We start from the raw sequence: 141,556 nt of genomic DNA on the forward strand, positions 1-141,556 counted from the left end.
AGCATCGTATTTGCTTTCCTGTAGCTACATCATCCCTGTGACCTCCATTGTATGCCCCTTCAAATCCCTTGGGATGTTCATCCATTTGTAGAGCTTTGCAATTAAATGCCCACCTGCTCTTGCTCTCTACAACAGAACCTCCCACCCTTGTGTCCTGTTTGGCATTATCTTACTGATGATCTAAGGACTGTACAGCTTTGATATAGCAAGTAACAGTGGTTTTATGTATATCAAACACAGATCACTTTTGTGCTTTAAATGTAGCACTCAGCATCTCTCCAAGAATCGTGTGATGTCACAATTTCAAACATGTGGGTGACTCAGGAGGAAAAGATATATTTGTGTGCAGAATATTTCCCAATATTCCACAAATCCTCCCACATTAGTGATTGCTACTTTCTTTCTGTAAAACATTCTGAGCTGAGCCTGTCTCAAATAGATTACTCACCTGATCACTGGGGGATCAATTTTCCATTAGCTCAGCTGAACGAGTCCCATTCTGTCATCTTTGCCATCATAAACATTATATATTCCATTTTTTGAGGCAGAAAACATGTTTCTACTTCTGAAAACCACCAGAGTCAGCTTCAACTTCTTCCTTACAAATAAAGGAAGAGGGAAAGAAAGGGAAAGATAGAAAACAAAAATTAGATTGTACCTCCTCTTGGCTATTATCTCTCATTTTATTTTAGTTTACTTGCATGAGCATCAAGATTATGCTGAAGCAGCAAAGCTTCCTTCTTTGTAGTCATTTGCAGATTTTTGCATTAAGTAAAGGAAGGTTAAGAAAAAGTTCCTCTGAGCAAATGAGCCTTTAAAAGGAACCTTTCATTAGGCACACAGTGCAGTGATTCTGATCAGTGAGATTCAAATCACAGAAGTTCACACTTGACCTCAGTCCTCTGCCGCTGGGATAGGCCGTGGAGCACTGTGAGTATTAATTAGAGCAGAAATGCCCATACGACATGCCTGCGTGGATTATGGATAATGAAATGTGGCCTTTCAATTTCTTTTTATCCTTTTCTATCCCCACAGGGAACTCAGGAAGTTTCCTTAATAATCAGAAAATGCGCGTAGCTACTCCAAAATATGTATATATGCAGGATCCCATTTCAGATGTACAGGCTGAAAATCATAGTAAATAAGTCCAAAAAAGTACTGCTAAATTAAACAGAAGAAATAAAAATCAGTCACCTTAGATCACTCACTAAAAGGAAGAAAAAGTAGCCTCACCAAGCATTACAAGGTATGATGATCTCATTTGAGCTACAAAAGGTAGGAGTAGATATACATAGACACTAAAAAAAAAAAAAAAAAAAAAAAAAAAGATCTAGACAAATGGACAAGAAGAATGGACAAAAAAATCTGGAAAAAGTAACAAAGAAATTGCATATTGCTGAGTAGCAGAAATTTATTTTTATCTTTATGGTATTTCCAAAAATTATGTTAAAATCCTAATAACCTAGTAGCTCAGGTGAAGCCTTCTTGGAAATAGGCCTGTTGCAGACCTAAGTGGCTAACAAAGTCACATCGTAGAAGAGTGGGGGCTAATCTAGCTGCTGTTCTTCCATGAGGAGAAGGATGTGGGTGGGTGATGACCATGAGAATACACAAATGCATGAGGTACCGTGATGATGGGGCAACCCAAGACACATCACGGACTGATGATGGCCCAGTGAGACAATAGGTAGAATCAAGGCAGGAATTCTCTTCTCAAGAAACACCAGCTTGGCCTTGAACTTCAAGTTCCCAGGACAGTGAGGAAATAAATATCTCCTGTTTAAGCTACCCCCTTTGTCTCACTTTGTCATAGTAGTCTTAAGAAACATTTGTACGTTTTTATTTTCCATCTGTAAGTTTTTATTTTCAATGAAGCATATATATTGGGTAAATGATCCTTTTAATAAAATGGAAGAAAAAGAAGGAAGGGAAGAGAAGAAGGGGGAAGAGAAAGGAAAGGAAGAAAAGTTAATGCAATTGATTTTTCTTATTGTTAACCATCTTAGATGATGGCATAGGGAATATCTAATGAAAAATATTTAATAAAAAAATGCTTAACAAAACTCACAGCTAGCTTGGTACTGATGGCTTATGCCTATAATTCTAGCTCCTTAGGGGGCAGGATGAGAGGATTGAGGTTTGAAGCCTTCCCATGCAGGAAATCTGGCAATGAAGCTGTGGCTCAAGTGACAGAACACCATAGTTGAGCAAAAAAGCTGTGGTACAATGCCAAGACCCTGAGTTCAAGCCTCAGTACCAGCACAAAAATAATCATAGTTCATAGAAACAGTGAGACATCAATATAAACATCTTTCTCTGTAGCCCTTGGTCACTCCACTCACTGACTCACAACTACCTCTTACTCTATGTTAACTTCCTCCAGCTATGAGCAAAGAGTCTCTTGACCTGCTAATACCCACCCTCTCCTCCAGTCAGCAAGCCCTATTCATTCTCAGTCTCATTGTCCCAAACCCTTCTCTTTGTGTGACATTCTTTTACTCCTTTGTTTTTTTTAATCAACCATGTACTCAGCAAAACTCTGGACTAGGCAATGGGCTAAGGGTGTAAATGTAAGTAAAAACAGTCTTTATCCACACAGAGTTCACAGCCAGTGGAGAAAGATATGAAACAGAATGCTTATTAGCACATAGAAAGTGACACCAGAGGGGCTGTACAGAATATGTTGAGAGATCATAAAGCAAAGCTCCTTACAAAACATAGAAGAGGTCGAAGCTGGGGAAGAAAACAACTTTCAGAAGCATATCTAAGTTCAAGTCCAACCAAACCAAAAAAGAATTTTAAAGGAGAGAATTTGCAAAGAAAGGGAGAAGCAACACTGTAGTTTCAGAAATATAAAAGACTCATGGCAAATCTGAGAAGCCTTAAAACATACGGAGTATAATAAGCGAAGCTCCTGGAATGAGAGCATAACCCACAGAACATTATAGGGGGGTCAGAGAGAGCAAGATAGCAGCTCTGAACTCTACTCAGCAAGCAGGAGAAAATATTAATTGGTCAGTCATATTAAAGAAAGATTATTCTGGATGCACTGGGGTAGTCTATCTAAACGTTCCAAGAATAGAAGCCAAATAAGAATAAGGTAGGCTATGGACTGCTTTAGGATAGCTTCAGGTTAAGGCTTCAATGAAAACGCCATAGCTGCTATTCTCTTGTGTCATAGAAGCATGAATAAAGATCCAAACTGTCAATTAAGTGGGGGAAAAAACTTAATAAGGTTGTTTCTAAGATTAAAACATCATCTTTTTAGCATGGGAAAAAGTTAGAATTGAAACATCAAAGGTTTCTTCTTAGTATTTTTAGAGCTAGAAAAAAACTGTTAACTTCTCACTTTGAATTATTTGGCAGTCATAGTTCTTGTTATATCTATTAGGAAAGCTTCTTTACAAAGAATCTGGTTAGTTTACAGATTCACGTGAATTCTGTGTACATTCTGAGCAGGAATGGAATGGTTATAATTATAACTTGACCATTTTTGGAACATTCTCCCCTTAACTCATTGAAACCAACAATAGAAAATAATATTGCCATAAATTGAGTTCATTGCTACAATAGCGGATGGATTTACATGCAAATAAAGAGAAATAAATAAAGTGTTATATAAGTTCATTTTACTATTCCAAAGATATTGGTTCTAACCTATATAAAAATGTATATAAATATAATGGATAAGACTGAATAAATACAATGGATAAAATTTAACTTATAAGTGGCTGGGGAAATTGTCAATATGAGTTAACATGTTAAAATTTATCATGAATGATTACTTTTTCTTCTATTTTGTTTCTTGTCACCATAATTTAATTGAAAATAATGCCTTCCATTGAGATTTTGGGACCTTGAAGACTATGTATATTTACTATTAATTTTGTGCAAACTGCAGATGTTTTAGTAACATATATCTAGCTCACATTCCATACATTTATTTTCAATAGTGTCATTGCATTGGTTTCTCTTCTTTCTTTGATTTCAGCTTGTAATTTGCAAATTATGTAATTTCTATTCTTGGTATTTCTTTTTATAGTGTAAAATTTTAATGTCATCACAGTTTTATATTGATATCTAAGTTTAAAAATACTAATAATCCCTTTCTAAATAAAGCCAAAATTTATCACTCTTAAGAAAAAGAAGGCAGGAGCCGGGTGCCAGTAGCTCACTCCTGTAGTCCTAACTACTCACAAGGCTGAGATCTGAGGATCATGGTTCAAAGCCAGCCCACGTAGGAAAAGTCTGTGAGACTCTTATCTCCAATAAACCACTCAGAAAACCAGAAATGGCACTGTGGCTCAAGTGGTAGAGCTATAGCTTTGAGCTGAAGAGCTGAGGGACAGCACCCAGGCCCAGAGTTCAAGCCCCACTACCAACAAAAAAAAAAAAAAAAAAAGGAAAGAAAGAAAGAAAAACAAGGCAGGCTGTATGAGAACAGCAATAGAAAAGAACAGGATGGTCCAGAAGAGGTTCATACAGCAGAATGGGGGAGGAAAAGAATACTCTCTCTCTCACTCATCCTAGTGGTGAATCTGAGTTCTATCATGTAACTTTTTGATGAAGTTGGACAAAGTTACTTACATTTTTGTATCTCAACATTCTCTTGAGAACAATTTTGAAATTTATCTGATTGGGTTCTGATAAAGATTAAATGAGCTAAGCTCCAGCAAGCAGCAGGACTGGAAAAGCTCCATCAAGGAGGACTGAGAGAACACCTGCAAACACTGGCTGGTAGAAAAAAACTGCATAGTACTAAGCAGAGTATACTCTAAGGTTTCTCTCTGTAAGTAAAATAAAGCACAAGATCAGCATCCTGATCATGGAGGCCAAAACTCTGATAACTGAGATGCATACCCCTCCTAGAATAGTGACAAGAAAAATCACCACAATTTTGTCATTACCATGCCATATGTAAACATGGGAAGTTCTCCAACTGAAAGGTCATTGGAGGTTAAACCCTCCAACCATAAACTTGCACTCAGACAATTAATCACAATATAGAAATATTAGCCAAATGGAAGCACAGGAAAATGTCCTTTCTAAATGCAAACATAAATGAAATCAAAGATACAAGCAAACAACTGACTTAACTCAAATAGAGTTTCAACAAACACATGTATGAAATAAGGAAGGCAATACCAGATGTGCAAAAGGAATGCATAAGATATGGAAATCTTGAAAAAAGTAAGGAAATGCAAAAGTCAACAACCCAAATAAAAGGCTCAATTGAAAGTCTTGCTAAATCTGATCAAAATACACTGTATGAATATGAACATATCAAAATCAAACCTCCTGTACAACTAATTAATGCTAATAAAAATGGTTGGAAATAGAAAGCCTTTGAAAAAATTATACTAAGCAAAGTAAGCCAGAACCAAAGACCCATAGGCTGCACGGTTTCTCTCATTTGTAATCATTAGAATGTGCCTATAAATCTACAAGTAAACCCAATGGATAGTAAAAGACAAATAATTAACACCTGGACATGATTAATTAAACAGCACTCTAAACATTCACACAGTAAGAACAAAGGAGAATATTCTTAGGAGAGGATCACAAAGGCTCAATAGCTATGTACATATGATCATATAAAATGATGCTTATTAGCCAGGCACTGGTAGCTACTCAAGAGGCTGAAATCTGAGGATTGCGGTTCAAAACCAGCCCAGGCAGGAAAAGTCTGTGAGACTCTGTTCTCCAAAAAAAAACCACCAAAAGAAACAGAAGTGGTGCTGTGGCTCATGTGGTAATGCACTAGCCTTGAGCTGAAGAGCTGAAGGACAGCACCTAGGCCCAGAGTTCAAGTCCCACAACTGACAAAAAAAAAAAAAGGTGTTTATCAGCATGAACTCCAAGAAATAGAAGCATAAGGTACTGTTTGAGCTGCTGCTGCTTCTCCTCCTCCTCCCCCTCTCCCTCCCCCTCCCCCTCCCCCTCCACCTCTCCCTCCTCCTCCTCCTCCTCCTCCTCCTCCTCCTTCTTCTTCTTCATCTTTCCTTTTTCTCTGGTTTATCCCCGTCTGTCACTGCCTTTCATTTCTGTACTCTGTCTTGTATATAAGTTTATCTAATTTGGGGAAGGGAAGGGGAAGTACAGAAATGGTAGGACAAAAGATGAACCAATTCAACACTGAAACCCATTATAGATACTATGAGGGAAATGAACTATACAACATGGGGTGGTGGGGAGAGAAGTCAGGAGAGGAAAAACTGGGAGAGAATGAGAGAGAGGGTGACTCTGTTCAAGAGAAAATGTATTCATCACCTGACTTACATAACTGTAATCCCTCTGTACATCACCTTTACAAAAAAAAAAATTTTTTATCTTAAAAAAATGGTTAGAAAAACAGCATTAGAAATAAACACTAGGCCAGAGCATTTCTAAAATTAATTATAATCTGAGAATACATACATTTGTATTTGATTAAAGGTATGTAATTTTTTTAACTTGAAACCAAGATGACCATATTAGTAGACTGAAACAATCTTCAAGTATTAGGAAGTGAAACTGAAGTAGAGGAGCTAGATCCAATAGACCAAGCCCAACTAGACCTTTGGGACACTATCAAAAGACCAAACTACGTAATCATGGGAATAGAAGGAGGAAAACAGGTACAAAACAAAGACATAGACAAGCCATTTAATAGAATACTAGTAGAAAATTTCACAACCTGGAGAGCATGTCAGCCAAGCATAGGAAGCTTACAGAACACCAAACGGGCAAAGTAAAAGAAGGAATATCCTTAGACATATTGCAGGTAAAGTATTAAATGTACAGAACACAAAAAGGAAATCTTGAAAGCTACAAAGAAGCAACAAATTCATTAGAATAACAGATTCCCTAACATAAGCAATAAATGAAAGGAGGCAAGAGAATACATACTCCAAACCCTGAAATAGAACAATTAGCAATCTAGATTTGTGTACTCAGCAAAGTTCTTCATAATTGAGGGAGAAATAAAAACTTCCCACAATAAGCTAAAGCCAAAAGCATGCATGACCACTAAACCATCACTACAGAAGATATTTACAAGAATTCTATAGATAGAGGACAAATGAAAATAGGAGAATACAAATAAGAATAAGCACCACTGGAGAGTAGATTAACATGGGAAAAATAGAAAAGTAAACATCATAAAAACAAGAAAATGTCTTTCATAACAATGTTAGTGGTCTTAACTCTCCAAACAAAAGATATAAAATTTGAAGTTGGACAAAGTAAGTCCTGGTTGTTTGTTACCTATAAGAAACATGTCCACTGACAAAGTCAAACATAGCCTTAAGGTGAAAGAATAAAAAAGAAAAAAATGCACTGTCAAGCAAGTAGATCCTCAAAATAGGCAGAAGAAGCTATACTTTTATCTGATAAAACAGACTTCAAAATTAGTCTGGAAAGACAAAGAAGGCCACTTCATATTAATAAAGGGAACAATCCTGCAAGAGGAAATAACGATTGTTAACATATAAGCACCAAATATTGTTACACCTAACAAACTCTTTTGGACTTAGACACACTGATAGACTCTAGCACAAAACTAGTGGGACATATCAATAATCAATTCTCGCCAATGGAACATCAAAACAAAAATCAACAAAGACTTCACCTTTCTAAAGAATTATACTATTTGAGTGCTCCATGAAGTCTATTATACATCACTGAATTTATTTGTAACTACTTGCATACCACCCAGTGTGAGTATTTACAAGAGGGGTAGTAGTGTCAAGGGTGGAGGGGTAGACAAGTGAAGGGGGAAGGGGAGCAGAATTCAGTCAAGAATGCATTGTATATACCACAAAGAAAAATAAGGAAAGGGGGGCATTGAAGGGGGTGAAAATATTGAAGAAGACAGGAATCAAGATGCAATGTATACATAAACTGCTTTGTTAAATGACTAAATGTGTAAATGTATGTATCCTACAGAATTCAGAAAAGTGAGGGAATGTATGCATAGGGAGGGATGGGTAAGAATGTTGAAAGGAGTGACATTGATCAAGACATACTGCATTCAGAAACTGCTTTGTTGAATGGTAACTCCTTTGTTCAACTACTTAAAGATAATAAAAATATTTTTAATCAACGAAGAAACCTCAGAACTAAATGACACACACCAAATGAATTTCACTAATATCTACAGACTATTGTAACTGGCAGTTGAACAATATATACAGTATTCCCAGCAACCCATAGACTATTCTCCAAAACATTACAAACTAGAATAAAGCTACCTGACCAACCATGTCCACTGCAACATTATTTATCATAGCCCTGGTATGGAAACAGTCCAGATGGCCCTCAGTGATGCCCCTCTGTAGACTAATGGATCAACAAGATAGTCTGTGGAATAATTTTATTCATCCATTGCAAAGAAATAGATGGACTTGGATTTACTTGTTAAGTGAAGAATCTAGAACTACTTTGTAGAATTTATCTAGAACAAATGTGTAGAATCTAGAACTAATTTATAAATGTGAAAATAAACACTTAGGGTTGCATGCAAGTGCATGCAAATGTATGAACCAAAATATGTTATTTTCAGAGAGGAACTGAGACCATGTAATTCCTTAGAAAGGCTCTCAGATCAACAAAATGATTAGGAAATGAGTATTGAAAAGTCGGGGGTATGTGGTCAAGGGAAGAGTGTAGATGAGGAAGGAAGGAGAAAGCAGCCATAAAATTCAATACATATGCTACAAAATGAAGAAAACTGAGGGGAGGAGTACTGTTTGGAGAAATGAGGAAGAATGATGAAAGGAATGCACTATATTCATAAACTTATTTTAATGGTAATTTCTTTGTACAATTACTTGGAGATTATGTTTTAAAGTAACAAATCTTTTGAAGACTATGGGATCTTTCAGAAATTTTTTTTGTAAACGGAACTCTGTTGGAACTCTCAGAAAACACCATGTAGGCAGCCATAAGTTCACATATCTTTGTTTTGGCTGTTATAACAAAGCATCCTAGACTGGACAATGTATAAATGATAGGAATGTATTTCTCATGATTCTAGAGGCCAGATGCCCTAGAGCAAGAAATGAGTGTGGTCAGGTGATGACCTTCTTCTAAAATGCAAATGCCCATGATCTCATTGTATCCTTACATGGCAAAAAGAGTGTGAGAGAGTTTCCTCAGGTCCTTACCCTCAGGGCACCAATCCCCTTCACGAGGCCCCACTCTGATGATCTAATTAGCATATAAATGTGGTGACAGTGATGAGGAGTGGGATACTGGGGTGGACAAATATACAATCCATTGCACCACCTCTGAATTTATCTATCTCTAATACCCATACTGATGTATTGCTGACTATGCACCATGTTCTAGTCCGCATACTCCAGACGTAATACATCTGACAACAATAATTCTCACAACAATATTGTGAGGCATGTTTTACCATCATCATTCCTTCATAGATTGCAAACTGAGGCTCCCACATGCAGTCTCATGTGACTTTCTCTTATAAACTATCATGGCAGCTCTCTAAATACCCAATCAAACAAAACTGTCCAGTTGTCAGAGCCAACTTGCCAGGGAAAGGCAACAGCTGATACAAGTGGATGGGTTCCATGTGGTGTAACTACAAGGGATGGAGGTTTTATCCTCTTGAAGCATAGCTCCATATCTTACAAAACCCTTAATAAAAATACTTCTTGACTGTTGACTGGCAACGCTTTCTGGCACCCATTCCTGGCAGCTGATTGAGCACATTAAATCAGCCCACAGGAGTAAGTCAAACTCTATTAGTCACTGTGTAAAAATGCTAAGCCTATTTATTTATTATGAGTTATTCATAAACATCAAGACTAGACTCTATAATTTAGTACCACCTGCAATGATTCCTGAAAGTGGTAATATTTTACCACTACGATCTGATTAATTGACCTGTTCAAACAGAGCTCCAAATCAAGCATAACTTCCTTTTGACGGAAGTGTATTCATCTTCATCTCAAAGCCAGCCTTCAGGGAGAACAAAAGAGCTCATCTAAGGGAGCCAATTAAAACTGTCCGAAGTAATGTGGACATTCCACTAAAGAAATGCTGATAAGCTCTTAATATTCCTTTTCAAAAATAACCTAAACAAAGTTGAATGTGCTTTGGTGTCCAAAGTCAGGACAATGGATGGAGGATGGGAGCTCAAGACCTGGGAAAGGACTCTATGGGACTAGACGTGTTCTGTATACTGGTGACAAGGCTATTATATCTTTTTGAAAAATTCATACTATGTGCACTTTTCTTAACATATATGTTATACTTCAATGAAGATGATAAGAGGGAGAAAGCAGTCAAAAATCCAATGTGTAGCTTACAAAATTAAGACGAGTGAGGGAAGGGGTGGGTAAGGGAGGAATGGGAGAGAATGTTGAAAGAGATGCCAAGATGCATTGTATTCATAAACGTCTTTGTTAAATGGCAGCTCCTTTGTATAACTACTTAAAGATACTTTTTTATTGCCAAAAACTAAGAAGAAAATGGAAAGGAGTAGTTGTTCCTCAGGCCGCCACATCAGCCAATTTTATCTGAAGATAGCACTATTCTAAACTTCTACTTCCATAGTTGATCTGGATGAGTAAGTCATATTAACTGAGCTTTGGTTTAGTCACTTGTAAAGTAAAAATAGTATCTGTCTCATAGACTGACAAAATATGATTGTACTTAAATATGTATAGAGCAAGGTATGGCTGTGCATATCTATAATCTCAGCACTCAGAAGACGGAACACTAGAGTTCAAGCCACCACTAATGGAAGCAGAAGAACTCAAGTTCAAGATGAGTTGGGCTACATAGTGAAATTGTTTCAAAAAATATATACAAGGGGCTGGGAATGTGGCTTAGGTACAGTGCTTGCCTAGCATGCATGAAGCCCTGGGTTCGATTCCTCCATACCACATAAACAGAAAAATCTGGAACGTGGCACTGTAGCTCAAGTGGTAGAGTGCTAGCCTTGAGCAAAAGAAGCTCAAGGACAGTGCCCAGGCCCTGACTTCAAGCTTGATGTCTGGCAAAAAAAAAAAAAAAAATATATATATATATATATATATACACACACACACACACACACACACAACTATACACATACATATGCTATCTACCATGTTGTTTAAACATAAAACTTTCCTACTATAGACATATGCACATATAGAGATGCACATATAGGCATAATGGATCACTTAATAACTGGAATATATTCTGCAAAATGCATAATTAGGCAATTTTGTCATTATGCAAAGAACCTAAAGTGCACTGGGACAAACTGAGACAACTATGACACCTCTTGGAAATATAATATTATGGGTGCACTAATGCATATACCATTGCACACACCATTGTAATGTCCATCACTGACCCAAACATCATTATGAGGTACATGACTGTACATACATTTGGTTTTGTATATATTTGTGGGTGTAGATATATATGTACATTCTATAATTTACTGTATGAATTAAAAATTGTTATTATTATTAAAATGATCAAATCATTACTTCCAACAATGGCACATACAATCCTTCCTGATAGAGACTGAGCACATAAATTAAAATATTAAATTTTTATTTTTATTTTAATAAGTTTTTTATTGTAAAACTACTGTACAGAGGGGTTACAGTTACATGAGCAAGGTAATGAGTACATTTCCTATCGAGCATCGTTGCCTCCTCCTTTGTTTTTCCTCTACCATCCCTCCTTCCCCACATCCACAACTACACTCCCACCCCCCCACCTAAATTGTAAAGTTTATTTTTCAACATAGTATCTTGTGCATCTCATTGTCAACCTGTATCCCTATTTAAACATTTTGCTTTTTTCCTTCCCCTCCTCAAATTAGAGAAGTGAATATACAAGATGCAGGGCACCGACATCAAATACAGTGAAAACAGGGGTTATACCATGGAGGAAGAACATATCAAAGAAAAAAAACACATGATACATTATAAATACGTTAGAAACAATAGCAAGAAAGAAAAAAACCACTTGTGTCCCTATCTTGGGGTTCATTTTGCTTAACATCATCTTATCTGGTCATATGTACATAGCTTTTGACCTTTTCTTCTTGTCCCAGACATATACTAGTTATTGTAAATAAGGGAAACCATAGGACCTATGTTTCTTTGGACCTGGTTTACTTCACCTAATACAATTATTTCCAAGTCTTTCCATTTCCTAACAAATGGGGCAATGTCATTCTTTCTGATGGAGGCACAGAATTCCATTGTGCTTATATACCACATTTTCTTAAACCATGCATCTACTGAGGAGCATATGGGTTGGTTCCATATCTTAGCAATGGTAAAAATGCTGTGATAAACATAGTTGTGCTGGTAGCTTTAGTATGGTTTTGTTTGTGATTATTTGGTTAAATTTCCAAAAGTGGGATTGCTGGATCATAGAGGGGCTCTATGTGGAATCTTTTGAGGAACCTCCATACTGCTTTCCAAAGTGGTTGAACAAGTTTACACTCCCACCAACAATGCAGTAGAGTTCCCTTCTGGCCGCATCCCCTCCAGCATCTATTGTTATTGGAGTTCTTGATTATAGCCTAAAATGTTAATTTTTTAAATGCTAGTCTGAAGAGTTCGATGACTGTAACTACATGGTTTATTACTGGTCATCTACATGTTCACTGGTTTTCATGTCTATTATTATGATGCCCCTGCAAAGTAGCATTTCCTTACTTATTTCTAAGATCTTTCCTTAATGTACTTAAGGGTTTCTTTCCTCATACAGAGCTTTAAAATTATCCACCCAGTGTTGATGTAAATGGGTTGTCACCTATTAATGTCATCAATTCAGGCTCACTCCCTTTTTCCTCTAAATGAGACCAAACAGAATGGAATGAATTAGAACATATCAAAGAATGTCTTATACAGAAAGATGAATTATTTGGGTGAAACATTTATGATTTTGTATCTATTCATATATACATATAGATCCACAGACATTTGTGTACAGGGATAAATGCATGTATATGTATACTAATTTATCATATAAAATGTATTTCTTATTATCATAATGTTTAAAAGCCAGTGGTGCAACCAAATGCCCTTACTTTAGACATAACTATCCTGAAGCCAAGAGAAGTAAAGTAACTTGTCAAAGACATACAGATAGTTGGTGGCAATGACAATATAATTAAAATATACACCTTAGTGTGTGATTTTGGGCATTTCTCCAACTATACTAAAACAAAATGAAATTTTATTTTTGCTTTTCAAGATAGCAAAGCTTTGCATATAACTTGTGAAGACATATTTTCAGTAACTCTTCATTCATTGTCTTAAATAGAACTCTAAACAAAAATAGTACTATTGACCTTTTCTGAGATCTTTGCCAGACAGATAGGAAACATGGGACAAAATCAGGAGGTGTTTAATTTTTGCCTTGTAAATTTCCTCACTAAATATGACAGAAGGGAAGATAGCTCATTAAAGAATGTATCTCTTAAATAGGTACTCTTCACAACATAAAACATACAATCCCATTTTCTCCTTTATGATCTAATTTTCTTGTTGGCAGAGCTTAGACTTTTTCTTAAAAGGAGAAAAAAATTACTTCAGCTACAATAGTGACCTTACCCTCAACCAATGAGAGTTGTTATAAATAATAACAACATGATCCTAAAGGTTTCTAATGGCCTTAAAATTGCATAGAATTCTCTCAAGAGATTTGAGTCCAGGGGAAGATGCAGCAGTCTCAATTAAGCTGCATACTGGTGAAAGTTGCCAGAGGAGAGAAAAAAAAGATGTGTGAGGATTTCTTTTTGTTTCTTCTTCTTCTAGAAATCTCTTACAAATAATTGTGCAAAGAACTTCAAGCTACTTAAACTGAGCTCTGAGCCTGAAAAAAAATGTACGTTCTTGTTGCCAAAGATAAATTCTTTGAAACAACAGCCAGCACGTAAGAAAATATGGGCCAAGGCTTTACAGCAGAATTCTACAAGGCCTTCAAAGCAGAGCTCACACCAATTCTCCTCCAACTCTTCAATGAAATTGAAAGTTCACTACCGAACTCATTCTATGAAGCCATCATAACCCTCATCCCAAAACCAGGCAGGTACTCATCAAAGAAAGAGAACCATAGACCCATTTCTTTGATGAACATTGATGCAAAACTTCTCATCAAAATTCTGGCCAATTGACTTCAACAATTCATCCAAAAAATCATACACCATGATCAAACGGAATTCATTACAGGGATGCAAAGTTGGCTCAATATACGCAAATCAATTAATATAATTCATCACATCAACAGGAGCAAGAATAAGAACCACATGGTTATCTCAATAGATGCAGAAAAAGCATTTGACAAGATCCAACACCCCTTTATGATGAAGGTTCTGGAAAAATTAGGAATCCATGGAACATTCCTCAATACAATAAAGGCTGTATATGACAAACCTACAGCCAGCATTATACTTAATGGTGAAAAACTAAAGCCATTTCCTCTTAACTCAGGAACGAGACAAGGATGTCCACTCTCTCCACTTCTCTTCAATATAGTATTAGAATGTCTACCTACAGCAATAAGATGCAAACATAAAGGGGATCCAAATAGGGAAAGAAGAGGTAAAACTCTCCCTCTTTGCAGATGACATGATCTTGTATTTAGAGAATCCCATAGACTCCACTCCCAAATTACTCAAGCTGATTCAAAACTTTGGCTAAGTAGCAGGGTATAAAATTAACCCTCAAAAATCAATGGCTTTTCTGTATGCCAACAATGAGAAAAGTGTGGCTGAAATTAGGAAAGCGATTCCATTCGTAATAGCCCCACAAAAAATAAAATACCTAGGAATTAACTTAACCAAAGAAGTGAAGGACCTCTATGATGAAAACTTTAAAAACTTGAAAAAGGAAATCAAAACAGAACTTAGAAAGTGGCAAAAACTCCCATGCTCCTGGATTGGAAAGATCAACATCGTGAAAATGGCAATACTTCCCAAGGCTATCTACAAATTCAGTGCGATACCTATCAAAATTCCAATCTCATTCTTCAAGGAAATAGAAGAGGCAATCCAAAAATTCATATGGAACAATAAAAGACCCCGAATAGCAAAAGCGATCCTCAACGGAAAGAACACTACTGGAGGAATATCAATACCAAATTTCAAAGTCTACTATAAAGCCATAGTAATCAAAACAGCTTGGTACTGGCACAAGAACAGACCTCAGGACCAATGGAATAGAATTGAAAACCCAGAAAAGAACCTACAGACCTATAGCCATCTAATCTTCAATAAGGGAGCTGAAAAATAGGATGGAAGAAAGACAGCCTCTTCAGTAAATGGTGCTGGAAAAATTGGTTAACTACTCATAGAAAACTAAAGCTAGATCCTTATATATCACCCTGCACCAGAATCAACTCCAAATGGATCAAAGACCTCGGAGTCAAAGCAGACACTCTGAAAACATTACAGAATGGAATAAGAGAAACCCTAGGTCTCCTTGGCACAGGCCGAAATTTTCTTAATAGAGACCCAGAAACACAACAAATCAAAGAAAGGTTGGACAAATGGGATTGCATGAAATTGCAGAGCTTCTGCATGGCAAACAACATAGCTAGCAAAATCAATAGAAAGCTCACGGATTGGGAGAAGATCTTCACTAGCCATAAAACAGACAAGGGTCTCATATCTAAAATATAACTGGAACTCAAAAAATTAAATCCCCCAACAACAAATCTTCAAAGAAACAATTGCCCAATAAATAAGTGAGCCAAAGACTTAAAGAGGGGCTGGGAAGGAGGTTCAGTGGTAGAGTGCTTGTCTTGCATGCCTGAGGCCCTGGGTTCAATTCCTTAGCACCACATAAGCAAAAAAAAATAAAAACGGAAGTGGCGCTGTGGCTCAAGTGGTGGAGCGTTAGCCTTGAGCTGAAGAGCTGAGGGACAGTGCCCAGGCCCAGAGTTCAGGCCCCATGACCAGACACACACAAAAAAAAAAGACTTAAAGAGAAACTTCTCTGAAGAGGAAAGAAGGATGGCCAATAGACACATGAAGAAATGCTCAACCGCTCTAGCCATAAAAGAAATGCAAATCAAAACAACATTGAGAAACCATCTCACCCTAGTTAGAATGGCTATAATCAAGAACTCTAATAACAACAGATGCTGGAGGGGATGTGGACAGAAGGGAACCTTACTGCATTGTGGTGGGAGTGTAAACTTGTTCAACCACTTTGGAAAGTAGTATGGAGGTTCCTCAAAAGACTCCACATAGAGCTCCCCTATGACCCAGCAATCCCACTTCTGGGCATTTACCCAAATGTTCACAAACAAGAACACACTAAAGCTACCAGCACGACTATGTTTATTGCAGCCTTATTTACCATAGCTAAGATATGGAACCAACCCAGATGCCCCTCAGTAGATGAATGGATCAAGAAAATGCGGTATATAAACACAAGGGAATTCTATGCCTCCATCAGAAAGAATAACATTGCCCCATTTGTTAGGAAATGGAAAAACTTGGAAAAAATTATATTAAGTGAAGTAAGCCAGGCCCAAAGAAACACAGGTCCCATGGTTTCCCTTATTTGCAATAACTAGTATATGTTTGAGACAAGCAGAAAAGGTCAGATAAGTTGATGTTAGGGAAATGGACCCTAAGATATGTACTCAAATGATTTTTTCTTTCATGCAATTGTTTCTAACACATTTATAAGATTATTTCTTTGTTGCTTTGTATGTCCCTCCCCCATGGTATAACCCCTGTTTTCACTGTATTTTATGTTGGTATAATTTGTGGAGAGGAAGGGAAAAAAATCGTTTAAATAGGGATACAGATGGACCCATTCCAACAATGAGATGTACATGTCGTTATGTCGAAAACGAACTTTACAACTTTGGGGGGGAGGACAGTTGGGGGGGCTGGGGGAGGATAGGATGGGAAGGGGAAACAAAGGAGGAGGCTACAATGCTTGATAAGAAATGTACTGATTATCTTGCCCATGTAATTGTAACCCCTCTGTACAGTATTTTCACAATAAAAAGAAAAAGAAAATATGGGCCAAGAGTTGTATCAAAGACAAGGAATTTTATTTTTGTTTTTTCTTCCCCCAGTGTAAGTTTGGGAGTCATATTATTTCTTAGATTTCTCTGCCCTGAAGTGTTTGTGTGTATATGTATGTATGTAATGCACATTAATAGTATGTATATGTATGCATATATATACATACACACACATATATGGATTACTACAGTATATATATATTATATATAGATTGCTGCAGTGTATATAGTATATGTACTGTAGCAATCAAATAAATATAGAGATGTATAGATCACTATAGTATATATACTATGGTGTATACAGTATATAGTATATGTATGGTAGTAATCAAATTACTGTACTATACATATAGTATATATACTGTAGTAATCAAATAAATTCAAAATGTATGTAAGATAGGGCTTTGCTAAATGCTCATTTCTAAAAGCAAAGCTTCTTTTCACTGTCATCAATTTAAAACATTCTAATAACTATTCATGTGTATATTATCTTTTTAAATATTATCTGTGCTGGGCAACTGTCTTTATGAATTAATTTAAACAATGTGGAAATGCCCTTAAAGCATAAAAAGAAAGAGGGATAAGACAAAAGATAGTAGAGATTCCCAAATAGATGGGTTAGTACCAGAACACACCTTCCTGACCTCACTCCCAATATCCTTCCCTTGGGTTGCTTCATGTCCACTCAAGGTCATGAGGACATAGGCTAGAACACCAAAGGAGATGGACATACATTTTGAGGGAGATCAAACAAGTCAAAGTGAATTCTAGAGCTCTAAAATCATTACTGAGTAGACAGAAACCTGAGCAATGGCCTGAGAAAGGCCATAGCAAAGAAGAAAGCAAAAGAAGTAAGAGAAATAAGTTGTTCTATTTCTAAATGCTGGCCACCTTAAGTAGGAGATCTGAAGATGCCTGTCACATGTCCAGGTCAAAGTCCAAAGGCAAAGACTAGCATTATGCACAAATATCCACCTGTTACTGACCCACCCAACCAAACGGAACTGAACAGGATGGTCAAGTAACTAGGATTCAAACTATCAGGAAAAGAAATCAGTTTCAAGACTGAATGAAATTAAAACACACAAGATGCTCAAGATCAGATGGTCTAAAAGAGAATTAGACTTATGACCTCCAATTTTCTTTTATTGTATATCACTTTCAGTATTTTTATGCAGGCATTTCTAATATTGACATTTTATCACATATATGCATGTATCACTATGCAAGTATACTACAAGCCATATGCACAAAACACACATATTTTAATGGGAGGAATCAATCCAACAATTCCTATTTTCCAACAAAAGATTTCCCTGGAAATAGTTCTTTTTAACTTTTTGGATAGTTTTATTATGTTTAAATAGGTGTACAAAAGAGTTACCATTCAACAAAGTAGTTCATGAATACAGCACATCTTGATCGGTGTCACTCCTTTCAACACAGAAGTGTAGATGAAGAAGAAAAATGCAGGATAAACCCATAGTATACAAATGGAGGGGGCTGCAAATCCCCTAAAACATTTTCTTAAAAGGGAAGACCATAGACTAATGTCCTGTTGGTCCATGTAACATTTCAAGATATAGAAGTATCCAGATTATCAACAGTGATAATCCAGAAATGTGATCTTGCAAATTGGCATTGTTTTATTTACCCCTTCAAGGAGCTATGTATGTTTGCCTGGAAAGCCACGCGTTCATTTTGCACCTGATCATTTTCAAATTCCAATTTTATATGTTTCTTTTCTGTTACAAAACCTCCTATAATCAGAATCATCTTATAGAAGAAGCTCACAGACATATCACCAGTACTTTAAAACTTCAAGATTCAATCCTGACCTACTCCTTCTGAATTCATTAGTTTTCCTTCTATATTCAGGCTTATGTTGCTTATAATGCTTAATACTTTTGACTTTAATTAAAATAAGCATTAAAATGCCTTTCCACACACCAGTGGAACATTGCATGCTCTAAAATACACTCACCTGCGTATTAGAAAGCAGTAATAAATCAGCTAAGGAATATGTTTTTAATTGTTGTGCCTGCTTCTTTTTAATTTGTATCATCTCTGTCATAAGTAGACTTCATGATGGTAGTCGCTAAGGTTGAACTCATTTCTTTTTACATTTCTTTTCCCACAAAAGTCAATAAAAGACAAATAATGCCCAACAGATATACAGTGGAATAACTATAAAGACAGACAGATAGATAGATAGATAGATAAATAGATAGATAGATAGATAGATAGATAGATATAGTCACCCAACCTGTTAGACATGCCAACTTCCACTTTGTCCCTTAAATTAAGCACATAATATATAAATCGATATTAATTATTATATTATCCTTAAGTTATAATTATTCTTATTAAATAATGAGAATAATATAATAGTTATATAGTTAATTGTTAATTAACTATATTATATTAATTATGCTTATAATTTGGGTAAAAGAGGATCTTCTTTAGCAAATAACTATACAGCCAGGTACATGTCGTACTAACACTCACATAGTCAGCCTCATTTACAAAACTGTCATGAGGTTGGAAATGTCTTCCTATATCCACAGTTCTACCCCTTCTTCTAAAAGGTCACAAGACCCTTGAACAACTTCTGACTAAAAAAGTACATTTTTCTAAGGGAAATAGCATATAACTTATTTCTACCCACCTCTCTTCTTTACCTTCCCGCCTCCATCCTCACCACCACACTCTCATATTTTCTCAGTAAGGATCTATGAAAGGAACTAACAAGCTTCTTTCAATATCTATAATCAGAAAATTTGCTAAGCATTGATTAGGGTAGGAAGGTATAGACAGGGCACAGGTACACTAAATAGTTAATACAAGGAAAAGAAGATATACAACAGAATCTAAAATATATTAAAATCATTAATGAGTATGTATTTATTCATATGAAAAGGTGTCCCCAACTTAGTACTAAGATTCTTTTTAAAAAAAAAATCGTAGAAATTCCCATTCCAGATGAGGAACACAGAAGAGGAAAACATTAATATCCAGTAGGCCTATGTATAAGCTATTAAGTCGAACTGACCCCTCTCTCTGCCTTTTCATGGATCAAACCTGCCTGCAGGCTTCCTCTGGTACACTACAGTTTAATTTTTTCCTTAGAAATATTTGCAAGAAATACATCAAGTAATCCAATCTACTTCCTGGCAAGAAATAATCTAAACCTTGAGAATAACAATTAGAAGCCGAAGTGATCATTTTAAGTGGATTGGTAGAGATTAAGGAACCTGGACGCATCTTTAGACAGTTTCTTCCTATTACTCTAACCTGTGGCAAGAGGTACTAATTTGTGGATAATTGGGACTGATGAGTGGAAATTATCCACCAATCCCAAGGACTCAAAATCTTCAATGCAAAAGAAATAAGAGCCAATATTCTCAGCCAACTAGTGGTAACCTTCTGTAGTATAAAACATGATCCTGAGAAATCTTTCCGTATTCCCTCTTAGTTAGAACCCTCTAGAGAAAGGGCCTGTCTGACCTAGAAAAGAGATGTATTTGTTCTCCAAACGAGGTCCCTGGGGATAAGAGTGTGTCAATACAACTAAAACCTAACCTACCCCAAATGGAGCAAAAATCAATGCCCTTGCTTCCAGAGAGTGCTTAGAGCATTAAACAAACCCATAAATGATTAGAGATCAACAGTTTTATTATGTGTTAGCTGCTTGAGCTACATTTCATAATGATTCCGGTCACACTTCCATCAACCATATTAAAAGGTCCCTTGACATACCATATCATGCAGGTGTCCAAGGAAGCAGGCAGCCTGGAAAGTCTCTGTGTAGAAAAGAAATAAGGGGAAAAAAGTGCAAGGACCCAGTCATCTGTCTCAAAAGCACCCCTTCCCTTCCCAGGCTCAGGCTGAAGCACACACGCACCCACAAGGCCGGGGTCCTCACCGAAACTGCCATCCCAAGGAACTGGCATCCCAAGAAACTGGCATCCCAAGGAAAGCTCTCTTCTGAAGTTATCCATTAAATATGGCTACAAATTCTTAAGATTAAAAACGAAAGAAAAATATATCCAAGCCCCCACAGCTTCCCAAGGAAAAAGAGGAAGACTGCCATATAATTCCAGTATAATTCCAACCATCACTTCTGAGCAAAAAAAAAAAAAAAAAAACTTAATTTCCATTCAGGAGATATCTAGAGTTCCTGGGCCATTGCTTCTGCCAGCTTGATTATCTTCAAAGATTTACAGTGTGATATTTTCTCTTCTTCTCAATTCTGCCCTTTCAAATTCTTTTTTGCTACCAACTCTATTTTTGAAAGCCTATGGGATGGAAGATAGGGATTTTTTCAAAACAAGCACTGCTTAGCTATGATAAGTGGGAGGAAGAGGTATTTGATAATGATAAAACTGAAGTCCCTGGTTATTCCTATTCTATTGAGCTGGGAATCTATTTTCCACTCTACTTCTGATCAGAAAGTGGGTTTTTTTTGGTCAACCGTGGTTGAAGTGGAGTGTACATGAAGGAAAGTACAAGGGCAGATGGCCAAAGCTTTGACAGCAATTGAAGAGAGCATGAAAGGAGCTATAGGACCAAGCAGTGAGTGTCCAGTTTGAGTTAATGAGTACCTACAACAGATAGTTTTCAGAAACTACTGGATGTAAGGACTTCATTAGGACAGTAAGAGAAAGAATATTTGCCTTTTCATTTAAAAAATAATAACAGTATTTTCTGCCAGCTTAGGACTCTGACAGAAAAAAGATACGAACTGTCTAGATTTAACCATATAGGGAAAGGGACATAAAAAATTCTGCAGATGACAACAATACATTATGTAATAAAAGATGTCTACACTGGACAAGAAGGCTGTCTCTCACACCCTGAAAATATTACAGGAAGGATAAGAGAAACTCTATGGCTCCTTGGCACAGGCCTAAATTTTCTTAATAAAGTCCCAGAAACACAACAAATCAAAGAAAGGTTGGACAAATAGGATTGCATGAAGCTACAGAGCTTCTGCATGGCAAAGAACATAGCTAACAAGATCAACAGAAAGCCCACGAATTAGGAGAAGATCTTTACTAGCCATACAATAGTCAAAGGTCGCAGATTTAAAATATACATAGAACTCAAAAAATTAAATACCCCAACAACAAATCCTCAAAGAAACACCTGCTTGATTAATAAGTAGGCTAAAAATTTAAAGAGAAACTTCTCGGAAAGGAAATAAGAATGGCCAATAGACACATGAAGAAATGTTCAACTTCTCCAGACATAAAAGAAATGCAAATCAAAACATCATCTCACCCCATCTCACCCCAGTTAGAATGACTATAATCAAGAAATCTAATAACAGATGTTAGAGGGGATGTGGCCAGAAGGGAACCCTACTGCATCGTTGGTGGGAGAGTAAACTTGTTCAACCACTCTGGAAAGTAGTATGGAGGTTCCTCAAAAGATTCCACATAGAGCTCCCCTATGACCCAGCAATCCCACTTTTGGGAATTTACCCAAATGATCACAAACAAGACCATACTACAGCTCCCAGCACAACTATGTTTATCACAGCATTATTTACCATAGGTAAGATATGGAACCAACCCAGATGCCCCTCAGTAGATCAAGAAAATGTGATACACACACACACACACACACACACACACACACACACACACACACACACACACACACAGTGGAATTCTATGCCTCTATCAGAAAGAATGACATTCCCCCATTTGTTGGGAAATGGAGAGACTTGGAAATAATTATATTAAGTGAAGTGAGCCAGGCGCAAAGAAGGAAAGGTCTCATGGTTTCCCTTATTTGCAATAACTAGTACAGGTCTATGACAAGCAAAAAAGGTTAAAAGCTATGTACATATGACCATATAAGATGATGTTAAGCAAAATGAACTCCAAGATAGGGACACAGTGTTTTTTTTTCTTGCTTGCTATTGTTTTTAATGTATTATAATGCACTATGTGAGTTTTTTGTTTCCTTGATATGTTCTTCCTCCACGGTATAACCCCTGTTTTCACTGTTTTTGATTCTGGTGCCCTGCATCTTGTATTTACATTTTTCTAATTTGTGGAGGGGAAGGGAAATAACAAAATGCTTAAATAAGTATACAGGTTAACTCATTGTAACAATGAGATGTACAAGACACTATGTTGAAAATGGACTTTACAACTTCGGCAGGGGAGAGGGGGTTAGAGAGGGAAAGTTGGAGATGTGGAGAGGGAAGGGATGGTAGGGGGAAACAAAGGAAGAGGTAACAATGCTCCATAGGAAATATACTCATTACTCATGTAACTGTAACCCTTCTGTACAGTATTTTTATAAAAATAAAACACATTCTAAAAGAAGGGTGTCTCTTATCTTTATTTTGAACTTACTGTTTTCTTAGTGAGGAAGAATTAGAAGTTTTTCCCAGAACTCTTTTATTATTACCAATGATTAATTATATTTAGAAAAGCTGTACAGTGAAACACAAGGATCCAATTCAATCCCCAGCGCCTGTAGCTGGAAGGTTACTTATGAGCTAAGGGTATGGCTCACGTGTTAAAATAGTATGGACGAGGATGAGAGGGGAAGGAAAGGAAGGAAGGAGGGAGAGAGGGAGGAAGGGAAATTATTATGGGGCTTTCATTCTAATGTATGAATTCAATTATTATAAACTAATATATATTCACAAATTTCTGAATTAAGGGTGTCTCTGAATAGCATGGAAGAGAAACATCAGAATATGGTGAACCCAAAGAATACAATAGGTAGGATTCTAGAGCCTTAGAAGGGAAGGCACCAGCTACATGACAAATATTACTCTAGAATGTCGATCTCCTGATATGCTATCTTGGCAGGTTTTTATCTCTGGGAGGACTCTATTTAGTTCAGTGCTCGACAGAGATGCAATTCCGATTCGTCTTTGTAAGCAAAGCCTTGAAAGGGCCTGTGCTTTTAAACATCCTTATCTGCCTATAGGAACAAGCAAGTTTCTGGCAGAACTCAGTCCTTTCTGCTGACCTAAGGAGGGAATCGGCATACAAGCAAAGCCGGGCTCCTGCATGAACACCTGGCTGAGATGTAACTGGATAGTGAAAGCCTTGCAGTGGATCACCCATAGTCCTCCCCTTCTTCCTTTTCTTCCTCTCTCTCCACTGCATCTTCCCCGCTCTCCCATCCCCATCTGCCTGGCTTGTCCTCCGGGTGGGAGTCCTTCATTAGTGCTTCAGATATTCATATTCAAATCTTGCTACACTTGCTCAGGAAATGACTAACGTTTGTTTTCAGACCCAGAGGGACTATGATAGCGTTCCATTTGAGAAGAGAGATACCAGACCAACGTCTCACCAGGTTTTGGTAGCTCCTTTCTTAGACACCAGATGCCTGCATCTTTTTAAAAGAATCAGTAATCACATAATGGATTCTTCTATCACCCCCCACAAGCTCACATGAAATACTATGAGGTACCAGGCCTCAAGCACAGCAAACAAGAAAAACAGAGTCCCTGCCTGCCACAGACCCTTGGGGAAGCACTTGGGAGCACAGTTGCCATACAGAAATGTAAGTACCATAATGAAGGTATGAACAAAAGCCACAAGGCTGCAGCAAAGAAGTAAGGGATTCGAGCAGCAATGCAGTTTGTTAGTTCTCAGTAATATTTTGAGGTCCTAGTAATCATTTTGTGCTGTTGCTCTACAATCTCTAGGAATGTTCTGTGGCACAGGTATACGACCAGAGAACATTTTACAGGCTGGCATCACACATACGACCATTCATCGCCATTACCATTCATCAGCCGGAAGGGTCATTTTTCAAGAATTCATCTTCAGGTATCTCTTTATTAATTGAATCTCCATGAAATCTTCAGTTTCATAAGAAGAAGATGCAACAATTACATATGTAGGTAGATGAATAGAGGAAAATTATTTCACATCGTTGACTTAGAGAAATTGGGATGAAATGGAAAAGGCAAATGAGCAGGGTGGTCAGGTTGCTTTAAGAAATGTATTAATAATGTGGACAAAACTATCAGTGCGGTCAGATCTCCATTTCTGTATTCTGGGCCACCTTAAAAGTTGGACTATGAATCAATGTTCAACTCAAATTCTATTTCAAATGTATCCCAAGGCAATTTACAGAAATAACTTAAGAAAATTTCCCTGTAAAGCTGAGATTTCTTTCATAATGTGAATAATCACTTTCTCATTTTCTCTTGCAAACTGGAGTTTTATCATGTTTGCTTAATAAAAGGCAAACTTTGCCTTATATTTTATGTCTTAAAAACATAAGTAGTATTGATGAAATGGCCCTATGCTGGTACATTTTATAAACAGTTTAGTCATCTGGCTCAAGAGATCGATCAGTAGCTCTAGTTTAGGATAACTTTCCAAGTTAACTGGAATCAGAAAATAGCCAGAGTAGGAAATAGCCATCTCTGCTCTAGAAAACCCTACTTTAAAAACTAGATTTAAGGAAATGTACTCATTCCCTTGCTTATGTAACTGTAATCCCTCCATACAGTATCTTTACAATAAAAAAAAAATTTAAAAAAAAAACTAGATTTATCATCTAAAGCAATACTTCTCAAACTTTAATGCAAATGACTCATGGATGTTGGTAAAATGAACATTTTTATTCAAGATGTCTGATGTGAGACATAAGTTTCTTTTTTTTTTAGTGTTAATTGCTATTTCTTTATTGTCTGCTTCTTTTTTTTTATTTTTTGTGAACATACTGTACAGAAGGGTTACAATTACATAGGCAAGATAATGAGTACGTTTCTTGTCAAGCATTGCAGCCTCCTCCTTTGTTTACACTTCACATCCCTTCCCAGCCTCCCTCAGCCCCCCTACCCAAACTCCCCCCCCCCCCCCCACCAAAGTTGTAAAGTTCGTTTTCGACATGACAACTTGTACTTCTCATAGTTGCAACGGGTCCACCTGTATCCTTAAACGACTTGTTTTTCCCCATCTCCTCCACACCTTGTCATGGGACTTGAACTCGGGGCCTGAGCCCTATCCCTGAGTTATTTTTGCTCAAGGCTAGAACTCTACCGATTTGAGCCATAGAACCACTTCCGGTTTTCTTGTGGTTAATTGGAGATAAGAGTATTATGGACCTTTCTGCCCGGGCTGGCTTTGAACCCTGATCCTCAGATCTCAGCTCCCTCAGTAGCTAGGATTACAGGCATGAGGCACCAGTGCCAAGTGAGTTTCTTCATTTCTAACAAGCTGCTGTGAGGGATGAAACCAAACCACTGGTTCATGATCCATACTTCAAGCATCAAGGATCTAAGGTAAGTGTCTGAAATAGATAGTAAAAGGCATTCTCTATATGTTGTACTGTGTAATTTATCAGCAACTTGAACGTCCAGACAAAATATCCTGAAGGTCTCCAAGCCTTATTAGTGAAGAGAAAGGGTGAGAGGAAAAAAGGCTCACGAAGACAACATTTCATGTTCAACGTGTTTTCTCCTACTAGACTCCCATCCTGGCTTGGCTTTGCAGGGAGAACTTTTTTGGAACATAAAGTCAGTTACCTTACTATTTCCAGTAGACTCTTCCTATTTCATAACATCCTGGAAACTCAGGGCATAAGGGAGAAGGTCAGAGGTGCCCACTTTGATCTCAGGCAGTATCATTCCACTAAGCCACCCTTGGTTCACTCTCTCCAACAAAATGAACACAATGCCCCAGCTCTCTCTGTCTCCTGAGATGTCTTCTGGAACAATGATGAGGTGCTGGATATGTAAGCTTTTCCCTTTGAACTGACACAGAGAGAGTACATAAGTCCCAGAATAGCTTTGAGCTCTAAGCACTGTATTAACTTTGAAACTATGAGATATAGTGCTATATTTTTAGAAATACATGTTTACAGGAAAGCTGTAGATAGGCATTGCACCAGTTTTCAAAAAGTCATGGCCCAAAGGCACAGAAATAACTTCCCTTTGTCAGGGCCTCAGGAAAATTCCTGTGCTCTGATTTTCTCAATAGTGAGAGAACAATCCTCAGTAAGTTGTAACTCACGTGTAACAGCAAGCCTTCTATTTCTACACAACTTAGAAAATTCCTTGAAACTGCAAATCAGCCATCACATGTGCAAGGATTTAGCTTCCAATCAATAGAAATCAGTCGGCAAAACAGGCAGTCAGAAATCAAAGTATTAGCCAGGCACTGGTGGCTCATGCTTGTAATACTAGCTACTCAGGAGGCTGAGATCTGATGATCACAGTTCAAAGCCAGCTGGGGCAGAAAAGTCTGTGCAACTTTTATGTCCAATTAATCACTCAAAACCCAGAAATGGTACTGTGGTTCATACTAGTAGAGCGCTAGCCTTGAGCAAAAGAGCTCAGAGACAGTGCCTAAGCCCTGAGTTCAAGCCCCAAAATCAAAACAGAGAGAGAGAGAGAGAGAGAGAGAGAAAGAAAGAGAGAAAGCGAGAAAGAAAGAGAGAGAAAGAGAGAAAGAAAAAGAGAGAAAGAGAGAAAGCAAGAAAGCAAGCAAGAAAGAGAGAGAGAAAGAAAGAAAGAGAGAAAGTGAGAAAGAAAGAGAGAGAAAGAGAGAAAGGAAAAGAGAGAAAGAGAGAAAGCAAGAAAGCAAGCAAGAAAGAGAGAGAGAGAAAGAAAGAAAGAAAGAAAAAGAGGAGAAAAAGAAAAGAAAAGAATTGTAGATAGCTCTTCTCCATGCTGAAGAAAAATAAAACTAAAGTGGAAAAAAATCAATATATTGGAGTTCAGCTTCAAAGATATATCAGACCAAAGTAGGATATGAGAGCCAAAATGTTAGCACATTAATGCTACTTTTGTGTCTTCTTAAAACTTCCCTTTGTGTGATAAGCATTTTATGTTTCATAGGAAAACTGGAATTATCAAACAATTTCTTTTGTTAAATAACCTTTCTGACATCACGGGCTCACCTGTGATCCTAACTACTCAGGCTGAGATCCAGAGGTCACTATTCAAAAGCCAGCCTGGGCAAACGTTTGTGAGACTCTGTCTCCAAAATAACCACCAAAAAGCAAGTGTGGTTCAAGTGATAGAGGGCCAACTGAAGAACTACAAAGCCACGAGTTCAAATCCCAGTGCCACCAAAGATTTATCCTTTCTCAACACATACAGCCACTTTACAGGAAAATATGTGTAAAAGTACTATATATATTTTTTAAAACAAAGGATGGAGTAACAATGCTCGATAGGAAATAGACTCATGACCTTACTCCTGTAACTGTACCCCCTCTGTACAGTAGCTTTGCAATAAAAATATATTAAAAATAAAAATAAATTCCAGACTAACAAAAAAGTACTATATATTTTATATATACATGCTTAGACTAGACATCAATATTCTATACTCCAGATGTTTTTAAATATTAAAGATATGCAGAGAAAGACAGGGACATAATTTTTCAGTTGTATTTACTGACTCGGCTCTCTTTAGGTAACATAACCTTATGGATTTAGTCAAATGAGATGAGTCTGCCCTCTGGTGGAAGATGAGATTAGTATTTCAGGCTTACTGTTCTGCGTCCTGCTACATAAATCTTACGGCAACTACATGTAAGAGACGCCTTTATTCAAGCATCAGAAGAGTGTGAATCTTCCTGACCAGATGTTACACTCACGTTTGGGCAAAGACACAGCTGGCTATGTCTTTCAGTCTTGTTGGGCAGGCTATGCGGAGAGTTGAGATATGAAAGGCAGGAAATAGAGAATTCTTGGGTTAGAGCTCACCCTTTAGGAAGCCATTAGGGCTCGTTTGCTTTGTCTCAAAAGTGTTCTAGCATTCACTGGCAGAAATAATTTGGAGGACACAGGTTCCATTCCCTCAGACTGTTAGGCAGCCCAAGGAGTGCTGACCTTATTATCTCACAGATCTGAGCGCTGCTCACTTTCAAAAAAATATATAAAAATCTTATTTCTAGTGCCTGCTTGGGACAACAGTAACAGCTCTACCCTAGAACTGAGAGGGTAAGACATCTGACACGCAGCTTCCGCCATCATAGCATGGCAATGCCACATTGAGGGACTCAGACACAAAGTAGCTTCAGTACTGGCCAGGGTAATAGACGCAGAGCCCAGCAATGTTCAAACAGCAAGTTCCAGGGCTCAGGTCCAGCACCAGAACCAGACACAGGCAGGCTGTGGAGAGATCATACAGGATTAGACACTAGGAAATCGAAGCCATAATTGGGATCATTGTAATTTAATTGAAAGGCGGTTTGGTGGTAGAGAGGACAGTACAGAAGGGATTAAGGATGGGGGGAAATGAAGAAAAGAAGATCAGCAGTGACTTCAATGAGGACAGATGATACTCTCCACAAATTCCAAGTGTCACGTGCACAAAACTGAGGCAAGAGGATCATGAGTTCAAGGCCAGCCTAGGCTGCAGAGGGAGACCTTATAAAGAATTGTTTGAAGAATTAAAAGGAAAAAAAAGGAAAGAGAAATTCCCAGTGTTACTGTATAGTTCAAGGATCTCAACAGAACTGGGGTACTTGAGTATGCCCTATGCTTTAATGCCATATTCTCTCAGGGCCATACCTTCTCCATTATGAATAAAGCTTAATTATCCTTTGATAACCTAATGAAAAAAGTTAGGGATTTTCAAAATGCAAAAGAAAAAGGCCAAAAGAGCATAATGCATTAAAAAGGGACACATTCACATACACACACACAAACACACACACACACACACACACACACACACACACACACACACACGCGCGCGTGCGCGCATGCAAGCTCGTTCATTAAAAGAAACAAGGGACACAGAAAAGACAGGTGAAATGACCCTCTCTGCCCATCCTTGGGGGTAAAGCTTTGAAAAGACAGTAGGAGGAGACAACCTTCTGGGTTCAGACTGAAAAGGTGAACCACAACCTATTTGAAAACAGCAGTACCAGTCCTAAATTTCAAATTAGAGCTGTGTTTGATTGCAAATGTTTAAACTTATATTAAAGGAAAATGGCCATCAAGGGGATTGCTTCTGAAGCCAGGCTCAGCGGGAAGTAATAGGACGTTTCCCTCATTAGAATGAAATAGGGACCAAGCTGTGATTGAAACCTTAATGATCAGGCTCCAAGCCCATTCTTTACACAGCACTGACCCCTAGAGGTCTGAACTTGCAGTCACAACGTGCTATGCACTCGGCCTGAGGGAGGGGTTTGAGGGAATAAGTAAATAATAAAGGGTAGCTTTAGGTATAAAGAGGGAAGGGGAGAGGAAAGAAATGCATTTTTTTAGCCAAGCGCTATCAATTAAAGCTGCCTTAATAGAAAACAAACCTCGTGAATTTCTCAGGCCGCAAGTGCCAGCAGTTAAACTTGCAACAATATTAGTCAGACAGATTGGAAACAAGGGCTTGCATTTTAAATATGTTTCTTTGATTTCCTGCCTCAGGTGACAGCTGAGACCCTAGGCCAGCTGCCAACACACCCTAAACTCCTCTCAGTACAGGAAGACAGTGGGGAGCGTCAGTCCAATCTCAAAGCCTAGTGGCCTGAGATGCCTTTTCATCTCTCACGTTGTTTAATTTCTCACTCAGAGGAGATAGATATCCCAAAGCATCCTTGCATCATATCAGGTTAAAGCATGGCTCAGTATGCACAAGCAAGTGGTATCATTCCTACAGATGCAGGGGAAAAGTGGGGGTGGGGAGGGGGAAAGCACATCAAATTCCCTCAACAATCTTAATGGCACACTTCTGCCAAGGAAAAGCTTGACTTTTAAGTGACAGTCAGTCCACTCAGCAATCTAGCCCCACCCAAAGAGAGAAGAGAGGAACTAAAGTATATGCAGCCCTGGGGAAGCTGGGGATGCCGAGTCAGGAATTAAGCTCCATACAGGAAGATCATTTCAAGAGATATGAGGTCCTGTGACCTAAGCTCTAAATGCTAATGATCCAGGTGGGCACTGGTGACTCATGCTGGTAATCCTGGCTAATCAGGAGGCAGAGATCTGAGGATCACAGTTTGAGGCTATTCCAAGCTGACAAATATCAGATATTCTAATCTCCAAGTAACACCCCCCCACACACACACCAAAAAAAAAAAAGGAGATGTTGCTCAAGTGGCAAAATGCCAGCCTTGAGTTTGAAAAAGCCAAATGAGAGCTCAAGACCCTGAGTTCAAGTCCCACTACCAGCACAAAAATGAGAGAACCTACAATGGTGATGAAAGAAAGATTTAAGGGTTTTGAAAACAATTGCTCAAAAACAATAGCTTCAGCTGGGGGCTGGGGGCTCACACCTATAATCCTAGTTACTCAGGAGGCTGAGATCTGAGGATCATAGTTTAAAGCCAGCCTGGGCAGGAAATTCCATGAGGCTTTTGTTTCCAATTAACCACCAAAAAGCTGGAAGTGGAGCTGTGGCTTAAGCGGCAGAGAAGAGTACAAGCCTTTAGAAAAAAAAAAAAAAAAAAGCTAAGGGACAGAGCCCAGGCCCTGAGTTTGAACCCCAGGAATAACACGAAATAAATAAATAACTCCAGAAGTTTCTAAACATCAGCTATGCACTTTTTCATCCTTTTGGGAGCCACAGGAACCTGAAGTATCCCTGCTTGTCTAGGACAATTATCTCTGGTGTTTAAGGAACTGTGTTTGCATCTGGCCCTGAGCTCAGGGCTGCTGATTGGAACTGGATGGAGGATACTCAGGGAAGGGAGGCCAAGTGTCATGAAGACTTCATGGGGATCAATTGGAGAAGCCACCTGCTGTCTGGGCTCCACGATCCTCCCCAGATTGTCTTTGAACAGGCGAGAGCTCCAATGAGACCCTTAATCAATTTCCCTGTGGGTAGTTAGTAATGGTCTCACCTGCGAGACAGCTAGTGCTTTCCTCAGCAGCAGTAATCGTTAGCATCTCATACAAAGCCAGTCTCTGCAGAGCACGCACCAAGGAAGAGACTAAGTTTATCGAAAATTGGTGAGCCTGAGAAATATAATCTCAAGTAAAGCTCTTTATCCCCGTGAATTCTGGAAGAAGTACTTTTAAACCTGTATATACACGACTGAATGTTCTGCTGGGTTTTTTTTTTAATGAATTAACTACAAAGAGCAGGAGTTATATATAATCTAGACACTTAATTTGACATCAGAAAGTAAACACCTAGCATACAATTAAGCAGCTTGCATTCTGTGGCTAAGCCAGTTAGTTACCTGTCTCGTGAGATTAACAACTGTGACTTTGACACTAGCCCAAGTGTGGCTTATCTGGGAGTTCAGGCCATCTTGACTACGGATGATCTCGTCATTGATTGGCCAGTGATGTGACTTAATGGGCGAGTAGCTGAAATAATTGGAATGACAATTTCCATAGATGAGAAGTTCGCTCCGACACCATTTTTGCCCATTAGGATGTCACACATTATTCCAATAGATTCAAAGAGCATCATAATTATTCACCAAATAGTCCAATTTCCAACTGCAGTTGTCACTCAGTAAGTATGCCAGAAAGCTATGCAAGAGAAATTCATAAATATGTAAGCCCTGATCAAATGATCCCCCTCACTCTTGGCAACCTCCAGTCTCAGGAGCTCCGTTTTCATTGACGTAAGGAATCCTCCTATAACCCCTAGGCTACAGGACTGCTTATCCCTTAAAAGAAATCTTTTTCCCCACCTATATATTGAGTTGTTTCGAAAAATAAAAAGGAAATGGAACAAACACAAAAAAATTGTCAGGCTTCATAGCTGTATCTGAAAAACCAGGAGAATACAAATCTTACCGAATTACGAACTGTGCTACTGATGCTTCTTTTTCATTGGGTTGTGTTCCGTATATGTTAAGACTCTTTTGCCCCAGGGAATAAGGCACTTATTGTCCTTGGTGTTGGAAGATAAAAGTGGAGAGAAGGCAGCCACAAAAGCAAATAAGGCTGCCTTGCCTGTACCGCCACCCAGCCACAGCAAGTGGAACTGCTCCTTTCACCTTTTGACCTAGAAATGACAGAATAGTCTATTCAAAGAAGTCTAATGACACTATTTCAGTCATCTCTTGGTATCCCCATTGGCTTCAGGATCCTGGTAGATTCCCAAACCCAATATTGTTCAAACCCATTCTATGAAAGGAGTAGTATTCGAATATAATCTATGTGCATTCTCCAGATCATTCCTATGGTATTTAATACACTGTAAATGCTGTGTAAATATTTTGGTATTGTATTGTTTAGGGAATAGTGACAAGAAAAAATTCTGCACATGTTTAGCATATACACAATCTTTTTCCTGCATATTTTTTTTTTAGTTCAGGACTGATTGAATCCACAGAGACAAAACCTCAAATACAAAGAGGCAATTATTGCTCCAAAGCCTAGGGGGAAATAATATTGTGTTGAGAACCCTTTTCATTCCCTTCAACATATTATATCAACACAAAATGATTCTGACATTCTAGAAAGCCTGATAAAGTGCTGTTTGCATCATTGAGGTGTTTAAAGTGTTGTTTGCATTGTTAAAGTAATTAAAGATTATTATTTGATTTTGGAAAGCAATTACTATTGTCTGTATTTCACTTAAGAGAGCTATGATGGTAGAAACACAAAATTACTGACTACACAAAGATAGGGCATGCTGAAATCAACAGCAAAGGTGCCATGCCTACACCAAAAAGGTGTGGCATTCTTTTCAGTGTAAGCTTATTATAAAAATGTTAAATTTTTATATCAACAACCATGAATATCAATGATTCTATGGATGTAACTAACAGGATTTGGAATGCTCATGAATAAGGTGAGGAAAGAGACTCAGTGAATGACAGTAGCTGGTGCTCTAAACCAGACTTGCTGGGTATAAAGTGTGGCTCTATGATTTGCTAACTTTACTATCAAAGAGAGGTAAGCCTTGAGTACCAGTTTGTTCTGCCCCTCCCACGCAGGGTCATGGTGTTCATGTTTCTGAAGATGAAAATAGTGTCTGATGCATTGGAAGAGGTCGCTGACATTGTACATACACAGAGACAAACAACAGAGTGCTGGTTTGTTTGTTTTAATACAAAAGGCATACTGAGATCAATAAAAAATCATTTGAATTGGTGTATTAGTCCATTTTCTACAATAACTCAGCCTAGTGATTATTTAGCTCATAGTTGTATGGGCTGAAAGTCTAAGCTGCCTGGCACTGGCTCTGGCTCTAGCCAGGACCCTTTGGCTGTATCACATGGACGATTAAATCATGGAAGATACCCATATCTGCATATGCCTCTGACTTCTCTCTCTCTCTCCTTATAATATTGTCAGTGTTCAGTCATCAGGGGGCTCTATCCTGATGATCTTATCTAACTTAAATCTCCTCCCAAAAGCTCTACCTCCAAACACTAGAGTTAAATTAAGCTCCTTCCTTCTTACACCTAACAATGGGGATTCATTCCAAGTGAGTTTCTCATGGGTCAAGCCACAGCCATAAGCCATTCATTCATTCCTCATCATTTTATTTGCAGTAAGAACCTGTTAGGAGCCTAATGGAAAGTACTCATAACAAAGCAACTTAGTGTGTTTATGAATCCCAAGTAGTTCATGCATCCTAGATAAGAAGCCTTACATCAAGCATGGTGGTGCATGCCTAGAATCCTAGCTACTCAGGACACAGAAGAAGGAGGGTTATGAGTTTGAGGACATTCCAAGCAATGCTTGTGAGACCCAATCTCAAAAATGAAATTAAAAGGAAATTGGGTGCTGGGGACTCACTACTCAAGAAGATAAGATCTGGAAGATCACAGTTCAAAGCCAGCCCCAGCAAAGAAGTCCATGGGACTATATCTCCAGTTAACAAGCAAAAAGCAGGACAGGGAGTGAGGCCAAAGTGGAAGTACAGCATGCAAACAAGCACTCAGAGCAAGTACAATGTCCTGATTTCAAATCTTTAATACTGCCAAAGTAAGTTAATTAATTAATTAATAAGGTACATAGTTCATTCAAGTGGTGGACCACTTTCCCAGTATGTGTGAGACCTAGAGTTCAAATCCCTGTATCAGGAAAGAGAAAGAAGAGTCAATCCTCAAATTAAATGGAAATGATATATACATACAAATACGCATATTAGAAATGTGACACCATGAAATTTCATAGAAATGCTAACAAATATCAGCATCTAAATGACAGCATCAGTATTTAAAATGATAAGAGCTGGTTTGTGATTTATGTTGATAAACATATAGACAATCCTTTGCATCAGCATAGTAGTCTCTCTGCCATCACTGCAACAAAATACCCTATGCTGGGTACTTACAAAAGTACTCAATACCTCAGAATGTGGCTGAGTTTGGAGATAGGATCAGTAAAGAGATATCAGATAAAAATGGGTCATTAAGATGACTCTAATATAATATAGCTAGTCCTTCAGAGATCGGGACTCAGAGAATACAGAGGAAGCCCATGTGAAAGAACTGGGCAGCCACTAAGAAGCCATGGAGACGGGCCTCAAGAACAACTGGCCCGGATGATGCATGGATCTTGCACCTCTGTCCTTCAAAACTGAGGAGATAAACTTCTGTTTCTTAAGCCACTTGGTGGTATTTGTGATGCCCTAGCATACTAACAGATGGGCTAAGGGAAACAGCAAAAACAACATGCACCAAAGGATAAAGAGGGTAGGAAAAGTAAAAAAGGATGCTCTCCACACATGTCATGATTCTACTGATATTCCTATGAGGTAGTCTATCCTGGACCTTATTTTAAAATATTAACATCCTTTGAAATCCTTTTTTTTTTTTGGTCGGTCATGGGGCTTGAACTCTGGGCCTGGATGCTGTCTCTCAGTTCTTCAGCTCAAGGCTAGTGCTCTACCACTTGTGCCACTTCCAGTTTTCTGGTGGTTAATTGGAGATAAGAGTCTCACAGACTTTCCTGCCCTGGCTGGGTTTGAACTGTGATCCTCAGATCTCAGCCTCCTGAGTAGCTAGGATTACAGGCATGAGCCACCAGCACCCAGCCAGGAATTCTTTTTTTTTTAATTTAATTTTATTTTATTTTTTGTGAACATACTGTACAGAGGGGTTACAATTACATGGGCAGGATTATGCGTACATTTCTTATCAAGCATTGCAGCCTCCTCCTTTGTTTACCCTTCACATCCCTTCCCAGCTTCCCCCACCCCAATCCTCCCCCTTTCCCCCCCCCCACCAACGTTGTAGAGCTCGTTTTCGACATGACAACTTGTACTTCTCATTGTTACAACAGGTCCACCTGTATCCTTAAACGACTTGTTTTTCCCCATCTCCTCCACAAGTTATACTGACATCAAATATAGTGAAAGCAGGGGTTATACTGTGGGGGAGGGGCATACAAAGCAACAAAGAGATAATCTTATAAATGTGTTAGAAACAAATGCATGAAAGAAAAAAACATTAAAATACATATCTAAGGGCTCATTTTCCTAACATCACATTATCTGACCTTTTCTGCTTGACTCATACATATACTAGATATTGCAAATAAGGGAAACCATGGGACCTATGTTTCTTTGGACCTGGCTTACTTCACTTAATATAATTTTTTCCAAGTTTTTCCATTTCCTAACAAATGAGGCAATGTCATTCTTTCTGATGGAGGCATAGAATTCCATTGTGTATATATACCACATCTTCTTGATCCATTCATCTACTGAGGGGCATCTGGGTTGGTTCCATATCTTAGCTATGGTAAATAATGCTGCAATAAACATAGTTGTGCTGGTAGCTTTAGTGTGGTCTTGTTTGTAAACATTTGGGTAAATGCCCAAAAGTGGGATTGCTGGGTCATAGGGGAGTTCTATGTGAAGTCTTCTGAGGAACCTCCATACTGCTTTCCAAAGTGGTTGAACAAGTTTACATTCCCACCAACAATGAAGTAAGGTTCCCTTCTGTCCACATCCCCTCCAGCATCTGTTGTTGTTAGAGTTCTTGATTTTTGCCATTCTAACTGGAGTGAGGTGATATCTCAATGTTGTTTTGATTTGCATTTCTTTTATAGCTAGGGATGTTGAACATTTCTTCATGTGTCTATTGGCCATCCTTCTTTCTTCTTCAGAGAAGTTTCTCTTTAAGTCTTTAGCCCACTTATTTATTGGGCAGTTGTTTCTTTGAGGATTTGTTGTTGGGGGATTTAATTTTTTGAGTTCCAAGTATATTTTAGATATGAGACCCTTGTCTGTTGTAGGGCTAGTGAAGATCTTCTCCCAATCCGTGGGTTTTCTATTGATCTTGCTAGCTATGTCCTTTGCCATGCAGAAGCTCTGCAACTTCATGGAATCCCATTTGTCCAACCTTTCTTTGATCTGTTGTGGTTCCGGGCCTCTATTCAGAAAATTTCGGCCTGAGCCAAGGAGACCTAGGGTTTCTCCTATTCCATCCTGTAATGTTTTCAGAGTGTCTGCTTTGACTTCGAGGTCTTTGATCCATTTGGAGTTGATTCTGGTGCAGGGTGATATATAAGGATCTAGCTTTAGTTTTCTACAAGTAGTTAACCAATTTTGCCAGCACCATTTACTGAAGAGGCTGTCTTTCTTCCATTGTATTGTTTTAGCTACCTTATCGAAGATTAGATGGCTATAGGTCTGTAGGTTCATTTCTGGGTTTTCAATTCTATTCCATTGGTCCAGCCAGGTATTCTTAAAATATTACAATGTAATCAGATGGTAACATCCCAAGGAGCCAGCAATAAATACAAAACCTTTCATGGCCAGATAAACTCAAGTGTACAGTAAGAGACAGAGAGTGCACAAGCATGTTCCCATGAGCATGAAGGAAACAGGTGTAGATACTCTTATGTGGTGACAAGAGGCAGAACCGTGCTTTGTGTTAAAACTGCTACTTGTGTTTGGCCAGAAAGCAGAGATTATATTTTCCTGTGCAATATTTATGCTATCATTGTACACATTTGAGGGTAATAGGACTATACCTTGAGCCAGACAGAATAGGACAGGAATGTTAACACTACATGTTGGTTCACGAAAATAGCTCAGTTCTGTGAGCCAGCCCTGATTGCTTTTCCTTGCTTAAAAAGATCCTGAAATTAAGCTATACATGCAGCAGAGCTGATGGACAGGAGAAAAGAGAGAGGAAGGAAGGAAGGAAGGAAGAAATGAAGAAAGGAAGGGAGGGAGGGATGGAGGGAGAGGGAGGGAGGGAGGAAGGGAGGAAGGAAGGGAGGGAGGGAGGGAAGGGAAAAAGGGAGAGAGAGGAAAAGAGGGAGAGAGGGAGAGAGAAAGGGAAAGAGGGAGAGGGGGAGGGAGGGAGAGAAGGAAAGGAGGGAGGGAGGGAAGAAGGAAAGAAGGGAGGGAGAGAGGAAGGAAAGGAGGGAGGGAGGGAGAAAGGGAGGAAGGGAGGAAAGGAAGAAGGGAGAAGGGACGAAGGAAGGAAGGAAGGAAAGGAAAGAAAGAAAGAAAGGAGGGAGGGAGGGAGGGAGGGAGGCAGGCCAAATCATATAAGCAATGCCCTTTGGTCCAGTCTGGGCTGTATCCACATACCAGTTGTGGGAAGGAATCTAGTCAAAGTGTCTGAAAGAGTGTGGTACATTTCAATAGCTGCATAGAACTACTGTTTTAGAAACTCAGCAGTGACTTTTTTTGGTGGCTTCTTCACAAAGCACCATTTCATTTTAATATATTTTATGGACATTGATGAATGAGCTTGCCATCTTACATTTTCTCAAATGAAAACAATGGGCAAACTAGCTTGCATACAGTTTTACATTACTTTTAGAAAGAACGCAACATTCCAAGAAGATGTTAAATTGATGACTTGTTCTCAGAAGTAGTGAAGGTTTTCCATCCACCTTGCCTGGGTCATTACCTCTGTATGGCCCATCAGAACCTGCACTACCCAACAGCTAGTAAAAAAAAAAAAAAAAAAGTGCAGATAATGATGCTGTCTCTCTGACCAGAGACCAGAAACAGTGAAGCATTGGAGACACAGAGAAGACCTTTTAAGTGAAAGTATAAAATGCAGAAGACGGAAGGTTTTTCTAAATTTCCTACCAAGAATTTCTTTCACTATGGAACAACTGTTGGCAGTTTCTTGCAGACACACGCTTTTTGTTTGGATTTTATCATTTCCTATACCTTTTTTAAAAGCATATTTTACCCCCAAGACATATTTTCTTTCCTCTTTCATGGTTCTGATTATTCTCCTTCTCTCAAAATCTTCATTTTCCCAATAGTGAGAAGTTATATTCTTTCTTTTAGAGGTTATTACAAAGATTGTCAGAGAGATTATTCTCTCACTTGGACACAGTTCATTCTTCTCTAAGACCAGGCTCTTTCTTCTGTATCATTATCTCTGTAAATATACTAGGCTGACCCCTAGAGAATAGAGAATGAACAAGAGTTTGGGGTTCAAACCCCTACTCTGCCTCCCAGATGAGCTGCTGTGCTAAAGGTGCTGTAGAACTCAGTGATTATGTCTGCAAAATGGGAATGGTAACATCTCTCCTGAAGGGTTACGGTGAGTTAAAACTGAGATCTTACACACATCTGCCATTGTTTGTGTCAAAGGATAAGCTAGCCTTCCTGAAAGCCCTCAAACAGGAATTGGGACTGGAAAGAGAATAATGTCCACCTTACATGTGTTTAGTCTGTGTCATTTCCCACACAGGAAAGCTCCAAACCCGCAGAAATCAACTCCCTCCTTTTTTTTTTTGGTATGGTTCTATAATGTGATCACAAAGGTAACTCTGAGTTTAGACCTCCAAATAAAGCTTTGAAATTACATCTCTTTTGAAAATGCACCACTGGCTGTTGGCTCATACCTGTAATCCTAGCTACTCAGGAGGTTGAGATCTGAGGATCACGGTTCAAAGCCAGCCAGGGCAGGAAAGTCTGTGAGACTCCTATCTCCAATAGACCACCAGAAAACCAGAAGTGGTGCTGTGGCTCAAGTGGTAGAGCACTAGCCTTGAGCTGAAGAGCTGAGGGACAACACTCAGGCCCAGAGTTCAAGCCCCGTGACGGACAAAAAAGAAAAAGAAAGAAAGAAAATGTACCACTGGGTCAAAATGATAGTTATGCTGTGTTTACTACTTCAGCCTATCCATTTTCCATTACTTAGCTTTGTCCTTGAAGAAGAAAGCCAGGTCAGTATTTTTTTTCTTAGATATGAACTAAAAGCTGTATCCTAAACCATCCAAATAGCCCAAGAAATCAGTCTGCCATCAAAGGAGGAAAGAAATTAAACCCAAAACTCACATAGGAAGGAGGATTCTCTTATGAGCTATAGGTCCACTACCATGAACAAGATCTATGTAGAAGTTACCAGAAACTGAAAAGGCTGAGACTCCCTTTCCAGTCAGTGAGAGGCCCACCACAACTATCTCACACATCAGTCACAGGCAGACAGGGCCACCAGAAAGCCCCTGCCCACACTCGCTTTAGACTAGACTAGCTACAGAAATTCTGATCAAGTGAAAAGCCACTAACACATGCAAAAAGGTCACTGAAAAATGCTTGGTAAGAAATGCAAACATAAACCCCACAAACAAGTTATAGAGAATCATTAGGATTCGGTGACATCTCTCCTTTCCTTTTAACTACACCAAGTCTATGATTAATGAACAACTGCATTCCTGTATTAGGTTAGATTAGGCTAGCGGACAAATATATATATATACACGTGTGTGTGTGTGTGTGTGTGTGTGTGTGTGTGTGTGTGTGTGTGTGTGTGTGTGTGTGTGTGTGTGTGTGTGTGTGTGTGTGTGTGTGTGTGTGTGTGTGTGTGTGTGTGTGTGTGTGTGTGTGTGTGTGTGTGTGTGTGTGTGTGTTATGACAGATGCCGGTGGGTCACACCAGTAATCCTAGCTAAATGTCCTTTGGACTCTTACCTCTTATTAATCACAAAAAAAGCTGGAAGTGGAGCTGTGGCTGATATAGTAGCGTGCTAACCTTGAGCACAAGAACTCAGGAACACCGCCCAGGCCCTGAGTTCAAGCCCCAGGACTGGCACAAACAGACAGATACACATACACACACACATACAAATACACATGCTATGAAATTCTCTATTTTAATGGTTTTAAACCCATACATATGAACTTCAGTCCCATTCAGTGTGTTCACAACACTCTACACCTGTGTTAGTAACAAAAACCTGAGAGGAATCAACTTACAAAGAGGAAAGATTTTTGTGAGCCTAGGATTTCAGGCTTTTCATGACAAAATCCTGGTAAGGAAACATGCTCACTTCATGGTAACTGGGAATCCAAGAGAAAAAAGAAGAGGACAGAGTCCCACTATCTCCTTTGAGAGTACCCACCCCACCCCGCCTTCTTCCCGGTCCCCACTTCTTCCCGTTCCCCCACACACACCAATTTCTCCCAGTTGGTCCCTCCCCTCTAAACCTGAGTCTGTAGGGGCATCCAGATCCCAGATCCTACCAACCATCCAGAGCTCCCATCTTCCCAAATGGAAAACTTGGTATTCAGTAAACATTAACTCTCTATTACTCTTTCCCTTGCCTCCCCCCATCAGCATCCTGCTTTCAAGTTCTATGAATGTATTAAAATAGCCACCCCTTAAGAAAGCGAATTCAGGCAGTATTTTGACTTTTGTGGCAAACTTATTCATCTCCCCCATTTTTTAAAGCGCTGCTTTGCAGTTAGGTAGAGGAGGAGCTAGATGGTGGGTGGGTGGCTGATGGAGGAAAGAGTCCCCCACCAATCAACAGGACTTTGGCAGCCAAAAACAGCTGAAGTGGGCACCTGAGGCAAAGAATAAGCAGACAGAGGGTAGTAGATATCAAACAGCAGTGAATCTTAAGCTTCTAAAAACGGAAGAAAAAAACCAAACAAACAGTAACCTTACTTAAATGGATCCTGGGCTCGGCAAGATTCAGGTTGTGCTGCAGTAGCTGTGGTCTGGTTACGTGGGGTTTGGAGGGTGTTTGTAGGCTTTTGTTTTTCCTTTTAATTCTCTGGCCAGAGCACACATGCACCCCACCAGGAGAGGCTTGGGAAAAGCCAGAGCTGAGCCAGCAGCAAAAGCAGCAGCAGCCATTTTCTGAGGGTTTAAGACAAGCAAAAAACTAAGGACAGCCTCTCCCCACCAAGACACAGGTGCTTCAGCCAGGGAGGGGTCCAGGACAGAGGCCTCACCACCGCCAGTGGGGTGAGCAACTCGCTCCCAAGCTCGACTCGAAAAGCATAGGAATTCAGATCTTTTCTTTCAAAGTGGATGGTTCATTTTGGTCAACCTCAAGAAATCCTGTTCAGAACAAAAAAAACTCTTCGCTGTTGTTGTTGTTAAGCCAATTTTTTTTCTGTCAAGTTCCTGATTTGACCAAGGATCTTTGCCCCAGCTGATTGTACTTCAATTAAGATCCCATGACCAGTTACATCCTGTTTCTTTGTATTTTAATGAAGCAACAGCTTGTCCAACTAACCAATCACACGTGTGAGTGTGACACTAAATACTCACCAATGGGAACAAGGGGCAGGCAGTATTGCATTCGAGATAAAACCTAGACAGACTTCCTGGGCACACTTCTTTTCTTGTTCATAGTACACTCTTTTGCAGAACTAAACAGAGTTCCTTAGGGACCCACGTCCTTATTCTTCTGGGATATCTCAATATTCTGAGATATTTCCAACAAAGCATTGCTGAATATTCCTCTAATGCACCCCAGGCCCAAGGTGCAGGGCACCTTGGGTGGATCTGAATGGTAATCACTGCCAAGTTGAGTTATGACTCACCTCCCCCAGGTGCCTGCCCAATCAGGTAGAGTGGGCAAGTCCAGAGGGAATTCTAGTCAGTGGCAGAAGACCACGTGCATATCCCTGGGGCTGGTTGGAAATAAAACCACAGCAATGATTTCTCCCTTACACAGACAGCAGCTTCAGAGGCTTTGTAGACTTCAGTTTATCTCAAGGCATGGGCACATGCTGAGGGGAGTCTCCAGAGAGACATGGAGCTCCCCTTCCCCTTGGAGGTACCGCAATACATCCAACACATCCAGGCCAGTATGGAGCAGAAGTGCAGAGAGAACTTGAGTTCATCTTGAAGATGGAACTTAGTGGGCAACAAACTATAAGCTGAACCAAGACAGAATATTGACAGTTTGGGGACTCTGGTTTTTTTTTTCTTTTTTTGTTTTGTTTTTGTTATGTTTTATTTGTTATATGTGTGAATGTTTTTTGAATTTGTTGTTGTTGTTTTCATCTATTTATTTGGTTGTGGGGCTTGATAAGAGCCTGGACACTATCTCTGAGCTCTTTCACTCAAGGCTAGCACTCTACCATTTGGAGCCAAAGCACCACTGCTGGTTTTTTGGTGGTTAATTGGAAATAAGAGTCTTATAGATTTTCTTTTTTTTTTTTTTTTTTGCCAGTCATGGGGCCTGAATTCTGGGCCTGGGCGCTGTCCCTCAGCGCTTTAGCTCAAGGCTAGCGCTCTACCACTGGAGCCACAGCGCCACTTCCGGCTTTTTCTGTTTATGTGGTGCTGAGGAATCGAACCCAGGGCCTCATGCTTACAAGGCATGCACTCTACCGCTGAGCTACCTTCCCAGCCCCTTATAGACTTTCTTACCCAGGCTGGCTTTGAACTGGAGTTCTCAGATCTCAGCCTCCTGTGTAGCTAGGATTACAGGAGTGAGCCACCAGCACCTGGCTTTGCTTTGTTTTTTGAGTTTGATTGCTTGATTCTTCCTTTTCCCCTCCACTTTTCTGTCCTCTTTTTTTTTCTTTTTCTTTTCCCCATTCCTCTTTATGGTAACCTACTACAGCTCACCATTCCCATACCCCAGAGATATGCTCTTGTCTCCTTATATCTAACTTCTGTCATCACCACGCCACCTCAGAATCTAACTTTATACTTAACCGGAGCACATCCCACTTCCAGCCTTATGATCTTCCTACTTCACATTTCTTCCCTAATCCTAAGGCACCAAATTTCTTAGTAATAACCCCTATATTACTATATAAGAACCCAGCCACCAGTACATATAGCAAGATAGGACTGTAGATTAAGTTATCAGTGGCATCCTACTATATGTAAAGGTTTCACTATATTTTGAATCTGTGACACTATTAGAGCTGAGATACCTTCCCACAGCAATACTGGGATGGCTCGTCAAACCACCCAACACCTAGTCTACTGAGAATACAAAGAATAGCCATCTGGAAGATTCAGGCATTTAAAAACCCATAGCAAATACTGTTTTCAAAGAGTGAAGCCCAACACAGAAATATAAGAAGCATGATAAAGCAAGGAAATAACAACACCCTCAGAAAATAATCATACACAAAGGAATAGATTGCTAGAGAAGAGCAGCTCATACATTGAGCTCAAAGGACAGTTGATAAAAATGTTAAATGAAATGAAAAAGGACCCTACAAGCAATTGTATAAACACAAAGAGGATACTAAGAGAAATAAAGGGAGTCAAGAAGAACACAGATTTAAAAAAAAAAAAGAAAAATTAAATGAAATGCAAGTGAATACAAGTAAAAGACTAAGTAAGGTCAAAGAAAATACAGCTACATGGCTAAAGAGATCAAAGAAGGTACAGATAAATAAATTAATGAAGTAAGGAAGTCAGAGCAACACATGAAACAGGACTTCAATAAAGAGATAGGAACCCTAAAGAAGAAGAAGAAAAAAAGATCAAACTGAAGGCTGAGAGATTAAAAATAAAGAAGAAAGCTTCACCAGCAGAATAGATGATATGGAAGACAGATTTTCAATGCTTGAGGATAGAATAAATATAATAGAGAGAGGAAGTAAATATCCAGAAAAAAATCCAAGAATTATCAAGATGTATTGTAACCATAAAGTGACATGTTGAATTGAAATCCCTTTGTATAACTACTTAAAGATAATTTTTAAATCAGGCTGAGAGTGTGGCTTAGTGGTAGAGTGATTGCCTAGCATGCATGGAGCCCTGGGTTCAATTCCTCAGTACCACATGAACAGAAAAAGCCAGAAGTGGCACTGTGGCTCAAGAGCACTGCCGTGAGCAAAAGAAGCTCAGGGACAACACTCAGGTCTTGAGTTCAAGCCCCAGGACTGGCAAAAACAAACAAACAAACATGCCAAGTTAGAAACTAGTGATCTGTGGGGGAGGGGTGCCTAATATCTGTGTCTCCTTCACTCAATGATTCAAATATTTACTTTTCACTGTAGTTTTTAGGCCAAAAACTCTGGTAAACCTAGGCATTGTGGTATATGCCTGTAATCCCAGCACTCAGAAAGCTGAAGCAGGAATTCCAGGACAGTCTGAGTTACACAATGTTTTCAAGACTAGCCTAGGTTACACAGGGAGACATTACCTCAAAAATGAAACCTGTTGAATTGTTTTAGGAAGTGGGGGAAGAAGGGAAGGGAGGGCGATAGACGAGATGAGATTAATTGGAATATATTGTAAGTAAATGTAACAAATGTAACAATGTAAAAAAGATAAAAATAAGGTTGCTTGGTCATGATGATCTGATTATAGAAATGAGACAAAGAGCTTGGATAGGAATAAGACTGCATAGAAAATCAACCCCAAATAATTACAATCACTGGCTAGAATCTAACTTTCAGCCCAGCGGTGTCAAATGAACTGGAGTCAGTGAAAGTAGTTAGGAGGAATATGAGTGCAACTTCAAAGTCTAGAGGGAGAAGAGAGGAGTTTTCGGGGGGACCTATGGGTATTCACTGTGCCCCAGCCCCCACCACGTCCTCCTCTGCTCTACCGTATGCTCCAGGAAGCTGTTCCTATGGATGTCACATTACCCTCTAGCTTCCTGGTATGGACAGTCTCTGGATGTTTAACCAGAGCTGGTTAAACAGTGTCCATTCCTTTGTAAATAGAACCTTAATTGGGTCCTTAGACAGGTAACTTTCAGCTAATCCTATTGAGAGGACATCAGCTACTGCCAGCCCCTGGCTAAAAGGTTAGGATGTGCACTGTTGAAGGGTACTTCTATTTTTCCATGATTGTATCTAGCACAACCCTCAGCATATATTAATGTGAATGAATACAACACTCTATAAAGCAAAATATGGAGTGGTTACATTGCTTTTATGTGCACTTGAATTTGGAGCTTCATTATGTACAGAATATGAGGGGATTCTTTTGTTTGATCCATTTATTAATAAAGAAACCTTTCCAGATATGTTGAGGTTACTGAGTTTTTATAGCAAGTCAGAGTATAGGAAAGACCTTTAATAAATGAGTGGAGAACAATGGATAAACATCCATACAGAATGAATTTTTGCTACCTGAATTATTCTCATGTGTTATGTTAAGTGAAATAAGCTAAACACACTGCATGATTGCATTCACATGATGTTCCGGAAGAAAGTATAGGAACAGATTACAAGTCAGTGGTTGACAAAGAGATCAAGGTAAGGAATGGGTTGACGGTAAAGGACAGTTGGTAACCGATAGAACATGTCTGCAGAGTTATGGTGAGGTATATGTGACTATTCCTTTGCCAACACTTAGAACTGCACATCAAAGAGGCTGAATCTCACTATATAATTAAAACAATAAAAATGTAATTTTTTAAAACTGAAATGTTATGTTACCTTGGAGCACGTAAGAACCTGTTAGAACTCTATCCAGTCACACCCATTCGCCTCAAAAGGTTGACTTTTACATAGTCAAACTAATCAGGCATCTCCAAATGCCCCTTACAATTATTTTTATTAACTTACAGTAGTTGTACAAAAGGGAGTTTCCTTGTGGCACTTCCATAAAGGCTTACTATGTATCCCAACCAGATTCACCTCCTTTCTCCCTCTCCCCCAGCCCATGCCCCCTTCTTCCATCCCATTTATTCTCATCCGCCCTCTCCCGCCCCCTCTCACCCACTCAACAGTGCCTTTGGTACTTTCTTGTCACTCATTTCTTTCAATGTGCCATAAATTGATCCAAGAGATTTCATCATGGTATTTCAGATGTGTGACCAATTATATTTCCATCAGAATCAATAGTTTTCTCTGTCTCCCCCGCCCCCAAATCATTCTTTCTTTAGAACAACAGCGTTTTGTCAATATGGACATTGGTGCAGGGTTTCCCATGAATTGCCAGATTTTTAGCAACTTTTATGCACTTGATGTGAGTAGCAAATCCATACTGCTTCAACTGTGTTAGCCAAAATGTTACCAAACTGCCATAACCAATTTGACCCCAGGGAGGGGCAAATTTGCCCTAGATTAATCATTGCTTCTGTAGAAGGATATTTAGAATTACTTTATGAGGTTCTATATGCAAAGTTACAGGAGATTTGGAGAGTTTTCTGGGATAATGGGGACAGATAGAAAGTGTTCACTTTTCTGCTGACTTGGGAGTGTCTAGACTCCCCAAATATAAGGCTCCCCATAAGGTATAAGGACATGATGCATGCCAGTGCTTGCTCTCTGTCCCATTGCCCCAGTGAGCCATTTTATTTTGTGAATCAAAAGATTAAAGCCACAATACAGTATAGGAAAATTATGGGTTAAAAATGAGGAAGAAGTATTCAGAGAGAGGAAAGACCTATGGCTTTGTAATTGCTGTAATAATTGAATATTGTTACTGAGGTTTAATAGAGATCATTGCTTTCTCCTACCGGGAGGTAAATGTTTGCAAGATCACTCAGTCTATGTCCTTTTTGTTTATTCTTAAACCATTTGTTCACTTCAGATTAAGAAAAAATAAACCAATTATGTCTTTAATTATCTCGTATAATTTGTGAAGAAAGAGCAAGAGAGAGGTTCTCTTGCTTGTTTTATGCAATGATGGCAGAGAAATATTCCCATATGGTAAGAGTGGAGTTGAAAAGGAATGCTTTAGTGGAATCACATTAAATGCTAACTTCTATTTATAATTATTCTAGAATATATAACTATTCATTTGATCATTAGTAGATTTTTTCCCCAAAGACCCTAATAATAATGAAGTGAACATTTAACATTTTACCACGACAGTGTTTATCACAAAGTGTATATTTAAGGGTTTGGCCTTTGGGCTGGAGATGTAGCTCAGCAGCAGGGTACTTGCTTAGCATGTACGTGGCTATGAGTTCAATCCTTAGCATCAAAAAGAAAAAATCAATTTGACTTTTTGGAAGAATGGCCCTTACCCTTGGATTGTAGCAGGTATTCTAGTTTGTATCTAAAGGGTGGCTCAAATGTAAAAGCGCTAATCTTGAGCAAAAAAAAAAAAAAAAACCTCAGGGACAGCACCTAGGGCTTGAGTTTAAGCCCCAGGACCAGCACCAAGAGGAAAAGAGTGAAGAAGAAGGAAGAGGAGAAATAGGAGGAAAAGAAGGAAGAAGGGGAAGAGGATGGGGGGAAGGAGAGGAGATTGAATCTGTGGTTGACACTTCAGCCACCATATCACTCCTCATGATTAATTTACACCATTAAGGCGATTCCAAACACCTTTCTCTGTGAGTGGCTTAGGACATGCCTATCACCCAGTTGCAGCCAATGAGGAACAGGAACAGGGGAGTGTGGGAAGCAAGTGAAATGTGTACACTAAGGGCCACAATGTCATTTGAGGAACTGCAAGACCTGCTACAGAATGGTTAAAGACCCACTTTGAACCTGACCCCAAACATCAACTAATCTAAAGGGATGTGAGAAACTGCTGTTGGTGACACACAAACTAGGAGCTCTGGTGGAGGCTGCTCACCTCATATCTACCTGGAAACAAGGGAAGACCACCCAGTGTCACCAAAGGTCCAGAACTATAGGCTAACCCATCATGGATGGAAACCCCCCCCAAACAGTGACCACAAATAAATGTCTTCTGCTCATAAGGTATTTTCTATCTCAGTGACAGAACTCTAATCCAGTGACATCTCACTGCATGAATGTGAAGTTACAGGAAAGCTGAGTTTGCTTTTAGCTCCCTGAGTACTAATGTGTTCCTTCCAGAATTAAGGGTCTTTTCAGTGTTAGGTGACTAATTCATCCCTTTCGCACAGCAGCTTCTGATAAACCAAGATCTGCTCTGTACCAAAAAGCCCAGCGATTTTAATGAACAGTCACCAGGGTTGCAAGGTTGTGGTTTCCTTATTTGTGACCATTATACTAAGTGACTCTGTGTTGGTAAAAAGGAAGGATTTTTTTTTAAGAACATACGCATTTCTATTGTAAACAGCATATATGACCACGTTGCTGTATGTATGGTTCTCTTCAAGTTTCCTGATGTTTCTATTTTCGCATAACAAGCTGTATCCTTGTATCTAAGGCCTTCGAATAAATCATGCTATGTCAAGCAAGGCACTGTGTTTGTAGGGGGAGAGGGGGTGCTGAATCAAACCCAGAACCATCTCCAGCTCTCCCAATAAGGCATTTGGACAGATTCCTATCAGCGCCCCAATATACAAACACAACTCACAACTTCGGTTCTCTCTCAACCCAAGGATTATCAACCCACTTAGCAGAAATCAAGATTGCTCTTCTAAAAGCACATTTCAATCTTTCCCAATTATTATGGTTTGTTTTTTGTTTGGTTTGATTTGGTTTGGTCTGCTTCCTTTAATGTTGTTATTTGTTTCAGGGAGGGATGAAGTTGCTATCATTTATAAATTAATTCATCAAGTCCAAATGGGTGACTGCCATTTGAATGTTCCAGGCTAAACCATCACATGCCCTCATGGATTGTGAAATCACTAGACCAGCCACTGGTGGCTCATTCTTCTTTATTCCCTATTGAAAATTTGACAAAGGCCACCACCCCAGGAGAAGAGCACAGTATCAGAAAAATCTGCCTGCAGTGATCAAATATGCTGAACCTCAACTCCAAGGGCATAAAGACCTAGGTAAGAAATCTTATATGGACGGAAGTAGGAGTATCAGAATTCTCTTAGTAACTCCTTGTTTCAAAAACATGGCCTTGTTTCTAAATCATGGCCAGATGTCAGTAACTCTTACCTTTAATCCTAGCTACTAAGTAGGCTGAGGTCTGAGCAGCACAGTTCAGGACCAGCCTAGGCAGACAGCTTGGAGAGACTCTTTACTTCCAAACAATCAGCAGAACGCTGGAAGTACAGGAATGAACTCAAATAATAGCACCATGCAGGAAAAAGCTGAAGGAGAGCTAGAGGCCCTGAGCTCATGCCCAAAGCCTAGCAGAAACACACAAACAAAAAAGCATGTGGCCAGTCTTATGGGTCTATTTATAAATTACAGACATGCAGTTTTCTTATGTACCCAATAACATAACTCAAAATTAATGTGATGAGATAAAAACTATTTGGTCAAATACTCTCAAATCTCAAACAGGAATCGTTCCCATCATTCTTTGATTAAGGAACTTATGCTCTACCTTTTTTTTGGTGGTGGGGGGTGGGGGGGAGTAGGGAGGTGTATATTCCTGGAGCTTGAACTCAGGGCCTGGATATTGTCTGTGAGTTTTTGTGTTCAAGCTTTTTTTGAGCCACAGCTCCACTTCTAGCTTCTTGGTGGTTAAATAGAGAAGAATCTCACAGACTTCTTCCCTGGCTGGCTTCAAACTGCGATCCTCAGATCTCAGCCTCCTGAGTAGCTAGGATTACAGGTGTGAGCCAATGGCAATAGCTCCTTTTCTTTTGTAACTGCAAAATTAATGCATGCATGTTTAATGCTGAAAAAAGACAGCCACTCAAAGTCCTCCTCATTCCCAACTGGCGGTTGTCTCTCAATTTGGAAGATTTAACTCCACTGTTTCTGATCGTTTCTTGTTGCAGTAACTCATTCTAATTTCTAATTGGTGAAATAGACATCGGGTCCTTTCTAGATTCTTCACTGTGGCTGCTTGCACAATTTCGCTTATCTGGCCACACTAATCTTAGGCAAGTTCACTGGAAAAGCTTTGACGATTTACTTCCCCCACCCCCTCCAAAAAAAAAAAAAACAAGTTTCCTGTAAAGACCACACTGCCCTCCGTAAGCCACCCTGTATATGAGCAACCAAACAGCTCCCTGTCACAGAGAGGTACCTAGCCCAGTGTGAATGGTTGGAGTTAGAGGTTACTTGGTGTCATGTAAACACAGGACCTCCAGCTTACAGTAGGTTGAAGTAGTCAGCTCATATATCTGAGTTTTAGATTCCTTAACTCTTGAATAAAATATGTAACTATTGGAGAGTTAAAAAATCCAAAGATGACAGCCATGGTGGTGAAAGTGTTCTGTGAACTATAAAAATGCTATATAAATAGCAGGAGAGGAAATTATATATATATGTATATGTATACTCTTGTCATACAAGACTACATAATTAGTACAAAAATGCATGTACCAAGGGAGAGAAAGTCACTGTGCAACTGGCAAGGTTAAAAGTCTTCCCTTGAGCCTTCGGAGACATGAAGAGTGGTTGGTTGCCCATATCCTAAGTGGTAGTCCCACAGATAATCCTGGCAAAAGGGGAGGCAGTGGTCTGCCGTTTGAATAAGGCCCCCCAAAAGTTTGTTCTGGCCCTGTCATGGCAACTGCACCTGGAGCTCCAAATTCACTAAATATAAGAGCTTTTTTTTTTTTTCTCTCAGCAACATGAACATCAGTATCTGCCTATGTCACATACCGAGTGACAGGCCCTTGCAGGAAACAGTTCCTGAGTGCTGTGAGGCCGTGGAAGTATATTTTACATAGGGGGTCACAAGAGTGCCGTAAGTGGAAGCCAGCAGGAAGTGAAGAATCGGGGCAGCTCTGCCTATGGGTTAGAGGTGGGCGGGCACCATGGGAGCGCATGGGAGCCCTCCCCTTATTCTCCAGAGAAGAATGGCTGTCTTTCCTGTCTCTAGCCCAGCAGAATGACTGAATAGTGGTCTCAGTAGCAATGAAAGTGGTCCATGGATCCCCTCTAAAAGCCCTGGGGCCCTGTACCCCAGCTGAAGCCCCTTGTGTGCAGGAAACACAGGTTAGCGATGTCTCTTGTGGATTAAGTCACTGAAGATGACTTACACACACATTTTTAAAGCTCCAAAATTTATTGCTGTACATTTTCTCATAGCATTTACTATGGAAATATTAATAGTGCAAATATTTATTTTGGGTTTTATAGCATTTGAGAGATCACAAAGCTTTTGATATCTTTTGCAGTCATTTATGATCTATATTATTCAGTTTATATTACTTTGAAAATTTAAACAAGTAATCTTGTATTCAAAATGATTCCATGACGCTCGCTAGGTATCCTCTTTAGGGGGAGGGGGAGAAGCCTGGATGCCACAGGGGCACTTTCTTGATAATACATCTTCCAACAGTTGTGTAATTGCGTGACTCTCTGTTCAATTACAAAGTCATTTGACAAATACATATATTATGTGCCGGCACTGTGTGAGGCCCTGGAGATGTTAGGATGACAACACGCAATCTTAGCTTTCACGGTGCTTCCAGTATCAAAGGAGACACAGACATGCCGAAGTTTACAATACAGATACAATAAAGTGCTTCCACAGAGGTATTTACAAAGTGCAGTGGGAGCCCGGATGACAGGGAAAGAGCAGCTGTTTGGAGAAGTCAGGGATATCACAGAGGAGGTAGCCACCGAGCTGAGACTCCATCGGCGATGCAGAGCTCGCCTTGGAGACAGGCAAGCAGAGGGAGCGACAGGCGCGAAGACACAGAGGCCCCAGGGCAACTTGAAAGGAGCAAGCAAGTTTTCTTGAGGCCAGATTGCAATGGGGATAAAATAGTAGGAGGATGAGGCTCCACAAGTCAGGCAGCTCTAAAGCCAGGACGAGCCTTATGGCCCTTCTTCCATTTATTCTGCAAACACTGAATGCTCTCTTCCAGGCCCTAAGCTAAGCACTGGGGCTTTTAATAGAACAAAATAGACACAGCCTTGCCCTCGTGGAGCGCACATTCTAGAAGAGAAATAGGCAGAAAGTCAACAAATAAATAACATACAGACTCAGGAAACTGTTACAAAGAAAACATACAGGGTGCTGAAAATAACGTGGTCTGAGGGTCGGGGTAACAATAAACAACTCTCGGAAGCAACCTAAAACAGACACACAGGGATGACAACTCCAGCGGTCCCCATTTGCACACCCACTATGCCAGGCACTGTGTAAACACTTGGCAAACAGCATCACTCGGAATCCTCACAACTCTATGAGGTAGGTTTTATCATTCATATTTCACTGAGGAACAGGCTCACGGAGAATTCAGTAACCTGACAAGTCACACACAAGTGGCCAGAACCAGGATTCAGACCCCGGTTCTTCTCATTTCAAAGTGCTTAACCTTGAAATTTAAAACTTCACACAAAGATAAACGAGAGATTTTGATCAGGGAAGACACAGGCTCACACTTCCCTGTTTTGAGGATCACTCTGGTAATGATATGAGAGGAGCGGAGAGTGAAGGGGAGTGGACAGGGGAAGCCACTCAAAGACCAGAGGGAGGAAAAGTTAAGCTGAAGTCAGTGGCTGGGGGCTGGGGAGGATGCACAGGTGACAACAGTAGGGTTAGTACAGTAGTTCTAACAAGACTGACAGGGAAAAACGACTCTAGAATCACTCCTGGACTTCCGCCTTGCACAATGAAGCAACTGACTTGCTTTTACCCAGGTAGAGAAATACAAGCTGTGCAAAGTGATTTGCTGACTTTCATTTTAGACACAGCCTAGGGGTATACTACTGGGAGAACCCTGGGCCTATGGCAAGGTCCCCCGTAAGACACCACTCAATGGCTTTCATACTCTGTTCTCTCCCTGTGCAAAGTATACAAGAAAAGAAAAATCTAGTGTGTACGTTGTGATTTTAGTTTTTTTAAAAAAATCTGTTTATAAAAGTACATCTACCCTAGTTGAAATTATACTCTAAAATATATGATCACCAAGATAAAACACCCCAAGGTAATTAAAAATGAAGAATCTAGGGCTTGGGGAGGAGGGAAAAAAGTCCTTTGGATATCTATCCTAATTAGTCATACTAGCTCTTTAAAAGAGGTCAACATTCACTCCACAAGCCCAGCCCATTTGGGGCTTTCAGACATGCCCAAAGAAGGGCACTGTGCTTCCTGTCCCCTTCAACAGTCCTCCCAAAGACAGTAGGACTGCCCGCCCAACCACCAACAGGGCTACTCCTCAGAAATACATGGCCGATCACCTGAATATAAAACTGAGAATTCCAAGATATGTTAATACAGTTTGATAACAAGGATCCAGAAACACAACAGCCCCAACTTAGCCAGTCATATTCCTTTGACCACCCCCCTCCTCCTCTCTCCCTTCTTTAGGATTGAAGAGAGCTGGAGGTACTGGTAATTAAATGTACACATGACATGGACACATAACTTGACCACATCATTTTAACTCTAATTGTTTTTGATTTTGTTCTTTTTGCAGTGCCAAAAATCGAGCCCAAGGCCTCACACATGCTAGGCAACTGCTCTACTGGGTCTAACTTTAAATGAAATCAAGATCTGAAGTACAAAAACTTTTCCCCTAGAGTGACAATATTTTTGCTCCATTTCTTACAATTGCTTGCACTTGCCTATAACCATCCCTCCTGTCTTGTTGACAGATTGTGTTCATTTTAACACTCATTGAATAATGTAATGCCACCTTTAGCATTTAGGTATCACAAAATGGTAATAAAGTTAGTCTTGTGAGAGCTTTAACAGAAAGCAATGTTAGTGTTTTGAAGATTGGATATGGATTAGTAAGGTACTACAATCTGATTCGTTAAGCAACTCTGTCACCACGGTGAGGGGTCTGTCCTGCACCTGTTAACTTAGTAACAAGCTAGTGGTTATGAAAAAGTGCAAAACACTCTAACAAAATGACAAACGTGGACTTCAAGTGACACCTAAAGGGTATCTGTGCACATAATTCATGCCACAGGGGAGAAAGGGTCTTGCTTTTACAAAATTATCAAAGTAGTTGTTAGAGGAAAGAAAAAAAAAACTGCACATGCCTGGTGACAATGTCACACTCCTGGTGAAAGCACAGTTCCCATGCTGTCCAGAGACACACTGCAAAGCTGTGAGCTCTTCTCCACCACCTCTGACTCCAATGGAAGGCCCAGGATCAAAATGTTCAATGTGTATCAGGGCTACTCACTGTGTGTGCTTTTTAACAGAAAGAATCCAATCAATCTGTGAATATAATCATTTATTTGTCTTTACAGTGATGATGGAAGAATGTACAGGTGTCCTCTTTCAATAAAGTATAAAAATCTGTTTATATACAGTGAAGTCATAATAATCTTTAATTGGGGAATTTATTTGGTACTCCTGATCTGTTTATATTAAAACTGGGGCGGGGGGACAAATCTTTCATTTAAGTGCTACATTTCCAGTAGATTGCACCTGGCATCAAAAGCTCTGCTTCCTCTTAAGGGTCCTGCTTGATATTACAAAAGACTAATTTTAAGTCCTAGGACTCAAAATAAACATCATTTTTTGAATAATAGATATATACATCAAAAATACATCTAAAAAGGCATTGGTTAGTGCTATTAAAAAGCTCTATGTGCTCGGGTACATTTTTTTCTTACAGGCAAACCCAGTGGAAACATTTTTATTCAATTTCTAGGAATTTTCTCTTGGGGAAAGTCAGTCGAAAGTAACCTGTAAGGAAAAAAACAAACAAATTTAAAGTGAGAAGTCAGCAAAGTATGAAAAAGTAATCAGAAGCTACATTTCATTTAGATATGTTTTTTAAATCTTGATTAAGCAGTTATAATACTTTGTATGTAAAATTTCAATAAATTCATACATCAAAAAAGGCCTCAATATATTCCTTCATTGTTCCAAGTATTTTGAAAATCTTTAATCCCCATTTAATTTTCAAAGAACTCATATTACACTTTGTATATTTAGGTAAATATTTCCTGTCTACAATTAACTAAATCAGTGTAACAAAAGACTCAGAGAGCATACAAAAAAAAAGCATAATTACCAAACACATTTGGAGAAAATTTCTCCTTAAATCAATAATCTATTTATATCAATCTGTACTGATTTTTTTTAAAGCATTTGAACATGATGGGTATGTACTGAGTCTTAGTGTTGATCCTGATTGAAATGGCCCTGTGCAATATACCTGTGATATATCCCATTCGCAGCTAAATATTTTAACAACTTTGTTTCCTTAGTTACCTACTTCTTGGCAAGCATTCCTAAAATGATCCGAAGGCATGTTCCCATGACTGTAAAATTTAAGCAACGCAGTATTAACTTGTTATTAAACTAGCTAAACAAACAAATGCAGGTCCACTTTGTTAATAAGTGACATTGTGAGAAAGAACCATGACAAAATGAGACTGACAGACCTGAAGAGAATTTTAAGTTAGAAGACTCAGGGTCCCTCTCTTAAGAACCTCAGAAGTTGGCCATGTCCCACCCTTTGGCAAGTTAAAAGTCTACCTATTCTACACATTATGAATATAAATTAAGTCATGTGGCCAGGCTCCATTTTCTTAAGCATTTAAGGTGCAGATGAGGCTAAACGAGTTGAGTAAATGAACTCTAATAACTAAGAAGTACTTCTTAGCATTTCAAAACCTACAAGTTTAATTATATCATGCTCTAATCATGCCACTCTCAAGTTTAGGATATGAGACACAACTTAAGCCCAAATAACAGCCACTTTGTGAGTGTGAGTGTGTGTGTGTCTGTGTGTGTGTGTGTGTGTGTGTGAACAGAGCTTAAACTCAGAGCCTCATACTCCTGGCTCCTGTTTCTTCTTGCTTATGTTTGGTACGCTACCACTTGAGCCATGCATCTAGTTCAGCTTTTTGCTTGTTAATTGAACATGGAATCTCACAGATATTCCTGCTTGGGCTGGTTTCAAACCATGATCCCTCAGGTCTCAGTCTCCTGAATAGTTAAGATTACAGGTGTGAGCCACTAGCACCTGAAATAACAGCTACTTTTTATAAAGAACCAATTAAAACTCAATCATTTACAATAACGAGTTTATTATTATTGCCATGAACCCATGTGCAAGGCAATGAACAGATAGTGGCTAGTGTCTGTAAGTGTGAAGTGCCTAGAACACATTTGTGTATAGAAGTTAACTTGTGTAGTGTTAACTTGATAGCAACATGCAAGGTAATCTGCAGAAGTTCAGGCCCAGCTACACTTCAACTGGATAGTCCCTTGTTAATCCCAAAGTGATTTCCGGAGAAAAGTCTCAAGAAACTAAAAGCTACGGAAGAGGAGTGCCTTCCTGGCCCCTTCTGATGCGTAGGGCAGAGCCAGGCACGGAGGCTTCCATAAAGCACACTGCCTCATGGCTCCAGAAGCAGCATGGCTAAAAGAAAGAAGCCTCACGTCTCTCTCTGGTAGACATCAAACACAAACTAAATGACACTCATCGAAACTCACACAGCACATCCTTGCTAGCTTGGAAAACAGTTCAGGATGCCAACAGTGTCTTCCTGTCCTCACTGTGGAAACAAAAGCAGTCTCAAAACTCAGACTGAACTACACGTAACGGGTTCTGTGAGGTCAAAAATCTATGTGATGGAATAGCATTGCAGGTCGTGGGCAGGTGAATAAAAATCGATGACACTATGGCATGAGCCACTCCTGAATTAAGGAGGCCATGGAAAAGGTGACATCAATTAAACTCGTCATCCTGGCACTCAGTCTGTGCCTCTACCCAACAGAACTCACTCTTGTCAGCCTTGAGCTCCAGGCAAACCTGACTCTGCCTTGCCATCCTCTCAAGCCCACATCCAATCAGCCACAGGTCAAGTTACCTCTACCTCAAAATACATCTCAGATCTGCACTTGCCTCCTCTTTTCCCTACCCACTAACACCAGTTTCATGAAAAACACCACCACCTCTGCTGGACACATCCACCTCCCAACTCATCTCCCTGATTCAGAGCTTTCTCTACTCCAGTGCATTTTTCCTACAGTAGCTGGAAGGATTTATTTTTAAGAGAGGGTACAATACCAGGGTTTGAACTCGGGGTCTTGAGCTTGCTTGCTTGGCCCTATACATTTGAGCCATGCTTCTAGTCCTGCTCTAAGGAGATTAGTTTGGAAATAGAGTCTAGAAGACTTTTATGGCCAGGCTGGTCTTGAACCATCACCCTACAGGTGTCAGTCTCCTGAGTAGTGAGAATTACAGGCATGAGCCACCGGTGCCGTCTTAAGACAGAGGATTGTGTACATAAGCAAACCTCAGCACGCCACTGGCCCTTCCATATTTTCCACTAGTTTTAATGACTGAGCTCAGAGTCCTTAGTCATGACCCCGGGGCTCCCCAGGAGTAGGTGTGCTGCCACACGGCATGCCCCACCTTCCTCACACATAGTCTACTGCAGTGACTTTTGCTTTGCTCTGAAATAAACCAGGTTTCTCTGTGCTACACCTTCTAATGAGACTATGCTTTGCCTGACTCATTTCCACACATTTGTCAGGCCCAAGGTAAATGTCACTTCCTTGGAAAGGCTTTGTTCAACCTTCACGTCATGTGAGCTACCCCTTGCCTCTCCTCAGTTTTGACTTCAAAGGGAACTAAATAGCCTGCCAAGATGCAGGATGGAATTTGGGAAACAGGTTGCCACACTGAAGCTGTGAGAAATCATGTAACAACAAAAACAAAAAACAAAAAACCCACGGTTGTACTTGTAGCTCATTAGTGGTTTTAGGGCCAAAATTTGTAGTGTTAGGGAAAATTACATATTACATATGTCAGTGTCTTTCCTGAGTGTTTTTTTAATACTGGATATATGGAAGGAAGAGCATACAATAAGGGAAGAATTCTGTCTATGTTGCAAGCATAATTCTAAAGGGGACACAATGCAGTTCAGGTTAACCTTTCCTCCCACCTGATTGGGTCCTGTTTTCCTCCTGCTTCACTCTAACACCTGGTGCATGTTTAACCTGGGGGTCAAATGTCCTCACTGAGTAAGAACAAACAGATAAAAATAATTTATATGGCTCTAAATTCAAATGGGAGAATTAGCACATGTGTAACTATGCAGAGGCGCAGCTTTGTATTCTCTGCTGAGGAGGCTGGGAAGGGAAAACAACAAGAAAATAAACAGCATAAGAGCCACCTGCTTCTGGGTCTGGTGTTTGTTTACCTGATCACACATTAGGCTTCATCTCCACTGTCCATTTCAATCTCCATCTCTTCTGTATCAGCAGCCCTGGACAGGATGTCTGCCATCAGCGCCTCTTCCAATTTCTTGCGGACTTGTTGTACTCGTTCTTCCTGTTTCCTTTTCAAAAGTAGAAGAAAAAAACCTTGACAATCTGACAAGTAATGAAAATAAGGAACTACTACATCTTCTCTTACACTGAGGTTTCTCTTTATCTTGTTGGTTTTCCCTTTTGCCATACTTGCATGTGAACTCAGGCCTTGTACCTGCTGGGCATGTGCTCTACCACTTAAGCCATGCCTCCAGTGCTCAAAACTGCAACAAGAGTTCATCCTCACTAAAATAAGTCACGAAATTACTTAAAACAGATTTTCTCCTAAAAAAGAAAAGGATGGTCTCAGACAATTATCCCTTGTCTCACAGAGAATTCTGGAAGCAGTAGTTTTCTTTCAGTAACTTCTTCCTGAACTTGCAAAGTTCCAAGCATGTGAAGGTTTGCCTTTATTGCTATACAGAACAATTAGACATCACCTGAAAACAGGAACACGAGAGAGGTCAGAGGGCAACTGAGGGAGAAGCACCTTCTCTGGTGAGGCACTGAGACAGACAGGGCGTGCTGGGAGGAGGTCTGAGAGAGAGGCAGGGCGTGCTGGGAGGAGGTCTGAGAGAGAGGCAGGGCGTGCTGGGAGGAGGTCTGAGAGAGAGGCAGGGCGTGCTGGGAGGAGGTCTGAGAGAGAGGCAGGGCGTGCTGGGAGGAGGTCTGAGAGAGAGGCAGGGCGTGCTGGGAGGAGGTCTGAGAGAGAGGCAGGGCGTGCTGGGAGGAGGTCTGGCTCTTCATGACTTTGTTAGGAGGGAGAATTCCTGAGCTCCCGTGTCTGTAGACAACAGGTTAGCACAGAAGAGCCACAACTACATGAACTTCTGAACTGAACAGAGAAACCAAAAAGCATCTATTCAACTGAGATAAGCAAAGCCATTCGAGATACCAGGTCAACTCTTGACTACCAGGACCAGGAAGGTGAACGTACTAATAAAGGCTCCAAACCATCAGACAGAAAATAAAACCCAGGAAGAAGAGCTGCCGGTCCATATTTCACCTTTTAAAAGCAAAGAAAAAAAACTGAGACTAGCTCCCTGAAAGGGCAAGACAGAATTTACACCCAGAGCCAACTAGAGAAGCACAAGCAGGAAGAACACTGGCATGTGGAGGCTTGTATCTGTCATCCGGCTATCCAGGAGGCAGAGAGGTAAAGATCACAGCCAAGTGTGAGACACCGTCTCCTAAACCAAAAAGGTGAGTGCGTGCCTGCACTGGCAGCTCACGCCTGTAATCCTAGCTACTCACGAGGCTGACATCTGAGGATGGCAGTTCAAAGCCAGCCCAGGCAGGAAAGTCCATGAGACTCTTATCTCCAATTAACCACCAGAACACTGGAAAAACCCAATGTAGAGCTCTAGCCTTGAGCAAAAGAGTTCAGGGTCAGTGCCCAGACCCTGAGTTCAAGCCCCATGACCAACAACTACAAAAAAAGCTAAGTGACTCAAGTGGAAGAGCGTTTACTAAGCAACTATGGGGCCCTGAGTTGAAAGCCCAATCCCTCCAAAACAATAAAGAAGAAAAAAAGATGGGAAGGCTAGCTTTAAACAGAGAACAGGTGAGGCCCTCCTCCGAGAGAAGAAAGATGATGAGGATGGATGTAGAGGAGAGTGCGGAGTAGCACAGTGACAGGGAAACTGAGGGCTCGGGAAGAAAACGAAGTCTAGTTTTCTCCCAGTCACTGAGGAAGACGGACTCCAGCCCGGCCCGAACCTGAGACATCAGAAAGAAGCATAGCCACGATTGGAAAACTCTATTACCCCCCCCCCCCCCCCCGGTATGTTTAGTCCCTGCAGGCTCCTCAAACTGTACAGCTAATATTTGTTTTATATTTTAAATAAATTTTGAAAACAAAGCCAGGAAGCTGAGAGGCAGGGAGTATTTACTAAGTCAATCTGAGCTCTATATCTTCTGTCATAATAAAAGAAAGAAACTCAACAGACCTTTATATAATGGAGTAGGGTCACAAAGACAACATTTGCCCAGTGATCCAAAGTTTATGTCTCATTGGCAGAAAACAAGAGAAGGCGCAGTTGCTGGGAGTAATCCTATAGGAAAGATAGGGCAAATGGAGCGAATGGCACTTTATCTTACACCCTAAAACCCACAATTAATTTTCTTGAGCAATATTAATTTTGATTCATAATTGATTTTAATTGAATATTATTTCTTGAACATAATTAACTGCCAATTTTGGAGCACTACTTCCCACGTTTATGGATGTTGAAATTTAAGTGCTTGCCACTATGGGAGGCAGAACTCTAAGATGTTCCCCAGGAACCCCCATACACCTCGTATACACTCTGCATAATTTTACTCCTTAAAGGTGAGTGAAACTGGTAACTATTATGGGCTATCATTCCATGATTAGGTTACTGGTCAACTGATCTTGAGCTAATTAAAAAGAAAGCTCGGTATAGTATACATATGGATACAAAGCACATTACATATAGATGTGAATATGGCATAATGAAAAAAACTTTTTTTTTAAAGGTGGAGAGAAAGGGATTAAGAAAGAAAGAACAGAAAGGGTGAATCTGATCCAAGTACATCATATGTATGACAGATCAAAATGAAAAACACCGCTTTGTACAATTAATTTTCTCTAGTAAAAATGAAACGCCTCTGTAGGAGCACATGCAGGGACCAGAGGACAAGGAATGCAGGCCACCTTTAGAGCTGAAAGCAGCCCCTTTCCCATGGCCAATCAAAGAACAGAGGTTTCAGCCTAACAACCACAAGAATGAACAAGTATACAAGCTCGAAAGAAAATCCCAAGCTCCTGAAGGCAACACAGTCTCCAACTTTGATTTCAGTCTTGGGAGACGGGAGCAGAGAACCTGGAGATTGCTGATCTGGACTGCAAGTTCACAGATGGCTGTAACGCTTGTGAGAACCTGTTATAAACTATTAGAAAACAAATTACCCATGGATGAAAATATCGACTTTGCCGAAAATACATATACGTAAATTTGGAATCTTCAGGTGGGTGTTCATTCTGGCAGCACATAAGATAAAATGGAGCACAGGAGGATGGCATGGCCCCTGTGCAAGAATGCTATCTTTGATCAGAGGTTTGCAAGAAATCAGCATATTGACTACATAATGAGAGGAAGCATCATAATTTCATCTGCAGTCAGTTATTTGGAACCCACATTAATTCAAGAAGGAATATCTGCTTAATAATTTCTGCTCAAATGATTAAATCAAATGAATAATTTGTTAGGGAACTTTACCAAAACAGGAAATAGTCCAGAGCTGGCTTTTGATAATTCCCTCTACTGTCAAAAGATCTGTGGCAGCCCTGGCATGCCCAGGGTATCAACCCAGTAACAACCTGTGGAGTCCCTACTGCTCACTCTGTGCTCATCCCAAGACAGAAAAGCACTTGATTCCCATGTAATTTTCTTCCTCAAAAATAAGAATAAGCCCAAAAAGCAAGATCATTTGACTTTTCATTTTGTTATTCTAATTTTTCCAAAACTGCAGATCATACATCTCATGCAATCAAAGCATATGAATACAACTTTGAACTCATTTATACCTTTGCAAAAGGAATTACTTTAAAACCCAAGAGAAGCTTTCTAATTATAAATCTAGATAGACTTGTGCATTTAGAAACATTTTATATCAACTATTTATAGGTTTAGAACAGAATACAAATTTTATTTTTAATTATGATTCAAAAGTGCCATCTACTGGTTTCTACTAGGAATAGTACTCTAGTACTGAGGTTCATAAATCCTAACAAGAATTTCTCTGTGGTCTTACTATCCAGAACATTTTCAAGATTCTACCATCTGAGCCAGATGTTTTCCTTTTACTGTTTATTTGCTGTTAAAAACCTAAATTGTGGCCCAGCATTAGAAGAAATAAAAGATGTTAATACATGCTAATACATGTTGCTTATATCCTTTCTTATCCTAACTGTTTTACAGCTTTACCCTTAGCTCTTTTTCATTTGTTTCTCACCTTGTATAATTGTGTATGTGTGTGTGTATAAATATGTATGTTTAACTTAGTAACTACATTATACTTTTCCTTGGAACAAAGTGAAGTACAGATCAATCTCTAAATTGAGCTCAAGAGAAGTAAACATAATGAGGAGAACTAAACTGACCTCTGAAAATACAACTGAGCTTAAAGGAGTATGGTTATGGCCATCATCTCCTTTAAGGAGAGTTGGTTTGTAGACAAACAAATGTACATGAAGCAATTATAAAAGGCATGAAGAAAAGGCTGAAGATGTAGGCCAGCTTCATAGTGCTTGCCTTACATGTGGGGGCCTTGGGTTCAATCTCAAGAAAGAAAAACAAAAGCGAAAACAAAAAGAACATACATAAAGACCTGATAAGTCTGGTTAGGCCAGAAGTTCAGAAGGCCAAATTAGCAAAAAAAAAAAAAACACTGCAAAAATGAAGTGTAGCAAACATAATTGATCTGGCAATAGATGCTCTTGTAATGATGTCTCTGATGTGCAGCACTGTCCATCTTTTTTGAGCATATCTTTGTTACAAAAGTCCATTACCACTTGCCACTAGTTCGACTTTTAGAGGATAGATGTATGCATCATAAGGTATCTTGGAGATGAGACCTAATCCAAATACAAACTTCACTTGTTTCATGTAAATCACGGACTGGAGATAATTTAATACACCATTTTAAAATACCTAAATTTAATACCTAAAACAAAGCTTTATAGTACAAATTTTTCACTTGTATCATTGTTTTGGAGCTCAGCTTTTGTAGCATTTTGGATTTAACTTTTCAAAGAAGGGATGTTCAACTAATGGAGCTAAGTCTCATGTGCAGTAGAATATTTATCCACAAGCAAAAACCAAGTTTTCCAAGTCAAGGTAAAGTACTTTACCTAATGTCTTCATCTGTGACAATGAAAGCTTTGCAGAGGGGCTGAGATGTGTTTAGCCAAACAGCAGGGTTCTTTTCTACAGCTGGGGAGATTTGTCCTGTGATTGGTGCGGAGCTTGTGTGCAAAGCACTGGCAACAGCAGATAAAAGGGTCTCATCATTACTCCCTGGACCAACTCCTGCAACAAGAAAGAAGCACCACTGAGTGGAAGATTCCCACTATGCTGAGCAAACCCCACATGACACAACCGGTAGTTGTGTTCAGTGGGATCACCTATTTAAAATGCACATAAGCCAAAGCAACAAAGAACAATAAATGTCCACCTAATGAGTAGTAAGTACACTAACAAGGAATATTAAAATAACAGTAACAAAAGAATTGTGTTTTAAATTAAACTTTTCAATACATTTTCCAAAGTGACTAAACTTTGGAAAAGTCAGCCACATTTCCTCAAAATAGTGAAAACTATTTAAATAATCTGAATCCATTATAAAGGCACTATATTATAACAAGTATCCCAAATAATAAATCCTATAATAGTTTCACCTTGTATTTTGGACATTAATTTCCAGCAATGCTTCAATGATTGTTTTGTTTCAGAACTTGAAAGAAAAAGGCAGTAAAGCATACTACTCCTGCAGCTTCACCAGCCTTTTCAGACTTATAGAGTAAACACTTGCACATCTTGACTATTTGTAGAAAACCAGCATCATGGCAAAATCTAAGTGAACTGTTTTAAAGTTCTAAACTTACTTAGTTAAAGCAGTAATTTTCAAGAAGATGAAGCAATGAAACAATAGCCCAACTATAAATTATAAGGCTCTTGATCAATGTAGGATACATCAAGATTTAGAAGGCAAAGTTGTAACAACAGAAAAGTAATGCTTCCTTAGAACTTGGAGTTATCATGTGATTGGCAGATCCCATTAGCTGTTAGGGACCAAAGTGCAAGTTCCCTCTGCTACGTACAGCAGCAGCTTGTGGAGAGAATGACAGAAAGAGAGCTGTTAGCTGTTCTTTTGGTAAGAGGATAAGAGAAAGAGTAAATGTTGGGGCTGGAGGCTACTGTAATCAAGAAGCTTGAGAAACTTATGCAGCACAGACAGGCAGCACAAGCACACAATGAACCTATCCTTGAGCCAAAGGTTTCAAGCATTAAAAAAGAAAATGTGCAGTAATATGTTCATGGAAGTAACCCTACACCATGTAGAACTGCCATGTTCATTTTCCCTTCACTACAAGAGGTGCATCAACCAGCAAGAAACATGGCCATGAGTCAATTCTGAATCCACAGACTCAAGCTTGGCACACAGTAGGTACTTAATAAATATCTGCTCAACTAAACTTAAATAATACCTTGAAGACCTTTAGGTAGTTCCATGGTTTTTATAATTTGTTCTGTTACATCTGATGCACTAAGTCCTTGTAGCCTCTTCTCCCAGAAAAGCTGTAAGGCAAAATATCACTGTTAATAGATACATTCTTGACACAAGAAAGTAGCGCATCGATGCTGTTGAATAATGAAATTTAAACCATTTTGATAGTTTCCTATAATTCTCTCAACTTTTCCTTATAACAAGCTACATAATGCTCAAACATGAGTTATTTCAACACACCATAACTTTTTGTTTTTTGTTTTTGGTGCTAGTCCTGGGACTTGAACCAGGGTCTGGGTATTATCACTGAGCTTCTTTTGCATAAAGCTAGTGCTCTACCACTTGAGCCAAAGCTCTATTTCTGGCTCTTTTGGTTCTTCATTGTAATCTTACTGACTGTCCTGCCCAGGCTAGCTTCAAACCACAATCCAGACATGAGCCACCAGCACCCAGCATAAATCTTTTAGGTGACATTACTCAAAATATGTTTTGTTATTTTATGCAATCGATTCATTTTATAGTATTCAAACTGTTTATGCTATATACCATAGTCAATTTTTATAAGGTATCTTCCAAAGAATATAATTTAATTTAAAGCTCATGTGGCATGAAATTTTAATGTTAAACTTATTAGGGAAAAAGAAATAATTAAGACAAGTATCAGTCTCTGTATCCAAATCATTAAGCAAAAACCGAGCCTACATAGGTGTTTCTAAGACAATGATGTCTACCCCTTCAGCATACTTTACAGGGGAAAAAAGGGACCAAATTTTTTTATTAAATAGAAGCCTTCTAAAATAGGTTAGTACTATCTGGCTTTTACACTGGCTAACCTTCTCCCTGTTACAAAGGGGTAAGTCACACCTTAGTCGTTCAGCAGCCCCAGGCCATCATTTGGATATGTATGAGTATACTAGAAGGTTCTTCATTCCTTAGGGGGCTACTGAGGTATACAATCGTTTATGGAAACACTAAATTATCCAAATAGCTGTGTTTTTTAACTTTTTTGTCCTTGTTACACTTTAGTCTTTCTAATTAGCCACTATTTCTCATTTACATCTTTCATTCAGCGTATATTTATTGAGTTCCTACTATGTGCTATGCATGGCCTGTGGGTGCAATAGCCAATAAGGTAAATCTTGCCTTCATGCTCAAGCCTTCTTTCTTTTCTAGTCAGCCTCATATTTACTGAAGACAAAGGGGAGCGGAGGGGAGATTCTGGAGACTCTCTTTCTGGTATCTTAAATCATGGGTTAAAGACACACAGTAATGTGTTACAGACTGAAAACAGGAGTTACTACACTCAGCATAAGGATATGAAAGACACACAAACCCATGCTGAAGTCCCAGCCCCAAAGCCCACAAGAGGTATGACTTTGACATGTTCTACAGCTTCTTCAGAAGCTTTTGCATTCCCCCTCTGCAAACAAAGCAATGACTTTCACGTCACATGACTGGGAATTAAAGAAGCACAGCGCCTGTCACATAGGAATAAGGCTATATGTTTCCTTCCAGCAAATTTTGGTCAGTCTTAGGAATAATTGCCTCCAATGAATTTAAAGATATGGTAGTATAACTATAGTTATTACAGAATAGCAGTATGAAAAGGAATAAACAGCAACAAAAAGCTTTCTGTCCTCTAAGTACCTTTGGTATACAGCTACATCTCCTTTTTTCTCCCTACAAATTATATCACCAGTGAGAAGAACATTAATCTTCAGAATATCAAGGGTTGAATTAAGATAATAATTGATGAATGTAATAAATATCCCTTAATAAATATCCCAAGAAACGCTGTTTACTATTTACTCTTTGGTAGAAAAATGTCCTTTTTCTTTTGAATACCACCATATTTATAGAAAAAGCAAAGAAAACAAGTCATTTAATTTCTAATCAGAATAGGAAGACCTCAGAGATGTGTATATGAGAATGTATACATACACACTCAGTCCTTTATGGGCTCTGCATATATTTCAACCAACTACAGACCAAAAATATTCAGAAAAAATTGTGTCTATTGAACACTTACAAATGTTTTCCCACTGTCATTATTCCATAAACAATTCAGTGTAACAACTACTTACATAACATTTACATTGGATAAAGTATTACAAGACACTTAGGCATAATATAGATGGGAGGATATTCACAGATAAATGCCAGTATTATGCCATTTGCTGAAAGAGATCTGGGTATCTGCGGATTTTGGTATCAGCAGAGGGTCCTGGAACCAATTCCCTGAGGATACTGAAGGATGACTTACAATATAATTTGATTTTCAAAAATAAATCAACACACTAAAAACTAAAAGCATGTGAACTGCGAACATACATGATTGCCAATATTTTATACCTAAAAATTCTAGTTTCGGTTGTTAAAAGATTATTTTTGATCCTCTCCTTTTCAGGAGAGGAGAGGGCCTTCTGGAAGTTTAACTAGGCATGCATGCTTGAGAGGCAGGCACTCTACCACTTAAGCCATGCATACTTCCAACCCAATCCTGCCATTTTTACTTCTTTTACTTTGTCAGTAGGAAGGAAGGTAATACAGAAAGGGAAATTTTGCAAAGTAAATCTTCACTTAAAACATGAGTATAATAGCTCCAGATTTCATCAAGTCCCAGTAGCACGGAGTGTCATTTGACTGACACCCCTCAACTACAGCTAAATCAGAATCTGATAAGCATGGGCAGACTTTGCTCAAGTTCCTTTGATATTGAGCATCACCTACAGAGTTCAGTAGCAGAAAATATGGAATGCTATGCCAAGAAAATAGATATGTGTGTGTGTGTGTTTGTGTGTGTGTGTGCGCGTGTGTGCGTGCGTGTGTGTGTCTGTGTGTGTCCTTGCCCATCCATTCCCAGGGAAGTAAAGGGAATGGGAAAACGTTGGAGAGGGAAGAAGGCCAGGATGAAAAGAAAACAGTAAGGCAAGGCCACTTCCTGATCACATCTCTCTAGGTTACTAATTCATTTTTGCTCTATATCCATCTTCTCAGTCTATTCTCCATTTTATTCTTTTCAAGGTATTCTAATAGGGCTTTCTATATTGAAAATGCACTTAAATTTACATAGGGGCTAGGAATGTGGCTTCGTGCTGCAGTGCTTGCCTAGAATGCATGAAGTCCTGGGTTCAATTCCTCAGCACCATATACACAGAAAAAGCTGGAAGTGGCACTGTGGCTTTAGTGGTAGAGCGCGAGCCTTGAGCAAAAGCAGCTCAGGGACAGCGCCCAGTCCCTGGATTCAAGCCCCAGGACTGGCAGAAGAAAAGAAAGAGAGAGGAAAAACATAGGGCAGCTATTCTTTTCAACACTGTGCTAGTCAGTTGCCAGAGTACCCTGAAAAGACAAGGCTACAGGAATAGCCATTGGAGATTGGGTGGAAGGAGCACGAGGCACTTCCTTGGAATTTAGGTTTACAGTCTCAGGTTTTTAATAAACCCGTATTTAACCCAGATGAGACAATGACCAAGGTACAGTACATTCCTTTCAGAGAGGTTCATACACACTCCCTCCCTTCCTCCAGGACCACTCTACTTTATTACCTTGTCACCATTTCTATCCAATTGTCACAAAATATGCCCTTATCACAAAGAAAAAAAAAAAACTCCTCTCCTCAAATTCTATTTTTTTTCCATCTTTTTTCATTAGCTTTGTAGCCTTCTTTGCAGCCACTTTGTAGCCTTCAAGCCTTTAGAAAAAGTACCACAGGGGACATGTCTTCCTCAGCCTAAGTCAAAAAGCTTCCCCAACCATCCTAAGGTCAGACCGTATCACTGACAGCACGACTCTCTCCAGCTATGGAGATCGTCCTGCTTCACCACAGGTCCTGCTCTCTTCCAGCACACTCTATTCTGGAAACCTGACTTCACCTGCCTAATCCAATGATGTGTCTCTCTCAACTTAATCTTGTCATCTGATATGACTTCAAGTATTCAATAAATACACCAAAGGAACAGTGATTTAACAATTGCATAAAATCCAAAAATGTGTGTGCTATCATTCTTGGTTATTACATGCCTCTCCAATCCACTATTAGAAAACTAATAGTTCTCGCATGTACATCACCTTCTATTGCTAATGGTCTAGGCAATATCATAAACTGGTAAGAGAGAAACAGGACAGGATTAAGTCATCTAAACTCACAAAAATGTCTAAAACATGGATGGGGCAACGCACTTCTGGAGAAAGCATCTTAGTGGTCAGTAGAGCTAGTTGTCAACCTTCCTCCTCACAGTTCTCTCCACATAGGACATCACATAGGACATCAGGGGAGCCCCATGCAAGTGCTTCAGCCTCTCTGTCTTAGCCTCCCAGATGACAAACAGGATGGTATATCACAAAAGCTGCTGCTTCAGTGAGATGAGCCAGCAAATTTATTTACTAAAAGTAAAACTACCTCAGAATACAACTGGTGCATTTTCATGAACTTGGTCATTGGGAAATTTGTCAACTTACAAGAAGAGAATCAGAGAGAAAAAATAAGGATCACAAAAACAAAAACTCCTCACAACCATATACAAACACTCATACAACAGATCAAGGTTGATCATGTTTATTATTACCCTCCATCAGCCTGAGCTTATTAATATGTACTACAAACAGATTTGTGTTCTTTGCAAAGTCAGGACAGCTTACATCTTGGCAAAACATACAAGCAAAATATTTTGCTAGGCAAAAAAAATATATACTTTGCTAGGCAATTCAATAGTTGAGAGTAACTGGCATTAATTGGCATCTCCTGCTCTCTAGAACTCTGCTAGGTGGAAAATAAGCAAAACTCTGTAATAACTGCAATAATGAGGACATAAAATTATCCTTAATTCAAAGAATCTAGGAAGGCTTTTAGAAAGAAGTAACTCTAGAAAACTGTGTAAAATATTTTATAGGCACACAGAAGAGGAAAGAATACTTCTAGCCAAGGAAACAGCTTAAGCAAAGCCCAGTGTTTCTAAGTAATTTTATACTGAACAATAACCAAGGCAGTTTGTTTTAAATATTATCTTCTAAAGTCTCGCCCTCAGAAATTCTGTCCTACAGGTCTGGGTTTGTTTTATTTAATTAGTTTATCTATCTATCTACAAATACCCAGGTGATTCTGATACAGGTATCAATTATCTTGGATTGAGAAAGACTGGTTTGGTTTGAGAGAGAATAGTAGTACACACAGAGAGGTGGTATCCTATAACTCCTGAGTTTTAATTCTAATTATACCAGAAGAAGTAGAAATTATTCTAGCATGTTGGTTGTAAAAGACTGTAGGATGATACTAACCTTCCTACTCTTTCATTGCAGGAGAACATGTATTAAAATGCATTTTAAAGTCTACCCAGGTGGGTACCAGCTCAGGCTGTAAATATTTTTTGGTGGTGGTAGAAAGTGGAAAGGAGAGTAGAGTAGAGAAAGAAAACCTCTACACCATGCACAGTACTTAGGGAAATGCTGTAATACAATTGCATCCTGTCAATTTCTCAGAAGGAGCAGGACAACACAACACAGTTCTGACTGGATCTATGTAGTACAGAGGAGCTGTCCTCTAATTCCTTATTAAAATAACCCAAGAAGTTTTCCTTCTTGAAGCTCTTTACTGGGAAGAACCATGGAAAGAATTGCTACAAGGATCCAAATAGCTAGAAGTGTGGATAAAGAATCAGGAAATCCCAGGGGCTGGCAGAGCATTACAGAAGAAGAGACAGAAGCCTAGAGAAGATCAGAATGTTGTTCTATTTCTACTCCAGTGGAGAATATAGACAGCTTTTAATTAAGATTTCCCAAAAGTATAATTTTCCTCCTATTTTGAGTCTACCCATTTCTATATTATGATCACAGTACAGACTTTAGAAAAACCTCAAAAGGGCTTTGAGTTTATTTCACAAATAGAAGATAGGAGAGAATTGGGAAACAGAGATGTTTCCATGTTACAATAAGTCAAGAAGGAAAAAAAGCCCTAAGCAGTCCTGGAAGTCTAAGTCTAAAGCAGTGTTTCTCAACCTTGGCAGTATAGACACTTGTGTTAAATACATAGCAGTTTCCTTGATCTATACTCATTAGATGTCAATAGCATAATCCCAGTTGTAATAATGAAAAGTTGTCTCTGGTCATTGCTAAACATCTTTGGGTCTTGGGGGGGGGGGGGCAGGGAGAAACAAGAGAGAGAGAGAGAGAGAGAGAGAGAGAGAGAGAGAGAGAGAGAGAGACAGGAAGGCAAGATATTTACAATTAGCAGAGACCCAAATACCAGGAGGCATATACCACCACTATACTACCAGCTGCTTGCTCACTCTTAAAGAGAACCCCTATCCAGCTCCTCCTTTATGGACTTTGTGAGACCCACCTAAGTAGCCTGACCTTAGTATCTCTTTTGCCCCTGCCAGACAACTAAGCAGTTGGAGGACAGCCAGTTACTGGTAAGTAAAATAAAGCAGAACTAGACAAACACAACTTGATAGGAACATGGCCATAAGCAGTAATTATTTTTAATAATTTAGAAACATTTTAGATTATACGATCATTTATAGGCTGTTCTGAGATACTAAAACCATTATAATATTGTTTCTGTTGGAAGATGCAGATTTCCCAATATTTAAGATGTGAAATTTGGTATTATAACTCATAAGTTTGAAAGCAAGTTATGTAAGATATTAGAAGGCACTTTCTTAATTTGCTACAGGATTAGGGGTCATGCACATGAGTCAATCTATCACACACTATTGAGAAAAGTGCCAGCCCAAAAGAGTGACTTCAAGGGTTCAAATAAGGTATAGCAATAATGTAGAACACACAGTAGAGAAGAACATCTTAATGTCCACAAATTCTTAGTACAGTTATCACATAGTACACAGTTATCATATTTGGCTACTTCTAAGCTAAAGCTCCAGGGGGAAAATTGAACCACAAAAAAGTGCAACTTACTTCAACCCTCATAAATCATCTTAAAATGCATTTTCCATTTTGAAAATATAACCTCCACTAGAAGACAAATGCACTAACCATACTTTAGCATTGACATTCACTGACTAAAGTCAATAGTGAAACAAAGACAGACTGAAAATTCCGCTACGTCCAAACTCTTGCTTCCCTTTGTTAGTTGTAGATACCATAAGCTAAACATTAGCCCTATACCACAGAGCCTGTAATAACGGACTCTATGCCTGACCAGAAATCACCAGGTGCTAAATTCAAATATCCTGAATCTCTAAAAATGTCCTCCTTCCACCAGGGAAGGAGGTGTCCCTGCATTCACAGAAGTAAGCATTCTGCTGCCTGCTAATACTATCCCCAAATCAGGCCTCTTATAAACTGCTGTTTCAAAATAAACCTATATAATACCTGAGTTGTATCATTATAGTCAACAAAAACAACTTAAATATGATGGGCTGCCAATATCAAAGGACCAACATGTACAACCTCTTATTTGTCATAGTGTTCTAGAAGAAAGAACTAGACAATGACAAGAAAATTATGATGCAAAGCAAAGCTTGATTCATGTGGTGTGCAAAGCACAATGTGATCTCCTGTTAAAGAAAAAAAAAAGGACTAAAGAGAAAGGAGGAATAAAGCATAAGGCCAAATTCAGTTTGATGGAGACAAAGGAACTGGAATTATCTGCTGTGGTCATGTCTAAATTATGCCATGAATACTCTCTTTTTTTTCCCTCTGGTTGTGGAGCTTAAACTCAGGGCCTAGGTGCCATCCGAGTCTCTCTGTGGTCAAAGCTAGCACTCTACCACTTGAGCCACAGCATCACTTCTGTTTTTGAATGATTAAGTAGAGATAAGAGACTCAAAGGGTCTTTTCTGCATGGGTTGGCTTCCAGCCGTGATCCTCAGATCTCAGCCTCCTCAGTAGCTAGTATTACAGGCGTAAGCCACCAGTACCCAGCCATGAATACTCTCTTAACTCACACATTGGTATATAATGCTTGTCAAATACCTGAAAGGTACAGTCATAGAATAAGACTTTCATTCATCATGCTTAAATTATTCATGTGTGTTGTCTCTCATTTGTGGATGTTGAGCTCAAAATACGAACACACACAACGATATATGTATATAGAGACATCAGGTTTGCTAATGCAAAGTATATGTAGGAGTAAGACACAATAGTGTAAATTCTTTGAACAATTGACAGTTTAACAAAATGAACACTGGGAAGCTAAAACAAGTTTTGAATGGAGTTCTAGTATGAGTGGGGTGGGGTGGACGAACGGTAAAAGGAACAATCATAATACTCAATGTATGAGTGTGAAAAAGGAAGTGGGGACTTGTAACTGTAGGGAATGGAGAGATGGAAAGAAGAAGGAAGGAGAATGATGGAGAGGTGACTCTGAACGAGATGGAGTGTACATATAAAGAGCTGTCTTAAATGTTAACCTACTCATACAAGCATTTGAAGATTAAAAATAATTTTTTTCATATGCTACTTCATAGAAAAGTTTGGAGAGTAAATTTTTATTGATACTAGGCCCATTCAGAGGCTGAAGCACAATCCTCCTCCTTTGTACTTGTCACTTATCAGCACACTTGGAATTATTTGTTCAGTGTTTTACTTCCCTAACTACACTTGAGGGCATGGTTCAGGTCTAACTTCTTTGTCTATGCAACATCTGTCATGTAAGTGCCATTAGATGTTACTGAATAAATTAGCCAGTTATTTCAAAATCCACTCAATTGGAGGAATTTTGATTTTTAATAGTCAGGCTTAGTTGCTCACCAGAAGAGAGGCCTTTCAGAAAAAGCTTTTTGAAATCAAATTCAATAGTGCACATTAAATACGTAAATTTTTATAGTAGGTCATTAATAGGTAATATTTCTTGTTTAATTCCAATAAAGCACAAAATAAAAATATACATGTATTATTTAAAACATGACATTAAGTGACCTCTAGAATTAAAACTAGGTTATAAATCCTCAAAAGGGGAAGAGAAGGAAAGAGAAAGAGATAGTTGAGGGGAAAAGAAGGGAAGGGATAGATGGAGAATTACTATACACCTATAGTAATTTTAAAAGTATAGTCTTATAAAAGAATACATAAACCAATAAAATGACCAGGAAAGACTAACATGCAAGCAGATCAAAGGAACAGCAAAAGGTTAAAAATACCACTTTCATAAAAACATTTTGTCTATGAGAAAGAACAGCAATAGCAGGGCACTGGTGGATCATGCCTATAATCAATCCTAGCTACTCAGAGAGGCTGAGATCTGAGATCACTGTTAAAAGTCAACCCAGGTGGAAAGTCCCTGTGAGACTCTTATCTCCAATTAACCACTAAAAAGCTGGGAGTGGAACTGTGGCTCAAAATGCTAGAGCAATAAGTAGCCTTGTACAAAAAGAGCTCAAGGACAGCACACCAGGCCCTTTTGTTCAAGCACAAAAACAGAAAAAGAAAAGGAAAACAACTAGGCATATAGCAGAAATTCTGAAGTACCAAGAGAGATTAATTGCAATGACAGAAAATGTAGCATACAAATGACTAAAACACCAAGAACAAACCAGACATGCTGGTGTAAAGCTATGATCCTAGCACTCTGGAAGTTGAGGAAGAGAACTTAAAGCTTGAAGCCAGGCTGGGCTGTGAGAATTTTGAGGGAAAGGAGTATGATGGCATCACTTGTGCTGCCCATGGATATACATCATGTAAACCTTATTTAATCTGTTTACTCAAAACTCTGACACTCTCTCTGAATGAATGTAGAGAGAAAACTGTGTTCATCTACCACTGTGGGACCTCAAGAAACAATGCCTAAAATTAACAAGAAAGCATAACCTATAATGCTCAACCTCTCTAGCCATAGAAGAAATGCAAATCAAAAAAACCCTGAGATACCACCTCATCCCAGTTAGAATGCTATAAACAAGAACTCTAATAACAACAGATGCTGGAGGGGATGTGGACAGAAGGGAACCCTACTACATTGTTGGTGGGAGTGTAAACTTGTTCAACCACTTTGGAAAGCAGTATGGAGGTTCCTCAAAAGACTCCTCATAGAGCTCCCCTATGACCCAACAATCCAACTTTTGGGCATTTACCCGAATGATCACAAACAGGACCATACTAAAGCTACCAGCACAACTATGTTTATTGCAGCATTATTTACCATAGCTAAGATATGGAACCAACCCAGATGCCCCTCAGTAGATGAATGGATCAAGAAAATGTGGTATATACACACAATGGAATTCTATGCCTCTATCAGGAAGAATGACATTGCTGCATTTGTTAGGAAATGGAAAGACTTGGAAAAAATTATATTAAGTGAAGTAAGCAGGCCCAAAAAAACATAGGTCCCATGGTTTCCCTTATTTGCAATAACTAGTGTATGTCTGAGACAAGCAGAAAAGGTCAGATAAGTTGATGTTAGGGAAATGGACCCTAAGATATGTACTCAAATGTTTTTTTCTTTTATGCAATTGTTTCTAACACATTTATAAGATGATTTCTTTGTTGCTTTGTATGTCCCTCCCCCACAATATAACCCCTGCTTTCACTGTATTTGATATTGGTATAATTTGTGGAGGGGAAGGAAAAAACAAATCGTTTAAATAGGGATCAGGTGGACCCATTGCGACAATGAGATGTACAAGTCGTTATGTCGAAAAACGAACTTTTCAACTTTGGGGCGGGGATGGGAAGGGATAGGAAGGGGAAACAAAGGCGGAGGCAACAATGCTTGATTAGAAATGTACTCATTATCTTACCCATGTAATTGTAACTCCTCTGTACAGTAAAAAAAAAAAAAAAAAAGAAAGAAAGAATTCTAGAAACACAGTGGGGAGGGGAAAGGGTAGTGGAGGAAGGGGGGGGGGGAGATGGGAAGGGATAGCAAGGGGAAACTAAGGAGGAGGCAACAATGCTTGATAAAAAATGTACTCATGACCTTGCTCATGTAATTGTAACCGTTCTGTATGGTGTTTTCACAATTAAAAAAAAAAGACTAAAAAAAAGAATGAACAACGGTTTTGTGAATGGTAGAAGACAAAATGTTATAGTAAACTACTTTTATGAAAAATAAGTTTTTAATATTCACTTTTTATTTATATTTCTGGTTTTTAGAGAAGTGTAACTTTCCAAAAAAATTCATGGGAACCCTCACTCAAGATAGTTGTCACATTTTTTAAATATGTAGAAAAATATATTAGATGTACATAATAAGCTATGTATATTTTTTAATTCATGCATAATGTTATAACTATAACATATAACTATAGCTCTCTCTTCCTCTATAAAAATGATATGCTAATACATCAAAATTGATTTTTACTAAGTTTTTTATTGTGAAAATATAGTACAGAGGGGTTACAGTTACATCAGCAAGGTAATGAGTACATTTCTTATCAAGGATTGTTGCCTCCTTCTTTGTTTTTCCTCTACCACCCCTTCCCTCCCACCTCCACAACTATACTCGCCCCCCCCCCCCCATTGACTTTTCTCTCACGGGCTCCAACTCATCTTTTTTTTGGTCAGTTGTGGTGCCTGAACTCTGGGTCTGGGTGCTGTTCCTGAGCTCCTCAGCTCAAGGCTAGCACTCTACCACTTAAGCCACAGCACCACTTCCAGCATTTTTTTTTCTGATTATGTGGTGCTGAGGAATCAAACCAAGGGCCTCATGCATGCAAAGCAAGCACTCTAACCCCTCTACCACTGAGCCACCTTCCCAGCCCCCAACCCTGGATATCCAATGATTACTTAACAATATACATTTTCTAATTCAAATTCATATCTCGCTATATTTTTAATACTGAGCTGTTTTTAATACTTCCATATTCCTGTCAATTACGCCATTCTGCTAGTCAAGGTAACTGAGTCTTCACACAGACACAGCTGACCAACCAATATATTTTGTCAACTATTTCATGACCAGAATAAAACAAGTTTTATCATTAATGTCCTAACTACCAACCAAAGTTTTTGGGTTTTTTTCAACAAACTCCTAGCACTAAGTCAGTCATAATACATAAAACAGACAGGGGAGTACGACCTCTGTCTGGAATGCTTGCCTCTCCTGTACCCTTCTACTTTTGAAGACCATACATCCTCCCACTCTAGGACCTCCTCCACAGGTCCTATAGTACATACTTTATGTGTGTCTGACTCTCCTTTCTCCCTATCACACTACATGGCAAGCCCCACAAAAAGCAGGGACTTTGTTCAAAATGTCTGGCATAGGCTGAAAGCTAAAAAAAAAAAAAAAAAAATGGTACTTGAATAACTCAACTCATTAGCTCAATTCAAGAAACCCACATGAAAGACTGTCATATGACAGCAATGAACCGCCATAATAAAATCATAATCAGAAAAGGAGAAAGAGGATCTCTAAATCCAAATTTGATTAATCAATTGTAGTAACATCTAAATTTGGCAGAGAAGATTCTGAAACAACCAGCTGGAAAAAGAACAGCAAGAAATATGATCAGGGTTTATACAGATGAGAAAGTTGAATAGCATACTCAAAAATCTAAAAACAGAGTTCTAAATATTATGAATAAAGAACAAGACAAGAAAATGAGAAAAGTAAAATGAAAGTAAGTGAAAACCAAATCAAGAAGGATTTTGTAAACCACGTTAAGGGGTTTGGAATTTATGCTAAAAACTTAACAACCACAGGAGTGGTGGGTCACACTGTAATCCCCACACTTGGGAGGCTGAAGCAACAGAGTCATGAATTCAAGAAACAGCCTTCACTACATAGCAAGATGTCTCAAAAAATGAATAAATAAAACTAGCAGCAAGCACCAAGAGTTTTCAGCAGAATAATACTATAAAATGTTTGTATCCGAAAAGCTTCTGATATAATATAAAGACTGAATTGAAGGGAGGAAGACAGGAAGCAGAGAGATGAAGTAGGGATGGACAAGATAACATTCGCACACAGTCATTGGCTGAGATGTTTAGGATAAAAGATAAGAATAACCACGGATTACATGCATTTCTAAAGCCCAAAGAAGAAAGCAGGTTTCTAGTATATTAAGAGTTAAATAAGATAAATGAGAGGTGCTGTTGGAACTTTCAAGTGAACAATGTAGGGGCAGACTGGTGCAAGCAACATGAAGCTCAGGATAACAAGGTAGATGAGAATCACTAAGCCGCAAGTGGTAATGAGGACAAATAAGGTAACACACAGAGAAGAATGTGTTGATACTCTGGGAAACTCCAACAGTTTAAAAAATGGACAGAGAAAGAAGAATCTAGTAGGAGGATTGAGAAAAAAGAATGGAGGAAATCTAAGAAAGTCTCACACACACACACACACACACACACACACACACACACACACATATACACACACACACATATACACACACACACAGTCATTCAAAGGCAGGGGTTAGTCACAGAGTACCTAGGGCCAAACCAGTTCAAGTAATTTAAGGACTGAAACTTGTCCATTCAATTTGTAAGGACAGTAATTTTCAGTTCCCACTACCTCAAATAAAACCTTTATTTGTAACCAACTTATGCCCTCATGGTTTTCCTGTTCTCAAATAACAGCTTTAGAAATCGACTCTCTCAACTGCAGTATTCTCTAGCTTCTATTCCCTTTCTTAAATCCTACTCAATTTTCAACGTTTAGCATTTGTCTCTCACCTTCTCTAAAGTTTACCCCAAATTCCTACTAAAGTAACATCGCCCTTCTTATACACTCATAGCATTAGGTGCTTGTACAAGGCATCTCCCAAACACGCTCCAAAGTAATAATTTTAAGTAGGATGGCACATACTATATGTTTTCTTTGCCAAGACAACCAACAATTTTTCTATCTAGAGTTAAGGAATATAATCTCCCCCATATATTCTTAAACTGATCTGTATCTCAATCATAAATACACAATAAGATTATTCTAAAAGTAACTCAGATTAGGAGGAAGTAAATGTTGCTAGAATGACAAAATGAACAGTATTTGGGGGGGTTACAATAACTAAATAGTGAAATATGTTACAGATTTCGCAATGTCTTTAACATATTATATGGCTGTAAAATTTATGTTTCATCTGGAAGGTTTCTTACATTGTCAGCCATTTAATCTAAAAGAAAAGGCTGATTTCTGAGAGGGAGTAGTGTTAAGTTTTATCTTTTTTTTAAGTTTTCTTATCTTTTTGAAGAAAGATTAGCACACAAAATCAAAGGAAAAATATACAATATAAAGTGGAAAATACAAATGCATTCTTCACTGGCTTTCAATAAAGCAAAACAAGAACAAGCAAAGATTGAAGGGACAAGTTGGTTAGAAACAAAGTTTATGGGAAGTAGGAGCTGAGAATGGTCCATGTTTGTTAAGGTTTCCTTTACAAGTTTTTAAGTGACATTTGTTTCTTTATAAAAAAAAATTAGAACAGATCAAAAAAATGCTCACATTACTCCTACAACATAAAGTGAGTATTTTATATCTTGTAAGAAATATAAGCAACAGTCATAGACGACCAATCACTTTAAAAGGTAAGGCCTTAAATATAAACATGAATGATAATACATACACACAAACCAACTGACTAAAGGACTGTATGCTTAGAGGAGGACTCCAAAGGAATAATTCCTCTAAACAACTAATGTACTGTTTATCAAAATGAATACCAAAAGTGAAAATATGTTTAGGGGGAGGACAAAGGAGTGGGCATGTGAATGGAAGGAGGAAGGGTAGCAAATGTAGTAGTTATATTCAATTAACATTATGGACAAAATGAACTTACTATGTAACTCAAGGGTAGGGACAAGAGGTAGAAAATGGGGGAGAATGACGGAAGGGGTAACATTGACAAAGAAGCATTGTACTCATAATCTGATTTAGGAAATTATAACCCCTTTGCACAAGTGCTTAATAAAAACACAAAGTGAAGTAAAAAAATGAAAGGCTTTATCAGTATCCTGTAACTTAATAATTAAAACAAAGTATATAAAGAAGATGAAGTTTCTTTGATTTGAAGACAAAAGGGAAGAATCAAAGATGAGAGTTACCAAAGAAAGTAAGAGCCAGGATGGTGAGTTTTCCATCTATTCAAAGACTTATTGTAGGAAAGATATTCTTAATAAGAAATCATAACAAATCAATTAAAACTAACAAGATTCTTAGGATGTATTTTATGCATCCTGTTGAATAAGGACATGACAATAATCTAACAGTCTGAGAGTTAGTGGAGCTCCCTCCACTTCAGGTTTCTTTTCAATCTAATAAAAAGACACTATCAAAAATGCTGGTATTTCTTCTTGACTCAGACATATACTAGTTATTGCAAATAAGGGAAACCATGGGGCCTATGTTTTTATTGGGCTGTTTACTTCACTTAATATAATTTTTTCCAAGTCTTTCCATTTCCTAACAAATGGGGCAATGTCATTCTTTCTGATGGAGGCATAGAATTCCATTGTGTATATATTCCACATTTTCTTGATCCATTCATCTACTGAGGGGCATTTGGGTTGCTATGGTAAATAATGCTGCAGTAAACAAAGTTGTGCTGGTAGTTTTAGTATGGTCTTGTTTGTGATCATTTGGGTAAATGCCCAAAAGTGGGATTGCTGGATCATAGGGGAGCTCTATGAGGAGTCTTTTGAGGAACCTCTATACTACTTTCCAAAGTGGTTGAACAAGTTTACACTCCCACCAACAATGCAGTAGGGTTCCCTTCTGTCCACATCCCCTCTAGCATCTGTTGTTATTAGAGTTCTTGATTATAGCCATTCTAACTGGGGTGAGGTGGTATCTTAGTGTTGTTTTGATTTGCATTTCTTTTATGGCTAGAGAGGTTGAGCATTTCTTCATGTGTCTATTGGCCATCCTTCTTTCCTCTTCAGAGAAGTTTCTCTTTAAGTCTTTAGCCCACTTATTTATTGGGCAGTTGTTTCTTTGAGGATTTGTTATTGGGGTATTTAATTTTTTGAGGTCCAGGTATATTTTAGATATGAGACCCTTGTCCATTGTATGACTAGTTAGGCGAAATGAACCCCATGATAAGGACACAAGTGGTGTTTTCTTTCTTGTTATTGTTTCTAACATATTTATAAGATGATTGTTTTGTTGCTTTGTATGTCCCTCCCCCATGTTATAACCCCTGTTTTCACTGTATTTGATGCTGGTATAATTTGGGGAAGGGAAGAGGAAAAAAACAAATTGTTTAAATAGGGACACAGGTGGACCTATTGCAACAATGAGATGTACAAAATGCTATGTTGAAAAACAAACTTTACAACTTTGGTGGGGAGGGGTTGGGGAAGGAGTGCAGTCGTGGAGATGGGAGGGCAGGGATGGAAGGGGAAAAACAAAGGAGGAGGCAACAACTCTTGATAAGAAATGTACTTATTACTTTGCTCATGTAATTGTAACCCCTCTGTATGGTATTTTCACAATAAAAAAACTTATTAAAAAGAAAAAAAAGAAAAATGCTGGTATTCCCTATCACTATGACTACTTATCTTCTCATAACCAGGTTTTACAAATTCATTTTCTACTTCACAACTTTAATTCTGGGCAGAAATAAATACTGAATTCTCTACTCAATTCTATTTAACACAACTTCTTTTACATATACTAATATGTACTTTTTAAGCTAAAACATTTATCAGAAATTTATTATCTATCAATTTTACAGAATTAACACCTGATTATAATTAAACACCTTAGGCATATGATGAACTAGGCACAGAAACAGTAATTTTTACAATTGCTTGTCATCTAAATTAATTACTTCCAACTATTCAGAGGTGGAATCTAGTTTTTTTTAAGTTTAAAAAAAGTTAATCTTACCTCTGGAGCTCAAACTCAACATTTTAAAAAGAATTATAATACCATTAGCTTGTCTTAGTATTTTTAGAAATGTTAGCTAAAGGAACTTCAGAAAGAGAAATTTCACTGCATGAAAAATAACTGCAATGGAATAGTCATCAATTTATACTGTCAATCTAATTTTAAAAATCTAAAGTGATGAGTTTCCAACAATCTACCTAATATGGTTAAGAAACTCGTGCCTCAATTCTTACATTGAAGATAATGAAGCAGGAAAGAAAACTAATGCCTTAGTACAATCATAAGTATCTAAAAAATACTGTCAAGTTATTTAAGGATAAAGTATAAAATGGCCCACGCTTTTAGAAAAGTAAATGAAAAATAACTTTGACACTTCCTATCTATGCAAGCTATAAAAAAAAAAAAAAGATTAAACCCTCAAGAAAATGAGTTAAAATGACATTACATTTTATGGTAAAGAGGGAAGAAGGACTTATCTTTCATGACACTTAATTTTGAAATAATTGCACAAACCATGATAATAAAAAAGTATTCAATATATCAAAGGAGCAACCAATCTGGTTATCTCAACTTTAAAATTCGAAGTTGCCTGTCTTTCTTTATAAACACTTCTAGTAATGGTACATTGAAAAATCTATGACTGAATTTAGGTACAAAAAACAATGTTTTTGTACCCAAAAATGTTAAAATAACAAGCATGTAAGCTGGGCACCGGTGACTCACGCCTGTAATCCTAGCTGAGGCTGAGATCTGAGGATTGCAGTTCAAAGCCAACTCGGGCACAAATGTCCATGAGACTTATATCTCCAATAAACCCGAGCTGAGGGACACTGCCCAGGCCCAGAGTTCAAGCCCCATGACCGCCAAAAAAAAAAAAAGAAGACAAGCATGTATAACTAACTATTCTTTAAGCAAACCTGTGGGTTTAGAGACTACATTGAGTATGACTTAGCAAAGAGGGGGCTAATATCTATTAAATACCATCAGTTCTCAGAAAACAACTCAAATTTCCAACGTAGAACAGCTTTACTAAAGATTATATTCTACCTTTACTTTTGGGGACTTCTAAAGAAAACTATTTTAACTCAAGTACATCTTTTCAAAAATGTTACTTATTAAGACACTTGATGAAAAACAATTTTCAAACACCAGAAAACAAAAGGATAAGATGTTCAAGACTCTAGCAAGAAAATGAGAAAGAACACAACTAGCAAACAGTTTTATCAAGGAGGGTAGAGGTCAAGATGATAGATTTCCTCACTTGTTGAAATGGATACACCAGAACTACCAGCAATTTGGTGATAATTTTGGGTGTAGTACTAAAATAGAAGGGAAAAGCATCACACAGAAAGCTGTATGGCCTAAAGGAAACCTAACTGTTGACAAGAGCCTAAGGGCACATGCAAGTACGCATCTTTATACTGGATGTGATACACTTACATGGCCCCTGTTGAATCTCTTGGGGACCAACAGTAAAGCAAGTTTAGAACTTCAAATCTTGAGACATCTATAGCAAGATGCTGATCCAATGTGGCTCCAAATATCTTCTGTTTTCCTGGCTCACCTGAAGAGGAAAAAACACTAGAGAGGATGTGTGAACTGTATTTCTTTATGTACTTTCTTCTAGAGCAACTGTCTGAACGTTTCAGCCCAATTCCTTATGAAATCTGGAGAAGAAACACTTGAAGGAAGGACTAGTGAAAATCAAAATTCAAATGAAAGGGGTTGTGAGGTGCCTAGAAAGAGAATACATGAGCAAAAGATGATTGCTGCGTGTTACTCATGCAAGGAGACAGAAAAAGGAGACGAAAAAATCCACAGCTGCTTTTCCCTTCACTCGCTCACCCTAATTATTACTAAAATTTCATGAACTACCTCAACTTCTTACCACAATTTCAGAGTCAACAAGACAACATTCTGTGGAGGTTTTAACGCTTTATCAAGTCTCCCACCCATTTCTATGGCACTATTTAACAGCAGGGCAGGCTTTCAGATAACATGTTTTCTAAGAAAAGAGTCTGGTAGAATAGAGCATGAACCAATAAAGGAGAAGAAAAATTCACTGAGTTTATTAAAAAGCAAAAAAAGGAACTCACAGGATGGCATACCATATTGACAAAGTTTAATATACTTACAAAAGAGGTAGGGACACATTTCATGAAGTAAGAAATCAGAACCAATAAAGAAAAAGGAAGGAAAAAAGTAGTATCTAAATAATAGAAAATATTTTTATAAAGCGACACAAACTACTTGTTTCAAATGGGAATATCATCCGTAGACAAGATAACCTTTAAAAAACTAAGAGAACCATCTGTTGTATACCATACAAAAAGCATAAAATCATAGTCCATAATATTAGACCCTTTTTATTTTTAACTTTTTTATCAACACATTTCACCTAAATTTTATATTCATGACATTCATGCAATATGCCAGCACATAAAACTTTTTTCAAACATTTCATTTTGATTAAAATTGATTTGACTATGTCTGTTAAAAATACTAGAATTTTCTGAAAATTAAAATTGGAGGATGAATTAGATCCTTACCTGACGTGGCTGTTCATTCATTCGTTGTGGGTCTGATTTCACTTTATTACTAGGATGGTTTGTGACTTTGGTTACAGGCTGTTTGAATATTGATGCTGTTTGTCTAATTGGCAATGTTGTATTCAAGTCTGGTTTACCCTGTGAATATAAGTGTTTTCATTAATGTAAACATAATAGGAATTCCTTTCCTAGTCCAAAATGTATTATTTTGAGCTCAATTACTCCAAAATTATCATTCTGTATCAGTATTTTAAACACTCTAAATATACATTTTAGGCAGGCACTGGTGGCTCACACTTGTAATCCTAGCTACCTAGAAGGCTGAAAGCTGAAGACTGCGGTTCGAAGCCAACTTAGGCAGAAAAGTCAGTGGACTCTTATCTGCAATTAACCACCAGAAAAACCAAAGTAGTGCTGGGGCTAAAAGTGGTAGAGCACTAGCCTTGAACAAAAGAACTCAGGGGCAGTACCCAAGCCCTGCGTTCAAATCCCACAATCTCACACACACACACACACACACACACACACACTTTAAACACTTGATATGAGATATACATACATGAGTCTGATAACAAGTGCAAAGTTTTTAGCATGCTCCTAAATTAAGCAAATAGTGTCTATAAAATTTTTAGTGAATTTGATTAACAAGATACTAAGGACTTTTCAGAGTGAGGATAGTAAGCTTATATAAAATCCTATAAATTAACGTTTTTACATAAAAATGAAATTACTAATTCTGGCAAACAAAACTCAATTTAGAAGAATGTGATAAAATAAGGAAGTACAGGTTTAACATGTTTAAGCTCAAAGTTTAGAATGTTTTGAGCACCGATGACACGAGCAGAAAGTTCCATACCTAGTTTCATGTGACATGCTGCATTCTAGTGAGGAGAAAATGTGGCATAAGATTGTAATTCACTTCATTTGCAACACTCAACAAAAAGGATAGGGAGAAAACCCAATTTCAACTGTTTGGATATATACATTTAGTGCAAAATGCAAACAATATGTCCTGGATCATGTTGACAGGGTAGGTGATTAATTTATGAAATATTTGATGAGCTTGTGTGTTTACTACTTCCAGATTGAAACTAACATCAACTTCCATACTCCCAGAGACTCCCCGACCTAAGCTCACCTCAGAATCACCCAGGAGAGGTATTTTTCTTTCTTGCTATTGTTTCTAACGTATTTAGGTACCATGTGATTTTATTTATTTATTTTTGCTGCTTTGTATGTCCCTCCCCCACGGTATAACCCTGTTTTCACTGTATTTGATGTAGGTATAATTTGGGGAGAGGAGGGAAAAAAACAAATTGTTTAAACAGGGATACAGGTTGACCCATTGCAACAGTGAGATGTACAAGACATTATGTTGGAAAACGAACTTGGTAAGAAATGTATGCATTATCCTGCCCATGTAATTGTAACCCCTCTGTACAGTATGTTCTCAAATAAAATAAAATTTTAAAAAAATGTACTCATTACCTTGCTCATGTAACTGTAACCCCTCTGTACAGTATTTTCACAATAAAAAAACTTACTTAAAAAAAAAAGGACCATCCAGGAAACCATTCAAACACCAACAAGAAGGCCCCAATCCCAGAGGAGAGTGTGGTTCAATAGTAACCCGGAGTGGGCCCTAGAAATCTGTATTACTAAGGTCTCCAGGGCTGTGATGTAAAGCAGCACACTTAGGGAAGTATTACTCAAAACAAAGATTACCAACTGGTGGCAGGTGAAGTACCTGCCATCAATAGATTCAATTTTCAATGCTTCTAGCAAAGTAAGCCAATAGCTAAAGATCTAGAGTCATGGTACAAAACCCCTAATTCCAGCTTCTTGAAAACACTTAAAGATGAAAAAGTGCTGGACTGGACTTGGTTTGATGACCACCATCCACGAGTGATTAGACACTAGAAGTGTCCCTGTCCCCTTAGGCAATACTCCTCACAACTCACATTTGCATTACCTATCTGGGACCTACTGGCATAGTTTGTGGTCACTGCTTAAGGAATATTGGTATTCTGTAAGTTGTTACGATATTATTTTGATCCATTATTAGTGGGACCCTTACCCTTTCCTCTCTTCCTACAACCTTCCCCTTTGCTATACTGTACACCAGCCATTTGTATCATTCTATTATTTTAATTTTCTCCCAAAGTTTGTGCTTACCTTTGAGATAGTCATCTCATTGACTTCAATAATATTGTCCCGCAAGTTTTACAAAAAATAACTCATAAATATGCAGATTTAACTGACTGCAAAATAACCCCTTAAGAATGTCACCTCTAAAGTATGAGTTCCAAGCATTTTTAAAAGCTTCCCTGGTAATTCTGTGGTGCAAAAGTTTGGGAATGTCTGATTATGACCCTGGACAGCATTCCCAGGCTGGAAGTCATCAGTACTCAATCCTGCACAGGCTTAACACATAAATGCCTATGGAAAACCATTTCTGGCACTAAGTATAATCATGTGATTATGCATCACTAAGCAGTATCTGGCTTGGTTTTTTTAACCTTTTTTGTTTGGTAATGAGGAAGAATATTCTCTACTGGCACTAGAACATCTACTGACACACAATTATATTGTAGCTGTTTGTATGAGCAAACATCATCCGTCATTAGCTTATCAGTGTTACAAAGAAAAACCAGAGGCAAAAGGGACTGTTCTAAACTACAAATCCCGAATCCAAAGACTGGAAGTGTAGAACTTGTAAAACTATTATTGTTATATCCCCTGTTGCCACTGTATTTGATTTTGGTACCCTGATATTGTATACACATTTATTTTAATTAGGGAAAGAAAGGAGAACAACAGAATGGTGAGACAAAAAAAAACCAATGAAACAGCGATAGACACCAGACAATATGTTGGAAATCATCTGTACAACTTGGAGGGGGGGAGGAAAAGCGGGGGGAAAATGAGGGAAGAGGTAACAAGTTTGACTGTAACCCCTCTGTATATCACTTTGACAATAAAAAAAAACTAAAATATGATTAATGTTGATGCCTTGCATAGGAATATGATTTGGGTGCAATAAAGAACAAACAGGTTATGCAGCCATTAGAAATGACAAAATAATGGCATTTGCAGGGAAATGGATGGAGCTAGAAGGAATCATGTTGAGCGAGGTAAGCCAAGAACGAAGAGACAAACGGTACATGGTCTCCCTCATAAGTGGATGCTAAATCCAAAAGGTTAGGTGATACGACAAAACTAACAGGACTTAAGAAACAAAGAACTCCCGCTCATCTGGTTGAACCACTACTAAATATCCTCATGCTGCTGATCACAAATATGGTATATAACATGTGAACACTGTTATATATTACAGACTGTGGTAGACAATTTGCTCCAGGGAAGTTAGAATGAACTTGTGACTTTGAAATTATGTAATCATTTAATCACAATCAAAAAAAAAAAAAAAAAAAAAGAACCTCGGGGAAGGGAGGGAGGGAGGGGATGGTAGGGGGAAAACAATGGAGGGGGTAACAATGTTCAAGAGGAAGTGTACTCATAACCTCACTCATGTAACTGTAACCCTCTGTATAGTAGCTTTACAATAAAAAAAAAAAAAAGAACAAACAGGGAGAGGCTGGCTAAAATATCCAAAATACACAGTAACTTCCATGGTCGATGAGATGGTTTGTTCCCCAATGGTCCGGAATCAAAGAGTGTGCTGCTCCAGACCCTGATCCCGTTCAGGAATTTACTGTCTTTTCTCTTTTTAACTGGAGACAAGTTTTTTTTTACTAAACAACTCATTTTTTTTACTAATTAATTTTGTATTCCAAAACCAAATCATCTAAAGCTGAGTAATTTAGAAGTTAGACTCACACGTTTTTCACACGTTTTCCCAGAAGCTGTCACAAAACCAATAAATTGTATTACTACTCTCCCCTGGCGACTGCCAACTAGTCAGTTAATGCAGGCCTGGCCCCTGGCTAAGTTTTTCTAAATTACCAATCTGCCATAAACTTAGTTGTTTAAAAGCAAGCACTCTTGCATTGGACAGGATTATAGGTGTTCCTGTATTTGAATTCCTCTTTCAAATATATAAAGTGAAGCCCAACTTTTTATACATAAACAGGCAAATGCATTGTTAACATTAGAATTGTTTCAAAATTTTGTCAAGTCCCATTGAACAGGCTGGCCCTCCAATCAAAACACAAATGAAGGGCTGGGAAGGTGGCTCAGTGGTAGAGCGCTTGCCTTGCATGCATTAGGCCCTGGGTTCGATTCCTCAGCACCACATAAACAAAAAGAAAAAGCCAGAAGTGACACTGTGGCTCAAGTGGTAGAGTGCTAGCCTTGAGCTGAAGAGCTGAGGGACAGCCCAGGCCCAGAGTTCAGGCCCCAGGACCGGACCCAAAAAATAAAATAAAAAATAAATAAATGAATTTCAGATTAATATGTGTACCCGTCCCAAAGTGTTGAAGTGTTGGAGCATATAACATATCCCTTTAGTTGTGGACAGGAATTTTAAAATAAACTATTTTTAAGTGTTTCTTCTCTTTCCAATACATGCGGTGGTTCTTTATATATTCACAGGGGAAAATATGCAGGTAAAAATTAACTTTAAGCTGGGCACTAGTGGCTCAGTCCTATAATCCTAGCTATTCAGGAGGCTGAGTGAGATCTGAGGATTGCAGTTTGATGCTAGGCCAGGCAAGAAAGTCCGTGAGACTCTTATGTCCAATAAACTTCTGAAAAAAAGTTGGAAGTGAAGCAGTGGCTTAGGTGTTGGATGCTAACAACAACAACAACAACAACAGAAAGTCAGAACTCAGACCCCCACCCCAGGACTAGCACACACCAAAAAATAATAGAAAATCAAGGACATGGAGAAAACAAATTTCATTTGAAAAGGAGTGACAGTAGACTGTAATGTAGATTTTTAAACATGATATAGTTATTATGGTCAGAAAGGATGCACATCAATTAATGAGGAAACAATAGTCCCAGAATTAAATCTACAAGAAAATGTAAAAAGGAAGTCAATAGCACAACAAATAGGAAGCGCATTTGAAATGCTTCATTCTTCCCTAACCTTCCATAGGGGGAGGCTGGGAAGGGATGTGAAGGGTAAACAAAGGAGGCTGCAATGCTTGATAAGAAATGTACGCATTATCCTGCCCATGTAATTGTAACCCCTCTGTACAGTATGTTCACAAAAAAAAAATAAAACTAAAAAAAAAAAAAGACTATAAGATTGAGGGCTGGGAAGATGGCTCAGTGGTAGAGTGCTTGCCTTGCATGCATGAGGCCCTGGGTTCGATTCCTCAGCACCACATAAACAAAAAGAAAAAAGCCGGAAGTGGCGCTGTGGCTCAAGTGGTAGAGCACTAGCCTTGAGCTGAAGAGCTGAGGGACAGTGCCCAGGCCCAGAGTTCAGGCCCCACGACCAGACCCAAAAAAAAAAAAAAAGAATATAAGATTTAAAGACCAACTCAGTGCCAGTGATTCTGAGGACTAAACTATGTGGCCTCCTTTCTAACCTTATCTAACCTGGTTACAGAATGGCCTATAGGTAAGGGAAAGTACATATCATAGACAAGTGCTTATCAAAGATCCTTTGTATTCCTACCTTGGAAGAGAACTTTGAAAATACATCTACATTTTAAAACAGAGATCAGGATCATCTACTTTATTCAAGTTAAAAGAATGTACTTAAATATCTTAAATATCTTAAATAGTGACACCTTAATAACAAATTGCTATATTACTTTAAATCTAACAGAATCTTTTTTTTTTTTTTTTGGGTCCGGTCGTGGGGCCTAAACTCTGTGCCTGGGCACTATCCCTCAGCTCTTCAGCTCAAGGCTAGCACACCACCACTTGAGCCATAGTACCACTTCCGGCTTTTTTTTTTTTTCTGCCTATGTGGTGCTGAGGAATCAAACCCAGGGCCTCATGCATGCAAGGCAAGCACTCTACCACTGAGCCACCTTCCCAGCCCAAATCTAACAGAATCTTAACACATATGGTAAAACTCTTCAGTAGTTTTTTTTTTTTTCTTTTCCTATGTGGTGTGGTTGATCTTGAGCATGCAAGGAGCTAGCTCCAGATTTCTCCTTATTCATATTTCTTTCCCTCCAATTCTTACATGTCCAAATCAGAGAACAGAAGACATGCCTTCATTGGAGGGCATTCTGAGTAGCTGAAATCTTATTTATTTCTTCTCCTGTAGTTAAGAATTCCATTTTCATTTACTTCCTATTTTAAATTTAAAATTTTTTATGTATTCTCATATTTCCTGGTTTATTATAATTACTGGTATATAAACTATAAGGTCCATTTCTGGATGGCGAGCAGACCCTGACCAGTGCCTGTGTTACCTAGGCAACTGGGACACCTGGAAGAGGTCACATCTGCATCCGCTGAGGTCACATCTGGATCTGATGTGGCCACACCTTTCTCCCACCTGGTCCCACTTCCCTTTACCTGGACACACCCTTCCCCCGCCCCTACCCTATATAAGGCCTAACCCAGGGCCAGACACGTCCCTCTTTGCCAGCTGCGTGGAGTGCCAACATGACCTGGTCCCAGTAGGTCTACTGAATAAACCTACCTGAATACCACGTGCGGGCTGTGGTTCTTACTCAGCTACTTCTTTTTAAAAACATAACATAACCCACCCAGAATGTTCTAAAACTTTTAATGCTTGTTAAAATAAAATAGAAAATAGAAAGATATATAAATGTGGGTAATTGAAAAGGTGTCCTTCCTGCCTTGATACTGAGTCTTACTATGATATCCAGACTGGCCTGGCCTGGATTCCAATGGTTCTCCTCCTTCAGCCTCCCAAGTAGCTCAGATTACAGGTAAACAAGCTGCACCAGCTTGTAGGGGGAAAAAAAATTAGTAACTTCATGCTCTTACAATGAGACAAGAGTTTCGCATTCTTTTTTAATAGATGTAACACTAAAACCCTTGTTTATGTAATTAAGCAGAATAAGACATTTCATGTCACTCAAATTTCTGAACTCCTTTGAGTTATGTTACAATATCATCTGGAAAACCAGCCAAAAAAAAAAAAGTATTTTCTAAACTTTGTGAGAAGAACGATTATTGAGATGTGTTCATTTTATCAATCCAATATTTCAAATCACTCCTTTGCTGGAAAGATCCATGTCACCCCTTTGCACAGCACAGTCTCAACAGTAGGGATTGACCCTATAGATTGTAAGTGACTTTTAACTAGGTTTCAAATAGTCATACCAAAGTTTATTGTAGGATTTAATGCTCTCACAGGTCTACAACCTACAAAGTTAGGAAAACTTCTCAGGACTGGTAAAATTTTGTAAAAGAAAGATATCAATGAGCAGAAACCTGAGCTTCAAACTAAATCTTATCAAAGCCGTAATATGAGCTAATAATGTCCCAAATCTACCTTTACTACTGTATGATATCCAAGTCCATGCCCTCCCAAAAGATTCTATCAGTATGCACACATAAAGCCCCAATATTATGATAAACCTAGTATCATACCAAAGTAATTATTCTCATCAATCGGCCTACCTGCTTCAGATAAAGTGGTAGAACCCAAGTCCTGACCAAAAAAAGAAAAAGAAAAAGAAAGCTCAGGGACAGCAAACAGGCTCTGGGTTCAAGCTCAGAATCAAAACCTTAAAATAATAATAGTAAATCATGCCTAAGCACATAGAACATACTTTACAACTACTGCAGGTGTATAAAATGCTATGATGTTAGGTCCTATGTTGTGCAAGCTCTATACTTGTCTCCTGTCTTACACTTACAGATGATAAATAAAAAATATAATTAAATGTAAGCCATACGATCCATGTCAAAATTAAGCCAAGTAGAGAGTCATATGTATTATCTACCTCCAGCTCATCAATATCAATTAGTCTCTAGACTTGTTCCACTTACTGCTATGTAATGTTAAATTACACTTAAAGATAAATATAGCCAGTATCTTCCTCTGAATCACACAGCCCTACAAAAGTACCTAGTAGGAAAATAATCCAAAGTATAAATGGTGGTTTTAGCAAAGTCATAACCACAGATTTATCATGAATGGAAAAAAATTTAACGAATCAAACTACAAATAAAACTAACACTAACCAAACTAACTGTACACTGGCCAGAGATAATACTACATTGCTCTTAAAGAGTTAAACTAGAAACCAGTGGTTCACACCTATAAATCTAGCTACTCAGGAAGCAGAGATCTACGGATTGAGGTTCAAAGCTATCCTGGGCAGGAAAGACTCTTCTAATAAACTCCAATCCCACCTCTCCTCCCCCCCAAAAAAAAAGTTGGGAGTGAAGTGGTGGTGGCTCAAGTGGTACAGTGTTAGCTAAAAAGAAAAGGGGGGGACAGTACCTAGGCCCTCGAGTTCAAGCCCCAAAACCAGCACCTCTCCCCCCCCAAAAAATAAAAGAGCTAATGTCTAGATAAGTTCAATTATGAATTCGAAAATTTAGATCATCTCATTGTAAGAAACACCACATTATCTTGGACTAAGGTCAAGAATAAAGCCAGTATTTGTGGCTCTAAGTTGCTCTAAGAAAAATTTCTGTACATAATTCTAGCCAAAATTATACCAAACTTAATCCCATTCCACCTTCTATCCTTGTCTACTCAGATTAACTAAATGTCCCTATCTCCATATCCTGTGTCATCCATTATTCATCCCTGTAGTAATCTCTTCAGTAACCTCTACATTTACTTCCGCTAAAAATGTTTAGTACACACAAGTATGTATCGTTAACTCTCCTAAAGAAAATTTACTAAATATGATGCACACTGATCATTTCTATATTTTTCTAATTCTAGCTATGAGCTGTTACCGTAATGATCTCAAGTTTAAGAATCTCTTCATCTTACTATTCTAGTTCCAATATTTACACAATATATGCTTTCATAACTGATCAGCAGACATTCCTATAACCTCAGTAATTTCTTAACTATTATCTCCAATTGCTGGCCTTACTGAGACTGTCCCTTGAAGATAGTCCCTTGCCTAAAATTTTCTCATTCTAAAGGCTGTAAGAGTGTGCTTTTATTTTGCAGTAGAGACCACCACTTTATGCATACTAGTCTAGCCCTCTCGCTCTTGATCACTTAAATATTTTGTGAAGATAATTAAACCAGACATCGTCTAAGCATAGCTGAGAACCTAGGATATAGTCATATAGAATCTAAGTCTGTGTTTATAGGCACAATAATATATTATCCATCTTAACCCAAGATAATTTATGAGAAATTAATAGCAGACTTTACAGCAGATCCCAAACAAATGATACTCTTTATTTCCAAATATATCCAATGTGCATATATAAACGTGATGACAAAACTATGTCATTCAATGGTACTAGAACTGTCAAGAGTCATACTAGTGTTAGGGAATTTGAATTTTTTTAGATTTGCAGGTTTAATTTATATAATTTTGGTGTTAGGAGACAGAAACACAAAGAATTCACTTATTTTCCAACATGAAACATTAAAAATTACAGTAAAAAAGGTAAGCAGCTGGGTACCAATGGCTCATGCTTATAATCCTAGCTACTTGGGAGACTAAGATCTAAGGATCATGGTTTGAAACAAGCCCAAGCAGAAAAGTCTGTGAGACTCTTTAGCTCCAACTAATCACAGAAAAAGCAGGAAGTGGCACTGTGGCTCAAGTGGTAGAGTGCTAGAGCAAAAGGGGCTCAGGGACAGCGTCCAGACCCACAGTTAAAAAGATAAGCTACCTGAAGGTTCTCTAAACATATTTTGCTCATATTTCAGACTCACTGTGTTCTTCTAATTATAGATTGTTTCCAATTAAATTTGTTTAGAAACTATTACCATGTCTCTTCTTTCTTTTCTTCTTGAAATGTTGGGTCATTTCTCTAGAACCTGAATACCTCTTCTTTGAAAAGTCAAAGCCTATCTAAATGCCTAAAATTTAGCTTTTATTGTTTGGACTGCACAGTCAAATATGGTGCCCCTAAGCATATGAGGCTATTTAAATTGAATAAAAATAAACATTTAGGTTTTCAGTCAAACTAGCCATATCAAGCACCCAACAGCCACATGAGTGTGTGTGGCTCAGAGATTTCCATCATGACTGGCATTCCATGAGATGTGTGGTTCTGTAACATCTTTCTGGCAGTAAGCTCTGAGAATACCACTAACTTCAAGTATCAATTTTGACTGATAGCTTACGAATCTTTCTGTAGCCTTTGTCCACTATCCTAATGTAAGACCTCCACTCAATTGTGTGGCTTCATCTTTGCTTTAAGGTCTATCAAAAAGTGGTTGGTGGGAAATAATTATGTCAGTCACAAGGAAATCAATAAAGTATAGTGTAATCAAGAACAGAACTGATGTTTAGGGTCAGGGTAAGACTGAGTCTGTGACAAGTACAAATAAATATTAATAAATCACAGTGTACATTAATCAAAACCAAAGCCCTACAAAGCTATCTTTCTAAACACAGTTGAAATATTCACCATCAATAAACTTACCTTTGATATAAAAGTTACATTATGATGACAACTTATAATTATCCCAAAAAATGGTAATTTAGCCTACATCAAACATTATTTTGTTTTCTGTATCTCTAATTCTTTTTTTAAAAGTTACTCAAAGCCAGGTGCCAGTAGCTATAGCCACAGCACCACTTCTGGTTTTTCTGGTGGTTAACTGGAGATGAGAGCTTCACAGGCTTTCTCGTCCGGGACTGGCTTTGAACTGTGACCCTCCTATCTCAGCCTCCTGAGGAGCCAAAATTATAGGCATGAGTCACTAACATCCCACATGAGAGCTAATTTTTAAAAACACAAAGTGAGTACTTAACTGAAATACAGTCAGATGACTAATGTATGAACATTAGACCAGGTCCCCAAATCTTCACCAAGAAGTCAGAAAGTAATAAAAATGAAAGGCATTTCAAAATACTGTATGGTATATTCATTTATTAAATAAACATTTATCACCACTATAAAAGTCTAGAAGAGGAGGATAGTTAAACATCTAGCAGTGTTTATTAAAGTACCTACCGTGAACTTTGTTTTAGACCACATACACAAAGCTGTAACCTAAAGACAAAAAAGACAGGTCCCTGCCCTCATGGAGCTCACAGTCTAGCTGAAGCAGACAGCCACAGACACAATGGCAAAGCAATAGCAAGCAATATGGAAGGACTGCTGCTGCCTGGAGAATGCAGGATAGGCTTCCCAGAAATGGAGACAGTGGAGCTGGGCCTTGGATGAGCAGATCGCCAGATGGAGGGGAAGGGGGAGCGCATTCCAAGCAGAGGAAACAGCACATAAGCAAGCAGAATCTTGAAAGCACATGCCATGATGCGGGATGAGTGGTCCAGGGAAGCTAGAGCAGAAAGGTGCACACAAACTAGAGATGAATCAGGTTTGGACTTTTAATGATGAACCATAACTGTTAGGAAGTAAATCTTCAAATTACACTACAGGTAGCTAAACTCTGCTTTCTGATAACAATGCATTCTCTTCATTTCATGAATATATGGAATCTTTCTGTAAATACTCGGCACTATGTTTAGTTTTATAAAGAAAACATAGATAAAAATCTTAAGAGATATATAGCTTGGTTTTCTATTGTTATAGAGAGAGACAGATAGATGTCATGCTTTTGTGGGGATTTTTGGTCATAGATGAGTTAGAACTGAGGGCCTGGTACTTGCTAGGCAAGCGCTCTTCCACTTGAGCCATACTCTCAGTCTTTTTACTTCTAGTTTGCTTTTCAGATAGTGTCTCAAGCTAACTTTGCCTCAGACCTCATTCCTCCTACTTCTGCCTCCCAGGTAGCTGGGAATGACAGGGATGTACTGACACACCTATGAGCATATTAACTACCCCTCCCCCCCCTAAAAAGGTTTATTTAAACTGCAATCACAGCTTATACATATCCTTACACCTAATCCTAGTTTTCCCAACTTGAGCTCCTTTTACTTCCATTATTAGCTCTTATTTTTCTAAATACTTTCACAACTATTAGACCAAACTAACTCCAAAGTTAAGCAACATAAAGGCAATTTAGCCTTCCCTTCCCATGCTGCCTCCCTAAACAAGTTACCTGCCAATGTCCCTATGGAAACCAATGACAGATATTATGACATGAGCAAACTGCACTCTGAACTCCAGACCAATTTCTATGAACTACTGTGAAACAAGCTACTAAATCAAATTCTAAATACTTTTTTTCCCAAGTATGATATAGACATACCTTACCCCTCAGGAAAAGTAAAAAACACAAAGAAAATAGCTTGAGTCAGAAAATTTCCTACACTGGACACCAAGCTAATCAAGGTAACTTAGTGCTAAGGCAGATGATAGCTCAGGGAAGGGGAAATAGGAAAAGGAATTAATGCAGTTCAATACTTTGGCATATATTTTATATTGTTATATAAATTCCATTATATAAAAATAATCATGCTACGGGAAATTTTTTAGCACCTTAACTTTACAAATGAAAAGCCTGAGACAAAAAAGAAGGAACTTGCCTAGGACCACATTAGCTAGTAGGTAGCAGTCAGTTCACCAAACCATGCCTACCTGGTTCAAAGCCCTGGGGTCCACAGGCTCTGGGGTACCAAAATGAATACTGTACTCAAAAGGACTGATTAGTCAAATCCCATTTCCTGCTATTTTTTTCATACTTGTAGTGTGGGACAGTTATCAATGCCAAAAAATACATACATATAGATCTCTAAAAGCGATAGGAATTAAAAAATTAACAACTGATAATGAAATTTCTAAAAGAGCTGACTTGGGCATCTGCATTGGTAATGATGACTTCAACCTCCATTTCTGGCTCAATACTGAGGGAAATCATCTACTTGACAACCTCGCAAGGATTGTGTATGTCAATGAGTCGCTTGTGGTGACCCATGTTTAGTTGCCCTTGAAGGAAAAGAAGTTTGTCATATGACAACAGTGGATGCTTTATTACAATTAAACTAATATTATAATTCAAATGCGACATGCTTAAAGTGCTACACAATAAATTAGCAACCAAGCTGCTCAGGAAAATTAAGAGCTAATAGGAAAATCTCTAATCATGGTCTTAGTGTGATCCTGAGATTCAACACCCTAAACATTACCAAGATTAAAAAAAACTGCCCTTTCTCAAATTCTAAACCTGAAAACTTTTAAGCTAATGATAAGCTATGTGGTAAGGCTATTTACCACATTAAATTTAATTTAAATTTAATTAAAGCAGTAATAACTATTTTAAGGGAAAAAAAGGAAACTCAGACAAGTAATACTAACAAAGAAATCTTCTGTAAATCATTCCAATAGGTCAAAAAATGTGATGCATGTTGGCCAAGAGAGACACTGAATTGTCATATTCTACTATGCAGAATTTACTTAAGGCTTTTTTGTGTGTCTATACTTCCAAATAACAGAAAATAAATCACATTTGTAAGATGAAAAGCTTGTCAGCAAGCAAAAGATAATTCGGACAGCCAAAATTTCAATGGTATAATTATAATGTAAGATACTTTTGGAGATAGTGTGAAATGGCATATATATTCCATAAATAAATTAACCAACCTTATTTTGATTGAGAGAATCATTCCGCAGTCTTTGCTTGTTCTTCTGTAATTTACTAGGCATCATCTTTCCAGTTCTGAAGTCAAAACTGCTGAGGTCAACAGTATTTCCCAGGTATCTTGCCAACTGAGGTTTGCTTCTGAACTTCTTTCCACTTGGACTACAAGAGAAACAATGTTAATTGTACAAAAGGCAGTAATAACATTCTACATCTCTGCACAAATCTTTTCCTCATGTATTTCTTCCCCTGCCCCCTTCAAATGTTACAATTTCACAGGTTCAATTTTTAAAGAACTATTATGTTTTGCTTGGTGTGGTAGTTATACCTGTAATCCTAGCTATTACAGAAGGCAGAGACTGCAGACGGAGGCCAACCTAGGCAAAAAATAGTTAAAGACTCCATCTCAACCAGCGGTGGCATGCACTTGCTATTCCAACTACAAAGAAATGTAAACATGAGGATCATAGCCCAGGCTGGCCTAGTCAAAACTGTATCCAAAAGAGTAAGTAGAAATGCTACAAATTGCACTGAACAGATGTTGCTCAGATTACCCCACTATTTAATTCACTCAGCAACTGCTAGAGAACTAGTATAACCTGCAGCAGAGCACAGCATGATAACTGTTCTTTTTCTTGTTTTCTTCTTTTTTTAATGTATCTTTTATTGTAAAATACTGTACAGAGGGGTTAGTTACATGAGTAAGGTAATGAGTACATTTCCTATCCAGCATTGTTACCAGTCCTTTGTTTTTCCTACCATCACTTCCCTCCCTACCTCTTCCCAACTCTTCCCTCCCACCCCACAAGTTGTTAAGTTCATTTTCAACATAGTGTCTTGTAATCTCAATGGGTCAACCTGTATATTTCAGCATTTTGTTATTTCCCTTCCCCTCCCCAAATTAGAAAAAATGGATATACAAGATGCAGGGCACAGGGATGAAATACAGTGAAAACAGAGGTTATATCATGGGGGAAGAACATATAAAAGAAACAACAAAAAAAAATGACATAGTTTTAGAAGAGGAAATAAGAATGGCCAATAGACACATGAGGAAATGTTCAACCTCTCTAGCCATAAAAGAAATGCAAATCAAAACAACATTGAGATATCACCTCACTCCAGTTAGAATGGCAAAAATCAAGAACTCTAACAACAACAGATGCTGGAGGGGATGTGGACAGAAGGGAACCCTACTGCATTGTTGGTGGGAGTGTAAACTTGTTCAACCACTTTGGAAAGTAGTATGGAGGTTCCTCAAAAGACTCCACATAGAGCTCCCCTATGACCCAGCAATCCCACTTTGGGGCATTTATCCAAACTCTCACAAGCAAGGCCATACTAAAGCTCCCAGCACAACTAACTATGTTTATCACAGCATTATTCACCATAGCTAAGTTATGGAACCAACCCAGCTGCCCCTCAGTAGATGAATAGATCAAGAAAATGTGTTTACATATATGTGTGTGTGTCTCCCCCCCCTCTGTCTCTGTCTCTCTGTCTCTCTCTGTCTCTCTGTCTCTCTCTCTCTCTATATATATATATATATATAAATGCAATTCTATGCCTCCACAGAAAGAATGACACTGCCTCATTTGTTAGGAAATGGAAAAACTTGGAAAAAAATATATTAAGTAAACCAGACCCAAAGAAACACAGGTCCCATGGTTTCCCTTATTTGCAATAACTAGTATACATCTAGGATAATCTTACCAGATAAGCAAAAAAGGTCAAAAGCTATGTACATATGATAACTGTTAATGTCTTCAATCTTACAACTTTCTTTCCAAATCTAATTTTGAAAATGCTAGCTGCTTCTTCTGTATAATATATATTAAGTGCCAAAGGAAATCAGACAAAAGCTTCAGAAAGCCAATAATCTCTTAGAAACACACATACACATGGTGTCCAACTCAGAGCATTTTTTTCTCCCATTATACCTTCCCTCCTCTACCTCCATCCTCCCTGCCCCGCCCAAAGCTGTAAAGTTCATTTCCAATATAGTGTCTTGTGGGTATCATTGTTGCAATGGGTCATCCTGTGTCCTTGTTTCAGCGTTTTGTTATTTCCCTTCCCCTTCCCAAATTAGACAAATGTATATTCAAGATGCAGGGTACCAAAATCAAGTAGTGACAACAGGGGATATATCATAGAGGGAAGAATATAAAAAGTAAACAAAAAAAGTCATATAGTACATGAAAAACAACAACAGCTGGACTCTGGTAGCTCACACTGTAATCCTAGCTCCTCAAGGAGGCTGAGCTCTGAGGATCACAGTACAAAGCCAGCCCAGGCAGGAAAGTCCATGAGACTCTTATTTCCAATAAACCAACAGAAAACTGGAAGTGGTGTTGTGGCTGAAGTGTGAGAGCACTTGTCTTGGACTGAAGAGCTGAGGGATAGCACCCAGGCCCAGGGTTCAAGCTCCACCAAAAAAAAACAAAAACTAACAAAGGAAAACCTCTTGTGTCCTCAGAGCATTTATAATGGAAAAAGAATCTTTTTTTTTTTTTTTGGTCTGGTCATAGGGCCTGAACTCTGGGCCTGGGCACTGTTCCTCAGCTCTTCAGCTCCAGGCTAGCATTCTACCACTTGAGCCACAGCGCCACTTCCGGCTTTTCTGCTTATGTGGTGCTGAGGAATCGAACCCAGGGCCTCATGCATGCAAGGCAAGCACTCTACCACTGAGCCAACTTCCCAGCCAGGAAAAAGAATCTTAAATTAACATTTAAACGTTTCTTCCCATAACAATTAAAATGAAAAAACAAGGCAAATATCCTTCAACCTGTTTATAGAATTCTTATATGACAAACCACTACCTTAGAGAATTTACCTATCAAGAATAATTCACTTCACAAAGGATGAACAAAATGCAGCAGTAGCTCTCACTAGATACTACACTGAAAATGAACTATAAATCTTGTGGGTGGCAAAGAAACATAGGTCCCATGGTTTCCCTCACTTGCGATAATTTGTATACGTCTAGGATAATTTTATCAGATGAGCAGAAAAGCTCAAAAGCTATGTACATATGACCATATAAGATGATGCTAAGTGAAATGAACCCCAAGATATGGACACAAGAGGCCTTTCCTTGTTGTTGTTGTTTTAAATGTACTATGTGATTTTTTTTTTGTTTCCTTTGTATGTCTTCCCCCTATGGTATATCCCCTATTGTCACTGTACTTGATTTTGGTACCCTGTATCTTATATATACATTTGTCTAATTTGGGGAGAGGAAGGAAAAAAACAAAACACTGAAACAAGGACACAGGATGACCCATTGCAACAATGATACCCACAAGACAGTATTTTGAAAATGAACTTTACAACTTGGGGGGGGGGGGGGGAGGGGAGGGGCATGAGGGGGTAGGAGAGAGGAGAGGGAAGGGATAGTGGGAAAACAACAAGGGAAGGGTGACAAGGCTCAGCAAGAACTGTACTCACTGCCTTACTCACGGAACTGAAACCCCTCTAAGCCTTCTGTACAGCATCTCTACACTAAATAAAATTTTTAAAAAAACTTGTGGATGGGGACAAAAGGTAAAAACTGGAAGAAAGTGGGGTGGGGGGGGGGAGGGGGGAAGGGTGACATTGTCCAAAATGAACATACTCTTTACTGACTTATGTAACTAAAACCCCTCTGTATATCACTTGAACAATAAATTAGTATAACTAACAATAATATAATTAACAATAATTAACAATAACAATTTTTTAAAAAGAATGACATCTTGTAAAAATACTGCCAATATTGGAAAATTACAAAGGCACTATGATACTGAAAATTAAAAATTGTAGTCTTTACTGAAGTACTTTTTCTGTGTGGCACTAAACTGTAACAAGTTTTTTATAGGTAGAATGTCCTCAAAGTCCTATCTAATAAATTTTGAGTCAATATGCTGGACTCTTAGCCAGTGTGTTGTCATCGGAAGAAAATTCTGAGAATTTCAGAAAACGTTTCTAAAAAGCCAGTATATCATTTGAAATTTAACCTTGCGCCATCTGATCACAAGGGAGAATTACGTTAAAGAGGAGGAAAACTGCTGGGAAACCAACAATAAAATGTTCTCCTGAAACAACAAGACAACTCTGTGTTAAGTCAAAACAAATGAACACAGTTGTCTGCCATCACAAACTTTAAGTCAACTGAAAATCTTACCAACAATCTTTTTTCAAATCACATGACCCAAGTAGGCTTGAAAAAGAATTCAAATAACAAACAGAACACACCCGAGGAATTATACACAGCAAACCTCAACACCCATTTAACCTAGACTTACAAATATGCTCAGTAATAACAAGTTTTTTGTTTTGTTTTGTTTTACTATATTCTGGGAAGATGCTCTACCACTTGAACAATGCCTCCAACTTTTTGCAAAAGTCTTTTGCATTGGTTTGCCTAGAACAAACCTGTCTAGTCCTTAGGCTATTTTTGCCTTCAATTTAAGTGAGAGTATCAATTTGATGGATGAAATGAGGTCTTGCTTTTTATGCAGACTGGCTTAGAACTATGATTCTCCCTGTCTCCCTTTGGGGAGCTAGGATTACAGATGTAAGCATTAGCTCTCTGTACCCCTCATCATTTCTAATACTATCTACAACCTGAGTCCTCTCTTTCCATCACGTCTATCCACCCCTACCTGACCACTTGTACAACCCTCATCTTTGTGAATGGCACCACAGCCCTTCTAGTATGTAAGTTCCAACTAGCTCACCTCACCCCTCAGCCACACATCAAGTAACCACGTCAAGAGACTTCGCAATGCTGACAAAATCGTTTCACCTCCTTAATAATAGCACATCAGGAGCTTTCCATCTAACATAAGTATTTTGCAGCCTCTGTTCCCAACAACCTTGATATTGCATTCCCAAACCAAGTACATCCACTCACCTTTGACTCTTTCAGACATGTTTTTCCAGGTGGAAGAATAAACACTAGCGATACCCTGCCTTATCAGGACAACTAAATTATTACCTCCTCCTCCTCTAAGAAGCCTGTTGCTATTTTGCAGTCAGTATTTTAAAAAGAAAAGAAAATGCTACTACTCTCTGTAATTCTATTTCATAGCAATTCCTATACATTTCCTTAATGAGTCCACTTTTTTAAAAACCTCAAATACTATACACAGGTCACTATTCAACAAGGTAAGCAAGAAGCCTTATCAGAGGCCAAGATCTGAAGATCTGGTTCAAAGCCTGCCAGGGCAGGAAATTCCACGAGATTCTTATCTCCAATTAACCACCAAAAAGCTGGAAGTGGAGCTGTGTGGCTCAAGTGGTAGAACATGAGCTTTGAGCACAAAAGTGGAGGGAGCTCACCCAGGCTCAGAGTTCAAGTCCCAGGACCAGCCCCCCCCCCCCAAAAAAAAAGCCTTATCAACTGAATAATAATATGGTTTCATTTGCGGACATTGAAAAGATAAACCTATGCTAAGAAATTATGTGGAATTTTAAGAACTGAACTGGAAAGTATTTCCACAGTTCGTTATTGGAACTACACGAGAAATGAAGTATTACAAAATGACCCAAGTCAATGTAAGAAGTTGGCAAGAATTATCTACTGGGTCATTTATATAACTATAATTAACCCTAAATATGCTAGACAGTCATAGAACACTTCTAATCAGAGGCCCAAGTTGCCATCACAGAAAAGCTCTATAAAGATCATTCAATATGCCTCAAAAATGAAAGACAAAAAAAAAAAAAAAAAAACCTCTCCATAAATTGAGAATTCTAAACTAGATTTCCTTCAAAAGATCTCTTCAGTACAATAAAAAAAGACTAAGTCTAATAACGGACCTTATTTCAATTAATGTTCCAGAAGATGAAAATATTCAGGCAGCCACTTTTACCAAAATAAGTACCAGTTCTTAGTATGTTGCTCAGACACAAATGATTTTCTCATTTGTGAGAAAATCATGTTGAAAAAAATTTCACTAAGTATATCTGGAATAAGTAGTTCCTTAACATAACAAATGAAATGTCATCTGAAGCCCTCCTGTAACATTCTCACGGTAACATTCCTCTCTGGAGCAAAACACAAGAGGAAGCAATCTATTCCATACATCATTCCCTAAATACCTCAGAAGTCAATTAAAAGATTATTGATAAAATGTGACCATGTTAAGTTTATGGTCTAGCTTAGCAGGTTAGCATGGCACAAAATTATTCTGTTGTTTATGGATTTTAAGAACAAATATGTGGTATTACTTAACAAGAAGAAAAAGCTGAGTGTTGATGACTCACCCTGTAATCCTAGCTACTCAGGAGGCTGAGATCTGAGGGCTGCAGTTCAAAGCCAGCTCAAGAAGGTAAGTCCATGAGACTTATCTCTGATGGACCACCAGAAACCAGGAAGTGGAGCTATAATTCAACGTGGTAAAGCACCAGCCTTGAGCAAAAAAGCTCAAGGACAGTGCCCAGGCCTCACAACCACCCAGGAAAAAAAAAAAAGGTCTCAGGAATCCCACTAATAAACTAAATTGGCAAACAAGGGGGGAAAGGCAGACATTAAATTGTAAATTGTAATGATTAGTATATCCAAAAGGAAGGTGGAATATCAAGCTCTAATTCATTTCCAATCTCCAGCTCCTGCGTAAAGCTGAGATTGTATGAGGCATCTGACAGATGCATCCCATACATACCTGCTGCCTTCAAAAGCAAGCAGGACAGCCACAGTCTTTAAGTACACTGTAACTTAAGCACCGGCTTGAAGAAAAGTCAACCTAGCTGTCCCAGTGATGTTCAGACCAGGACCCTGGGGTAGGGGTAACCACAATTAAGAGTGCCTGCCTAGCAAATGTAAGCACTGAATTCCAGAACAACCAAACACACACACACACACACACACACACACACACACACACACAGACGCGCGCGCGCGCGCGCGACCTCGCTTAGCAGGAGATGAGGTAAGCTATGGAAGCACTAAGGCCCAAAGGAAGCAGGCAATGCACCCACAAGATACGGATCATCTGCACAATGGCAAACTAACTCTGGAAGTAGAGACCTGACGATGTAAGCTCTAGTCTTTCCCCAAAACACTAAGTTGCCCTCTACAATGGTTGTTATAAATCCTCCTCTTAGATACACCAGAATTTTAAAAGGGATTAAACTTGTACTCTAGTTACTTAGGGAAATTATTTTGTTTGGGTATTTTTAACCCTATTATATTGTTGAAAAGTATTAGTCATTGTCAGTTTTCTCTGACCAAAGTAATGACTTTTAATGCCAGCAATGAAATACTGTTTCACTTTCAACCACACACACAAAAAAAATCCCAATCAACTGCCCCGACAAGCCACTCCTGAATGAACTGTGACTACACCTTTAATCTCCAACCCATTGTTTAAATACCCTGAAAAGACCTAATGTGTTTTTCCAGGTCATAAAGAACACGGAATCACTTGAACTTTGCCTCTTTTCATTTTGATTAAACTATGCAAAGCAATTTTTAAACCGATTCCACCTTGGAGATTTTTTAAGCACAAGTTTTGAAAAAGAAACTGCATCTAAAAGTCACTGATCAAGATGCACTATATTCATAAACTGATATGTTAAATAGCAACACCGTTTAAATAATAATGTAAAAAAAAGAAACAAGTAAAACATAACTGAAAAACCAGAATACTTAAACTAATCACCTTAATGTGACTTAATGTGGTGTTCACATTTCTGTCACACTACGAATTCACCTATAGATATTACTGCCTGAGATAGACATGTCCATCACACTCCAAGTCATTACAAGACCTGCTGCAGGCCAGTGAAACTACACCCTGGAACCATCTTTCTAATACAAGAGAACATAACACATGCTCATGTTATTTTCATAACCTAGGTCATCATGCTGTTTAAATTGTTATGAAGAGCAAAAAGAATTCTATCTTCAAGCCAGTTACTAAGATAAAGTAGATAAGATGAAGTTGTCTGTGACAACAAAGCTCACGAATGGCTATGGATACCTAACACAGCCAATGAGCAAGGTCAGAGGTACTTCACTCCCCCACCTCATCAGTATCAGGAAGTACTTAGGGGAATCATAAAATCGTCAACTTATAAATTCTGTAAGCTACAGCACTAGAAACGTTCAGCAATGAAGAAACACCAGCTTTCTGTTATCTAAATCTACTGGTAAGAAAATTTTAAGAAAAATCCTTAAAAAGGAAAATTCGAGCTGAGTGCCAGGAGCTCTCAACTGGATTTCTAGCTACTTAGGAGGCTGAGATAGGAGGATCCCACTTCAAAATCAGCCCAGGCAGGAAAGTCCATGAGACTCTTAGCTCCAACTAACCACCAAAAAGCTTGAAGAGGAGTTATGGCTCAAGTGGTACGGTGCCTGACTTGAACGGAAAAAAACTAAAAGATAGCACCTAGACACACACACACACACACACACACACACACACACACACACACACACACGCATACATACATTTTTTTAAATGAGTATTCAGCTACTCAATGCACTTGTATGTGATTTAGTAGAAGGCATGATACTGAGTAAGGTAGAGGACACATGGTAAATGCTACAACAGGAGTAGGGAACCAATTTCTGCCAAGATCAATTTGGATATATTTATATCATGACTCATAAGCCATACAAAATTATTAGTACAGGCAGATAGGCCTCCAGTAGCTAAGGAGAAGCTGATTAATGTCTGTCCCATTTCATAACACATGATTTTAAGGACCAAACATCCCCACCTCTGCAACGTAGTAAGGCCCATCTACAGCCAGAATTAATCAGAAGTCTCAGATTTAATAAACACATTAACCATTTGTTTCATTCAGCAAGACTTACTAAAAACCTTCCAAGGATGAATGAGGTGATGCACAGACTGTAATCCTAGCTATTAGACAGTCTGGGTAGGAAAACTGGTAAAGGCAAAAAGCTTACTTGAAAAACAAAGCAAAAAAGGCTAAAAGCAAGGCTCAAGTGGAGGTAGTAGAAGGAAGACTTCCACTTAACAGATACCAGGCTGGATATTGAAGATTCAAAAATGAATCCAGCTGGGCGCTGGGGACTCATGTCTATAATCCTACCTACTCAGGAGGCTGAGATCTGGGGACAGCAGTTTGAAGCCAGCCTGGGCAGAAAATTCCCCATGAGACTCTTATCACCAATTAACCACCAAAAACTGGAAGTGGAGCTGTGGCTTAAGTGGCAGAGTGCTAGCCGTGAGCACAAAGAGGCTCAGGGACAGCAGGTCCTGAGTTCAAACCACACAACCAAAAAAAAAAAAAAAAGAACAAACAAACAAACAAAAAACCCCAATGGGGCTGGGACGCCAAATGCTGTGAGCCAGCATTTGCCTCGCATGCCTAGTGCTCTATAATCAATCCTTTGCACCAGCACAAAAAATAAAGCTGACTCAGTCCCTGCTAAACAATGAAGACCTGCCAACTATTTATTAAAAGCAAATATGAAAAGAGTTAATAGAATTATAATTTAAATGCCTTAGCAATAGCTTATTTCTCCTACAGGACTCTGGGTAAAGTTTATTCTTTCTTTTCTTAAAGATATGTAGACTTGTTAAAATTTTTTCAATGGCAGGGATAGTGTATAGTGTCTCATGCCTGTAATCTAGCTCCTCAGAGGCTAAGATATGAGGGTACCAGTTCAAAGCGAGCCAGGGCAGGAAACTCCCTGAGAACTGGAAGTGAAGCTGTAGCCAAAGTAGCAGAGTGCTAGCCTTGAGTAAAAAAGTCAGGGACAGTGCCCAGGCCCTGAGCTCAAGACCCCTGACTGACCAAAAAAAAAAAAAAAAGAGAGAGATCTTAAGAATGTTCAACTTACCAATGGATTCTTCTAGTGTAAAATAGAAAAAAGAAAAGAATACCAGGAAATAGAATTCAAAATAAGCTTTAAATGAGGATGACAAAGGAAGGAAAGGGAAAATGAATGACAGGATTGTTTGGAATATATTGTAGTCATGTGTGGAAATGCAACAGTGCAATTGTCCTCTATAAATAATTTAAGTCAATTTAAAAAATGCTTTAAAAAGTGTGTGTGGCATTCTTGATTCTCACATTTGTAAAAAAATATTCATAATACTTTCAGACAAATGCAAAGTACTCATGTAAAGTCAACTTTTAAATCTTATTTGCACTTACAGAGCTTATATATTATCAAATTCTGAAATTAATATGGTTGAATTTGTATTATACCGAGAAAAAAGACAGCAAAATCGTAAGAGCCAGAAGTATCCTGCTAACTTTATTTCATGCCTTTTTCCCACTTACTTGGGAACTTATGTTTAAAAGTTGCAATAAAACTCCATTCAATAAAATTTCATCATACAACTTTTCACTTTTTAGTGGAAATATCTAAAATCAATAAAAGCTTCTTCTAATTTCAAAAGAAGCACAATGCTCATAAAGAAAGAGTCTATTTATTTCACCCGATGCTGGTGGCTCACGCCTATAATCCTAGCTACTCTGGAAGCTGAGATCTGAGGACTGCAGCTCAAAGCCAGACCAGGAAAGGAAAGTCCACGAGACTTCCTTCAACTTAACCAATAGGAATCCTGAAGTGTTGCTGTGGCCCTCAGTGGGAGAGCACTAGACTTGATCATAAGAGCTTAGGACAGCAGCCAGGCCCTGAGTTCAAGCCCCACAACTAACCAAAAAAAAAGAAAGAAAAAAAAAGTTGTTTATTTCTAATTAATCATGAAAGTCTTGAGACAATCTCAAATACGAGTAAAAAGTTTATTTCCCAGTAGTCACATGAATTTCCCATAAGTCACATTATAAAATTTATATAAGTAGAAAGTATCAGGTCCTTTACAAATCATCTGCTTCTATTCTAATAACCAAAACTAAGTTATAAAAAAATGTATATCATAAATGAAACTTTAAAAAATGTAACATTTCAGTGGACTGTTATTAGCATGCATATGCATCTGTACCTTTGAACTATGCACCTCCTCTATCACTGGTGGTGTGGGTATTGTGGGATTTCTGCATGTCAAGATTATAAAAATCAGATGATAATGGTGTGCCTTAACAAAATTTCCTCTAGTATATATCCCAAAAAGATGTGATGATACAGCTGAGAAAGAAAGATGAAAGAACAATTTTCACACCTTCTGTTTTTTATCTTTGGATAGTGGTTTTATTCAAACAATATTAAATATTAAGGGGAAAGACAAACATCAAGCCAAACTTTTTCTTCCTTTTCTCCAGTTGAATAGCATTAAAAAGAAAAACTGTTCTTTAGGGTACATTTCAACCTCACCTCAACTCTAAAAGAAACAAATTGATTTCTTAAGTAACCATACAAAACTATCCCACAAGCTATATTAATTAGCCTATATACAACTTGACTTTCAAATTTAAGTGAAAGCCTTTAACATAAAGACTAAAGGTTGGGGCTGGGAAGGTGGCTCAGTGGTAGAGCGCTTGCCTTGCATGCCTGAGGCCCTGGGTTCGATTCCTCAGCACCACATGAGCAAAAAGAAAAAAGCCGGAAGTGCTAGCCTTGAGCTGAAGAGCTGAGGGACAGTACCCAGACCCAGAGTTCAGGCCCCACGACCGGACCCAAAAAAAAAAAAAAGACTAAAGGTTGGCCTTTAGAGAATATGGTAACTATGTTAAATGTCTGATAAATGTTATCCCTTAGAATGCACATAAATATGAAAATATTTCTAAACAAATCAATCACTTCTATTATCCAGAATATTGTTTTAATTATATTAATTTACAACAATTCTTCCCATTTTTCTCCCCTACCAGTATGACATAAACCCGGAAAGTCATCTGTTGGTATAATAGCTTTACTATCAAATATGATTTAAATTTTACCTTTTAACATCTTTGTAATATGAATAGTAAACAATTATTTCAGTGGCACAAACTTAATTAAGTATATTAGGCATGAGCTGAGATACTTGAAAATTCAACTACAGGTCTGTCTCTATGTCAGGCAGATAAAGTAGTCACATCTTCAGGACTCTGACTGAATACTCACCAACCGTATAACCCTAACGCATCCAATCTGTAAAATAGAGAAAACAGCACTTGTGCCTCAGACAGATATAAACTCATATAAAATAACACATGTGAAATCACACTAATAGCTGCCAAGAACTGGAGAGTTGTGACACAAAAATACACTTAGAATTAATGCCCACAAGACCCTATATCATATGCCATGCAGTGGATGAAATTCTATTGCTAATTTCTTGTGCCGGTACACAATGAGCATCCTACTTAGCACTTGCATTGTATCTCTAATATTCAAAATCCTAGGAAAATGCTTTCTGTCCTTGTTCAGGATGCTCACATTAACAATATTCAAAATCCCAGGAAAATGCTTTCTGTCCTTGTTCAGGATGCTCACATTAACAATAAACTTAAAACAATGTACACCAGTGGCTCACGCCTGTAATGTGAAGATCATGGTTCAAAGCCAACCCAAGCAGGAAAGTCCTGTGCAACTCTTACCACTAACTGCTAACCACAGGGGAGGGAGGGGAAGACATAGGAGCTATGGCTCAATGGTACAGTGCTAGCCTTGGGGGGGGGACCAACAGCACCAAGGCCCTGAGGTTCAGGCCCCAGGACAAATAAAATAAATAAACAAAATATAAAAATAAGAAATGTTTAATGGTTAGGTGTAATAAAATATCTATTAATTTTAGTCCAACATATCCCAATATACATAAAGAAAATGTAAGTCATTGAAGGCTTACTGTACAAAACAGTACGTGTGACATCAATAGGAAAATACTTATTGAGCATCTGTGTGTCCAGCATTGTGGTTAGGGGGAAGAAAAAAGTATTTTAGAAAGAAAGCTATTTTTAAGAATGAATATAAGCCCAGCACCAATGGCCTACATCTGTAATCCTAGCTAAGGAGGCTAAGAACTGAGGATCATGGTTCAAAGCTAGCAGAAGCAAGAAAGTAAGAAAGTCAGTGAAGTTCTCATCTCCAATTAACTACCAAAAAAACAAAAGCCAGAAGTGGAGCTGCAGCTCAAATGGTAGAAATCTAGCCTTGAGTGCAAAATAGCTCACAGACAATGCCAAGACCCCGAGTCGAAGCCCTACGACCCTCAAAAAAAAAAAGGATTGTAAGGGTAAAATTCAGTGATACTAGACTTAACTACAAAGAAATAACCACAAAGAAAATACAGGTTAAGTGTCCTTTATCTGAAATTCTAGAGACCAGAAGTGTTTGTGATTTATGATTTTTACAGATTTTGGATTATTTATAAATATACAATGAAGTATAGAACCCCAGTTTAACCATGAAATTTATTTATGTATCATATCCTATGTGTCTTATACACATATCCTGAAGGTAATTTTACACAATAGTTTTGATACATCTGTGTTTTTACTATTACTGGCGCTGTGGCTCAAGTGGCAGAGCGCTTGTCTTGAGCTGAAGAGCTGAGGGATAGCGCTCAAGCCCAGAGTTCAAGCCCCACGACCTACCAAAAATAAATAAAAAGATCTTCCACTTGTATCTTACCTGCACTCAAGAATTCTTCAGATTTTGGAGCATTTTGGGTTTCAGATTTCTGAATGAGAGGTGCTCAATCTATAATATGGGAAAGCACCTCCTACTTAAAAGTCAAGATGTGTCTTTAACTTGTATATGTCAGAACTGTGATAATGGTCATATCATCTATCCATTCAGGCCAGTTTTCTCCAAATACTACCTAAAGATATTTTGTTTTGTTTTGTTTTGGTTTTGGTTTTGGTTTTGTCGGTCATGGGGCCTGAACTCTGGGCTTGGGCACTGTGCCTCAGCTCTTCAGCTCAAGGCTAACACTCTACCACTTGAGCCACAGCACCACTTCCAGCTTTTCTGCTTATGTGGTGCTGAGCAATCGAATCCAGGGCCTCATGCATGCAAGGCAAGCACTCTACCACTGAGCCACCTTCCCAACCCTTGTTTTGGTTTTTGAGGCAAAATGGTAGGGAGGGAAGGGTCAGTGAAATGAGATATTCAGAATTCAAAAGCCTTTATTCAGAATTCAAAAATATGGGCTCAAAATTCTAAAGCCCCAAAGCATCAAAACAAATTATATATAATATATAACATATACGCACATATATATACAAACCTATTTATACATTCAACCCATAAAACAAGAATTACCTACTGAATTCCTTTTTTCCTTAGTTCTTAAAACACCAAGAAATCTATATATTTATCTTAGTGCTGTGGAACTGAATCCTTGTAACAAACACAGTAATATACAGGGGATAGTCACACTCATCCAATGGATGAAGGATCAGTATAGGGAATTTAAGTAACCTATTAAGTCTCTAACAAGTCCAGGCCTCTCAGCCTCTGAGCTCGGCTGTCTTCCTAGCGACTTCTCACTTTTATTAATATCACTCATGATTTTTACAAGCTTCAATCATATTTGAATCCTCCTCTTTCAAGATCAAGAAATCTTTTTAGTCCCTCTTCCCTGCTCCATGCAATTATTTTCATTTTCTGGTTCCATTATGCCTTTTTACAGAAAAGCAGTCTGATACAAATGCATCATAATTTTGTTAAAAATGAAAAACTGTTTCCTATTACATTTCCAGTACTCAACCAGATAACATCCTAGAGCAGCAGCAGTTAAGTTTGCCGTAATTCCCAGGTCTTTCACCCCAGTTGGAACCAAATTAGAACCTACAAATTCAAATTGATTTAAAAAAAAAAAAAAAGAGTTACTAAAGGATCCAATGAAGAGGAGAAAAATATTTCAAAAACAATCAGCAAGTGCAGGTAACCAAGAACTGGGAATGACAGGATTGAGTAGACGAGTAGAAAACTATTATTCAAATACTGGGTTCAAACAACAGCAACAAACTTTTTCAGAAACGACAGCAATGGACCCAATAATTTAACAAACCACACCCTCTTAAAAAACACACTTCAGACGATAATATGAACTGCCACGGCACTATCAGTAATCCTGGACAGAAGGCATAATTATATTGTTTAACTGGCAACCAAGAACACATCCTATTAGAACTCGCCAGCATCAGGGAAAAGGTCTAAAAACTATTCCACCAAAATTTGAAGCTTTCTCTTTAATTTCCTTTCACTTAATATATGTCAGCCACACTTTTCATTAAGAGCCCAGTTTAGTTTAAATTAATCTCCCGAGGGACAGGCTAATTCAGGGGTCAACATTATTAAAATCTGTTTGAGCCACTGGGTGCAGGTGTTCTCGTTATTAACAGGGGAGTTCACTCTTAACCCATCTGTTAACAGATATGACAGAGGCTTTGTGAGCTACCAGATTTGTTTAAGGGCAAAGTGTACATTGGGGAAACATGTAAAGTAACACTGTGGGCTGAAAATAACTTCTCCCCATTTACAACCAGTAGGTGACCCCTCCATCCCTCACGGCAAGCCACAATCAAGTGGAGTAACAACTTACTGAAAGTGTCACTCACAGTGCTCCATGTATCAGGAATTCCTACTGCGGTAACCATCCAATACAAAAACCAACCGCACAGGCAGTCAGTAAGCTGGGGACAGTATTCCCTCTAGCTCTAAACTCAACACATGTGGCACAGGTCTGTTAAAGGTAATACTTCCACTTTGCTCAAACAACTAAAAGGCCAGTCATGCTCCAGAAACTCACAAAAAAATTCTCTTTAAAAGACTAAGAATATAGTGATCTGTGATTTTCCGTAAGACGAATGTTAGAAATTTTGCTTTAAATTGATCATATCAGATTTTTATACAATATTTACTGAATTCATAAACAATTTACAACACAACTGAGGAAGTTTGGCCACAAATCCAAATGAGCACCACCTCAATTTTTCTCGCCCTGTGGCACTGGGGAATGAACCCAGTGCCACATGCATGCCAGGCAAGAGCTACCACTGAACTAGCCCAAGTTCAAAATTTTTTGTCAGAGACAGTCTCTCTCTAGATGTTCCAGGGTGGCCTCAAACCCCAGGACTCAAGTGATTTTCTACCTCAGCTTCTTGAGGAACTAGGATTAGTTAGAACTGATGTTCTTTTAGTGTTGTTGTATTTTTGTTCAGTCTTTTTGTTTTTGTGAGGTGACTTTTTGTGTGTTTTTTTGTTTTTCTGACAGGGCCCATATATAGCCCACATCAGCCTCAAATTCACAATCATCACTCCTCAGCCTCAGGGATTATAGGCCTGCAACCACCAAACCTACTTAGATATCACTTTTTTTGTTGTTGCTGTTGTTGGTTGTGGAATTTGAACTCAGGGCCTAGGCACTATCCATCCCTGAGCTTTTCTGCTCAAGGCTAGCACTCTACTACTTCTGGTTTTCTGGTGGTTAATTGGAGATAAAAGTCTCATAGACTTTCCTGCCCTGGCTGGGCTCGAACTGTGATCCTCAGATCTCAGCCTCCTAAGTAGCTAGAATTATAAGTATGAGCCACCAGCACCTGACAGACTTCACTTCAAGGTAACTTTTCCAGCTTTTTTCCAGAAGAAAAAAAAATCTGAAATAATCAAACGCTAGTTCAAATAAATACATCATCCCCAAACCAAGCCCAGAGAGATTTGTCACAGAGAAAGAAATTCTAAGTTTAAGCTGTTCAACTGAGCTGGGCACTTGTGGCTCTCCCCTGTAATGCTGCTACTCAGGAGGCTGAGATCTGAGAATTGAGGATCAAAGTCAATCAGGGCAGGAAAATCTGTGAGACTCTTTATCTCCAATTAACCACCAGAAAACCAGAAGTGGAGCTGTCGCAAAAGAGCTCAAGACCCACAATCTACAGGAAAAAAAAAAAGTTCGAGAATAGATCCATTCTTCAAGGAATTCAAGCCCACAGAAATTTTTTGTCAAATATAAGTGTGTATGAGACAGCAAAACATATATAGTTCACAGAAGCTTATGTAGGCTGTCTACTTAGAAAACAGAATGTGGGGATGGGAAGGTGGCTCAGTGGTAGAGCGCTTGCCTTGCATGCTCAAGGCCCTGGGTTTGATTCCTCAGCACCACATAAGCAAAAAGAAAAAAGCCGGAAGTGGCACTGTGGCTCAAGTGGTAGAGCACTAGCCTTGAGCTGAAGAGCTGAGGGATAGTGCCCAAGCCCAGAGTTCAGGCACCATGACCGGACCCAAAAAAGAAAAAAGAAAACAGAATGTACTGTAAATGATATACCAAATACCTATGTTCAGGAGCTAGAGAGATCGTTCAGTCAGTGTTAGATAGCTTGTCCACAGATGTACAAGGCCCTGGACTTGATTTCCAGCAAGCATCACAGAAATGGGGAAAGCCATGCTCATATCTCCATGTTATATCAGAAGTATCATTCTTGAATTATGTCTGTTTATATACATCGTGATGTATGATACACCACATACACATACACATACACACACACACACACACACATTATACCCTCAGGAGGATAAAAGAAGAGAAAGCCTTCATAACATTTCAATAACTCTATGGTTAACAACTGGCTCCTACATTCAAACACAGCCCCTGAAATAATGGTTCAGTCAGGCTGGGAAGGTGGCTCAGTGGTAGAACACTTGCCTCACATGCATGAGGCCCTGAGTTCGATTCCTCAGTACCATATAAGCAGAAAAAGCCGGAAGTGGCGCTGTGGCTCAAGTGGTAGAGCGCTTGCATGCATGAGGCCCTGGGTTCGATTCCTCAGCACCTCATAAGCAAAAAGAAAAAAGCCAAAAGTGGTGCTGTGGCTCAACTGGTCGAGTGCTCGCCTTGAGCTGAAGAGCTGAGGGACAGCGCCCAGGCCCAGAGTTCAGGCCCCACGACCAACAAAAAAAAAAAAGGTTCAGTCCACAAACAGCCCCCCTCAAAACCAAAGAATATGTTTATACTCTTCTATAAATAGAATATCATACAAGAAAACGTAGTAACTTTGTTTATACTTCTACTAATATTAATATCCACAGATCATTTCCTGGGCATTATACAAATTTAAGGACATGGACAGTATGACCACAGGATTGCAAGATTACATTTAGGTGAGAAACTTTAGGTGAGAAACTCGAACCCCTTGGAACAGAAAAGTTACTGCAGAGGCTGTCCTGAGCCTGACAGCAGAGCAGCAACTCCGACATCTACCCACCAGGAGCCCGCAGCACCCCCCCCACCCCCCCCCCACCCCCCCCCCCCGCCCCCGCCCGCTTCCAGGTGTGAGAACCAAAAAAAAAAAAAAAACGTCTCCGGGCGTGGCCACCTGATCCCTAGGGGGCAAATGCTGAGCTAAAAGTCTAACAACTTAATACTGTGTTTCCGTTGTCAAAAGAGAGTATGTTCCAGCACACAAAGCGGTTGGAAAAAACCAAAACACACGCGCACGCACACGCATTCCGAGTGGCTACTCTGGATGAAACTTTTCCTGGCTCCTACAAAGTAACTGAAACTTGGTTCGTGCAGATAGCTAATTCCTCCACATGTGCACGATGAAACACCCTTGGGAGGATGAATCTGGGGCAGGCTGGGACAGGAGCCAAGGATGACTAGCTTTTATGGCTTCGATGAATTACACCTTGTTTTAACCCTTGGGTGGACCGGCCAAGCATCGCTCCCCTTCGTAACCCTTTCCTGGCGAAGCCTGCCCCCCCACCCGCCCGCCGGCCGGGCCTCCGCTCCGATGCCCTCGCCTTCCCCCGCTGAACCTGTCACTGCCCGAAGCTGAGATCGCACCCGGGGGACGGGCTGGCTCTCACCGCCACCAGGCCCAGGACCCCCGGGCCAGCCGTGACCCCTGACCCCGGCCTGACCCCGCTGCTCCCCCGACCCCCCCCCCCCGCCCACACCCGGAGATACCTGAAGTAGTAGACATCGCTCTTGCCAGCGCTGAGTCCTGATTTTCGGATCACTTCCTCCTTCTTCCATCCGGGGGGGAGGGCCGGGCAGTCCATCCTCTTCCCGCTCTCCGTGGCCCGGGGTCCCCGGGGCCCCGGCCCCGCGCTCCCCGACGGGAAAGGGACCGGCTCCCGCCGGGGGGCGCCGCCGCCACCGCCGCCGCCGCCGCCGCCGCCGCCGTCGCCGCCAAGGCCGCCGCCGCCACTCGGGGGACGGCCGCGGCCCCGGCCCCGGCCCCGGCCCCGGCCACGGCCCCGGCCCCGGCCACGGCCACGGCCACAGACGCCGCCGCCCCGGCCCGCCTGCTTCCACCGCCCCCGGCCACGGCCGCCGCCCCGAGCGACTTCCCTGCGCACGCCGCTCACCGGGGACGGGGCGAGCGCGCTGCCCTGGCCCCCCTGCTCTATGGCGGAGTCGCCGCCGGCGCCGCTGCCGCCCGCCGCACTCTCCCCCTCCTCCTGCTCCGGGCAGCAGCGGCCTCCCCCCGGGTGCGCGCGCATCCAGCCCCCTCCCCAGCCGGCGCTGCGCTTCTTCCGTAACCGAGCCCTTGGAATCCCGGAGACCCGCCCCGCCCGCAGCGCGGCGCGCGGGGGACGCGCGCAAGCATCATAGAGCGGGCGCGCACAGAGCGGCCCTCCCGCCCGGGGCGTGGCCCCGGCCGCCGCCTCTTAGGTCCTCCAAGCGCTCGGGGTGGCCATCTTGTCTCCGCCCCATCGAGGCCACGCCCATCTGGGTTCGCTCCGCCCCCAGACCTCTCTAGCCCCGCCTCTTGGCGCGCCCTTCCGGGTCCTGAGCCCTGGGCCAGCTCAGAGCCGGCCAGGCTAGGAGGCCGGAGCCGCCAGGGTGGGCCAGTCAGAGAGAATGCGGTTGTCACCTTGTTCCAATAGGGTCGAGGCCTTCCATTGTTTCTGTAAACAGTGTTCACGGCCCAGATCTCGTGTTGTATTTACTAGATCATTCCTTCCCCCCTCTGCACCTGGGACCGCAGGTGCCTGGAGCAGACCATGACCACGGTCAGCTCCCCTGACTTTCAGAACGGGAAGGGGGTGATGACCTGGAATAGTCCCACCAGTCCTGAGGTGGTTATTATTTCATTCTCAGCCCATAACTGAACATGAAGTGTTTACTCTTTGAATCCACCAAGAACTTATTTACCAGCTTTCAAGGGTGGTTTTGGTTTTTTTCCTTGACTTCATCATCACAAAAAAAAAAAGACCTTTGACTTGGGAGATACTTCTTCATGTGGCAAGTTTAAGTTAGCCTATTACAGGATTTATAGCCCATTATGTGTAGCCTACTATAGAATTTATCGGGATCAGGGGTAATTTTAAAGGATAACGATAAATCGATCCAGGAAAGTGATTTAATTTTTTTATTTCGCAAATCCATTTATTTTCTTTTTTTTTAATAAGCTTTTTTATTGTGAAAACACTGAAAAAGAATCCTATCTTTTTTTTTTTTTTCAGAAAGGATATCTCACTATGTTTTTTAAGCGGGCCTAAGGTCCTGAACTCGCGTCCTACAGCCTCAGTAGTTCCTCCAAGTACTTCCTCCCACTATGCCACAGGCTTACGTAAGAATTGTATACCTGTTTAATATTTATAGAAGTGTGCCACTGAAATTCAAGATGATAGATTATGAAATAGTTGGAAGACTGAAAAGTAGAAAGCATACTTTTTATGACAAACTAGGGTTTCTAAATGCATAGAACCTAAATGTTGAAGACCTAGTTTTATATATATATATGTAAAATGAAAAATCAAATTTTATTTGCTTTGCCTCAAAGTGCAAACATTAACTCATACACACACAATGTATCCCTGGTTTCATTTAATGTCCTTGATTAGAATTGCATGATCCTAAGCTATAGCTTTCTACAGGAAATCTATCTGGAAATAAGAGAGGAAAAAAGAAAAGAATGTTCAACTGGAGTTCTCAGGCATGAAGTCATTACTGGAAATCTAAATATTTAGTAATCATTAATTGGTGAAGGTAGCAATTGAAGGACCCTACTCTGCAGTTCCGTGGTAGAGCCCTGAGTGTAGCATGCACAAAGCCCTGGGTTCGATCCCTAGCACTGCGATAAACAAGAACTATTAAGTAAATCTGAATAGAAACAACAGTTGAAACAACAGATGGGAAAAAATATAATGTTGGTAAATTCACCTTGCTAGGTTTGCCTATTGAAGCTATAGATCAGATAAATAGCATATGTAAAAGCATAAAAGTAGTAAGTCACTTGAATATCCGGTCTTTTTTTTTTTTTCACTTCTACAACCAGATTCCATTTGCTAAATCCCTGTAGATATAATACTCCTCCGTTAAAAAAAAATCAATTCAGCATTCCAAAAGCTTTTCAGTCACACTTGAATTTTTCTGCTATAATACCACAGAGAAAAATACCAACAACAACAAAAAATAAATCAGACACTTATTTAATCTCTACCATTAAAAGAAGAAAACATCCCAATTAAAGAAACAAAATATATAGAGACCAGATTATAACCATAAAAATACTGAAGGTATATGCTAAATATGTTTCTCTTCAAATACCAGATGAAACTTTTATAATTCCAGGAAATGCATTTTATATTACTTCTCAAAGAAGCACAATGATATTATAAAGTTATGAGCAAATTTTGTGCTTTTTTGTCTTTCTTACAATGAATAATATATCTCTGGCTTATTTTATGGAAGAAAAAAAGATGAAAACAAGCCTGGATTATGTATGGCATCTGGCTCCCTCATCAAACAATAGAGTTAATCTGCTCCGATTACCAATCCCAGGTGTAAAGGCAGGTGCTCCCATACCAACTGTCACCCATGAAAAACTATCCATTCTTTCATTTTTAATTTAACATGCAAAGCTAAGGTTAAGCCACTAAAGAAGTCACTTTTGAGAAAAATAAGTGTTCATTTCTATATTATCATAAAAAATAAAAATTACAATAAAAAGTTTTCAGATTTTTAAGAATTATTTTTTAAAATGTAACAAATTCAGAGAATGAAATTTAATTGGTAAGAAGTAATGACTAGATTTTTTAGGTGTATTTTATTGACAAACGGATAACATATTTGAATCCTTGGCTGTAATAAACTACTGAACTAAAAAGACAAATATTAGAAAGCATTGTGTTTTCCAGTGAGCATGCTTGCATCAAGTGGTAACGGCTGTCAGTTTCTCTTTCTTGCTGAGTTCAAATGGTAAGGGTCAGAATTTATACCACAAAATATAGGAGTAAAGGCACAAGCAAAAAGACAGTTTCCCGTTCCAATTAGCAGGTCTCATGATTCATTCAGTTGGCTCCACTACAGTTCACCTAATTCCCAACTGAAAAATGCCGCAGCCGACACAGCACGTCAAGGGCCCAGATGATACTTTCAAGTACATGTAGCTTTAATAAAGATTTTTTTTATAGCCTCTACTTGGAATGACTACAAAGGAATCTAGCATCACATAGTTCAAACTCAGGAGAAAAGAGTTAATTATCTAAAAAGCAAGCAAAAACAAGAAGGGGTAGGTAAGTTTAGAACCAAAGGAATTTTTTTTTTGGTCAATCGTGGGGCTTGAACTCTGGGCCTGGGCCCTGCCCCTGAGCTCTTCAGCTCAAGGCTAGTGCTCTACCGCTTAAGCCACAGCACCACTTCCGGTTTGAGTGGTTTATTGGAAATAAGAGTCTCTTGGACTTTCCTGCTTGGGCTGGCTTTGAACCGCGATCCTCAGATCTCAGCCTCCTGAGTAGCTAGGATTACAGGCGTGAGCCACCAGCTCCCAGCCAAAGGAAATTATTTTAAGAACTAATGTATTTTTCTTCTAATTTCTCCTTGTTGTAAGAGTAGCCCTGTTTGAGACTAAAAATTGAAGCTATGCTAATTTGATTCTACTCTCTACAAGTAAAAATTAAAAAATAAAAAATACAGTGCTGCCAGAATTGAGAAAATGATCTTTAGGTTTTAGAGCCCTGGGATACCACTTGATATATCTAAATGTGGTTTTGGACTGTAATCCTGGCCAAAAACATCAGCATGTTAGGACCCATGATCCCTCAGAAACAAGGACTTTGTGCTCAACTCATGCCAGTCACTTTGGAGAGTTCCAGACCAGCCAGGACACACACACACACACACACACACACACACACACACGAAAAAGATAAAAAGAAAGCAGGAAGGAAAGGAAGGAAGGAAGGGAGGGAGGGAAAGAGAAAGAGAAAGAAAAAGAAAAAGAAAAAGAAATCAATAACAACAAAGTGACCAAAAAAAAAAATGCTGGGGCTGGGAAGGTAGCTCTGGTAGAGTGCTTGCATTGCACACATGAGGCCCTGGGTTTGATTCCTCAGCACCACATAAGCAGAAAAAGCCGGAAGTGGTGCTGTGGCTCAAGTGGTAGAGAACTAGCCTTAAACTGAAGAGCTGAGGGGCAGCGCCCAGGCCCAGAGTTTAAGCTCCACAACCCACAAAAAAAAAAGAAAAGGAAGGGAAAGAAAAGAGAAAAAAAAAAATGCTGGTGTGTGTTGTATATTTACATTGAATGAAAAAAAATAACGGTAAATTGGAACACACATCTCATCAAAAGAGACTTTGTGCCTGTAGGTGGTTTTCCCAGTGTTGCAGACTCTTATCAAATAACAGAACTAAGTCCAGAACCCAAATCCTGACCCAGGTTCAGATCCTGTCTGCTTGGCTGTTGGAAATGGCCTTACTTTGCCTGGTTTCTTTATCCTTAAATATCTGTCATTTAAGATGGGGAAAAGCTTCGCTGCAGAGCTTTTCATTTGGCTAGTTTCTGTTCTTTGTCTCAAACTCAGTCAGTACTCTGTCCAAGAAAACTTTCCTAACATCCTCCACACCCTATTCCCCTACAAACACCCCAGGTGGTATTCTGTGTGCCCCACAACTCTTAAGTATTTCCCCTATCCATTTATTGTACTGCATTCTCATTATCTAGTTAACTTCTTTCTATTTTCCACTGCATTTCCAGTGCCTATTATTGGACCTGTCAGGAATATGGGAAGGACTCATCAGATTCCTGATGAATTAATACAACATAAAAAATTATGAGCTCTCGGGCTGGGAAGGTGGTTCAGTGGTAGAATGCTTGCCTTCCATGCATGCGGCCCTGGGTTCTATTCCTCAGCACCACATAAGCAGAAGGGGAAAAAAAGCCAGAAGTGGCACTGTGGCTCAAGTGGTAGAGCACTAGCCTTGAGCTGAAGAGCTGAGGGACAGTGCCCAGGCCCAGAGTTCAGGCCCCACAACTGGACCCAAAAAAAGAAAAATTATGAGCTCTCTGCTAGGTGCTGGTGGCTCATGCCTGTAATCCTAGCTACTCAGGAGGCTGAGATCTGAGGATCATTGTTCAAAGCCCAACCAGGCAGAAAAGTCTGTGACACTCTTATCTTCAATCAGCCACCAAAAAAAAACAGAAGTGATCTATGGTTCAACATAGTAGAGTAGCTTTGAGCACAAAAGCTCAAGGTGAGTGTCTAGGCCCAGAATTCAAGCCCCATGACCAACATAAAGAAAAAAAATATTAACATCCTTCTAGTCTCAGAAAATTTGGATAGGTTTCACAATTGTTTCATAAACCAATAAGTTTAATTTAAAATAAGCCTTAAATTCAGTTTACAAATGTCTGTTTATAAGAAAACTATGTTTTCTTTCATCTCTCCTACATCAAGTTTAACTTGAACAGAAAAATCTTGGAGAATCTAGGTCATAAGGATAAACACAAAATGAGACTCTGCTTCTAAACAACCATCCCTGGACTTAATAGTCTCAAAAATTGTATACACATGAATAATTTAATGTCTTTTTGAGGACTGATTTTTTGTTGTTTTTTTTTTGTTTGTTTTTGTTTTTTGAGATCTATTGCAAACTGTACCTCAAGGATATTCTTTCTGATTCTTTTGGGATCTGTTTCATCTCTAGCATATGCTGTTTTTGGTTTGGCTAATTCCTGATTCACCCTTAATCTTGGGCACATGCAGCATGGCTTTAAAAAAATAACAGAAAGTTCACACTTTGCTTCAGTGATACCATTCAAAAACGCTTTTAGACTTTATAGCAATTTATATCCCTTTCAACTGACTGAAGACCCTTTAACAAGTTAATTGCAATTGTACATTTGTACCTAATTACACTCCATTGCTTATCTCCAGGCATCTGTTATTATTGTCACATGCATACTCTTCTGCAGAGTTTGGAAGTCTTTCCTCTGGGGTGGAGGATGAGAACAACAATGGCTCAGCACTTTTCTTTGTCACCATCTGTGACAGACATATTGGTTATCATAACCCAACACCCACTACCAACCTGAGGATCCCTAGCCCACCTCATTACAGCGACTAGAAAACATAAATATTCTCCAAACCTAGCTTAAGTGAGAACAAAGGAGAGAGGGAAAGGACAAAGAAAGAAGGAAAAGAGAAGGGAAGGGAGAGCACGAAGACTGGATGGCACTACCCTCTTGCCCTTGGGAGTATAAACATGATTCTGAAAACAGTCATTTTGCAACCAGGAAGCCAGGAACACATAGTTTACTGTGCATTATCCAGCAGCTGCACAGAGACTTGCAACTATTTATCTCTGGCTTCCTTGCAGTATGAGAAACAGTGGTTATTTTTCGATTGAGTCATTGTTAGGATTTTGGATACTTAAAGCAGAATATGTTCTTTGCTGAGATACAATTTCTGAGTCTTGTTATAATTCAGACATCTCCCTAACTTGAAGGCCTTGTGTAAGATACTGCTATTAGTAAAAGGAGGGTGTTAGGGAGAAAAGGGACCAGAGAGCCGGAAAGGTTTGCTCTGATGGACTTTTTCCCCTGGCAGTTAACACACCTGGGGTCTCTCTTTCACTCCCTAATTGAAGGGAAAATATTTCAAGACCATTTCTGCTTGGACTCTAATCACCTTGCTTGGCATATTGAAAGCTCTAACTCCAGAGTATGGTCCCATGATCCATCCTTAAATTCTTATCTTTATAACAAGGATGGAGAAAGAAAGCTTTGTTGTTTGAACAATTGAGATGTACATCAGTTTGCCAATTCTCTATCCAAAATATGGACATCAAGGTTTCATTTCAAATATAATCTTTATTTTTAAAATTCTAACAAAACCTGTAGAACACATCAGAATCTATAGGGCCAAATCCAAACTAACTAGTGGTGATTTGTTCATTCTAAACTCTAGGACAGATCATTTCGTTGCTGGAAGAAAATATCATCCATCACAGAAAGCTGCTTGAATTTGATTACTCTGGTAACTTCACTTGTACTTAACTTACAAATGCATCCAAACTTTATAATATTATAACAGCCATAAATATAATGTGGTGAAGTTAGTTTTATGTTTTCAGATACTGAAGTAACTTTAATTCATCATTGAAGAACATAGGACTGCAAAATGTTTTATGAATCAGCTATATAACCAAACAGTGGCTTGAGCATATAATCATCACTGCTTGGAAAGTGGAGATCAAGAAGTCCAGATTATGCTTGGGCTTTTATGCCTGGGCATGAAAGTTCAAGAGACCTCATCTTACTCAATGGCTCAGGTGCAGTGGCTTGTACTGTTACGTCAGCTACAGGGAAAATACAAGGGCTGGGCCCAGTAGTGAGTGGCTGTCCACTCCAGCAGCACAGGGAAGCACAGGGTAGAGGACTGACTGTAGGCCAGGCTAGCCCAGGAATAAAGTGTGATGCGATCTTGAAAATACCCAAGGCAATAAAGAACCGAAACTTTGGCTCCAATGGTAAAACACTTACCCAGCAAGTATAAAGCCCAGAGTTTAAACCCCCAGTATCACCAAAAAAGTAAAAAAAAAAAAAAAAAGTATGTTTTTCTGAAATTTTAGGAATAGGGACTTAAAGAATACAAAAGAACTCACTGCTTAAGAATTAAAAATAATAATAAAGAAGCATTCTCTGATGAAAATCGTCACTTTAAATTTTACATTTCACAATCACATATAAAGGGATTTGGGGTTGTTTCTGTTTTGTTTTACTTTTTTGTACAAGAAGTTTTTCAGACCTTTAGGAGAGTTAACACTTTTTAGAATGATCTGTTATCTCCAGTTATAACATTTGAATAAGTCCCTAAAATAGAAATATATGGTACTGCCTTAATAGTTTATTCAAGTGAAACAAGTTTGGATGTTTGTAGCAGAGTTGGGGAGAACATAAGAAGTCAGTAATGTGATATAAAAGAAATAAAATTTTGTTTGGGTCTAGTTTTTGCCTAAATATACTTTATCTTGAAAAAGTTGGAATAAGGGATTCATCTCTGATCAGATCTTGAAATGTGAGATTCTTTTTTTGGGGGGGAGGGGGGCGTCTGGTCATGGGGCCTGAACTCTGGGCCTGGGCACTGTCCCTCAGCTCTTCAGCTCAAGGCTAGCGCTCTACCATTAGAGCCACAGCACCACTTCCGGCTTTTTCTGCTGATGTGGTTTGAGGAATGGAACCCAGGGCCTCATGCATGCAAGGCAAGCGCTCTGCCACTGAGCCACCTTCCCAGCCCAAAATGTGAGATTCTTAATATGGTCATCATGACAATGTGGAAATTTTCTTTGCCAAAGAATTATCATTTAGAATAGATGCTATTTACTCTTTTGAGCTACACCTGGCTAGAGATCTTAGCTGGGCATCATGCTCAGGGAACAGCCTAGTCCATGAGGAACAGGGACAGGAGGCATATCTCTAGGAAATATTAAATTAGTAAAGAGGATTGGTTGTTGATTCTGAGGAGTGCAGAAATTATGTTAAAAAGCTCTTGAAGACTTGGGAGGGAGTAAATCAGTAATGATTATATAGAATACTAAGAAAAAAGTCAGAGGGCAGCATTAATTTTGGCAGAAGAAAAAATATAGTTATTATCACAGCATTGTGACATTTTGTAATGTATAGAAGTATTTTAGTAATTGAATAAAAACTGGGAACGTAAACTTATACTAGAAAAAAACAGCTGAAAAAAAGCAGAAATTTGTTGTCCCTCAGGAGACAGACTGAAAAACAAAGAGAGATGAGTGAGGAATTAGCTTTTTATACTTAGTATAGTTCTATTTATATTTAGTATAGTACTGTCTCATTTTAAAGCCATGGGAATCTATTATTTATTAAAAATAATTCTTAAACATTACAGTGGGACTTACCTTTGGCACCTCCTCTCACAATGTTTATGATAGAAAGGATAATTATCATTTTCCTGAGTGCCTATTATACGCCATCCCTTGGATTGAACCTTTTCCATGTGTTTTATCTAATCATCACAACACCACACAAAGTAGACATGATTATCGTCAGCTTACAGACAAGTCTGCTAAGGCATTAAGAGTTTGAATTACCCATCAGAGTTTACCCAACTGGTTATAATAAAGCTGGAGTTCAGCCTAGAGCCATCTGGTTTAAAACCTGAGCTCTCTGAGTCACACATTGGAGTGAAATATGGCCTTCCTTTGTTAATCTGTAATTTTAGTTTTTGCATGTTAGATAATTATTCCTTGGGTAGGTTTTATATATGTTTGGGTCAGTACTGTCTATTAAGTTACCATTGCTTAAATCAACATTTTAAATATGTGACTGACTTTCTTTTGCTGTTACAGTTTTTTTTAAAGGAGTCTATTTTTTTTCTTCCTTTTGCTACTCTGGGTTTCAGAAATTGCTCTCAGCCATAAGCTTTACCTTCCATTCACAGTACTGAGTTCCCGTATTTACTGGCACATTTGCTTGGAAAGTAGAAGTTGAAGAAGGTGACTTGTATCTAGAAAGTCAGAGTTTCTGCAGCCCTAGTGATGCAAGAGCCAAATAGTAGAGCTGCAGGCCAGAAGAGAGCAAACGTTGCTCTTTTGGTTAGAATTCCACTTTCATTCCTTTCCTTGATCATCTCCTTTATTTATTAATTGGAGGTAATTATTCCAATATAGGAGTTTGATAATGATAACAATGAATGAAATACTAATGTCAAACATGTAATGGAAAGTAGTTTTCTTTAGAACCATTTATAATGTCTTACAACATTCAATTTGTCTATAGTGATTGTACATATGAAGATACTTTTTGGAATCTAGTAACAATAACAGACAGGAATACTAATTTTTTTAATCATCTAAACCTAGATAGAAAGAAATTATTTTCAAACTGTATTTTTTATGATTTATACCAGTCATTTGTGTATCTATGATGGATTTGCCATACATACTTACATAATACTATAATTAATCAATCCTGAATAATAAACAATTCGTAACAATACATAAATAAAACATCTAAAACCAATTTTAGAGCAAAATATAAAACAGATACATGAAGATGTGGGGAAAGAGGTTTTGTTTATTCTAGAAAATGTTTCCTGCAAACTTTTCAAAGTCTTTCAAGTCATAATCTACCAAGAAAGAAAAAGTTAACTGATTGCTGAAAGCACAAATTGAAGATGATAAAATTTGGAATTTTAACAAAACTAGAAAAATTGTGTGGTCGCTGCAAACATAATAGTTTTGTTTGGAATTGTCATATATTTCAAAAAGAAAAAAAGTTTTACAACAATATCATGATAATTACTCTAGGGGTTTTCTAACTAATTTTTTTAAGTCTAAGTTGAAGGTTTGTTTATTTTTAAATTTTAAACAATCTCAACTTCTAGAAAGATCTCAAGAATGTCCCTTTTTTTTCATTGCTCTAAAGTATTCTTACCCCTGGACATCTTATTCCTACATTTTTTTTTTGGGGGGGGGGTCTGGTCGTGGGGCCTGAACTCTGGGCCTGGGCGCTGTCCCTCAGCTCTTCAGCTCAAGGCTAGTGCTCTACCACTTGAGCCACAGCATCACTTCGGCTTTTTTCTTTTTGCTTATGTGAACCCAGGGCCTCAGGCACGCAAGGCAAGCGCTCTGCCACTGAGCCACCTTCCCAGCCCCCTATAAATATTTTAATGTGTGATTTTTTTTTTTTTTAACAGACAAGACAGTTTTCTCCCCAATAGCCCCAATGGAGCCATCAATATCACAAAATAAACATTGAAATGTTACTACAATCCTTAGCACCCATTCAAGTTCTGTCAATTGTTCCAACAAGATCCTTTACAGTAGAACAGTCTAGCTCAAAATCATATGATGCATTTGATTGTTGTGTCTTTTACCACTCTTCATTTTAAAAAAGTCACAATTCTTGCCTCGATGTTCATGGCTCCAGTTTTCTGAAATTTCAGGTCAATTATTTTGTAGAATAACCTTTAATTTGGGTTTGTCTGATGTGTCCTCGTGGTTACATTCAGTTTATATGCCTCTTTGGTAGAAACAACACAGAAAAAACATACTGTGCATTATCCTGTTGACACAGGATTCAAAGTTAGTAGTTGTACAAAGAGACCACTAGGTCTCTTGCCCTTGGTAAAAAATAACTTAAAAGGGCTATATGAGTCCCTTGGTTGATTTCCTGCAATGAATAAATAATAAATAAGTAAATAAATATATAAGCAAATAAATGTTTAAGTTTCTGTCCAGATTCAAAAGAAAGGATTACAGAAGGTCATAGATTTTTATGATCTGGTTTAAAGATTCTAATTTTTGTGCCACTTAGATGAATATACTTCAGTGTCCTGCATAGTTTCACTGGTGATTGACTGTGTTCTGACTCAGCCTTTCTCCCCTCTCAATATTAATTTAGAGCTTTACATGTCCGAACTCATCAAATTGTATAAAGAAAAAACACTGTTATGACATGTATGCCCCATTGTGTAATACCAGGCGAGGCGCAGATATGTCTGCTTCATGTGTGCCTATTATCAAGTAAATGTTGTGTTGTAACAGGTAAAATAATTTCTCTTTGTGTGTGTGTGTGTGTGTGTGTGTGTGTGTTTGGGGTTTTTTGTTTTGTTTTTGTTTTTCTGTCAGTTGTGAGGCCTGGGCCCTGTCCCTGAACCTTTTTGTGCTTAAGACTTGCATTCTACCACTTGAGCCACAGTGCCACTTCCAGTTTCTCTGTTTCTTCACTGCTTTGGTAAAGAATGAAATTAGTTATTTTTAAATTAGTTATTATTAAATTAGTTATTATTAGTAACACAATTTAAAGACAAATATTTGCAACCATCCTTTCAAGCTTCTGAATCAGTTTAGTTGAAGAGCATACTCAGTTTTCAATAGGTGCTAACTTAAAAAAAAATACATAGGCTTTGAAGACATCATGCAATGGTAAAATAAGCTGATTAATTTGATGAGGGTCTGGTTTAACTCCAGTACTGAAAATAAATACATAAATAAACTTACAAAACTTTTGAAATGAGTTCTCTGCATGAATTTGGACTTTCATAAAATATTGAATTATCTTTAAGTAGTTTTACAAAAGGCTATCAATTCAACATGTCAGTTTATGAGTACAATGACAGAAATGATTACAACCCAGAAAAAATAAATAGAAATGGGTATTGAAGTTAACATATCTTTTCTCAGCCATTCTTCACCAACCCTATTTGACAAAGCTCGCAGTCATTACTCTGTGGTTCTGTTATTCTAATTGATTGTAAGGTTTAAAAGTGAAATTATAAAATAACATGGTCATGAGATTCTGCCTCTTCTTCATTTTCATAACAAGATTTTCCATCTGATTCATCGATTGTCCTATCACCTTCAAAGCAGCCAAGATGTGTATCATACTTTGAAGATGATAGGTCATCACTAAAAGCAATGCTTTACACAGTAAATATACATCAAAGTTAACAAATAGCTCTGTGTGGAAAATACACTTAAAAATCACATGAATAGAAGAAAAAAACAGAACTATATTCAAGGAAAGATTAAAGTCCTTATCATGTACCATCTAAGTGAATACTCAGACTTTTGGCTGCTCTTTAGATGTAGGGATTTCCCACTTCTACCCTTTCCAGTCCAGGTCATGAAGGTAAAGAAATCCTTCCTTGAAGAGGTTGTAAGAAATTGTGAACTAATTAGCCAACTTTTCACATGAAAACAGCTTAACACGTACATGGTTTATAGTGCTATGCATTAAGCATGTTCCTCCTGGAGTAAATCTACTTCTATTTCTTAACAGTGCAAAACATTTAAAATTTTAGGGTTCAACCAACTCCTACCAATACTTCCATAGCTAAAAGCAGTAAGCAGTAGAATTTTTGCTAAGTATTGAGGAGAATTTGAGTTTGGCTAGTTATGCCCATGGTTATTAAACAGAATAAATAGAAAGCAAATGATAATTAAGAGTCCCTTTTTGCTGCACAATGATGACTCACATGTGTAATCCTAATTCTCAGGAGGCTAAGATCTGAGGATTGAAGTTCAAAGCCAGCCCAAGCAGGAAAGTCCATGAGATACTTTGTTTCAATTACCATCAAAAAGCAGGATGTGGATCTGTAGCTCAAGTGGTAAAGCACTAGTCTTGAGCAAGAAAAGTTCAGGACAGAGCCTGGGTCCTGAGTTGAATCTCGTGTGCACGCGCACACACGTCCCTTTTTCTTATAGCCTTGAAAATTGGCAAACTTTTTGAGGTCAATTCTGTGGTGTTATATACTACGTAACCACAGAATTTGGAAAACTTAACTACACAAAATGAGTTAAAATATTCAAGTCAAAATACTCAAGTGTTCAATACAATTTAGTTTTTAGTTAAGGAAACAAGATGATATTTGACAAAAAATACTCACATCAGCTGATCTAGAAATGAAATGCAAATAGGTAGGAAGGCAATCTCTAACATCTTTATTTTAAAGTGAACATTAACACTAACATTGAAGTTGAACAAGAATTTGGAGGATTCGAGTCTTCTGGGACAAAAGTCACTTCTAAGTCATTTCAAATAATTTGTATCTCAGCTAAGCATGAAGAAAGAGGGTAAAAAATAAATGAATGTCTCCATGTGGGTAGCTAGACACTAAAAACACAACAGTAGCCTCTCCTATGCTCCGTTGATGGAGTGAATTAGTTCAATTAGTCATGCCAGCTGCTCAGCAGGCAGGCAGGCACCATTAGGAGCAAAGTCATACATTAATGTACTTTCAAAAGATAATGTGTCTTTCTTTCTTCCTTCCTTCCTTTCTTTCTTCTTTCCCCCTCTTTCTTTTTTTAGAGTTTGTCTTTTTGTTATTGAAAAGGTGATGAGCAGGGGGCTACAGTTACATAAGTAAGGCAATAAGTACATTTGTTTTTAATCTTTGTTATCCTAACCCTCATTATCTCCCTATTCCCTACCCTCTCTATTCCCCCCCCCCACAAGTTGTAATGTTCATATCCATCATAGTGTCAAATGAATATCAATGTTGCTGTGGTTCATGTTGTTTTAATGTTTCTGTGATACCCTTTCCCTTCCATGTATTGAATAATCTTAGATATAAGACACAGGTACAGAAAACTAAGAGAAATGAAGAAAAAATAAAATAATAGAGAAAAAAGAATGAACTACATACAGGGTCTAATAAGAACTTCTTGCTTCTATAAGTTGGAGAGTCAGTATATACAAAGAATATTGTATATTCTTTGTATATACAGTGTTTGCCTTGCATGCATGAGGCCCTGGGTTTGATTCCTCAGCACCACATAAGCAGAAAAAGCCAGAAGTGGCACTGTGGCTCAAGTGGTAGAGCACTAGCCTTGAGCTAAAGAGCTGAGGGACAGTGCCCAGGCCCAGAGTTCAGGCCCATACTTTTCTAAAAAAAAAAAAAAAGACTATCATATACATACTGTAGTTCTTATAAATGAGGGAGCTCATGTGACCTATTTTTCTTTGGGCTTGGCTTACTTCACTTAATATAATTTTTTCCAACTCTTTCCATTTCCTAACAAATAGGGCAATGTCATTCTTTCTGATGGAGGCATAGAATTCCATTGTGTATATATACCACATTTTCTTGATCCATTCATCTACTGAGGGACATCTTTCTTTTCTTTCTCTTTTCCCTTCCCTTTTTTTTTCCACCTTTAATTTTTGGAGACTGGGCATAGTGATGCACAGCTGTAAGCCCCACTACTTAGGAGGCAGATATCTGGAGGCAGAAATCGGGAGGATAGTAATTCAAGGCTAATCTAGGACAAAAGTCAATAAGGCTTTGCTTTGTCTCAATCAATAGCTGGGCATGATAGTACATGTCTGTCATCTAATTATACAGGCAGCATAAACAGGAGGATTACCATCAGGCCAGCTTGGGTAAAAAACGTTGAGACCCTAAGCACAAAATAACTGAAGCAAAAGGCTTGGTGATATGCCTCAAGTAGTAAAGAACATGTCTACAATTGTGTGGCTTTGGGTATTTTACAATTTAATCACATCTGCAAAGTCTGAAATCACCAATATCGATGTCATTTCTCTGAGCTAAGGATTTATTGTGCTGTCCTAAGACCCACATTCATGATCTCCTATGTATAACTCACCTTGCATTATTTATTGGATAGTTCTGTCAGACTTTCAGTTAACTATAAGCTGCCTGAGGTCCACGATACAAATTTGGAATGTATTAGACCACACTCATTTAAAGAGAACAATTTGATCCATCTTGGAAGTCTTTCTTGGCCTCTAACACTGATCTGCTTTCAGTCACCACAGACTAATTAATATTTTCTGGACTTCAGTATAAATGTACTTATTTAGAATCTATTTCCCACTCCCACACAATATATTTGGAACTAATTTCTTTCACTCAATTACTCAACATTTATTCATGTTGTGGGTATTGTTGAAAATCAATATGTTTCTTTTTTGTTGTTGAGTAGTACTTTGCTATATGGATATAGGACAATTTATGTATTTGCATCTTGGTAGACATTTGCCACCACTGCCTTCTTCTTCTTCTTCTTATTATTATTATTTTGCTGCCAGGCCCAGAGTTTGAACTCAGAACCGGGGTACTGTTTCTAAGCTTTTTTTTTTTTTTTTTTTTTTTTTGTCGGTGGTGGGGCTTGAACTCTGGGCCTGGGCATTGGGTCCCTGAGCTCTTCAGCTCAAGGCTATTGCTCTACCAATTGAGCCACAGAACCACTTCCATGTTCCTAAGCATTTGTATTCAAGGCTAGCACTCCACCAGTTGACCCATAGCTCTACTACATGCTTTTTGGGTGATTAATTGGAAATAAGAGTTTCACATACTTTCCTTCCTGAGCTGGCTTTGAACCATGATCCTCAGATCTCAGTTTCCTGAGTAGCTAGAATTACAGGTGTGAGCACCTGGCTTGAATTCTTTTTTGGCTGTAATAAATAATCCTGAGGTGAATATAACATGAACATACACACACACACTCATATAAATGTCTTATTCCATTAATGTATTCATATCTCTTGAATATATTAGCATTTTTGGAGTGGTTCTGGGAACCAAACTCAGGCCTTCATACATGCAAAGCATACATTTTACCATTGAGCTCTGCTTCCATACCCTAAAGTATAATGACCTACTAGGTACATGCTCAAGAGTATATGAGACTTCTAATTGATTTCCATGTTTCATTTGACTTGACAAAGTTGTTTTTTTTTTTTTAAGTTTAATCTTTCTTATATATGCAGTGCTTTGTTTTGTTTTGTCGGTTTTGGGGCCTGAACTCTGGGCCTGGCACTGTCCCACAGCTCTTCAGCGCAAGGCTAGCACTCTACCACTTGAGCTACAGCGCCACTTCTGGCTTTTTTTCTTTTTGCTTATGTGGTGCTGAGGAATCAAACCCAGGGCCTCATGCATACTAGGCAAGCGCTCTACCACTGAGCTACCTTCCCAGCCCCATGAAGTGCTTTTATATGTGGCTTTAGGTTACAAATATCTGATAACCAATGATGTAAAACATATTTTGAATGTGCTCAAGAGACTTCTGCATATCTTTCATGAAATATCTCTTCAGGTTTTTCCCATTTTCTTGCTAAGTTACCTGAATGTGTCTGGGGAAAGACTTGGTCTTCAAAAACAAACCTATTTCCTTATATTAGAAGTTTTGACCAAGTGGAGGTGTGACTCAAGTGGTAGAGTGACAGTCCTGAATAAAAAAGCCAAATGAGATCTCAAGGCTCTGAGTTCAAGCCCCAGTACTGGCACCAAAAAAAGAAAAAAAAGGTTTTGGCTAAGGAAACAGCCAGTCACTCTGATCTTTACCAAATCAAGATTAGGCAAGAATTCCATCTATTTTACTTGATCTCATCACCTATTATCTTAAAGATCCTTGTGTTAAGTCTACTTCCTGTTGCAGTGCCAAAATGCCTGAATTAAACAACTTAAAGGAAATATTGTTTTGGCTTTGACTTCCTAGGTTGCAGTCCACATTTGCTTCCTAGGTTGCAGTCCACATTTGCTAACCCCTGTTTCTTTGGGCCAGTGATACCACCAAATGTCATGGTGGTGGCAGCATATGACAGAATAGCTGCTTACCTAATGGTATGTGAAAGAGAGAGAGAAAGAGCGAGCGAGTGAGCGAGAGAGTGAGAGAGACAGAGAGAAAAAAGAGAGAGAGAGAGAGAATTCCATACACCCTGAGGTTATGTCTTCAATGACCCAGGTTCTACCTCCTACTAGCTCCCAGTAGTGGCATAGATCAGTGACTAAACCTTCAACACTTGAGCCTTTGGGGGACACTTCAGAATCCTGAACCACAGCAGTCTTTTATCTCTATATTTACATCTTCTCTCCCAGGGCATGTACCATTCAGTAATGATTTGGTCTTCTGTTTGGTGTTGTGTATTATTATATTCAATACTTGTGGTTGATACTATTGTTAGAAGCTTGAATGCCTGACTTGGTTTGGGAACCTCTGAAAAATCATGGCAACCAAAGAATGGAAGTGTTTTGGTGTTTTATTTTGCATTGATGGTTTATCATTGTAGGCCAAGTAGGTCAACTTAAATGGAGTACTTTTCTTTAAATGGACCAACAAATAGGCAAGATATTGCTGATAGAAATCTAAGGGAAACCAATTCACCTTCACATGCAGCATTATTTATTTAAAATAAGAGAGGCTCAAGACAAACATTTTCCTTGTCCATCTTTAGGGTATATTCTTTTTTTTTTTTAATTGGGTCCAGTCATGGGGCCTGAACTCTGGGTCTGGGTGCTGTCCCTCAGCTCTTCAGCTCAAGGCTAGCACTTTACCACTTAAGCCACAGTGCCACTTCTGGCTTTTTTCTTTTTGCTTATGTGGTGCTGAGGAATTGAACCCAGGGCCTCATGCATGCAAGGCAAGTGCTCTACCACTGAGCCACCTTCCCAGCCCCCTTTAGGGTATATTCTTTAGCATCAATAAACAGTGATAGCCCTTCACTTTCACTCTTGAAAAGTTGTCCCCAAGATGAGTTGCAAACATAATTTGATATTAAAATTCATAGTGTTTGATAAAAATAATACAAATAAAAGGTGGGGGCCACATCTGGTTATATTTCTGTTTCCAGCTATTGTAATGGAATGTGTGTGTGTGTGTGTGTGTGTGTGTAAGGTGGGTTGTACTCTTACCTTCTGTCATGTTAATAGTGAAGAGGAATTCTGCTCCACTCTCCCAGAGACATTACATTTCCGTGTTTTTCTGTCTCTCTGATTCCACTCTGCTCTCCCCCAAGGCAGAACAGATATTTATTTAAATGATGAGAAGAGCAGAGCTTGACAATCAAAAGGCCAGTTGGACCTAATGGCACTAGATCTTGGGCTTTAGAATCCTTCCTTCCCTAGGGCATTGTGGGCTCAACCCTGTTTCCAAGTTCTAGTCAGTTAACTGGCAGGTGTGTTCACATTCACAGGCCCCAACAAGCCTCTGTTCTCTGAGTAGCTTCTTACCAGCTATTGAGTGAAAAAGTCAGGGTAGCTATATAGGGTTATTTATATTCAGTTCTGTGCTGGAGACAGAGAAGTGGTCTCAGGAGAAAAATTTCTTTTTCTCTCCTACCTAAACTTCTTGATGGCTAATAAAGTTGAGAATGGAAACATCTACTCATTGAATCTATTTTGCTGTTCCTAGAAACAGGAAGGTCATTTGAGCCAGAGACTTTGAGATTTAAAAAAAATATATCATAAACCATGATTGGCTTATGTAAACACAAGCTTCCAATTCTGTTTCCTGCTCGGAAGCATTGTTCAGCTCAGAAGAAACATGAGACACAATCCATGGTCCACCCAGAGTTCTGTTGTTTTGTTCTACCCGCTCTGGATATGCCTTCCAAACGCGGCTCCCTCCTGTCCTCTTCAATACTTACGTTTTAAGATGCCTTGTGAAAAGCACAGGGTATTAGGCAAGCTTTTATTGAGACCTACAAAAAAAAAAAAAAAAAAAGACAGGAACATAATGGAACCGTAAATTCAAGGCAGGAAGGGCTGGTTCAAAAGCATAGCGTAGAATTGCAATTTGAGATAAGACATTGCTAACTTGAGAACCAACCACAGCAATGTCTCCTGAATAATTGATAAAGATGACTCAGGACAGGGCGATCTGCTGGATCACTCTTTAATCCCAATGGATTGTTTTTTTTTCAAAAGCTGATTACTTTTACTTTTATTTACTGAACGCTTTTATGGTGTGCAATTTTTTTTTCTGTGTCTTAAATCTGGATATCTTCTGGCTTGTGATTTTAACACTCTAGTTTTGCAAGCACAGTACTCTTCAGGAATCAATGAAAGATGGTCATTTTTATACTTGGAGAAAAGATTACTAATTTTTAAAATAATTTAAATAATAAAACAATAAAGAATTTAAATATTTAGGAGCATTCAAGTTATATTATTTCATAAAACTTGTTTCATCCATATAAAGGACATCTATGATCACCTAAAACTGACTTTATCTCATGTTTAAAATTTCATGATTAGTCAGAGGCACAAAGTAAGGTAACGCTGTCTGGAAATTCAAATTTTAATTTAAAGTTTAATTTAAATTTGCTTCCTGCAAAGTAATCTATAATCTGGCCTTCAAACCTTCATTCAGAACAATGAGATATCTCAGGTTTATTCAATTATGAAGGTTTTAGAAGGGCTAGAAATTTTGGAGGCCTGTTCAGTTGGGCTATTCTAATAATTGCCCTGAACATCATAGATTTCAGGCCTCTTTCACATTCACACCCAGTAATACTTCCTCATGCAATTCACTCAAGTAAAAATTTTGAATTAATTAAGGTACAGAGTATTGATCTGAGTATCAGAACAGTTAAAACCCCTTTAGAGATTTGTAAGTTTCAATCCATGACAATCTTTTTGCTTCTGATATTCCACCGGTAATTGCTTTGAATGGATAGACTCAACCCAATGTCCCGGATGGAGTTTATCCAACAACCCCCATTATATACCAATCAGTTCACGCCTATTTCATCGGGAAGCATCATCTTCAGCAATTGCAAATGTTAACTTTCGTATTAATATTGATTTGGGCTTTAGGTAGGAGTACTTCACTATTCTCCCATTGTACTGCTTTTCCAGCTTATGATTAGCTGAAAATTATTCATCTAATTGTAAGATTTTCAACATTCATTGAAAAATGACAAGATGATTGGCTAGTTTCCTTGGACATTAATTGATGCTGAAAGGGACACTAGAAATTTGAGATAGATCCTGGTTTTCAGTAGCTTTACAAAATCTGCACCTCAGTTGGCAAGAATGAATTTCTGTCATCGTTGGAATAATATGGAGAGTAGAGTAGGAGTTTGGCTAGGCACCGGTGACAAGGGACGAGTTCTACATTCCTTACCACAGCCTCAAGCAGTCCCATATGTAGGCTCCTACACCTCATATTACCATGGCCTTGAGCAGTAGCACGTTTGGGCCCCTGGTCATCATACCATGGCCTGAAGACTCACATAGGAGCAATATACTGGACTCCAAAGGTGTGAAACTGGAACAGCCTTCCAGTCAGATTGAGCCTGAGGACTGATACGGCCCACAGGCTGTTTTAATGGGCCTGAGGGTCTTAAAGCTATCTCCTGAACACACCTTGTTCACCCTGCATTGCCCTTTTTTGGAAGTCCTCCTCTGTCTAGCAGGAGCGATGCTTATCTCTTTCTTCAGTAAATCTTTGCTGTTTTACTTTACCTTCTGTCTGTGGGCTCATTCTCCCAGACTGTAGAGACAAAAGATCTGAACCAGGTATTGGAATTTTTCAGTATTAGTATCAAATATAATTCTAAGCTAGCACGAATCCATGTGCAGGCTCTTTCAAGTGTATAACTCTTCTTTCTAAACTTGTATGTTGGTTTAGACTCTGCACAGTTGGCTCTTATACTTGTACTTTTCACAACATAAAAATCATATGTGGGGAGGAAAAGTTGAGCAATTGGAGAGGTAGACTCTCTAGGAAGAGGTTGCTGAGGTTGAAAAGGTACATGCCTAAGAATCAGGAAACTTGGCTTTGTCAAACAGAATAGTGGTTATGAACCCATTGAATCTTTCTGGGTTCTAGTTGGATAATCTCTATCTCTATTATACCTTCCACACTAGGTACAGGGATAGCTACTGTTTCTAAATAATCTGATCTCTTTTTTCTTTTCTTTTCTTTTTTTTTTTTTTTGTGGTCAGTCAAGGGTCTTGAACTCGAGGTCTAGGCACTGTCCTTGAGCCTTTTTTTTTTTTTTTTTTTTTTTTGCTCAAGGCTAGCACTCTACCAGTTTGAGCCACAGAACTATTTCCAGATTTCTGGGGTTAAGTGAAGTTAAGAGTCTCATGGACTTTCCTGCCTAGATGGCTTTGAACCAGAATCCTCACATCTCAGCTTCCTAAGGATTACAGGCATGAGCCACGGTGCCTAGCTCAGAATATTCTTATGAGACATGTTTGTGAGAGGACATTACAAATACCAGATCTCTACTTTTGTCCAGAAGCACTACCAAACACAGGTATGAGAAAGATTTTCTTGCTACAGCTAAAACACACCTTAGAATTGGCCTATTTATTTATGAAAAAGCATAAACTTAAATTTATTTTCCCATTTAATTAAAACATTCCAAAAATATACTAATTGTAACAGCCAACCTTTTTTATTGTTCTCTAAGTGCACCTTCAAAGTTTAAAATATAATCTTCATTTTCATTTGTCATGTACTAACATGTGCGGTGCATCTTGAAGCGTATAATTATTGAAATTATCTTGATGCAGTAAGACAGGCTCTACCTAATTCTCTTCAGATTCCTCAGGTTCAATGATAAATGCTAGGGACAAAAAAAAAAGAAAAGGAAAATTCAAAGCCTTTTTATGAAGCCTCTCCAAAATTTTTGTTCAAGAAATAATCATTTTAATTTTTCACTGTAAGCCTGCCCCTCACCTCAACAATTCTTAAATGCTAATGAAAGCTTTGCAGGCAACGGCCAGTGAAACAAATAAGACATTCCAAAATCATCTCAGGGAGAATTTTTAAAAGTGTATTATAGTTCCCTGCCTACAGCAGTGTACAAAAGGATAAAGTAATTTAGGATGAAATCCTCAGATTACCTTTTGTAGCAGTCTGACTTCTAGTCTATGTATTTGTTTATTTATGAATGCCAGTGAAGAATTCCAAGTGCACTCAATGGACTTAAATCAACAGTAATTGGGAAGAATAGACAGTAGAGCCCCAGCAGAATCACAATATCGGGGCAAGAATCACAGTGAAAAGGAAAAGAGCTAGCATTTCCTGAACACTTAGTCGGTGATGAGGTCAATGCTTTTCTAACTTCAATGTACTTGTGCATGAATCATCAGGCAACCATTTTAGCAAGCACATTCCAATTGACCAGTTCTGGGAAAAGACCTGAAATTCTGCATTTTTCTGTGACGGATGCTTGCTCATTTCCAGACCACATTTTGTAAAGCCAGAGTCTAGATTCTCCATACCTAATCCTTACAATGAATTTGAAAATTAGGTAATTTTTTACTAGCTTTTGAAACAGGCACTGAATGATGGCTTAAGTAATTTGTCAGTGGGGAAATCTTAATATTGTCTAAAGGTAAAATAGTCATTCCAGTATCCTAATAACACCTCATAGGAGTAACAGATGGTTTATTTATTTATTTATTTTAATTAGAGGCAAGAATGTCTCAAATATGGCCATGTGGCATTTATCTGAAATTCAGTCTTAGGCTAGTTCAGCACTTGCCTAGCATGTATGAGGCCCTAGGTTGGATTCCTAGTACTGCAAATCTAATTAATTAATTAATTAATTCAGAGTCTCAGTTCCTACCATAATCTATTCCATCATAATTTCTAGTGAAGTATGTAGGCAAAGGTTATTTTTAAGTGATACCTAGCTTCTCATGATCAAGAACATTCAAGTAAAAACAATCATAAACAGAATGGTAAGAAAAAAGACAAGGAGGAACCAATTCAACAGCGATACCCACAAGACAATATGTTGGAAATGATCTGTACAACTGTGGGGGAGGGAAAGTAGGAGAAAAATGAGGGAAGGAGTAACAAGTTTAACAAGAAATGTACTTATTACCCTACTTATGTAACTGTAACCCCTCTGTACCTCATCTTGACTATATATATATATATATATATATATATATACACACACACATATATATATATACATATATATATCAGGATATGGTGTCGTTTTTGGAAACTCAAATAGGTAATGATGGAGTTTTGTGCTTCTTTTTTTTTCTCTTGCCTTTGAGAGCTTTGGGGGAACCATTGTCAGCCCAGGCAACAAGATGTTAGAACTCTGTAATACACTTCAACTTCACAAAGGAAAGTTGTGAGGTATGCAGAATGAAACTTGTTGGTTTCATGATGCAAGGGATAGGTTTAAACCTGTATCTCGTAACAGGCTGCTGAAGTGCAGTATCTAATTATGCCCATTTTAATTGTAAGGTGAAAGCAACAATAGCCATAACATTTCCTTTCACTCTTATCAGGTCAATGATCTTCGTCTATGGAATAAGAACTCAACTTGAAAATATTTCCCATATACAAAGTGCATAATTAAAAACTTTATTAGAAACGCTCAATAAGATCAGAGTAAAGGCAATTACTTAGCTCTGCTGTTAGAACATTTATGGACATACCCATACATTTCAGTGCAGTTCTGAACAATAAATAAATAAAGAAGTAAGTTTTTAAAAAGTAAACATGAAGTTACTTATTTTAGATCATCAATATTTTTTTCTGGATCTGGAAGCCAAATTTAACATACTGGAATAGTAGTAATAGAAGACTCTCTAGGGTTCTAATATAGGAACTTTATTGGCTTAATATATGTTGCTATTACCATAACAATAATGAATTAACAATCAGAGCACCTTGGATTTTCTTATATATGTTTATAATTTGAATAAAGTATAATTACATATGACTTTTCTATGAAAATATCACATTTCATATTAAAATGAATTTTGTTTCAAATACATTAATAGTTTTATTTGCTAAAACTAAGAGTAGAATTGGTTGCATGGTAGGGAAAGGACTATAAATAGATATTTAGAGGTAGGCCAATTTGTGTTTGAAACATTTATCAGACCAATTGCTTAACTTTTCTCATTTGCTCATCTGTTAGGATATGAAATATCTCTCTTTGGGGTTACATGTTAGACTATAGATAGGGCCTGTGGGACATAATACAGAGTATAATTTCTGAACTATCCGAAGGACTTCCTTTTAATTATTGTCATTTGCAAATTAATCTCAAAAACTGAATGAATCTCTCATTGCCATACGTGTGTGTGTGTGTGTGTGTGTGTGTGTGTGTGTGTGTGTGTGTGTGTGTGTGTGTGTGTTTCCCATGTACTTATTTTCTTCATTGGATA

General features: G+C 38.7%; 1 protein-coding gene and 1 non-coding gene across 2 annotated transcripts; both read right to left on the minus strand.

Annotated features, from left to right (window-relative positions):
• Positions 1 to 54,946: 54,946 nt before the first annotated feature.
• Positions 54,947 to 117,520, minus strand: Mbd2 (methyl-CpG binding domain protein 2). The gene is made up of 7 exons (XM_042675107.1): positions 116,856 to 117,520; positions 98,094 to 98,253; positions 84,546 to 84,683; positions 65,239 to 65,329; positions 63,883 to 64,060; positions 58,898 to 59,035; positions 54,947 to 55,421 (listed from the first exon to the last, which is right to left on the minus strand). The coding sequence occupies exons 1-6, from the start codon at positions 117,392 to 117,394 to the stop codon at positions 58,909 to 58,911; spliced, it is 1,233 nt and encodes a 410-aa protein (XP_042531041.1). The 5' UTR covers positions 117,395 to 117,520; the 3' UTR covers positions 54,947 to 55,421; positions 58,898 to 58,908.
• LOC122104468 lies at positions 90,571 to 90,696 on the minus strand. The gene has a single exon (XR_006146932.1). It is a non-coding gene; the product is annotated as a small nucleolar RNA SNORA38 (small nucleolar RNA).
• Positions 117,521 to 141,556: the final 24,036 nt, after the last annotated feature.

Source organism: Dipodomys spectabilis, unplaced genomic scaffold (genome assembly GCF_019054845.1).
Source record: "Dipodomys spectabilis isolate Male_0828 unplaced genomic scaffold, ASM1905484v1 ptg000024l, whole genome shotgun sequence".
NCBI lineage: Eukaryota > Metazoa > Chordata > Mammalia > Rodentia > Heteromyidae > Dipodomys > Dipodomys spectabilis.

Coding starts and splice junctions, on each gene's coding strand:
- Mbd2 (XM_042675107.1), bottom strand. CDS start 117,394: ATGCGCGCGCACCCGGGGGGAGGCCGCTGCTGCCCGGAGCAGGAGGAG. Junction 84,684..98,093: donor ATTCTCTCAATCAAAATAAG/GTTGGTTAATTT, acceptor TTATATTCACAG/GGTAAACCAGACTTGAATAC. Junction 59,036..63,882: donor GTCACAGATGAAGACATTAG/GTAAAGTACTTT, acceptor ACTTTTGAAAAG/GAAACAGGAAGAACGAGTAC.